We start from the raw sequence: 144,179 nt of genomic DNA, 5'->3' as shown, positions 1-144,179 counted from the left end.
GTGTAGAGCTGATTACATCTGCACATTTGTGTCGTGGTTTCAGCCCAGCCGATAACAAAGCACCACGCAGCTGCTCGCTCACTCCCTCCCCCTCCCCGGCCATGGTGGGATGAGGAGAAAATATAAAGGCAGGGTCGTGGGTCGAGACAAGGACAGGGAGGGATCACTCACCACTTACGGTCACGGGCAAAAGACAGGCTCAACTTGGGGAAGAAACTAAATCAATTTAATTTACTACAAATCAAAGCAAAACAAGGATCTTAGGAAGTCTCACTGTTCTCTCCACCTCCTCTCCCCGGCGGTGCGGGGGAACATGGGATGAGGGTTGGGGTCAGCTCGCTACACCTTGTCTCTGCTGCTCCTTCCTCCTCAGGGGGAGGAGGACTCCTCACCTGTCCCCTGCTACACCCTGGGGTCCCTCCCACGGGAGACAGTCCTTCACCAACTTCTCCAACTTGGGTCCTTTCTGCGGGCTGCAGTTCTTCCCGAACTTCCCTGGCGTGGGTCCTTTCTGTGGGCTTATCTTCAGTCGGAGGCTGCTCCAGCATGGGCTTTCCAATGGAGTCATGGCCATCTTCGGGGGCATCCATCCCCCTGCTCCAGTGTGGGGTCCCCCACAGGCTGCAGGTGGGCCTCTGCTCCCCCGCTCCCCTCCACGGGCTGGGGGACACAGCCTGCCGTCTCACCAGGGCTGCAGGGGCATCCCCTCCTCCCCCGCTCCTCCTCCCCTCCTTCCTCACTGACCTCGGTGTCTGCAGAGGGGTTCCTCACACTCCGATCCCCTACTCACCGCCGGTTCCCCTTCTGAAATCTGTTCTCCCAGAGGCGCTACCACCGTCGCTGATGGGCTCGGCCTGGGCCAGAGGCGGGTCCGACTCAGAGCCAGGGAAGCTTCCAGCAGCTTCTCACAGGAGCCAGCCCTGCGGCCCCTTCCCCGCTACCAAAAAAGCCCACACCACACAAACCCGTAACAAATTGAAAACACAGATTATTACTTTATGAAGGGGACATACTGAAGAAATAGAAATTAGGATATCCTGCGTGATGGTGCTCCAGTAGAAAGGATACTGCGACATGTCAGCAGGCTGTGCACCCAGCAGAGTGGGCTCCTATGGCTCCAAAAGCAATGCTGTGAGACTACACCGCCTTTGTGCTCTTGCCATTAGGATTGCCCCACAGACTAACCTGCAGGACCAGATCTTGCTTTCTTTCATCTTCATCATCTTTTCAAAGAGGTAAACCCAACTGCTCAACCTAAACCCAAGGGCACCATTCCCTGCCTGATGGGGTAGAAGTTAATGACCTCTTCAGAACTGCCCACAGACCAGCAACCAGAAATAATAATATAGGACAAATCTTCATAAAGCCTGTCAAGGAGCTCTCAGCAAAGCTGCTGTGCTCTGAGCTTCTCATGTTGAACATTTACAGGGGAAAAACACTGGTACTGGCATTCACCTTTTTTCTCAAACACCTCTTTACTGCTCATGACAGACATGGTAGAACTACATATGAACTTGAGTTCTTTGTGCTGCAGGTTGTCAGTGGTCTTTTAGATAAACTGAATATAAATTGTGGTGAAAAGATGTTACAGGAAAGAGCATTAAGAAATATACTGCTACAGAAAACAATTAATGGAGTGGTAGTTTTTTCTTTTAGCAAGATGTTGTTAGAAGTTTTGAAACCATCCACTACTCATGCATGGTCAACCCAACTTTAGTACAAAGAGTTTAAAGGTAATGAAGTACATTTTTTGACCACAAAACAGAGGCTTGAGGAAATCCTTGCTCTTCCTTCTTAAAATCCTTGTGTGTAATCTGTCAGAGTTGTACGTTGTTTGTGGGGTAGCCAGCAGTAATCTGTGCCACACCAATTTAATTTAAAAAGCAACCCTGGAATCTAGGAGACCAAAAGGCCTCCTTCTCTTTTATCACAAAGGCATTACCAAATTGCTTAATATCTCCATGTCCATTCCAGCGTCTCTCTAAGGCTCAGATGACATATGAGACTTTAAAAAGAGGTTGTTCCCACTTAAAGGAGTTCTTCTAAAACACTATTCATGCAGACCCAGCAAAGCCAAACCACTTCCTTCAGCATCACAAGCCCAACAAAGAGCACTGGCATGATGAAGGAGGCAACATAAATCTAAATGTCCATGGAATTCTGCAGAGCAAACCAAGAGGGCACAGTTTAAACAGCTGTGAAGAAGCCTCTGTGTGGATGTATCAACTCAACATCCGTCTTCAGTGTGCTAAAACAGGAACATCTTCACACAAACCCAGACTGTATAACAACACATCGAGTTCATTCTGCTTCCAGATAAATCATATAATATTTCAAGAACTGTCTCTCATAACATTTTAGCAGTACTCCTTGGTGAAAATGCAATAAATAAAGAAAGAATGCACTACTACTGTGCATGTGTGTGTGTGTGTGTGTGCTCAAAACAACTACATTTTAGTTCCAGGAAAAGATTTGACTCTCTTTATTTGTCCCTCCTGATTCCTTTGTAGTTGATACAGGCATATCCATGCTATTTCTCAGTACAGTTCATTCTAAGCTCCTCTTTCATTGTAGCCAACAGGTTATTTATTGAGTTCACTGTAACAACGATGACATTCTTATTATGGGTCTATTCAAGGTGCTCCCGCATACACCTTTTTGCTGTCATTTTTTGCTAATAGATAGATAAATGAAGTCATAATCCAGCAGAGATTAATGTTATTATTACCACAAAAGATGTCCCTTTCATTCAGCAGTTTCTCTTGGACTAGGACAAGCAATACAGAGAAACTAATGAGGGCGGCACAATGCAAAGACTCTGACAAAAAACCCGTGGGGAATTTTCTGGGACATTTTAAAGCTCCTAGACGCTCACAGTCATCTGCCAGCAGTTATCGCCCCGCAGCAGAGATGGCAGAAGGGAACGTGTGCCAACGAACACCCCTAAACACCGCCCTCAGCCAGAGCGCAAAGTCACCTTTGCTGGGCATTTCAGTGTGCCGACCGCAGGGACTGGTGGCCCCGAGGCACGGGCACGTGCTCCCTCCTGCTGTAGCACAGCAGTCCTGACAGGGAAAAACTGGCATGAGGGAAGAGGGGGAATTTTTAAATCAGCAACAGCAGACCCCTGCTCATGTGGATCTCCACATACGCGTCGGTGCACCCTGGGGACAGGGGCAGCAGGTGGAGGAATATAACCTCAGTAGGGGGCCAGGTAAAGGTAATTACCTTCTAGGCTTCCCAGCAAGATGCATCAGAAGACCTTTATGATAATCCTCGGAGACTTTTGCTACAAAGTCTGTGACAGTTTATTTTCTTAGGGATCAGCTCTGGATCCCAAATATTATGTGGTTCTAAGGAAGACTGCAATGAATATATAGAGAGCTGAGAGAATTATTCACACCCTGATGTGACTGGCAAATACCCAACTGTTCCGGTCTTCCCTTTCAAACAATTACAAGTGTAGGGTGTTTCACCTATTAAAGTTACGGCAACAGATTGTGGGATATGCATAGATCTGGCTGCAGTGCTGTGTCTGGATATGCCGTCATCAGGGAATCTCACATTATTTCTTCCTTAACACATTCTACAGCGGACAATTGCTTGCAATATAACTATATTTTATAAAGAAGCTCCCACAAGGTACAGTTGCCCAATCATTGGAGGTGCTGAAGGAGAGACAACAAGAGGATGTAGCTCTGTCTGTCATCCTGACACTTTGAAAACAAATTCCACATTGCTGTAAATGTGTTGGGGAACAACAGAGTAACTACTTCACGTTGAGTCATTACTTGTTGCGTCTGTAGGAGAGAATGCACGGTATTTTCTTGTTTATCAAGCCAAGCTAGACTAAAACCAGGCCAATTATAGCAGCACCATCTTGTGGTTCCTGGTTAACATGCCCTGGCCTAGGGCAGCCATTTGTTGTCAATTTATATTTGTATCACTAAAAAGTTACAACGCTATTTAACTGGTGTTCTTTCCAATTTGCTGGATTTCAGGATTAGTTCAAAATAAAACAATCTGGATTGTGTAAACTGTGTAAACTCAGGAATCATTGGCTCAAGACAGAGCAAAACATGGAGAACCTCATTTTTGTTCAGAAATCAAATGTCCTTTGTCTTCTAGGAAGGATTTTGATTAGAGTTACTGCCTGCTGTGCAACTGTTACAGAGATTTTGCTATTAGTGACAAAGAGAAATTAAAGGACATTGTTGCTATCAGAAGTCAGAGGGTAAGAATGGATGGCAAACTCCTGAATGGGCTGACAGAGACCTGGATTTCCTTTGGTTTTAAGCAGAGATGGGGACAAAAGACATTCAGTACCATTTCAGCTAAAAAGTCCTGACTGTGTGAAGGGCTGTTGAATATACCTTTGCCCTTGCAAGTATTTACAGTATTGTTGATGTTCAATTAACAGAGTTTTTACCAGCCACTTTCAGATAGATTTAAATTTCAGAGCACACACAAACTCTTAAAAAAAATAAACTGCTAACTGCATGCTGGGGAGAAAGCAGAAAAATGTTGCTGCTGTCAAAGCTCATGTAAGAATTCTTCATGGGCAAGCTTACAAGGAGTATACCATCTCTTGAAACAACCTGAAACAGATGCTGAACTACTTGAGGCTTAGTTCCTTGAGGCATTTTTTGTACTGTAAAGTAGCACAACCAGATGTCACTACCTGGAAGGCCTTCACCATCCATTGTACTTAACATAATGTGAAGATGACCAAACATTATTCAGAGATGAAGAATAAATGCAGCAGAAAATGTAATTCACCATTAGTTCAGCATGGTCTTCTCTGCAGAATCACTAATATTTGGAGCTTGACCTTTAATAACTCATGTCACTGATATAGCTGAAAAATGGAGTGTGGCTCCATAATGCAGCAGAAAGGAAAATACTGGAGCAGAAGACCTCACCGGGAGAAGTGTTCAGTCAAAGTGCTAGAAAGCTGCTAGCTCCAAGATTATTTCTCCTGCACTGATCCTGTAGTGCCATTGTCCAATAACATTTTCACTCCTCTCTAGGAAGAGGGTGCGATGTCCTCCAGCATGTTCCAAGTAGGGTACATCTATACGTGCTGCTTTCCTGGTACCATTTGGGTTTTTCTTGGCTGTGTTTCCCAATAATTGTGTTGAAATAGGCTCTTTTCACCCCAATCCTATTTTGCAGAATTTTGTCCTGCTCTTTTTTGTCCTCTGCATCCTACAGCTCCATTCCCCCATTCATCAGACTTGTCATGTTGCTGTTAGCTCCAGTGGATTTTTCCTCCCTCTTATTTCCTAGTACTACTGCTCTTCACATCAAGGCAAATAGAGAATCCACTGCAACATCTGCTCCTCTTCCCCTCCTAGACTTGGTCTTAACATCTCCGTCCTTTCCACCTTCTCTTCCCTAACTTTCATACCCTCATTCCTAGCCTAACCCTCTTCTCTCACTTCCTTCTCTCTCCCAACTTCACTCCCCCAAGTTACTGATTCTCACAGAGGTCTGGATGTCTGTGCCTGAACCTATCTTTTCAGTGTTTCCTTTGCCAAGCAAGAGTCTATTAGGAGATCAAAAGGGTGTGAGAACCTGTTGCTGTGGGTCAAACACTTCAGGTTAAAGTGGCAGCAGATAGCAAGTGCAGCCTTCTTTTTCACCATCCACGGGACAACTGATTCCAGCCACGGCAATGGTGCAAGAATGTCTTTCACTCAGCTTTCCTATATATTTCCATCTCTTCCTGTACCTCCAGAACCACGCACTATTTGATTTCTCCTTTGTATTGCTGCCACTGACTTGTCAGCTAATCCCCCCTTCATTATCTGTACTTACTACGAAGTGCAATTGTGCATCCAACCATGATCCAGTTTCTTTCACTGTCAGCCATCGATATCCTGTAACTTGGCCTTTTGGTGAACATTAGCTTGTCAGGGTCAGTAAACTAAACTCATCCTCTCTGTTCCCTGCTTTTCATTCCATCAATATGGGCTTGTTTTAATCCATCTTTTGCTTTCCCTCATTTACCCCTTTTTCCACTAAAGGTCAGCACTGCTAATGTCAGACCTGATTTATCCCTGTATTTGGTTCCGCCAGTCCTGCATGGTTTTGACAAAACATTTCTGGGAGAACTCCTGTGATCCCACTGACTTTTTCCAATGTTAAATTGTTCTCTCCTTGTTGGCTTATCTTCCAACCCAAACTATGCTCCACCTCCAAGATAATCAAATTCTAGGACTCCCACCCCAGCAAATCTTCCAGCATTCCTGATTCATTCCTCAAACCATCTGTTCTTCTGACTCCCACTTCTCCCTGTCCCCATAAGAACCTGCCAACTTCCTTCAAGAGAAAAAGCCAAAAGAAGACATGACTCTCCTACACCCCACCTTGTCTTTCAAAGTTGACTTCAATATGCACTGAAATAAAGCTGGTTTGGGAGAGGGTGGGTTGGTTTGTTGATAAAAAATTGAAGTATAAATAACTCTAATAGCTCAAATGGTTAATAGCGTTCACACCCAGGTTCTGAAAACACTTGCTCGTGTGATCTACATTAAGCCTACTATTAACATTATGAAGTTTAATGCAACTTCTTAAACATTGTGGTTTCTACAAGTTTTTGCAGCAATGGGGCCACGCAACACTGACAACTGAAAATCAAAAATAACCAGACTGTAATTACCTTTGGGATCTGTTGCTTTGGGGCCCACTCTGAAAAGGCCTAACATCAAAATACATTCAGAGTGTTAATAGTTTGCCAAGACCTAGCCCTTAATGTCACATTAAGAGGGTTTGTTTGCATTTAATTTTCCTTATTTCATTTTCTATTCTGACTGGGGCTGTGGCATATTTGTTTGTTTGGAGAATAAAATAAATTGCCTCAGAATGCTCTTATTTACACAATTCAATTAGCTTTGAAATTCATGACTTGTTTAAAGGGATGAGGACAGACAGAGTGATTTTTTTCTTTTCTTACTTCTGCTTTTTGCTGGATGGAAGCAGCTTTTGCTTTATCTTTCAGGACTGCGTTTAAAGGGTACCAGCCTGCTGAATTCCCCTGAGTCTGCTGAAACTTCACAACAGCAAGTTTATTTCACGGACCAAACAAAAAACAAAGTATTTAAAGGAACTGCAGGAAAGTGAGATTTCCTGTGAAAAATTATCCTTCTGGCATTTTATCTCAAATCCAATTTTTATTTCAAGTAATAGTGTATCATGAAAGTATGTTTCATTGCACAAATCACTCTCTTGAAAATGATTCCAAAAGCAGCCCTAGATTCTCTTCTATCATCTTCATACAAATCAGGAAAAAAAAGCAGAAAAGGCACAAAAGAAAGTTTCAATATTCTAAAATCTTATTCAAGAAAATAGATGTTCCATTTATTTCTCTCCTTACTAATTGAAAGTTCAGGGATTAGCTGTATTTATATACCATCTATTAAAATTGATTTTATTTTAATTAAAAAAAAAAGGGGGGGGGGGGAATGTTCATTCTTTCTAAGCCAACCTCATTAGAAGAGTTGTTCAGACTTCCCAAGAAGTATTTTCTATGCAAAACCCAACCACAGTTCAAAATTTCAGGGCCTCAGAGGAAGCCCACTGACAACAGAACACAATGAGTTATCTATGGTAAGGACCCCTAGGAGTTTTTGTTTCTCAGAACAGAGGCTTGTAATATAACCTCTTTCCCACACAAAACAGTAGAGTGTGCGGCTTTGTACCTCCTGCATATCACAGCAAGTCTCTGCATTGGCCACTTCCTGCAAACTTATTTTTTCCAAACCGTGTAAAAAATGCTCCCAAATCAAATCCATACCGAAGGCTCAGAGCGGAGATTCAGCAATATGTACAGCAGAAAACAGGGTTAATGTTAGAGAAGCATACACCACCTTAACTGTAGCACTGCTTTAATAAATGACACTTCTAAAATACAGCAACTGAATTCTACCGGCATTATTAGTAAGCTGTCTCCTATACTGAAGGAATGAACAAGGACAATATTGTTACTTATAATTCAGAGCTAGCTTGTATGAAAAAGACATGTGGCATCAGGAAAATGTAATTAATTTGGTGGTGTAAGCCTTCATAAATTATCAAGTATTCCCAATAGCAGTCCTGCAAAACTTACAGAGAACATGAGCTGCCTTTAAATTACTTAGTTTGCTTGCTACCAGAATTTTTTTAAGGTGGTTAGAAACTGATACAGTATTAAAAATGCTCAAATTATTCCAACAGCTGACGCACTGAGCCACCTTTAATTAAGACCATAATGTTCCTTTGGGCCATACATAAGACAGTAATCTGTGTCCAGAGGCTGTCACTCTCTTCTCTAATGGACTACAGCACACAAAAATTAATTATAGGGGAAAGGTTGCTGCTCCAACTGGGACTGGTATCTCAAGATTCGAAGGCAAATGTTTTGCTGTTGATCAAAATGAGCAGCTCCTTTTGCAACAGCTAGTACAGTTTCTGTCACATAACACTTAACCCTCACTTCCAGCACTAAAATCAGCAAATTTGTTGCCTGAGGGGGAATTTTTACATTTTTATTTATTCATTCATTTGTTCATTATGATGCCATCACATAAGCATCTGAGCACAATTTTGCCTGTCAAAAATGGGAAAAAACCCTTGATTTGAAGAATTCAAATGGAAACATCAGATCAGAGCTCCCAGCCATGAGCTTCTTGTAAGTCTATGTCAATAGAAACAGACTACAGCTAAAGAAAGATTTCAAAACATTTTTCACTGCTGTTTAAATTTTTAAACAAATTAACTTAGAACATGATAATGCTTTTTGTGTTTGCTTTCAGCAAATATTCAATGGTAAATAATTTTACAGGCAGGTTTGCTTGCAGATACAGTAGATTTTAAGCAAACATCATAAAACATTAGTTAAAACAGAATTTCAAATCATGGATACTACTGTCTATTGCCCGAGACTGTTAACTTTTTGGATCTCTGAACCAGAGCAAGCAATGCTTTAGAAAACAGGAAGAAAAACAGTACCTGCTGAAGATATCTGCATGGCAAATTCCAGTTACTTAATGTTTATCAAAGAATCCTCTTGTGTTGTGAGCTTACGACATAGATTTCATAACTCACCATCAAACTCACTGAAATAATCTGGTGGGTTAAAGCATATCTGCATAGTGTTGACACTGAGTGTTTGTTCCTGCCTACAAGAGGAGCAACGGAGAGGTGAACATGTGTTGTCGCAAATATTTAAGCTGAAGCAAGGGTTTAGGGATGGAGAAGAAAAAGACATAACCTAAGTAGCAAGCTTGAAGACAAATTGCTGACTAAAAGGAGGAGACAGCAATGATGGTCTTGACACAGGATGGCCCATGTGATTTTTCAACAGATGATCATCAAAATTCAGAGCTGCACTGCCAGAATGTATCTGCAGGCCCCCTCCTCCAGCCTCAGGATACAAGCAACTCCCATGAACCCCAGGGGAAATCTTTCAAGCAGCAGTGTTCCCTATTTCAGTAACACCTGAGATGATTAAATGAACAATGAAACTCAGCTGTAAATTTGCAGCAAGGTTACAGTCTGCAATCTGAATAGTATTAAGAGGAATGAAATAAAAATGGAATCAATGCTCACAAGGATAATGTAAATCAGATGCAAATAAGCTTCCATTTTATTTGCCTTTTCTTTGTTTCTTTCTAATAGTGGCATAGTTAGTTGATCAGATGCTCAATACTTATTTTAAAACTCAATGCCTCTATTATTCCAGGAGATTTCCTGGGGGATAGGGGCATAGCAAGCTCCCATTCCCATGAATAAAATGAACCCATGTCTCTGCCTATGAATGACTTTAAAATGCAAGTCGGAATCAAATAAATGAATATGAAATGACAAAAATACTATTCTTATTACAAAAAAATCACAGAAGCAGGCATTTGTCTATCAGGGCCTTCTGCATGAAAGCAGTGCTGGTGTGGGCAGCATTGTAGCACACTGTAATGCTGTATTTTGTAAAAGCTCTTTGGAAATAACACCAGTTCACGCAAACATATGTGTGTAATATATGTACTGGTAATCCACATACCATGTATCCTCATTTTCTCTGACCAAAGTGCCTGAAATAGGTATCCTAATCATTATCCTTTAAAGAACAATCTAGCAATGTTTGTCCCTAGAATCTTAAGAGTGCAGGTTTCAGGTTTGGTTCTGCCATGAAACTGTTGTACTGATTTGATCAAATTCTTCAATGTCAATAAACCGGCTTCCTAGTCTGCTATAAGGAAATATTACATGATTAAATTTTTCCTGAGCTGCAGTATAATTTACCTTTCTAACAGAAGCCCAGCCCTTATAAAAGCTACCTATTCATCAACCTACCTATTTAGTCTGTAACCCTGAAGATAATGGCTAACAAAAAAAATCAAAGTCAAAGCTCAAAAGACCTAAAGGATTTCTTAATGTCTCTGTAACATCATGTGAGTACTTCAGTCTTACTAAAAATATTCTAAAGCCAGCAGTCATTTTTCAACCTGCTCCAGGCCAGCCTGACACAAGCCATTGCCACAGTTGCCAGAAGCAGGCTTGAAATTGTTGATGAGTGTTTGTGTCTTGGTAGATCTCCCACCACATGAGAAGCAATCTTTCTCATATTTCCTTCATTTCTAAAATTAACCCCTCCTTTGACTGACTGTAAAGCAATATGCAATAACTGAAGAAACCAGTGCTCAGCAAGATTGCTGTACATTTCTGTTCTCATCTTCAATGTCTGAGTATCTAACAAGACTACGTAGCCAGTCCTTCAAGTCTGTCACGGCTCCTGACGCAGGATATAGGCAGACACGACTGTGCAGCAAACATTGTGCCTCTGTCTCAAAAATTCACTTTTTACTCCCTGTATTAAAACTTTCTTGGTAAGGTGTAATCTGTTCTAGGACAGACACAGAATCAGGCTCAAAGGCTACATGGTGTTTTTTTACATTCAGCTGGCTTGAACAGTTTGAGGCCAACGCAAGTGCTTTAAGAATGCCCTGAAAACCTCTCATGGAGCTTGTCAGATCAATATCAATAACCAGCAGGAAAGATGTTTGAACTGAGACAATTGGAAGCAAATCTGTTATGATACTGCTTTAGTCTTTGAAGCAAAGTGTACAGCCAAGCTGGAAGCCAGGAGAGAGAACAGGAACTTCAAAGAAGTTCAAAGGAACTTCTCTTTCCTTTCACTACTACTCTTTGCTCAGCAGAAGTTCATACACTTGGCTTTTAGCTATGTGTTTCTGCCAGAATAATCTGTTCTGATACCGTGAAATGTACAATGGCATCATCGTATGCAGAACTGGTCACTGTCAATTACATACACAGTTAAGTACCAAAATAAATCAAAATTCTCAGTCGAGCAATGAGATCCATCAGTCTGCACTCCTCATGGCTTCTTAGTAGTCTGAGTCAGAAAAAATACTCCCAGGCTTCTATGTATCAAATCTTTTGGGATTTATATCTTCATCTGTTAGCCCCAGTTGAGGAAACAAGGCAATGAATGGAAAGGACCATTGATCTATTTTATTAGTGTCCCAAGTGTATGAATACACTTTAAAATTGCTTTGTTCCTAGCTCTGAATAGCTGAATATCCCACTTCAGTTAATTTTTGCCTAAAAGATTGCTCAAAGGATGACTGCAGCCTTTTTTATTAGCCCTAAGTATGGGGAAATAGCAAGGTAAAGTGTGCGCAGAGGCACCAAAAAGGCGTGTGTGCAACAGCAGCCCAGGTAGCTGGCATCAGCAGGGAGGCATTCCTGCGGGCCACCCCTTAAAGAGGCTGCATGCACCTTTGGTCAGGAGCAGAAACAGGACCACTCAGGCTGGCCAGTACTGGACTACCAGGACCACCGAAGCAGCAAACAGGCAGCTCCAGGTCATTCTCCATGCAGAATCGCTTTCCTTTGTGCCACAGTTCTGTCCTACATTTCCAAAACCTTTGCCTTACCCAGTCCTCTTGGATTCCAAGTCCTGAGTTCTTCCTCCAGACTTTTCCACTTTTACTGATTAATTCAGACAAACAGCAAGGACAAAAGGCCCCTTTCAAAACTCAAAATGTTGCTGTGAGACTTAATGCAGGCAGAGAGTCTGGGCTGCTCTAGATAGTGAAGTTAGAGTGGAAGAGGGAACTACCACCCATTATCACTAACATCCTATTTCTTTGTCATTATCTCTTAATTATCTTGTCCTGTTTATTTAAACAACAAGGCAATTAAGAGACATTGTCAATGGAACAGAACCCTGGCACAGGCAAATGGTCTCTGCTGTGAGATAAATGCCAAGATATTTAACAGGCAGCAGCATAACATGAGAGTGTTTATTTCCAAAGCACTGGGCAGTGATTGCTGGAAAATGTGTGCCATTGCTACTGCAGGATGCCTTACAGTCCTCGTCATATTCATTAATTTGTCTACTGCTGAGAAGTCCCTTGGTACTTTCTCCATATGTGACTGTACCTTATGAATATACCTGAAATATTGTGCTGGAGTTTGGCATTACCAAAAGGATACTGTAAATACTGAATGCCACAAACTAGAAAGAACTCAGAGAATAACAACTGACATTAGCAGCAGACTTATGGGAAACAGCCAAAAACAATTTCAGTAGGAGATTACTTACGAGATGGGTGGGATGGAGTAAAGGCACTGTCCTATCTCATCAGACCAACAATCCATCTAATCCAGTGACTGTTCTCTGACAGCACCCAACAACAAATTGTTCAAGGTGCGTAACATCTTTATAGCAGAAAATGATAGAAAAATATGCCTGTAGGAGAACTTTCTGCCTAAGGTCTAGAACTGGTGGTGGTTTCCATCCTGAAGTAGGAAGAATGATTTGTCATTTAATTGTTTATTCTAATGCAATCACATTAACCACATGCACATCTTTTTTTTTTTTTTTTTAATATGTTTCATTTTTCTGGCACTGCCTCAAAAAAGAGTGAAAATTTGCATCTACTAGCTATGAAAAGAGAACCAAGCAGTGTGGGTAAATGCAGACTGGTTATGGGAGAGGAGCTGACAAGACTGAAACAACTTTGAATGGGCTGGTGGGAAGGAAAGTGGTAGGCTAGAGGTTTGAGGGAATTGGGGAGAAAAGCAGTTGGGAGCAGGTAGGACAAGCATCCCATACTGAGCATTTCGGACACACACACTGAAGACTACCTTCCACCCTTGCACCACCCCCACTGTCTGCTCTGTTGATGGAAATGTGGTCCAGGAAAAGGTTTTCTCGTGTCATAATGCGTATTATGGCAACGGTTGACTAGACTGGCCTGAAAATACCTTTTCCAGTTGTTCTTAAGGGTATAAAGCTCATATTTTAGGGTTATCTTCACTTCTGTGTACCCATTTTTATACAACAGAAATAATAGTAGACTACTCTGTGGGTTAGTGCTTAAAAAATGAATATATTTATTTACTTATTGATATTTTTAAGTGCTTACGTAGTCCTTGTTGCTCTCTGGGGCAAAGGGTCCACATCTGGCAGAAACACAGCACTTAGGATTCCAGTTTTACACCTCCAAAATGCAACTGCAGAAATGGTGTCTGCTTTGGGGTGGAAGCAGTGGACAAATAATGGGGTGGAGAGATGGAAGGAACTGGGAGCTACAGAGTGAGAAGCATAGTTTGTTCTTTAATACTGTTTTGATATTCTACCTGTAGTTGGTGTGTATTTTCTTTTTTTTCATCACCTTTTCTCAGTGATTCCAAACACTGGAGAAATACTGGTGTTTATGCTGCATAGATTATTATGACAAACACCACCACCACTTCTTCTTCCTGCTCTGTCGGATGAGCAAGCTCGATTGCTTGATTATCTAAAGATCATGTCTGACTCCAATTATCATTACTTATTAAATCAAGTTTGACACAGAAAAATAATTAAATGCTTAAATCAAGGCATTCTACTTTGTCACACACTTGGGTCTGCTGGCAAGTCTATGGAACAGTTGTTAATATTGAAAATGAGATGAAAGATGTTCTAAATTTATCTCCCCAGCATTTCCATTCAGCATAATAATGGACGTTTGACAGTAACATATTGTTGTTGAGCCAGTGAGAATCATTTCTGAAATGAAATGAGCACACACCTTCAAAAGTAGTCTCACAGAAACCTGGAATCATTCAGGGTGGAATAGATAAATGTTCATTCACCTGGGAGCTGTATTTTGGCTGCCTTATGGCTCAAATAAAAATGAACAATTTTCAAATGAATATAAAAATCATACTTAAAAGACTTCAAATGGAAAGTATATATGTATTTTCCAGCATCCATATATAAATTAATATGTACCATCTGGGTTACATCTGGTGATATTAAAGTGTTGTCTCATGAGCAGAATAGGTGTGAGAACCATGAAGAAAAGCTGAGCAGCTCTGGCACTTAAACTGCAAAGGAGACAACATTCATATGTAGCCCCCAAAAGTACACTGCCCTTGTCCCGTCACTGCTGCTGCTTTTAAATCTCTATTTCCCTTCTTTTCTGTATTATTGCCTATAAATTTTCATGGTTTTTTCCTAAAAACTACTTACGCCATCACCATGATCCAGGCTGCCATTTCCTCTAGGTCCTGGGTTCAGCTTTTGCAGCAGGTCTTCAGTCAGGGCAGCAGTCACACTGTAAGTGAAACCCATGGGTCTCCCATTTTCCTTGGTGCTCTCACAATGAACCTCATCCTCTTCTCACTGTTCTCTAAAAATTCTGCTGAGAAAAGCATACACCTTTGGTTGCTCTGGTTGTCTTCAGTCTCTCAGCACATCTTTGCAGGGGCTTGCCTTTCTGGATGCCATCCTTTTCCATGATTTTAAAGACTGTTACCCATCTGGACCTCTCCTCACCCTCACCTTCCTCTCTTTCCTTAAATTATCCATGTCTCCCAAACTATATGTGTAGCTGCTTCATTTCTTTCCCTGGCCTATCTGGACCCATAATCATGTGGGCTCCTAGGGATCCCAAGCATTTGTTTGGTAGTTATAGTTGTCTCCTGGACCACCCCTGCAGAACAACTCCTCAGAGCTGATAAGAGCTGACCTTTGATGTGTAATCCTGGATTCAGGTACTTGACACTGACATCGTCAGAGGATTTTCTTTTCATCACTTGCTTTCCTTCCCACCACAACCAAGTTCTTGTTGTTAGTATTTTTCATTTTCCTCTAAATTTGGAGGCTAAGTCCTGGAGTAGCAATAAGGCATTTTTGACCGTGCAAGAGAAATTGGAATAATTGACTCCACTGGCACACTTAGGATTAACAAAAGGAATGTGTTGCATGTGAATGAAAATGTGTATGATAGCCCATTGCTTCCTCTCCTTTTTTTTTTTTTTCCAAAATGGCAAACTTTCACTTCATAAACTAATGTCTGAAAATAAGTGTCCTCTTCGCAAATGTGTGCGGACTGGCAAGTTCTACACATCTAGCAACATCACACCAAAGTTGTCTGGCACCTCATCATGCCAAAGCATCTCCATGTACTTTACAAAAGGCTGTACTATGAATTCAGCACATGGTCTATAGTTCCAAACTAAGGACTGAAGATAAAACAAGCCAAATCTTCATTACTGATTTTAAAAGTGATCTACATATGTCCTAGGATAAGATTAGGAGATTAGCACTGTCTACAGCATAGAAAGTGCAAGATGGAAACAGGGAAAGATGAAAAGACTACCTCATGTCTTGCTGTGGACCTCAAATCCTGAGGGCTGATGGGCTGAACCACCTCTCAGAAGTCAGTTCTACAGCTGATAGAGAAAAATGTTGATCATCCTTACAGATCTTTTTTTGTTTTCAGATACAGTCAGGTGAGGTGTTGATTTGATAACATTGATCTTCCCATGAAGCAAGGGAGTGGTTTAGATGGCTTTTCCTGCTCTTTTTCAGCCCTATTTTCTTTGCTCTTGTGGGCTATACAACCATACGGTAAGAATGGCCTTTTGCCCTGTGCTACAGACAAAACCACCGAGTTCGGTAACACATTTCAGAGAAAGTGCCTGTAAGAGCTCTATGCAGAAATCAAACCTCAGCCACACTATATTGAACATAGCACAGGAGCAGATGTCGGACTTCTGATTTACTGCACATAAAAACCAAGTACTTCAGGACAAGTCTTCATATAAGCGAGGGAGAACAGCCCACCATTATTCATTTGAGTAGATTAGTCTCTTTGTGCATGTAAACAAAAAGCATGTCTGTTCCTCTGCCTTTTCATATAGGGTATGTTCATCAGTAGGCTCTGCTCTCACCCACGGATCTGCAGGTTCCACGTGCAAGAATTTCAACATGAAAATATGTGGATAGAAACGTGGATAGAAAGCCTCTTTTAACTCTGACTCACCAGACACTGAGTTATACACGAGTCTGGCGTGTGTTTCTCTCTTAGCAATGCATGAAGTACCGTGTCAGGCCCTGTGCTTTCCCAACATGTTGATGTTTGGGAGATCCTGTTTGCTTAGGACTTTTCTTTAGCTCCTTTCCTAGGGGTAACACTTTACTTGGAGAGGGGAACTGTTTATTTTTAACAAATAAAGATGTTATGCCTTTTTATTTACTTGATTAAGCAAATGAACAATAACATTTTAACAGATTTTCAGACTGCCATCAATTGCCTTGAATTATGTAAAAAATAAGGTATCTCTGAAGGTTTCTCTGCAAAAGGCATTATACAAATAAGGTACAGTGACAGCCCAAATTGCTTCCCAAGCCACATAAATGAATCAGGTAGAAGGAAGGATATTTTCTCTCCATTTTATACACAAGAAACTGAGGCTTACAGTTAAGCAAAGAGGCTCACTACTGTTGTGGACCAAGGACTGGCCCCAATGCTTTTGCTGTGGTCCTCAGCCCAGAGATGGCCCCTTCTTTTCACACAAGACTAATTGTCCTGAATTTGAGCTCATTGCAGCAGGGAGGGATGAAATGAAAGGTGTCTCTTTCACTTGGATGAACTATGGTACAGGTGGAAGGGTTACAATATTTTTTATTTTACTTTTAAATGAAGCATTAAAAAAATCTGCCAGGCAGAATATTTTTTCAGCTTTCTTTCCTAACCCTAGAGTGGCTGTAAAACCTCAGCAGTTAAAAATGTTTTCTCTGGCTCCAAGTCTAATGCATCCATAAAAATTACATTTTAAATAAAGAAAACATGTTTTGTTCCAACTCCAGAGTGGCTCTAAGACGTTACATATTTTCTAAAAATGCATTTAATTCTCTATTTAAAAAAATCCTTCAATACACTGTGACTGAATAATTTGTTGAAAACTCTGTGTATGTTCTAATCTCCAATTTATCAACCTTAAACCAGCATTTTGGGATCTGGTAAAAGAAAAGCCTTAGATTAAAAACCTGTCATTTTTTTCCCTTAAGATCACATTTAGTTCATGGCCTCTCTGGGTGTGTCTGGGGCTGGATTTTGTGTCCTGTGAGAAGCAGAGCTTCCTCTGTATTTAAGTCAAGTCCAGATATTTTTCACACAACCTGAAGAGGTTTGAGACCTCAGTAGTAAGAGGAATGTCACCAAACACTTCTGCCTCTTTGCCTGAAGCTGTGATCGGATTGTCCCTCTCTGAGCAGAAGAGCCTCATGAGACGTGTGGGTCCTTCAGAAAGGATTCATCCTGGCAAATGCACTGCGTGATTTCTACCATCTCTTCTGAGCTCCAGTATGGGCTCCCTCTTTGGTCTTGAGCAAGTCACTTAACAATTTTCATTTCATGTCCTTCTTTGCAGAATGGGAAAACTCATTTTTACTGGCCTTAAGGCATATCGTGCAGAGACATCAATTCACGTGCTTTCAGCAGACAGTGTTTTGCAAATGCCTGTTTTAATGGAGCAGTTCCAGGAGTGGTGACAGGTCAAGAAAGTGGATACCCAGACTGCCCATGAGGACAGGCTGCAGCTGGCAGGGCTCAAGACCTTCAGAGCAATGTACAGAGGCTGTGCCATCTCTCACTGCTGGTCCCTGAGCTTTACTGTGTCCCGCTGGAGGCAGCGGACAAAGATGAAGTTAGGGGTTGGAGGGGAAGAGCTCTCTCCAAGGATGGATATAAATGTTCTTCTCTCTCAAAGAGGTCCCAACCACCTGGATGCCTCCAAGACTTCTTCCCTGAGACCCAATACACAGCCTGACTTATTTTTCCCTTGTTCCCTCACCTTGTTCTTGCCAAGATGCTCTACTGTAAAATTCTCCTGTGACTCACCACAGGCAGCTCAGGTCTTGACTATCACTCAGAATTGTGCATGACCAACTGTCATGACCCAGACTGGACAGACCAGGGAGTCGTGTTAAATTTGGAATTCCCTCAGGCTAAATTAAAGTGAAACAACATCAAACGACCAGTTAAACATTTTATTCATGGCAGAAGTAAACTGAACTTGGGAGGCATAAAAGTAAGTGGCGGGTTTCTCACAACAGGAATTGGCACAAGACTACTTCTGTAAACTGTGTAACCCAGGGTAACCATATGCATCAATTCAGGGAAAAAGGAGATCCCTCCCATTGAGTCACAAGGTTCAGAGCAGATCCCTTTACTTTCTAGACTCCTCCTCAGAGAATGGCCTAAGGGTGGCTGGATTTACTCTTAGTCCCAGACTTGGTCAATGGCTTTATATCTTAAAGGGATGAGGTGTAGAGATTATGGAAAAGGAAAGAGGGAACAAGACAGAGAGAAAAAGGAAAAGAGAAAGATTTCACCAGTCCTGGGTCTAGCGTTGGTCCAGTCAGTTGAGGTGTCCAGTTCTGGTGGGCTTGTGCCCCTGGGGCTTCAGTTTGTGTCCTTTTGTCATCCTTGCCCCTCCTTTGGGCGGGCACTCAAACTCATTAGGCTAATGAGCAGTTTGGGCCTGGGGGTTGTTTGGGGAGTAACTTCCCCTTCCCTGCAGATGTGGCCATTGTTTGATCTTTGTATCAGAACAGCTTATCAGAACAGGGAGCTGGGCACCCTCCAGCACAGCCTTGTTGCTGATGTCTGTGATGACGGGCTTTTCACCTGTGGTTCCTTGCTGTGCTGCGTTTGTTGTTAGGCAGAGTTCGTCTTTAAGCAGAACTTGCCCCACCACAATGTTTGAGACATTAACTCTTTCAGTCTCTCACACCAACCAACTGTTATCGCACCCTTCATTCCTTGGATCAAATACATACTTACCAGCACAGGCTCTGGTACATATCAGGTCCATGTGGGGCCCTGAAACATAAAGGTGGGGAAGGAGCGATGTGAAGAGCTGCAAAAAAGAGTAACGTCATTCAGATCTCTTTATGTTCATCCAGCCCCTTCCCACTGAAGCTGACTGGGACTATTTGGCCTCCCTGGAGAGCAGGTCCATGGATTTCCATCTCCAACTACCTTCCTGACTCCCGCTGTTGATGCAAGTCAATGGGAGCTGTGGGATAAAAGCTGCTGCCTCACCAGACGCAACTCCCTTGCCAGCTCCCGTGAACTCAGAGCACAGCAAAACTCTGTCCAGGGAGCCTCTGCCTCCCCTCAGCAGCAAAGTAGCAGGCACACAGGGCCAGCAGTGCCCTGCCTTCGCAGGCAGACTTGCTGCCTATCACCCGCAGAGCTCGGCCACTGCCCTGCTTCTCACTGGACCTCTTCTGGGGACTCCTGGAGATGTTCTGTGTTTGTCTGCAAAACCTCTTAATAAACCTTTTAAAATATTGAAAATAAAAAAGCTGCCAGCAAGAGCAAGTGGACTCTAGTCATCTACACTTGAAATACAGTGAAAGTTATATGTCCTCGTCCTTTTTTTTATATAAAATGATTTTAATTTGATGCCTAAAACAGCCTGCTGTTCTCTTCTAAGATTCTCAGTTCTGCGTAGTATGAAGTGATCAAACATGGTTAAGCAGAATTTGTTTATGTTGGAAGTCTAAGGGAATAAAAAATATTTTCACAGGGCTACAAAAAAATGCCATGGTCAGCTCTATCTCCAGCTAAAGAGCATTGAGGTCAGGGATGGCCATAAAATCCACAGTCTCTCCTTAACAGAGAGGAACCGGAATAATTATTTTTTTTTCCACAAAGGAAAGGACTGTCAATTTCTTCCTAAAATTATGAGCATTTGTTTATTCATACCCAAATAATTTTGGCTAGGTGCTGATGAAGCTATCCCAAACATTGTCTACTAGTCAAAGACCAGAGAGACAGCCCCCAATTACCCTAGTACTCTTTTGTTATATTCCTAATTCCTGCTTCCTAGCCAGAAGCAGCACATCACCACCCCTTGCTGGAGGCAACTATGAGAGCTAGAGAAAGACAAGATGAGGGTGGATTCACATGAATATACCGGTTTGTGAACTCTGTACTGGGGACCCTGCATTTATTGCTTCACCTGACTGGCTGCCTATGGTATCTCAGCAAACCCCTGCTGCCATGGGGCAGGGTGTCTGTGATGTGAACACAACCAATGGCAGCACCAAATGTTGCCACTGAGAATTGTCTTCTGTTACATCAATTTGATGAATTGGTGTTTGGGGTGGGGGAAAGGGTGGACTGCTAACAAGGTAGGAAAATGCTGTTCTTCAGCACGTATTGTCTCTAAATATTCCTACTGTTATTGCTTGCTGCTGTGGCCCCACTCTTTTACATGGTTGAACCTCACTACTTCATGTTGCCTTCCAAACACCTCCATGCACAATCTCCTCCCACATTCCTCACATTTACACTAAATTGTGGGATGCAGAGTCCACCCCAGGCTTTTCCCTGCCTTTCATGATTTCTGCTAAGCTCTTTTCTCGTCTAAGAAGACCTCACCACAGCACATAGGAAGGACAGGCACTGGCCGGGGCAGAGTGACTCTTGCCACTGTTTCCTGCATTAGCACACAGGATCAATGTCTCTCTAGGAGAACTGGGACCTTATTTTTACTAAATGGCCTGTGAAAGCATTTCCATTAGAGATGCTTTGGTATATTATAACTAAGTGGACGGAACAGAGTGAGCGTTTATTTATCCAGGAAAGTTTGGATCAGATGGAACATCTGGTTTTCGTTGAAATCCTCAATTTTACAAAAAAAAAAAAAGAAAAAAGAAAAAAAAAAGTCCAGCTGGGTTAACAGAGACTCAAGGAAGGCAGGTGGCTGACATGTGATTGCAAGTGAGTTGAAATGGGATCAAAACATGAGCATCCTCTGAAGTCTCAGTTCAGATCATGCCTGGAGAGCATTTTAGGGTCCAATTTGCAGGCCTGAATAAGTAAAAAGATTGCTTATAAGTGCTGAGTGCACAAAGAATTATGTTGTGTTTCTCTGAAATGTTTTGTTTTCTTCCCTTTCCTTATAAATCTTATTATCATGTGGGTCAGCCTAACCATTGCACAAGTTTGAAAAAATGCATGAGCTGACATATTTTGCAGTGGGTAATACTACCACGCTCAGCTGTCTAGGAGCCGCAACACAGCCGTACCGGATAGATCAACTGCTGCTTGTTCAGAGGCACAGGCACAGGATATCCGACTTAGCTGTCAGTGCTGGGAAAGAGTTTTGAGAGGGATGAATAATGCTAGGACTCATGCCTGGCTGAAAGATTTGTTCTGAAAGCAGTCACGATGTGTGGCGTCTGCTGCTGCAGCCTCAGAAAACAACAGTGATGGAAAGAGAAACTTTTTCTCAGTCTGTTGGTGCTCTCCAGTACCCCTAGTGATGTGGGTCACCTTGCAATCCCTAGGATCCCAGGAGAACAAAGTCCTTTCATTTCTAACAAGGGAGATGTGCCCTGCATGGTACACCAATTTGTCCTGGCTATCACATTTGATCTGGAAAACATTTCTTGAGGAAACAGAGATGCTGCCATAGGAAAAAATCTTGGGACTGGCTGAGACTGTTGTTTTTCTCAGACACCAGGAGGTGCTTTGAAATGCTCTTTTGCACTTTCTATACACTAGTCTTATGTCTTGGCACTGTGCTTATGTGAGAAGTAATATGAAGAGGTGCCCTGTTTGTGTATGGGCATACGTGCCAGTTTTGCTGGCTATGTTGGACTGCTAGCCTGGGACCCAAAACTGCCTGGCCTGGAGACCGCGGGTCAGGACCAAGTAGTACCAATCCATGAACATCAAACTGATATTTAAGTTAATATTTTTCAGATCAGCTAAGTATTCAATGAAAGAGTCAAACAAAGAACTTAGGTCCCTTGATCCCCCCCCCCCCCGCTGTAATAAAGGAGTGATTAACATTAGTTTATTATTACTTTCAATTTTAACTCCCATATGAAGCTAGAGGAGCTGCTGTACTAGTCAGAATCCTATTTTCTGCCTGTCAGTTAAGCAAATGAAGTCCCAAGACAGTCTGACTCACCTTCATATATAAAAGAAAATTCTTTATTCCAACACACACCTGTGTCTTTCTTAAAATATGTCTTTATTCTGAAAAGCAACTGTCAAAAAATTGCATCCTTTCACTCAATTGATCTATTCCGTCTGTATTTTTATCCAATGTATTTAGTACTAAAATACATTTTTACAAGATTTTTTTTCTTTCATTTCTTAGCATTGACAAAGGTATGAGAGAAAAAGCTGATTTCTGTTCTGCTCATGTATCACCAAAAGATTTGTTAAATGGTTTCCAATTCCAGGACCAAATGCTGCCTCCTTAACTATTCCTTTGCAAACTCAGAGGACAATTTATTTGCAAAGGTTTAATTGTGAGCAGAATTTGATGTAATGAAGTTTTAATAGCAAAGCTGTATGAGCCAGAAAACGCACAGCTTGACTTTCAGATCCCAAGCTGAGTTTGCAAGTGGAGATGCTTCTAAACTGAGAAAATGTCATTCAAGACACTCAGACACAATAAATGTGAATCCCTCACCACCGTTTTTATAGTCAAGAACATGCTCATTTGAACACTAATGCAGGACTAAGATGCTGATGGCTATTTCTGCATAACCAGGATAGTAGTTAATGACAAGACTCAGAGAAGCATTGTGTAAAAACTGTCAAGCTCAATACACACAAGTGGCCAAATGTGTTTTCTTCAGAGAAGAACAACTTTGGTGCACCAGAAGTGTCTCATCTTTCCAACTCTACTTAGCAACAACTGGAAACGGTTTCTAATGTTATTACGATAACTGTGTTATCAACTTTCTTCTCATACTGAACTCAAAACATAGCACTGTACCAGCTACTAGGAAGACAATTAACTCTATCCCAGCTGCAACCAGGACAGTCTAAAGAAAAATGTCTCCTTAGAAATCTTATCTTCTCTTGGACTGTCATGGCTGCAGCAACACTTGCACTCCTTTGCTCAAGGGCTCCTCTGGAGAAGCAAGTTCTAATAAAGCCTCAGGGAGTGATGGCCATAAAAATCCATGATTTGGGGTGAAGGATAGTGAATTGTGCCAACCAAACAGGACTTCAAGACTGGGTGGCTGTTCTAGGTGACAATAATATGTACAACAATGTTCCTGGGAGAAAATTACTGAACAAAGAATTTCTGCTAGATAAGAGTGTCCAACAACCTTCCCAACTCCTCATTCACTTTACCAGTGTGTTCTGAAGATCATTTTCATAGGAAATATGTATTTAGAGTCTGTTCACTCACCTTTCCTGCCTCGAGTCTCTCCTTCAGGCAAACCCAGCCTAAATACAGCAGCTGACACTGTCCTTGTTTACAAAGGCAAGTACTGAGTATCTTGAGTCTCTTGGCCTCTGGGAATGCTTCCAGGCAAAGCCAAGCTGGTTAAACAGCCATCTGAAGAGTGTCGGAGATGGGAGGTGAGAAGGTAAGGGCAGACTCTCATTACTGGATAGCTCTAATCTGCGGGCAGAACATTTTGTTCTGTAATTATTTGTTGCTCAGCACCGTTATGTTATTGCCAAGGACTGAGTTCATCCCTGCTGTAGCTGTGTAATTATTTATGTGCTGTGAGTTGAATCATAGAATCATAGAATAACTTGGGTTGGAAGGGACATTTAAAGGTCATCTAGTCCAACCTCACTGCAATGAGTAAGGACATCTTCAACTAGATCAGGTTGCTCAGAGCCCCGTCCAGCCTGACCTTGAATGTTTCCAGGGATGGGGCATCTACCACCTCTCCGGGCAACCTGTTCCTGTGTTTCACCACCCTGATTGTAAAGAATTTCTTCCTTCTATCTAGTCTGAATCTAACCTCTTTCAGTTTAAAACCATTGCTCCTTGTCCTATTGCAACAGGGGCTGCTAAACTGTCTGTCCCCATCTTTCTTATGAGCCCCCTTTAAGTATTGAAAGGCTGCAATAAGGTTTCCCTGGAGCCTTCTCTTCTCCAGGCTGAACAATCCAACTCTCTCAGCCTTTCCTCATAGGAGAGGTGTTCCATCCCCCAGATCATTTTTGTGGCCCTCCTCTGGACCAGCTCCAACAGGTCCATGTCTTTCCTGGGCTGAGGGCTCCAGAGCTGGATGCAGGACTCCAGGTGGGGTCTCACCAGAGCAGAGGGGCAGAATCACCTCTCCTGACCTGCTGGCCATGCTTCTTTTGATGCAGCCCAGGATATGGTTGGCCTTCTCAGCCGCGAGCGCATGTTGTCAGCTCATGTCCAGAATCAATATCAAAGGGCACTTCAGATAGGTGCTTTGTAATATCATATTTACAAGTAAACAAACACATTGAAATTAACTAAAGGCCAGCTCTGCTGTCTTGCTAAATTATGCCATTTTATTTATTGTCATCTTGTAAATTGATGGAGATGTCATTCAAAACTGTTCCATAGTAGTTCAATTCAGCTGTCATGTTGTCAGTTATAACTTGCCTTATTTTTTCATAATTCACGTCCCCTAATATTTTATTTATTTGGCTAAAAATACCAGTGTTGCTGTGACACTGACTTATTTACTTGTTTCAAAATCTATATATAGTTCCCGGCTGGTTTATCAGTCATTCCAACAGACTAGAAGACAGAGTGACCCCTGTATCTTCAAAGTGTTGCATGAGATTTTAGCCACTCATCTCTCATTAAATTCGATGATACTCAAGCTAAAAGCCTGAATAGTTCCTTCTCTTTACTGCTCTCTTACCTACAGCTAAAAGACAGGCAAGCCTGTGATCATCCTTTTCTTCAGGTGCCCCATGTTAACCTGAAACTCAGTAAATATAGTTTTTATTATACAACCCAGAGTCTTTTCAAGGATTAGTCAATGCAGCACAATGCTCTTTGTTTAGCTTCACAGTACAGTGAGAGAAAATACACTGACAGGCTTGTTCATACTCTCTACATGGTTGCCAGTCTTTCAGTGGTGATGTGCTGTATATGCTATGAATATGCCTACTGGCAACTTTACTGTACATGGATGCATGTAACTAGCACTATTTAAGTGGGACCTCAGGTTTCTCAGCATTTTCTAAATGACCACACTTCAGTTAAATGAATTCCAATACTAACATTTTAACGATGTTGTATAATAAAGAAAGAATATCTAATACCATAAATAACATTTCCCCTTGGTATTTTCTTATTCCTTGAATAAAAAGGGATCCCAGAGCAATAATTATCAATCTTCACCAGACAGAAAAACTATGCGCTCTTTTGGCCATTTTTACTGCCCATGTAGCCCAAGATCTCCCCCTTCCAACCACACTTTTACACCCACCTAGAGGAGGAAGGGAGGGCTCTCATTTTCCTGTGTGTTGTGCTGGTGAATGAGCAGAAGCAGAGGCTCAGACGGCTGAGCTCCTGCTCAGAGTAGCCTGTTAGCCCCCGCTAAGAAAAGATAAGCAATGACTTTGCCAGCTGTTGTTGAAAGCAGCTCTGACCCGTGCTTCTCCCAGCCTGCTTACCCAAGACTATAGGGGATGAGAGTTGAGCTGTGTGTCACATATTTGCCTTGCGTACCCATTTTCCAAAGAGCACCTCCAAGTGAAGGGCAGCCTCATCTGATTAAGCAGTTTCCCTCTTTCTCTCCCCTTTTCAAGAGGCAGTGAGGTTATTCTGTTCGTGCTGCATTTAAAATTTGTTTTGTTGATTCTATGGCCTAACTGTAATAGAGTGAATATATTGTACATGTGAATTAGAGCTGAATTATGCTAGTGCAAAAGTTCAGGTGAAGCCTCTGGCTTCCTGTGAAGAACTGAGCAGGCCAGCCTTTAACTGTAGATTCTTCTTCCTATTTAAATTGGCTGCTAGAAAGCAAAAAGCTTTTCAAATAATTTAAACACAGAAGGCAAGTTTATGTCCATTTCTAAAATATAGTTAGGTGATGCTATTCCCAGTAATTAAATACTTCATCACTGGAAACCATAATAAGAACGTGCTAATTTCAGTTCACAGTAGATGCTCAAAGGCAATAAATTACAACTCTCCATCACACCCCCATCCCTTTTATGATTACTGTTCTGCTATGGAACTAATGTGTTTTCTCTCAAGGCTAAGTAAGTGTCTTCCTTTACCACAACCTTATAAAAATCTCTCTTAAGCCTAACAGAAATCAAGTGTTGGTTATGAAATCTGAATTTCTGGATTCTGTTAGACACTCTCCTAAAATGCTGATGGCAAGCAAACAAGACAGTTGCATCAAGGAATTATAGCAATGCACACGGACACATTTCATTTGCCATGTGTTCTACTGATGGTAAGAGCAAATCATAACTTCCAGTATAAAGGAGGAAGTCTTTGTGATAAATGCCATTTTTCTGATGCTTGACTGCTTCTGAACTGGTCTGGGGACACCAAAGGCCGAGTGGCACATTGCTTTAGAGAACAAGGAAATCCTGGCTGTCCTGAAAGCATCCTAACAGATATTAGAAAGACTGTTACAAACACCAGAGGAAAAGCACTCTCTGTTCAGATTTCTTTCTTGGCATTTTTGTTCTCCCAAATACATTTCCACAAGTCCATGCCCATAGACCATTATCACCCAGAACACAAGAAGCAGTTGCCTGTGGTTACACTTTCCTTTCACATTCCCTCCTTTAGTCCTTCCCTCCACTCCAAATATCATCTCATAACAATGAATCAGAAATCAGGTTAAGGCTTGTTATCTTAACTCCTATGAAACATTTTTAAATGGATACCACAAGAAGCAGCACTTTAGTCCTCTCCCCTCATAGAAAATATATTGTTCCTTCCAACTTTTAAAGTTGGCTTCATTACAGATTCATTTCCTATACATTGTCACAGTGATGCGTAACATGTATACAAATCTATGACTCTTGAACCTTATTTCTACCTTGAAGTAGCTGCAATGTATCCTCCAGATTGCCGAGAGAACTGGAAGCAGATGTTTTGGAAACCATTTGGATTTCAATAAAGGAAGGAGCCTTTATTTGGTTAATAGATTATGTGCAGATTTCAGTGGTTGGACTGGAGTCATAAGCCATAAAACTAGAAACTGAGGTAACAAAATTCAGCTTCTTGCTTATTCAGAGACTTTCTGCAAGATCTTGAGCAAGTAATTTAGACTGATATGTGTCATGGCTTAACCCCAGCCAGCAACTAAGCACCATGCAGCCGCTCACTCACTTCCCTCCCCGCCCCCCCCACCCCACTCAGTGTGATGGGGGAGAAAATCAGGAAAAGAAGTAAAACTCGTGGGTTGAGATAAGAACGGCTTAATAGAACAGAAAAGAAGAAACTAGTAATGATAATGATAACACTAATAAAATGACAATAGTAATAATAAAAGGATTGGAATATACAAATGATGCGCAGTGCAATTGCTCACCACCCACCGATTGACACCCAGTTAGTCCCCAAGCGGCGATTCCCTGCCCCCACTCCCCCCAGTTTATATCCTGGGCATGACGTCCCATGGTATGGAATATCCCTTTGGCCAGTTTGGGTCAGCTGTCCTGGCTCTGTCCTGTGCCAACTTCTTGTGCCCCTCCAGCCTTCTCACTGGCTGGGCATGAGAAGCTGAAAAATCCTTGACTTTAGGCTAAACACTACTTAGCAACAATTGAAAACATCAGTGTTATCAACATTCTTCTCATACCTAACTGAAAAACATAGCACTGTACCAGCTACTAGGAAGACAATTAACTTTATCCCAGCTGAAACCAGGACAATATGGGAATTAAGCATTTCCAATACCTTTGAGGAGGTGTGTCTAGCTTTTTCTGTTCTTTGGGACAGTCAAACCATCTCACAGCACCGTTCACAGTTAGATTATTTAAGGTCCAGAAGTGTCCCGATACTATACTGAGATCCTAGAAAATCTTTTGTTAGAGCCTCCTTCAATTTTGGGGAAATTATGTTTGTGTATGATAAAGGAATTTTTGCCTGTACAGAAAAACTCCTTTCTTCCTGGCTACACCTCTTCTGAGCAGGATAAAACATAACCTTCTTGTAAGAGTTTACTGGTTCATTAGAAGTGTCTTCTCCTTTTCCTACAATCCAGAACCATGCACAGGGGCAGAGGCAGGTCACACATGATTTGAAGAGATGCCATTTCTTTTTAAGAAGCTGCCAAAAAAGGCTTCCATTGTATCTGTGCACTTCCTACTACCCTACCAGTCAGCACTACTAACCATAGCACCCATTTGGCTACTTTCTTCAAAGCATCTTCTTATGATAACTGCCTGCAGGAATCTGTGTTCAAAAAAACTCTAAAGACCTTAGGGGTTATTGCTGTCATGCCTGAAAAACATTTGACCAACTCAGCCTGTGACTAATGCCTTTTGCATAAGGAAAGGGGCAGGAGGGTCCTGCAGCAAATACAAATCCAGTCTTATGACTAACAATCATTAAACAGCTTAAAAACATTCAAGTTTCTAAGATGTTTACAAATTGCAAGAGGAACATTTTGCAGAATAAAACTGCAGTCCTGGAGCTTAATGCTCACTCTACTATTTCATTACTGCCCCTGTTTTATATTAGCGCACTGAGCAATTTGTATGCGTCTGTGGACCTTTTAGTAATGTATATCCAAAGCAATTGCCAAATGTTATTCAGTGCTGCTAATACGTAATAGTTCTAATGAATAATGTTTTTGTTAAGAATGTGGCAAACTGCTATTTATTCAGATGAATTCCAACCAACCATAATGCCTGGGTCTTACTTCTGAGGTATGAATGCAATAATTACCAAACAGAGCTCTAAAATGCAATTTGTTAACTTGGAGGAGATTGTGAGATTGTGACATATATTTAAAGTGCCCCCAAAGCTGCTTTTGGCTGTTTTTTCCTCCCAGTCTTCGTTTATGTAAGCAGGGTCTACATTTACCAAATCCACCAGTCGAAGTGTCTCCACATCCACTTCTGCTGCACGCGTCAAGATTCAATAACTGAACATGAGACACTGAAGCAAGCAGTAAGATTACCTAGAAGATAAAGGAGGAAATGACTTTTCAAAATTGTCCAACTCGTTTTCATTTTCCATTAGGTTTAGGCTCCAAAGTAACTTACGGTGGTTTTGAAAACGTCCTCAGAATATGTCCCAGAACCAGCAGGTCATTTAAGTTAACAAGGAGTAGCACCAGAAGCAAAAGCTGCGTATTAGAAACGAAAGCTATGCAGTTTGCTAATGGGCCCAGGGAGAGAGCTGCACAGAGCTGCACAGAGCTGTCAAAACTGGAACAGAACCGCAAGCAGCCGGCTGAGCCCTGTGGGGACGGGAGGAGAACAAGAACAACGTTGAGTGGTATCACTGACTGGACAGAATCAAACCAAATACAAAATTCAGAAATTGTGTATTTATTAATTTTAAATAAATACATTCAAGATTGATGTCTCACTGTGGCGCAGTGGACTGAAAATTCATTTAAAATGTTACAAAAACTATAACATAAGATGAAACTAGAACTAGCACTGGCAAATGAGATCTAGTTGCAAAAAAAAGAATAACAGAAAATATTCATTACTGTGGAACTAACATTATATGAGCATAAAAATATTTGGGAGGATGGCCTAAAAAGTTTTAAATGATGCGATTTTAAATCTAAATTGAATCATGAGAATCTAAATAACTTATGTAATGTTGTGTGTATTTGCCATCACTCCTGACTGTTCAGGACATACACTTTCTCCTGTCTCTCTGCACAGTTTTTGCAGATCTTGCAGACTTGCAGGTATGGTTTATGCTAGCAGAGAGTTATAAGCATTTTAACTTATGCACAGATAAGTGCAGAAATTTGCAGCCTCATAGCTGAGAGACAGATGATACTGCAGGTGCATTAGCACGAATACAAGTGCCACACTATTTTTATCATGACTCATCTGGGAATTTAAGGAAGAGGCAGTCTTCCCTTCTGCAGCTGAGAAAGGCCAGGAAAAAAACCTCTGGAGAATTCAAGCAGCTGGGCTGGAGAAACGTTTTGGTTTTGTGCAACTCATAACTTCTAGCATTTGGAAAGTACAGTAAATACTGAGGCAAGGGATGAAAAAGCCTTGGCCATATAACTAGTTAGTGAAGGAAGGGTATTACAACAGACTGTAGCACTTATGTGAATATTATGTATAGCCCTGATTTTTCCCATTATTACTGGAGAGTTTTTTTAATACTAGATGGAAGTGATAATTCTTGGAGGAGCTTGTCACATACATGACCACAAGAAGGCAATTAACGGTTGAGGATAGCAAAGTCTATTTTATGGCAATACAGAAGGCAACATCTCTGTGGCTGTGACACTGATTATGCTGAAGCCAATGCTCCCAGCTTGGGGCCCACAGGAAGAGTCTGAGTTTAAAAAAAGTGAAAAATCTTTTAGGGAAGTGTTGTGCATGTATGTTTGTGTTTTGTCCTGAATCCTTCTCCTGATTTGTTTGACATCACTCTCCCACAGCCCATTGCATTAGCACAAGTGAGGGCAAGGGGGCAGACAGGTGAGGATGAGAGGCTGGTGGGAAGAAGGTGGAAACCTTCAAAACTAGTTGTGCTTCCTTAAAAACGCTGTGTTAAATGGCACCAGGGAAGACCTGATCTGGGGATAAGGCAACTCTGTGGCCCCCTCCAGGAAAAGAACAGTGGTGGTCTAGGCTTAACATGGAGAGGCTGTGGCTTGACTCATCCTTGTTGCACAATCATGAACTTTTGTGGCAATCCACTGAGTTGGGGAACTCTGTCCTCACCAGAAGAATAAATGGCCTTGCGGAGTCCAGCCTTGCAAACAGGAGCTGAAGCAGACACAGTTGTGGTCAGGAGAGCATGAATTGATTCAGAGTGGAAGAAAGACTTAATTTTATCAGAAAAGGTTAACGTTTGTGCACTGGTTTTGTATATGGGTGCAGAAAATGAGACTGAGGCAATGCTATTGCAAATTATTTTCTCACTAACATTTAACTCCAAATTGCATGTTACCTCTATCGGTAGCACCCTCTCAGAACATTTTCTTGATGGTATTCTAAAATGGAAATCTAATTTTAAAAAATCAAAAGAAAAGATGAGCAAGGTATTTTTGATGAAAATTTTCTCTCCTTTTGTCAGGACGCTGCACAGGCTGGCAGCTCCCTCACAGCCTGCCCTGTCCCACCGCCCCAGCCAGGAGCAGGGCAGGACATGGGGCAGCCGGGGCAGCCCCAGCCCCAGGCAGGAGGCACCTCTGTGGGGACAGGGATGGGCCAAGGCTGGGACAGGAGATTGGGCTGCCTGGGAGCATCTCCCCATGTCAATGAAGGAATGGACCACCTGAGGTTGCCCTGCCTCTAAGCCAGCCCTGGGCTGGCAGTCAGACCCACCAGAGGGGGATACTCCCCAAGTCCTCACAGCCCCCTCATGAGGCAGGTAAGGATTGCTGGGAATGTGTTTCTTTTACTAAAAGGAGAGGAAGGAAAAGCACTTTTGATGCCGTATCGCCTGGTGGTAACTTTGCCATTGTGTGTGATTTTTGCTCCTGTGATCCATTCCGTCTCAAAAGACAAGTGGGAAGACTGGAGGGTGGTAATCAACAGGGCAGAAAACATGGAAGAAAATGAGAGACTAGTTAATTGCCAAAATTATGCTGCCATGAACTCTGGGACCATTAGTGTACTGCGGCTCCCAGTGGAGCTCATTCCCTCACCACAGTATCTCCTGCTGCTTTCCAGAAGATGATGGAGTGATGTGATTGGCATGTGTTATATGTGTGTCATTCTTTTACCTCAGAAAGAGAAATTGGGTAATGCCTTAGATATTCCCTAACTTACTCAGGGCCAGATGAATTTGGGGTGTGCATCTTGCCCAGGGGAACACCGAGGATGTCTGTCTTGCCCGTGAAGGTGTGACATTCCTCCCTGCACACCCACTGCACAAGTTTAGCACTCTGACAAAGCAGCCACATGGTTTTCACTCTGGAGGATCCTATTCAGTACCTTCAGCATTCCCCATTCAACACATAGCCAGGCACTCCCAGCACTATTTTAGCAGACATCATTCAAATTAGATATTGAATACAGTTTTAATTCTCACAGAGCTCTTCTTTCTGGTTCTTCCACAGACATAACCAATATCAGTTATATGGCATTCCTGCTGCACCAACTATTTAACCCTCAAGAAACTGAATCACAGACAAGTCGAAGCTCCTTCCTTTGGATGAACACTGGAGATTATGAGGTCCTGATATTTCAGATGACTCAGAAATTTTTAGCCCATAGCATGTTCTCTCATGGCTCCAATCCACCAGTCATACCTTCATGAGCACTTGGCATCTCTGTCAACCTGTCCTTGAGAAACTTCCACTGGGAGTCCAGACAACAAGGAGAAGACAGGTTAGTGAGCTTCAGAGGAAAACAAGGTTTTACATGCTTTGTGTAGCATCACAGAGGAATCCTGTGCCATAGATTTAGGATCCAGTTCTCTAAACTTCCATTTCATTAAACCAATGATGAAATAATTTCTTTGTCTGCAACCCACTGAATCAGATTCCCAAATTCTTTAACAAGTATCCTCCAGCTAACGGCACCCTCCTTCACTACAGCATCATAACTGTACACCAGAGCATCTGATCGTGTTCATCAAATGAGATGGATCTAGCAGAGAAGTTTTAAGTTCATATAAGTAGTCTGCTTCAAAGTGCACACACATAGCAGCAAAATAGTCTTAGATGCAATCTTAATATAGTAATTTTTTTAACTTTTGAAGGCTAAAATTTGAAACCTATTTTTTGGATTTTGAAAAGTATAATATAATTTTAAAATGTCTCATCCAACTGTTTTAAGTTGTTAAAGGAATACTTGTAAAATCTGCCTTCTTCAGTAATATGCACACTATTATTATGTTCCACAAGCAAATTAACTATGAAGGACCAATTATACACTGCCTTTCATGTTAGGTGAGTAATTTCCAAGTGTGGGAAGTGTAATAAGTACATTTCTTTCTGAGGGGGGGAGTTTTGAGTAGTAGTGTTTTACATCCACTCCATACTTACATTTTCTTAGTGGCAATGACTCTCTAAGGAGCTCAGAAGAGAGGAGTCAGGACCTATAATCTCAAAGCCAGACTTTCTAACCTCCACCCACTTAAATATTCTTCCCTCAGTTGTGTCCAGTAACATAGGAAACTTGAGTTTGTGAGGTACCGAAGTGAAATGTAAGGCTGGTCCAGACTAATGCACTGATTGAGGACCCTGAGTGGGCTCAGCCCCATTGTGAACAAGGGAGGTAAATGGTTGGGAGCCTGCAACAACAGCAAGAGCAAGCTGCAGCAGGGCTGCAGGCAGGACCGGGTGCCTGCTCTGCAGGGATGTCCGCAGCACCCTGCGCACCGGTACATGCGACCGAGAAGCCAGAGGGAGTTGTTCGTGACGCTCCATCTGCCAGCATCACGGTGGGCCTGCAGGGTGAAGGAGGTAAATCCTCCTAACATGCCAGGTGTGAGTCCACACCTGCATCCTCTTTGAAACAGTGCCTGCTTCTCCATGCTACGGAAAACTTGTACACAACATGGAATATGCAGAGTGACAGCAGTTGGCAGCCGTTTAAGCCCAGGCAACTATTTCATCGTTAGTCTAAGTACACAGTCATGCAAACTGATCACGTTTATTGCTGATTTTGTTTATACTTGCGTATACTAAGGGGTTTTCAGCCAAGAGTAACTCCCTTGTTCAAACCCATCTCATTTGCAGCAGAAGTGATCCTCAACCCTGCTGCATCTGTGTGCACCCTTGCGAAAACAGAGGGTGGGTGGCAATAGCAGTGGGAGCAATGCCAATCTTGCCTTGCCAATGTGGATGTATACTCTAAAATATCCAGAGCTACCGTACATGGGGAACTGTGGTGAAAAGGACAAGCAGATGTGATTTACCTAATTGACAGCCTAATTAAGATCTGAAGAAGAGGTGGGTGATTTAGTGCTGTTGGAAAACAAGTTATTGAAAGGATTGAAAATTAATATAAAAGGTCTCAGTGGTGTTTAATAAACAGAATTCCCTCGAAAATGTTTTTAAATGTTCCAGATCTCATTTTCTACAGCAGCTCTGCCAACCTATGTTCACCATGTTCAGTACAGAGCCAAGAGAGCACAGCTGGGGTGAGTGGGGATTGCCACTGAGTTTTCTTGTTGTCATCTGTTTGATGTGATGCCTGTCCCTCAGACTGTGGCATTAGTCAGTAGACAAAAAAGAGTGCAACATGTCTTTCACTTCAGTGAAACACCCATGCTCATTGTAACATATTGTGCTCAGCAATTTCCACTCAGTTGCATATTTAAGTGCTTCAGAACAAGTCACTCTGGGCTGGATGTGGTTTTAAGGGCAAGGAATTGCTATGCTCAGCCCTGAGGTGATCCCCCTGGAGTTCACCTCCTCCTTCTATTTGCCACTTTTCCATTTTTTTCTGTTTCCCACACAAAAATAAACTGCTGGATCTCACAAGGTGTTGTCAGACTCTAGCAACTAGTCATAAGCTGGTGCTACCCCATGAGGGAAGCCAGGTGGTGGTACCTGTCTCTGGGCCAACCTTGCTGTTAGATTTCTAAAACAGACATTTGGGTAGGGGAGGTTGGAAAGTGGAAAGAAGAATTCTGCTTGGCTGTTTGGGAATTCAGTAGTTTTTCTGGAAAAGATGGCCTTGAGACAAGTGTGGAGGGAAGGCAACATCTGTAGGTGACAAGGAAGGATCTTGCACAGACTGAGTCACTCAGCAGTTTGCCCCATGGGAAAGGAAACCATTTAGTCCAGGGAAGCACTAGTGATGGGATCCCTGACAGAGCTGCCTTTGAAGCTTTGGTACCACAGTCGGGCAAGGAGAGTGAATGTGAGTGACAGCAAACTTGGCTTCCTGTGTAAAATGATCCTACTTGCAAGTTACCTCTCATTTTGTATCTGGATAGCTCATCAAGCTATGACACAGTCATACCACGCTTGTTGTACAAGGGGGATCCCACACCTGTGGGGATACTGCCTTAGCTATGACCAGCACAGACTGATCAGCCCTTATCACTTAGAAAGGGGGATTATTAAAGAATCAGGGTTCCCGCATTAGGGTCTGCAGGTGTTTTGCAAGCCCAGCTTCCCTCACAGACACAAAGGGTTTTGACCCTCCTGGATTGTTTCAATCAAATTTGACACAGATGCAGAGGTTTCAAGGGTAATTAACATCTTTAAAGAATATGAGCAGCTGAGGAGAGAGAGACTCTACAAGACACTCATGTGAAAACAACGAAGGAATCTACTCTCAAGAGAGACTTCATGATTCTCTCACTACAGGGGGAAAAAAGGGGAAAAACCCCTAACAAACAAGAAACAATTTTCCTGCAGATGTCAATCAAAATGCACCTTCTCAAACACCAAAGTCAATCTCAAGACACAGCTTAGTAGGAACTCTGACTCTGCTAGTTCAGATGTTCACAGAATAATTTGTTCTCTGTGGGAAGCCTTCTCCTTTGAACCTGCTTCCTCCACTTGGTCAAAAAAAAAAAAAAAAAAAAAAGAATGTTTTAATGATCTTCCCGGTGCAGTGCTTGCCTTTAAAGACTTCGGCGTTGTTGCAGGGAAGGCCCTGAAAGAATGAATGAAAGATATTTTTTGCTTATGGTTGAAATTAATTGGGTTTTAGATTGATTTTATTTTAGATTTATGACAAAGAAGCCTGGAGTACTAGATGTATTTTCTTGTACGTTTGTACTAGAAAATGAAATATTATAAATCTAAGAGTAAGCATTATCCAGTCCTTGTTTTATGAGCCCATAGAGATCTAGCCCATAAAATAAATGAGCACAATATCACTGAGTGCTGGACTTTGTTCAGAGTTAGCTGAAAGTTATGCAAAATCATAATGAGACCTGCTAGTTTAAGCAAGAAGGACATTAGTCTCCAGCCACCCGTTTTCTCCCCTTCTCTTCTGCACTCTGTTTATTTCAGGAAACCTGTGAAGTTCTGCTTTTCAAAAATGTAGCCTGTGTACTTCCGAGGGGAGAGAAATATGAGAAACTGTTGATGTGGCTTCACCATGGGTTTTCAAGTGATCCAAGGTGTTCACTGTGTTCTTGTTGCTAATTGTCCCCAGTTTAGAACTGATCTTGTTCAGCACAATAGAAATGGCATTTTTCAGCCTTTCAGACAGATTTAAACAGCAATCAGTTGGGGTTTTTTTTCAAGACACCACTTACTGATCCAATAAAGTCATGATATTGGAGAAAAAAGAGCTGGGAAAAATTAGTGAAATTTTCAGTTATAGGTAGAATCATGGAGGGACTTGGAGGCTTTATCCTGGAGGTGCCTGAGGTACTGATGCTACCAAGTGTCTGACACTGAGAACTGCTGATATGCTGTCAGTGCCGAACAAATTTTCCATCTCTGAAGTTCTGTCAGAACTCCCCAAGGAGGCAGCAATCAAGTACCTGTGGCCTCCATGGGTTGGTACCACTACTCCAGCTGCACAAGAGGGGGGTTGGTCCTCCAATTTTTGCCACTTAAACCGTCATGAAATCTTTTTCCTAGCCATCACTCTCAGCTGGACTATGAGTTAAATGTAGGATTTTCCAACCAAGCTCCTAATTTGCTCCACCACCAGAACAATATGTAAATGACATAGAAAGCACTAAGTACATAGCTTCAGATATTCCCTTACTGATGAAGACCTTACATCTACTATCATCTGACCCCGCAGAGAGGTACATGGCACAGTTGGGCACAGATCTCTACCGGGATCTGCTAGTGCAGCCATAACATGTCAAAAAAACCTATAATAATTGTCCCTTCAAATAAGAACAGCTTTCCACAAATCCCTAAGATTACCAAAACCAGAACTCATTGGATCTGAAAGCCCTCAGAATGTCCATCTGCCCAAATTTGGAGAGATTTTGAATGTTGCAGCTCAGTATTGACTGAAGTTGTGACTGTCTGGACAACAGAGGATTGAGAAGATATTAAAGGGAACAGCCCCATATAAAAAAGGTAACATTTCAAAAACACCTTATTTCTGCTGCAAGCCAAGTACATTTCCTCCACTCCCATGTCCGGTGAGAAATACCCTGGAATTTTTCCCCCTGAAATGCTAACTAGTCTGCTGTAAGAGAAAGCCCCGTTCACTTTGAAGTGGTAAGTATGCTTAAATTTGCTGCAGGCTTCAGTATCCCTGAGGGTCCTAAGGCCTACAAATTATTTTTATTCATTTAAAATGAAATAGAAATTAGAAAAAAAATTCAATACAGCTAAAAAGAAGACACTGGAGAGCTTTGTAACCCACTCACTCTCCCTGCGGTGTTCTGTCTTCTATCTAATAGGATCTTCCCTATCTTTTCTTCTGGAGAAAATTCTCCTTTCATTCAGAGCAAAGTAAAGTTTGACATATGGTCTGGAAAAGGCAAAAAATATTACTGCCACAACTCCACTGTCTGGTGTGAATTAGGACTGTTAGAGTGTTTGTTTGCATATTCTGACTACAGTGTATCTGGAGAAAAGCTCCAATGAAAGTGCTGTCACAGGGCGACTTATTACCTCACGCAAAGGTATGACTGTGCCAGAGATGCCGTGTTTTAACCAGCCCAAGTAATACTGCAGTGAAGAGCATGGGTTACATTTTGTCATACAAGAAGAGTGTTTAGCTGGTAGCTTATGCAGCTATCTGTGCTGCTGCATCTTCCTTTCTGCTGCTTCATGTTCTAGCCTTGCTGAGGCTATTGAAGATGCGTCTGTCCACACTGCTGTCAGACCCCCAGTTACTCTGCAAGAGTAGCACAAGCCAATCTGGTAGGAGCACAGATTTAGTGTTTGGAGGCAGTTTTCACTGCGGTTTGTGGAAACAGGAAACTGAAGGAACAAATGTGTCATCCACCCAACTCGTATCAATAGATAAAATACCACATCCTTATCCTCCAGCCTATGAATGCCTCTGCCTAATTCAGCTAAATATTCCCCAAAACAGTGGAAATTTTTTTTAGAAAATGCTTGTCACCACATATTCAGTTTAGGTACCTGTCCTACAAACCCTTCTTAATCTCCATACATTTGTCCCACCTTTCAAGTACATTAGTTCCTATGGCAACGAGCATGCCATTGGCATGGGAGAGCCCAACGGCATTCATAATTCCTCTTTAAAGTCCATTTATAAAATAGAAAGTCATTTATACTATGGTTTGTCAAATAAAGAAAGTGTTTATGGGCCGGGTTCGGATCTGCTGATGTGGGTGGGAATTATGCTACTGCCTTCAGTTGCATCCAGTATGGTCCTTATGCTGCACACCATATGTCTCGCTAACCACCACAGAATCCCTCACCCCAAACTGCTAGCTCCTCTCTTTTTTGGAAGGAGAACTAGTGAGACTGATTCATGCAAAGTACCCTCATTGTTTATAATGAAGATTAAAGGCATAATTATTTTTAGGAGCTCTTCGGTGATAGGAAATTTTAGACTTCAGAGGGAGATACCAGATGATCTAGTCCTTGACTTCAGAAAAAAGATTTCCGCAGGTACTGCACTCTCTTCTGTTTCATGTCACTGCACCCGCCTCTCACTGACTCCTGGCTGCCATTTTAAAGAATAGCATGGGAATTATTTCAGACACGTAGAAGATGGGGTGTGATTCAGTTCGAGATTTCAGTGGGTTGCAGGGATGAAATTGGCGATTGTGAAAAATCTTCCTACACGTTTTCCATATATTTCACATGTCATCCCACAAAAGGAATGAAAATAGAAGAGTCTCTTTTACTGAAGCTTTGAGAAGAAGAGGATAGAAATCAGAGAGGTGAGTAAAGTGTGCCAGAATGCCTCCATTTCACATAAGCCATTCCAGAAAAACCAGGGAGCAGTTGTCTCCCACACACAATATTTCTTAAAACCTCTGCCACTAGACCTTAGAGTATGAGAAAAATCTATGACACTAATACAATGCCTTCATTATTTATTGTGTGCAAGTAGTGTGCTTAGGATAGAGAAAAAATTCAAAAAGAACAAGACCGCTTCCCGAGAAAGCCCAGGAAAGCGAAAAGTGGAATCAACAGCCAACAGTAAGTAAATAAACAGCATTTTGGCTTGTGTGAACTGGCAGACTGATATTACTGGAGTTTTGAACAAGGTACCTTGGAAGAGATTTGGAAAGAGTGAGGGAGCTCCCCCATGTACTGCAATGAAGAAAGACTTCCATGTGTAAAAGGAAGCATCAAGATGACCATGTGAAAAGGACTTTATTCTGCAATGCCCTCAGAGACTCCTGAAAAATAGTGCCTGAAGCACACCGACCTCTCAAAGTCTAAGTTAGTTTCCAGCATACTGCTGGGGCATCTAGGATGGGTAACCAACCCTACATAGGAAGGCAACCAAGGATCTTGCAGAGGGATCATATTAAATCTCAAGAAGCAGCATGTGTTTGTCAAGATCCAGCTTTGTGTAGTGAAGGGTGCTAAATTTTAGAAATTCAGTGCTAAATAGGGAAGGCTACAAGAAGTTTTAATGTCTTACATTAACTTTCTCTTGAACTCTATTCAGCTCTGCCTGACTCTTTATGCAATATGGGACATATTGATATGTGTCAGTTCTGTCTGGAGGGATGTACCAAAAATATATCAATCTTGGTACATTATGAGACTGAATTGAATATTAAATTGTTATTCTACATAGGCAACACATTGCCTAGGTTGACTCACACATACAAAAGGAAACGTCTGACTTAATTTCTGTGCTTTTTATGTCATTTCTGTGCATTTCTGTAATTTTAAGAAGAATCTGGTCTACTTTCACATCTGAAGCTTGTTTCTTGTGAAAGAGAAACAGTGACATCCTGTGGTTCAGCTGTAGGAAAAGTGTATATTTTGTCTTTAACCTTTCTTGGATATAATTTCTCTCTTTCTTTATAACTTAACAAGAACAATCTAAATTTTGGTGATGGAAAAATTATTTATTAGGGACTCCCAAACAGCACTTTACAAGTGCAATAAGCTTTCTGTATATGTAAGATTACAGGTGTCAGAAAATTGAAGAAATTTAATAAATGTCACATTTTATTTTTAGTTTCATGCTAATCAAAACAGAGTAGGGCTATTTTAAAATAGATAATAATAATAATAGAAAATAATTTAGATAATAATAATTTTAAAATAGATGTGAAAAGTGGCTTTTGAAAAACAAAGTCACATCAGGCCTAGAATCTAGTCCTTTCTTTCACAAATGCCTTTAGGACTTACCATATTTGGAAATACTTTGATTACCACTGTTACCAGAATGTATTTGAAGGAATGGACCTTAATCAGAATATGATGGTATATCTCCAGGGTAAGCTGAGAGCACTAGCAAATGTAATAACTGAGCAAAGAATAGTCATATTCATGAAGAAGAAAAAAAAATTATTCTCATATATTGATTTAAAGGGTAATTTCCTCACATGAGACCCTTTTAAACTATATTACTTTGATCATTACGGAACTTCTGATGATCCTGTAGTGATAGAAATAGTATCTTTAGACAGAGCTGTAACAATTTAAGATAATGTACCAAAAATGATGCCAACAGAACTCCATAAAGACCTTGCAATAGTATCAAAATCATATTTCTACAGGAGAAGAGAACTGCAGAATTCCTTCCCCTTGGCATTAACTTAATGTCATATACTGATGACATCCTTACGAACTTGTCATAAGACTATTTTCTTTTTAAATATATAAATCAGAAATATTACTTCTGCAGTTTTCCTCATATCAGATTCACACTCTGGATTTTTGTCCCCAATATATTTTGTGCTATTTGCATATTTCTCAATTGTGATGTTGTCCCTTACTTAAACTTAGTTTGTTTTTATTAAGATTCCCAGAGGCACATAGTCACTGGAACTGTTACACCATGGCTCTCCAGTTTCCACTACAGCTCTTGACAGTAGCAGCAATACAAAGAGCAAATGTTCTCCTGTCCCGTGACTTCCCAAATACAAATGGCCGAGGGATGGGTGACAATGATGAAGAATGAAGTTGAAAAAGAAAACAAACCTGTTCAGACAGAAAGGTTGAAATGTGTTTCTTAAGCATAAGTGATTTTCTCCGGGGCTTCAATTTCATGACTTTTTTTCCCCTTCAATGCAAATAACCTCCAAAGGCAAAAGCATGTTCATAGAAAAGGGGGCACCTTGACTCGATGTCAATGTTGTGCAGGATGCAGTTGTCCCTGATGGAAGGTGCGAATACCAAACCATAAGCTATAAAGAAAGCATTGTTGCCAATGGATTATTTATAACCTTTCTTATAATTCAAAAGGTACACACTTAGATAGGCACTTTTTTTTAATATAAAGCCAAATAAATAAGTAAATCCCTGTACACAGCGTGGAGAGTGTTCACTAAGATTGCTAATTTCAGAGACAAAAGAATATGCCATCTAACATTTGCATGTATTTCATTATGTTTGACTGGCATATGGTGATCCATAAGCTTGCTGCTAATATAGTGCTTGTGTTTTTTAATTAAATTGATGGTCTTAAAAAAGGTACCCGGTCTCCTGAGTAAGGTATAATCTCTTCAATTTTGAATATTGCCTGGTGTCACACCAGCACTGCAGTAGTCCTAAAATTGCTTCAGTCTCTAGAAGTTGCTTCAGAGTAATTTTTAAATATAGGCTTGTAAAATCATAGAAAAGGACAAAGCAAAACTATAACCAGGGATTTCCCCAAAGAAAAATGAAACAAAGAACAGCACAGGCTATAATTCAAATTGTCAATTAGATTTGACTCAGAGGAGTTTGAAAATTAAGTTTTTAATTTCTACATACTCCTTCCACTAATCTGTTTGTGAACTTTAGACTGTCAGCTGAGAAACAAAAAGAGGAAAACTAGACTCTTTTGAACCAGAGATTTAGTAACTCCCCCAGGTCACAGTGCTCATTATAAAGGGAATGAAGTGCTGGTTCTTGGGCAACAGAGCAAACATCTGCATCCTGCAACAAGCCAGGTGCTCTAAATCAGGGCAAAACCAAGGCAGGCCAAGCAGCAAAATCTGAGCATGTCCTCTGTCTCTCCAGCCTGCCTGGGTCCCTGCTACGATTGTGTCTGCAGCTGGAGCGACCTCCCAACCGAATAAGCACACCTGGAAACACTGATGGGCAGCAGCTGTCTGACACCCACAGCGAAATTCCCAGCAGGCGTCAGGTGTTTGCCTGACTTTTCCTAGGGGAGCTGGATGCATGTGCACTGTGCAAGCTTTAAAATGTCATTGTTAGTTTGCGTGTCAGTGAATAACATTTAGGTCTTGAATTGAAATGACAAGGGAAAGAAGCGTTCTGCAAGAGGTTCTGTTATCGGCAAAAATGCTCACTGCATTTTTATTGTGAATTTCCTTTCTGTAAAGCTTTCGAGCCTCTCTCCTTGTACACAATAGCATTTTAACTTACAGCTGAAAAGTGTGCACACCTATCACTATGAGCAATGTATCATCTCCATTATATTCTCTTTCCCAGACAGTACTTTACCAAAGTGCAGAATTGATTTTCACTTTTCTTCAAATAATTCTGTATAATAGCAGTTTATATGAACTGCTTATCTGCTCTGTTCTTCCAACTCTGCATTTGCTCATCAAAACCATACACTACCTGCTTCCTGACTCCCCAAATGAAGAGAAGTGTTCAAGATAATCACTATAGTAGATGCCTATTTACACAGGGGTTTGCATACATATATGCTTTTTAATACCAGCGGTGTACATGTAGGAGTATTCACAGCCCTGCAGATATCCTCATGAACAAAAGCTTTCACACTTGAATGTTTGCAAGTCAAAGGCAGAGCAAATGCCACCAAAGGCTGCTTTTATGAATGGGGATCATGTGGTTTTATTTTACTCCAAAGGTTTATGCATCTGGGAGCTATGTTGCATTGCTTGAAGAGTGCATTTTTGCTTTGATATGATTTCATTCTCAGCTTGGTCCAGGAGTCATGTATTAAACACTTACTTTCTTTCACTGGATGAACAAAGCGCTGGTTTTGTTCATACTCTCTGCATCCCAGTCTGTAAATGCACAACAGGTATCTTCCAACTTCTACAAAATCACCTTTTGGGTAAATTGTGTGTAAGAAAGAATGTTCCCCATTTGTCTGGGTTGTCCCAGGCATGTCCTCTTTTTACCCCCATGATGAATCTTAGGATGTAATTCCAAAAGCAACCAGAAATCCTACACTGTGTACACGTGCCATATGCCTGATTCCCCCGGTAGTTTATAGACTGTACAGATGACAGTGTAAATGCAGTGTGTACTGGATCCATCTGACTGACTGTGTGTGCACAGCTGCATAGCACATGCACAGTACATCAGACATGCTGAGGTTGGGATGCGCTTCCAGTCCATGTGTAGGCCATCTGCGTGGTGCATGCACACATATTTCTGGCCAGGAAACCCTTGTCACAAATACAGCAGTCCTAATCTAATCCAGGAGCAGATCTGGAAATAAGTGCCAATCACTGCAGCTCTTCTGCTTCCTCCCTTAGGCATGTCTTCAGCATTGCAGATCAGAGGTGTACTACCTGTCCATGTCACACTGAACTCTTATGTTTATCTTTCTTCTAAAGTTGCTATTCAAGAGGTTTCCCTCCTTTTCCCATTTTTAATTTATAGTGACTTCAAGATGTATTAGCTCTGTATCATATTTTAAAGGTGTCTTTATGAAAAGAAACACTGAATGTATTTACTTGCTAGAAGCTGTATTTGGCATTCCTGGAGAGTGGGGTGCCCAGCTCCATGGTCCTACCCATTTGAGAGACAGCAGCAGCCAGAAACCTCATGCTTTTATGCAGACAGACATAGTCACTATTCTTGTATGCAGAGACCAGGATCAGTTGCTGAGAATCAGTTAAACTCAATGTCTCCAACAAAGCGTAGCTGTGTATTGGCAAAGCCACTCTTGAAACCCTTTGCCACACTGAAAGCCTCCTGTAAATGATTTGGCTTGTCTTTGACCATTTCACTGGAGTACTTGATATAAACACTGAGCATTTGTTGCTTGCTTTCCAATTAGTCATCCACAAATTACTGGTAAAAGCAAACTAATGCTTTGCCGGTCTTTTCTGCTTCTCTGGTTTTGTGCTCACTGATGAGAAGAACCTGGTTGTAATGGATGAATGAGTTTTTCTCAGAATTTCTGCTTTTTCTCCTGGTGTTGTCTACAGAACCAGATTGTGGTTTTAATGTGACCTCAGCTTTGCATTTCTGTACTGTAAAAGAGGTTCAGATTTTAATTTAACCTTTGCCTACATCTACATGTGACTTTTGGATGAAAATTTTTTTTCTTAAAAGGTATTTAATACTTCAGATTATAAAGATAGTTTTCAGCCTTAGAGTCACCTTAAGTCACCTGGCTGTATTGCAATAGACCATCTGATCACTGTCAGTAAGTTAAAACGTCTGTACTACAGAGATGTGGATTTGCTTTCAGAGATGGTACATTGTGCCTCTCAGCGTGTGCAGCAATGGTAGTAAGTCAAGGGATAAAAACCAAGATGTTTGCTTTCTCCTCTTGGCAGCAGAGATTTGAAAGCTTTGGTAATGTTATTTCAGTGTTAAAGGTAGTGTCAACAGCTCCACATCTTTAGATTTTCACCATTGTTAGAATGCATTGATCAATGACATGCACATTTTCTGCAAGAGGTGGATCTGGTACAGCAAGAGGTAAGATATTTTAATGGCTCTGATACTGCTGTTGCTGGATACATAAGCAGTAAATTTTGATAGAAGATCAGAATTATTTTCTTTAAATTATCTACTATATTTTAATGTACTTTGTGTCTGTCCACCAAAGATTATTATCTGGTAACACCTAGTTTTATAAGGAAGTTCTCATGAAGTTCAGCAAGGGCAAGTGCAAAGCCCTGCATCTGAGGAGGAACAACTCCATGCACCACTATAGGCTGGGAGTCACCCAGCTAGAAAACAGCATCGTAGAAAAGGACCTGGGGGTGCTGATGGACACCAAGTTGAACATAAGCCAACAATGTGCCCTTGTGGCAAAGAAGGTTAATGGTGTCCTGGGCTGTATTGGCAAACCATTGCCAGCAGGTCAAGGGAGGTGGTCCTTCCCCTCTGCTCAGCACTGGTGAGGCCACACCTGGAGTCCTGTGTCCAGTTCTGCGTTCCCCAGTACAAAAGAGACATGGACGTGCTGGAGAGAGTCAAATGAAGGGCCACAAAGATGATTAAGGGACCAGAGCATCTCTCCTGTGAGGAAAGGCTGTGATTCTGTGATTCTGGAAAAAAAGCTGGATTTTTCAGCAGCAAAACTGCCATTTTTAGTATCTCACACCATTCATTTTAGTCATCAAGTGGCGCTGTTTGTAACAGCTGTAGCATCAGGAAGAGACAAGTTGACTGAGGACGATTCTCTTTTTGTGGCCTCACCATGGCCTGATTGTTTCACTGCCACAGCCAGCACTGTAAAAGGTTAAAAGTGAGCACTGCATGGGAAGTCAATGGAAACTATAACCATGCCTTTGTAAGAAAAGCTCAGGTCTCTAGATCACCTCAGCTCATGACCTAGCAGTTAGCCAGGTGCACACAAGGACCACTTCAGTGTTTTCTTCATTACTGCTTCTAGCCCTCCCGTTGCTGGCGTGTCTGCTCACTCAGAGAAAAGAGTAGCACTTATGCGCCATGAGCACGATGAGAGTAACCCAAGGGAATGGGACCCCAGCATAAAGAACATGCTGTTTCACTTAGACACTTTTTCAGGAAAATGAAAAAAACTTAAAACAACATGTATGCCGTCAGTGCAGTTTCCCTTGGATTAAAAACAGAACATTAGACACGTATTTAATCAGTTTTGCTGTCCTTGGGGGTGTTAATATTTGGCACTCTCCCCCTTTCAATTAAGAGCTGATTCTCTAGTTCTTAAATAAAACTAGTCAGGAAATTTCCATGAATGCTTTCTCATAGAAAATGCATTTTCTGCAAAACTGAACTTTACCGCGAGGAAATATTAATAATATTCCTTGAAGTTTCTGAATCTGCACCGGGCAACGCTGACTCCAAGGGAAACATTTTGGTTAGTTAAAACACTTCAGACAAGATCAGTTAGACTTTACCTCATGGTCACAAAAGTCATAGCAATGCCTCACGGGAGGTTAGGTCAGACAATACATGTCCCAGTTCTTCTTTTTTGCAAAAGCTTCCTTGTCTGAGCTACACCATAGACATTCCTGAAGCGGAAACATCAGACAAGATCCGGTTGAGCTGGAGACCCCAAACCACAGTGGAAAAATGGGAATGCTGCATTTGAACTACAGTTCCCACGAAGAATCAGACTCCCTCTGACTCCTGAATTAAAATGTTCAAGTCAACAAACCGAAATTAGACATTTTTATTTGGAAATGTTAAGGCATTTAACTTCAGTCAAAAGAATTGAAAGGATCTGCTGAAATGCATTTTAACTAGGTCTGTAAAAGGATTGATATTCATTGTTTTCCTCCTTTTAAAAGCAAAGACAAAGTCTCTTGGGGTTGTTGTTCATCTTTATGTGTGAAGCAAGGGGTGACAGAAACCTGGCCTGACCCAGAAAGTCATCTCCCAGGTTGCTAAAGTTTAAGGTCAGGTTGAACCAGCATCTCTTTTAGTCTGTTCTCCTTGCACATCCCAGAGTACCATGTTTTACCCAGTCTTCACGTACTGAGTGAGCTCAGTGATATGTGTGACTGAAGTAAAACTTGTGTTGAGTAAACACAAGTCTTTCAGAAAAGCATTCAGGCTGTTTAGGCAGTATCACTGTTTTTTTGGTATTGTCTTACAGCAGTTACTTGTCCTCGCTGCTCAGAGTATGTTTCATGTTTTCTTCTGACTTCATCTGGTCAGAGCTTCCAGCCATAACTCTTGTTGTGGCCATATCTGTTTGATTAAATGTTACTTCAATATCCATCTTTTCACTAGAATAAACACACTGAGCTTCAAGTTTGTGAAGGCAAAGTAACTTCTCTAGCTCTCAGATAATTTTGTTTACTCTTTTTCCTCATTTTCCTTTACTCTTTTTTTCCAATTACTCAACATCTTGTTTAAAAACTGACTGCAGACCTGTGTGCCATGTTGTCATTTAGTCTTGCAGTGCACACACAGAAGAAAAGTAACTCCTAATTTCTACTTATCACTGACCTGCTTGTATACCTGGGGACTTCAAAAGTCATTTGGCCTCAACATCACAGCAGTAAATTGTCATGAACTTTAATGAGTTTCCATGTCCTATGTCTTATGTTTCCTGCCTTATAGCTACAGTTCCTTTCCAGTCTAACATTTTATAGAGTACTACAATTCTCCCTTGACAAATTCACCATACACGAATAAACTTAATATATTCTATGGTCCAAAAAGTAATCTGAACTTTGACTTCTTTTTCCATAAAATATGCAATTCTCTTGAGAGAAGGATTTTTCTGAAGAAGTGTTAATGTGTCCATTCTTTCTTCCCTCTCCTCCCCATTTTTTTTTTTTTTTGACAGAACAATACAAAAGCAAAACAGCCAGAATGCAGGCAGATTAAAGGGCAGTGGAGATAAGTTTTCAAATTCTTCTATTTTTTCCTTTTTTTGTTGTTTTTTCCCCTTTTTTTCCTAGTCCAATTTTTCCTCTTTTTTTTTTTTTTCTTTTTTTTTCCATTTCTACAGAATACTATAATATGCAACTATGATCAACTCTGGAAGAAGCAAAAGAAGCAAAAAAGGCTGGGATAGTTTCCCCTAGAGAAAGCAGAACTTCTGTTCTCCTTTATACTCTGCAGAAAGACAGAATAAAAAGAAGTAAGTACAAGAGATATAGGAGCTCACCAAGAGAATCAGATTGGGGAGACTAAGAAGAAAAAGAGACCTGTAAAGTCAGAGCTCCTCAGATGAAAGAAACTCTTATGTATAATCTCAGAAATAACTGCATTGCAGTCGGTGAAGGCAGAGGAGTGGAATGCGCTGGGGTCCTGGTCTGATCTTGCAGACTGAGTTGGGAGTAGAAGGGAGCACTTGGAATTCCTTCCAGATGGAGACATACATCTCAGTGCTCCAGAGGGGCTCCAGGCTAGCAAGAGGAGAGGAATCCAGCCTGAACTAACCCTTGAAGAATAAGTACCAGTGGTTAGGCCTGCAGAGTGACTCTTCTCTGGAAGGTGGCTCTAAAACTACAACACCCCCTGATTACATCTCAGTGGCCCCCAGAGCAACCCTGACAAGTTACTGACAGCAAGAACTCTTTTCCATGCACTTACCAGCCTGAGCAATCCAAGCTGCTTCTAAGCCTCACTCCTTAAAGCCTTGGCTATAACAAAGCCACCAACAAAATTTCAGTAAATACAAAATTGCACCCACTGTACCACTGTTAATAAAAGCTCTATGAGCACATCCAGTTACAAGTGAAAAGAACCCAGTTCCCTCTATTGTCCTTGGTTCTGCATCTGACAGGGATGAAAACCAGCAGCAGGGTCTAGCTAGGTACGGGGGAACCAAATACCGTGTGACAAAATATACCCAGGCAAGGTAGTGGTTTTGCATACCTGCTTTTCAGCTGAGGCGACACACAGGTGTTAGAAAGCTAAGAGTGACACTCCTGAGCTTTCAGTCATCAAAGTACTTGAAGGGCACGCAAATACGAGAAGGTGGTGTTCCCCATTTTTTCACACCATGCACATACAAGGAGCTTTCCCTCTCCACCCAGTGTAGTCAGGAGGTGGCTCTCCAGAATTTATTAGACCAGTTCTCTCGTACATCAGCTGGGAATTGAACTGCTTTTGTTTGCACTTTTTCATTTTAAAGGAGCAGCGTACTGTTTATCTGTTGATTCTGTGTGTGCCGGTGTCTGTGTGTAAATCTGTGTGGAAAAGCTTAGTGTAAAGCTTGGGATAATCATTTGAATACTAGGCAATAGAAGCAAAAAATTAACGCACTTCCTTCACTTCACTGAAGTTACAGAAAAGCATGACAAGGAGCAAAACCCAAAGCCACACTCGACCCTGGTTTCTGGATGCTGGCTCTGAACTGTCAGTGGACATTACATCAGATAAGCTGTGAGCCTAAGCCAAGTTCTATAGAGTTAAAAGGTCAGGAAGGTAAAGAGAATGAGGGCCAGTGCAAGCTTTATAAGTCAGTAAAAGAATTTTAAAGCCATATGCTGCTTAACAGGCACCAGGGTAGAGGGAACGTGAGACTGGAGAAATATGATCTGTAGATCAATTCCTAGTAACAATTCTGGCAGCAGCAACATTCAAAACCATCTGCAGCCAGTTTAGCAAACAATCTGGAACACCACCAGGAACAAATTAAAATAGTCAATCCTGGAAGTCATGAAAGCCTGTATGAACAAGAGCCTGAGCAAATGAAATGGTGTTTTCTTGAGAATATCTTGCAATATTCTCAAAAACATCAAAAGAATTTTTTTGCCCTCTCTTTCATGTGAAGACAAAAAGCTGAAAGGAGAGTCATATGAGTAAGCAGAGAGAAACGCATTTCGGCACTGGAGCTCCAAAGCAATCAAAATGCCACAGATTTCACCGGCAGCAATATTAATACAAGTCAGGAAGAGTCCTCCCGTACACTGCTGGCCCTCAGACCCGGATATTCCACTACACTTTGCACCACATGTTGAGTGCAGGAGCTGGGAAGCAAGTGTGCTGAGAAATCCCACGGAGAGGGGTGTGGGTGAGAAAACTGGCTAGCATATGCAGTGCTCCGACATATAGCGACTGAACTCTCACTACATGGATGTCATTGTGCAGCACCTCCCAGCAAGCGAAAAAAAAATGTGCATGTGTGTAAGAGGTTAGGAGTTTAGGATGCAGTGCCAACAGGAAACGGAAAGGGGGAGAGAAGTAGAAAACCAGACGGTTGTAGAAACTGCAAGGAAACGCACCTCCACTAACGCTCTCCAGCAAGGAGCACTGCCTTGGCAACTGTCTGGGACGGCAAACTGTCAAAGAGACAAACGCGAGAGAAAGTGTCTTCACAAAGGCCCACACACTGGACACCGCACAGTCGGGGATCTCTGTTGTGGGCTGAATTCGCTCTTTTGGGGGACTTCTGTCTGCTAAGCTTCACTCCAGGCAGGAGAGGCAGCTCCTACTCCTGCTGCTCTAGAACCGTACCCCCCAGCTCCGCTCCGGCAGCGGGGGCAAAGCCCTTCTCACTTACTGCTCCAGCTCTCCCTCCCTTTCACCTGGGGAAAGAGGGGAAGGTTTTCAGTTGCGTGTTTCTGGATTTTTTTCAATCAAAAGGGAAGCTGAGTTCAATCCAAATTCCTGGCACTTCAGATTCTCAGCGGTTTAGCTGAATATGAGGAGCTATGGGAGAGCTCTTTTCACAGAGCAGTTTGACCCACCAGCACAGATGGAGACGCAGAACATACGATCTGGGCCAGGTTCTCATTCAGACACTGCAGGATGCGAGCAGGCAAGTTTCATGCAGTGTCTGTGAAAAGGAACGTTAGCATGATATTAGCTTTTTTTTGAGCAGCCAGGAGGACAACGTGAGAACAAAAAATTAACTTCCAGTTAATCCTACTGTGGCTGTCTTGTTTTAGTCACCCTCGTCTTTGTTACTCCGGAATGAATAGCTAGTAAAGCAGAATTTTGCCCAGTTTAATTGCAGATAGAAGTCCTATCTTCTTTGCCTTTCACTGGCAAGGGTGAGACTGAACCCTCGGTCCCGGTCCTGAGGAGGGGTTGTGTTCAGCATTTGCTGTCGCGGTAGCAGAGCTGTGATGGAGCTGGCACATTCCCAAGCCCTGCTGCAGCTTTACTTTGACCAGGAGGAAGGTGTTAAGCTCCCAACGCAGCCAGGGCTGGTCTTGCACCCAGCTGCAAAGAGGGTGATTGCCTCATTGCCTTTCTCTGTCTCTTGGCTATGCCACGGCCACTTTTCATCTAGCCCTAAATCTGCAGTCAGAACAAAATAAAATAAAATAAAAGAGTGATTTATATCTGAGAAGGCATTTTCTGACAGACTGGGGTACAGGAGGGAAAGCAAAGGAGGCACCTATAAAACACTATTTCAATTTGTGTATGAAGACTTTCATTAGCAAAGCGGACGGCAGGCAGCACTCTGGGCTGATGAAGTTCACAAAAAAAAAAAAGAGAAAAGCCCCCAACGTGGAGGCTGTTCTCCGGCTTTTAATTGTCCTTTCTAAATCACCCGTGGCATGGATTTTGGAGTTAAGCAGTTTCATAGCTGGCTCACCCGAAGGGTTTTGATGACGGTTTTATTCCAACGGAGGACAAGCTGCGCCCGCAGGGCGAGCCCCGGAGAGGCGGCGGCGCCGATGGAGACGGCCGCGGCCGGGCGCCGGGAAGCCTCCGTGCCCCCGGGCAGAGCTCGGCGGCCCCCCCCGGCCCCCAACCCGACCGGCGGAGCCGCCGGGCGGCCGGGCGAGCCCCCCCCGCCCGCCCCTGGCCGCTGCCGGCGGGAGGCGGTGGGAGCGGCGAGGGCCCCTGCCCGGCCGGGGGGAGCCGGGGAGCGGGGCGGGGGTCGCCTTCGCCCCCCGCCGAGGGGACAGAGCTGCCTGCTTTGCGTGTCCCCGGGACGGAAGGAGCAGGGCAGGGTTGGTGGCTGTGGGGTGGCAGGGGCGGGCGGCTGCCCCAGCCCCGTCGCAGGCTCGCAGCATCCTTGACCCCCGTGAGCCGGGCGAGGGGGGGGTAAGACATGCGGCGGTCTGGGGCTCCGAAACACCAATCTTTGCTCAGTCCTACCTAGCAAGACAGCAAAGATAGGTTTAAAACTAGGAGGGAAGTCCGCTTGTATCCGAGCTCCTCACTTCATGCCCAAACCTCAGTACGCCTCTGTATCTCCCTACAGCACAACTACTATGCGGCAACACAAGCCCACGCTCGCTGGGGTCCATACCGGAGTAGCTGTGGAGGGCAAGATGTGTGCCAAGAAAATCCCTGGTGAAAGCCAAAACTCCAGTTCGTGCACCCTGCCCTTGTCCCTTCTCCTTCCCTCCTCACAGCAAGACAAGAGGAAATGGCCTCCAGTTGCGGCAAGGGAGATTTAGGTTGGATATTAGGAAACATTTCTTTACTGAGAGGGTTGTCAGGCATTGGAACAGGCTGCCCAGGGAAGCGGTTGAGTCACCATCCCTGGAGATATTTGAAAAGCGCGTAGACAAAGTACTCCAGAACATGGTTTAGTGGGCATGGATGATGGTTGGACTCGATGATCTTGAAGGTCTTGTCCAACCTAAATGATTCTGTGATTCTATGATGCAATACCTGGTCAAAAGGGTCACCAAAGATGGGCACCTAAACTTTGGCATAGTCTGTCCGGCAATACTCTGTATAATCAATGGGAAACCCTAGGTTCCTTTTAAGGCCCCTGGAGGGGAGGCTGTTGCTCATTAGATGCCTCAACTTGCCAGAAAAAAATCTGCCTCTGGAGATCTTCAAAGCCCCTTACCTCTCTTGGTCCCTGTTTAGTGATTACAAGCACTGAGTTTAGCAGGACTGTTTCATTAGGTACCCACAGCATGGATCTACATTCGGCAGATGGTGCCAGACCTGCCACACCCCATCTTTTGGAAAATATTGTTTTCCAACTTAAAAATACTTTATTCATATTTATATCTATTTCTATTTTGCTTTGAAAGTACAGAGGACTTGGAGTCAACCAAATAAACTTGTGAAAATAGAGATGGGTACCATTTCTTATTTTTTCTGTAAGGCTCCCAACCCACCATAATATCTAACAGGCTACAGGAAACAAACATTTTTCCACAGCTGCTAAAACCCCAGTAAATTAATTAAAGAAGTAGGAAAAAAGTTAAAAATGCTTAAGCACTTTTACCCAATATCATTGTATTGTTTTGTTCAGGGCAGAAAGACCCGAAACTTTGGAAAACTAATAAACCGCAATATTTAGGGCAGATTCAGTGGTTTGGGAGATATACCAAGTCCTCAGGAACAAGACATAAAATAAATTGAAAAAAAGAAGGGAAACCATAGCTAGAGTCTTACCGTTTTTCTTGAAAAGAATGTCCTGCCTACAGCTTTCAGCACAAAATGGCCAGCATAAAAGAAAACTTTTTTTTTCCCCACAGGTCTTTAAAGGAGTATATTTTCACATACTTCCCATATACGCTGAGAAAGGATGAATGAACTGTGGGTGTTTTTAAGGGGGAAATGGATGACACAAGTAAGAATAGGCAGTGCTGTGCCCTGAGTGATGACCAGGAGGGAGAGTGTCTCCCCCCACCTCACAGACACACACACAATTCCTCACCGATCTTAAGAGATAATTGAGATTCTCACACCCCTGGGAGAGGGGCACCGGAAACCCCAGTAGGAAATTCGTGGACAAATGAAGTCACATCCAAAAATACACAACTGGGTAAGTGCAGCAGGTGCATTCTGTGTTCATAGACACACTTCATGAATCTTGGATGAAATGCTGAGGATGAATGTAAAAAATTATTCTTTATTCTTCATTATATTTTATTAGTAAAATTGTTTTATTGCTAGGAAAAAAGTATTGAAAGAATTTAAAATAATTGTGATTAAGTACTTATAAACCCATTGATTAAGAAGGATCCTAATTACATGGTATTTTAAATGGAAAATTTGTTCTATGGAAGAAATATCCACTGTTTTCCAAATTTTTCCTAGTTTTCTGGCCCCCAGAAGGGGCAATTATGATTTGAACTATTCAGAGGTCTGCTGTTGAGTAAGTGCATTAAACCACTGTCTCTCCTGTGTACTGACATCCATCAATCAAAAATCAATCACCTGGTAAAAGAAATAATACTGTTATTGTAATAGCACATGATCGATATCTTCCTCTTTGAAGATAAATCTCATTTCAGTAAACGCCTTGCCTGCCTGACAGCAGGAGACTATTACTCTATGAAATATTCTGTTTCATTCAGATTATCTCTTAATTAAGAGTTTATGGCTGTTCTATTAAAAGTATGGTCAGGAAGGCAATTTCTTATGTAAAGCTGAAGCTAACTAGCTCTGTGGTAGAAATGAAAGGAAGACAGAAAAGCTGCTTTCCCCCGTCCCTGGCTCCAGGTGCTACCTCCCGGTTATCCAACTCCTCACACTCCCATTCTCAACAATGATGCTTCACACTGGCTATCTAGAAGGGCTACTGACAGATTCTGACCCATACTTATATCTCCCAGCCAGATACGTCTCTAAAAATGGATTTTCCACCCCAGCCTAACTTTACTTCAATGTAAATTAAAACTGTTAAAACCAAGAAAACATTTCTATTAAAACAATGAAAGTAATGCCTCAGAAATTGCTTCAGACAAAATATTTTGTAATTAATTTGGAATATTTTGTATAAGCTTAGTTTTCTTACTATTTTTAATAGAAAATACAGACAGCTTGGAAGTAAAAAGTCATTTTAGAACCAGCAACATGCTTATCTGTTTCTAGGCTCTCTTGAAATAATATTTGAGAAGACATTTCCATTCCATTATTTTCTCAGATGCCCTAAAGATTCCACTGGCAAGAGAGAAGTGCCACCCCTTGAGCAGAGTGAAATCCCGCCCAGCACAAAAATCAGTGGCAAAAACTCTATTGACTTGGATGGGGCAAGTACTACTCTCCAACGATTTGAATTTCCATCATTGTAGTCATTTCCTTGGAAAATACTTCTCAGGTTAATACCATAGCCTTTCTGTTTTCTTACAAAATCTGTTTTATTGTAAAATGTTCTCCATAATATTATACAGTAGAAATATTTTATATAAGAGTAGCCTTGGTTAAAACTTAAAATACATTTTTTTCCCCATAGTTCTTTCTTTCTTGGCAGGAAATCCATATAAGGCTCACAAAAAAGAGGATTAGCACGGCGAAATTGAAATAATTTATATAAATGGAAGTGTACAGAGAAGCTGTGGTTCTGAAAATTTACAGCAAGTGAAAAGCTGTGGATCAAGTATCCAAACTCTCCTTCCAGATAGTGAACTGGGGGCTATTCGTCATTCCATTAGACAATTCACATGATATATCTCCAATTACTTTGAAGATATAAATGGATATAAAGCTTAGAGTACTCTGTGAGATTTCAAGACAGCTTTAATTGATTTCAGTGGGAATTGCATTTATGTATCTAAGGGGAAAATTCAGCTCTTCATATTTAAAATGCAGAATCTCAACATACTTAAATAATGTTGCAAGAATCGGAAAGAATGGTCAGCTTAGGTTTTTCTCAAGAGACATGAGGATGCTGCAGCTTACATCGGGTGTATAACAATAATTTGAAAAGGTGGGTATTCACATCAAGAAGGATTTTTAAGTGCAGTGATGCAATGCAGGTAGGAGGCCTGCATCTCAGATCAGAAAGTGTTCCTGAGTTTATGCTGGTTTCATTTCAGACAGATTTCCAAAAGAAATAACAAAGCGTGTTGGGAGAGCTAATGGTTAAGGACTGCTGCTTATTTATTTTTATCTGGAGCAGTTTGGCAGGCTGACTTGTCATGCCTTCATGCCCCTCTGCAAGGAATGGCAGTGCATGTGTGATAATGAGCATCCTTTAGGGTCAAGGGATTTCAGCCAGCTCTGGGGAGGGTGCTGTGTTGTCCAGGAATATTGTATTGAATTCAGTTTGGGAATGGAGAACCTGTACCTCCTTCAGTTCAAAATACTCTCCCTACTTTTTCTTCAGGACAGAGAGGGGAGGGGAGAAGCAGCAGCACTGCAGACCCCTCTCAGGGGTTTACTAAGCCACATGTATTTTGGCTTTGGTAGGGTGGCCGCAGCTCATGTGTGTAGGGGAGTGCTAATGGGGTGAACTGTACAATAGCCAGGGGCATTAGCACTTTTTAGCATATGCATTTGTGCATTTTGTTCTCAGCAGATGCAAAGTGAATGGGCACCAGGGCAGCAAGCAGTAGTTTTTATTTCCTGCTGAAATGTTCTTCTCAGTGTAATGTACAGTCAGTAGCATTACTTACTGATGTCAGTATGGTTAGTGTCTACTGGGCATTAACTGAAGCAAGTGCACCCTGTTTAATTTCAGACTTGCCAAGGAACTTTATTTTATGCTATGTTCTTCTTGCAAGAAAATCCAAACAATATTTTAGAAAGAAAGCTTGTCTGTCCCATTTTACTCTCTTGCATTTAGTCGCTTGACTCTCTTTAGCTCAGTGCTGTCTCACAAAATCTCCTTTGGGCAGTGGTAGCATAGTTAAAAGCTCAAAGATTTATGACTTCAATTGTTTAGCTTGCTGGCAATAATGCATCATGACAGAAGCAATTGTTGGAACAGGCAGCTATGATACCATTCTTTTATGAAAAACTGTAGCTGGAGATAAGGAAGGCAAAAGAAGTCTCTTGTGAATATTATTATCCTCTGGAAATTATCCCAAAAAAGATTTGCAGTTTCTCTATAGACTATGGCTCGAGTTCATTGATACACAGACTATCATCCTGAATAGTAGATTAAAAACAGATGGCCATAGATCTGCTCTTGGCTACAAATCTCAGAAGAAATGAGAGGGAGTACAGTGGTGACTGACCACAAATGAAAGCATAGAAGGGATTCTTCTTTTTTTTTCTTTAATTCCCTGTTTGGTTCCTCTGTAGTTTTATACATGGTCCACTGTAGTTAAAACTCAAATAATATCAACACAAAGAAGGTATGCAAAGTATACTGAAGTAGATCAAAATTATACAAAGTATCCCAAAAATACACTACAAAGACTTTCATGTGGGACCTTTGTTAGGTTATTGTGCTGCAGCAGCGCATTGTCAATGAAAAGACTCTTTGTATAAACTGACTTGAACTGATGGTAATCCGTTTGCTTTAGTGGCTCGGGTCAAGTGAAGAGTAGGTATAAATTATGTGTCCTCATAAAAGTGATAAGTGTACTCTACAAGCTAAGGCAATGCAGAGGATGAACCCTTGAATATTTTAACTGTCATGACAAAATCCTTGTTTTCATTTAACATATGCACATATGCAGATCTGTTAATATAATAAGTAATGTCAGTCCTTATGCATATAAGTGTAACCTCACAGACCAAGATTTTCCATCTTCTTTTTTCATAGTTTTTAATTCCCTTTATTGTGCAGTGCCATTCAATTTTGAGTAATATTTTCCTTTGTCTCTGCTCTGAATTAACTGAAATGGTGAGCTGAAATTCCAAAATTTCTCATTGAATAAAAATTTCTGAAAATTTTAGTACATGCTCATTGAAGCAATCTATCCAGTGTTATTTTATTCTGACCTCACTAACATCATTCTAACAACATAAAAATCCCTCAACTTAACATTGTGAAAATTCTGAGTTCCCAGTTTTCACTTTAGATAATTTGTTTGGATTTTATGTTATATTAAAATGTTCATTACATATAATACAATATTCAATGCATTTGAATAAGGCAGTAAGAAGCAATAAATCTTGTTTTTACTTTTTTCATGACACACTTTCTCAAAATCAATAGATTAAGTATTTTGAAAATAATGAAACTGCACTTTTATCAGGAAGCTGTTCTATAAAATCGTTTTCAGGCAGTGCTACTCTTAGATAGCAAGTCACAACTCTGGTTAGTCAGCAAAATCCCCATACAGTTTGTTATTCAGTTTTAGTTCAGCTTTTAAAAAACATTTTCAAACACAAATCAAGTGCAAACAGTTTTCAGCAGGAGTCTGCTTAAATACCAACAAATTAATGGAATCAATAATATTAATTATAATTGTATAATAATGCATGAATTGTATAATCAATATTATTGTATAAGCATCTAGTGTAAACAGAGCAATCAAAGGACATTGTTTCTTTTCTTAGATTAAAAGCATTTTTATTTTTCATTTCATTCTTGGAAATAGTGCCAAACATAGCTGTGTGTACTTCCAACTCACTATCAATGAAGTAGAGCATCTGTACAGGTCTGTTGTTCAAATGTTAGTAAGAATTAGACACAAAATATTGACCAAAACTCATCTTTTTTCAATATTGACAGTCCATGAAATACATGGACTAACTAACTGGGTTTCCTGTGAAACTTAACTGTTTTCCTGTGAATCATGGTTAGAAGATGAAGAAAATAAAATTAAAATCATCTCAGCTCAGCTAATGTTTGTGGAACAGAATCAAAGTATTGGAAGGTCTCAGCTCTTTACAGACTGCCTGTGTTAGCATGTCCTGGAATGGGTAACAACTCAGAAACATGAGACTGCAAAAGTTTTGGTCAAGACAGCTCCATCTTCTGAATTAAAATCTGGATCTCGCAAGCAGCTAAAACATCAGATGTAACTCAGACTGAGCCTTTGGAAGGATGTTAAGGATTTTAAGCCGAACAGCCACTGGGCTTTTGCCTCCCATAAATTAAACTTGCTTTTCGCCAGTAGATTACAATTTCATTTACATCATTGTTATTCTGCACCAACATGGAAGGATTTAATTTTCATTTACATCAGGCTAAATTGACAATTTTCTATCAAAATTCTTTCCTGTGTGAAACAGGATTTTGCAATTAATATGAAAGTTTTACTAAAAGACTTCAAGAATGTTTATCCATGTTACAAAAATTCAAATGGAAAATCTAAATATATTTTCTGTCACTGGTGGACAAAGAAGACTTTATTTTCATGTTTTAGGCACCAAATCAATATAACTGGTGGAACAAGGCTCATCAAAACAGCTTCTTTCCCCTCCCCAATCCATCCTAAAACAATGAAAATATTTTTTTTTTCCAGAACAAAATATAATTGATTTGTTCTGACATACTTATCCTCTCTTTAACCATCTCTGTTTTATGATGCTGCTGGATAGTGTCAGAATTCACCTTCTAGACAGGCCAGGGAATATCTCAGGCACGTCAATTCTTCCTCAGGGGTCAATCCATGAATCCGGCACTTCTTCAATGTTATTTTTTGATGACCAATGAACTGAGTCTTGGTGTCTCAAGAATGCTTTGCCTTTTTTGCCACTGCAAGGACTAGCTCCCCTCAAATCCCAGATTGAAGAAGACAACACCATTGCCTTTATTCCAGATGTGACTCCACAAAATGAATTATTATAAAAATTATGACAATTCAAAAAAGTGTTACCTCTGATAATAACTATTCCCTATTTTCTCTCCTACTGAATTTTGATGCAAGTTACACTAACTAAACTTTTTAAGGACCCTTGGCAGAGAGTATCTTTAATGGATATATCAGTTTTGATGTTATAGTCCAATAGGTAACTTAGTTTTTGGAATATAAAAGGAGGCTAAGAGACTGCCTCTTTTCTGGAGTATTGCTTAGCACATGTGTATGTGAAAGTTACTACTTAGATGACAATATGTTAAGATGTCAAAAACCAGGCTTCTCCAAAATATGGAGAGGAGTGCTTGCGTATTTAGGAAATGGTGGGCATTTTGAAGAGAAACATATAGTGGACATTACTGGTCTGGTTCAATAAGTTTGTGCAAAGAATTCTAATTCTGATGTATTCATTCTGTAACAAGATCAATTCCCTTTTCATCCTCATGAACTAAGTTAGGTCTACAAGTTTGTGAATGTAAGCAAGAGGTCACCCATGCTGGCTGGACAGAGTTTGGAAAATGGGAACTCATAATCCATAGATTTCTCTGTTGGCAAAAGAAGTGCAGTCCTTCAACACAAAATATTAGACAATTTTGAGTTCAGCTACACAGTTTTGAACACTGTGGAGGAGCTGGACAACAATGAAAGTCTTTCATTAAAGCAAATGTCAGCCAAGTTTGCAATGCCTCTTTGATTAGTGAAAATGGCTTTTCATGTTACGCCTTAGAGTGTTTCCTCAAGGTCCCATTTCCCTAATTTTCTAAACATGGGGTTATTAACACTTCACATACTGACTTGTTGTCACTGGTGCAGTAATGAGCACTCTTCCTCCCTGGCTGTACTGGTTACCAGATGCAAAAAACATTCATGACTCTCAACTGCCAAAGCAAATTCTTTGTTATCCATTCTCCTTTCTTACAACTTTTTCTTGTCCATTTGATACAGTATCATCCTGCAAAGGAAAGACTGATCCCCTATCATGCCTAGTACTTTATTTTGGGGGAGGCTTTTTCCCCATTTGTATTTCCAGGCCCAGGGAGGGCAGCACATGAAATTTGCATGGAGACCTCAGGCGGGATTCTGAATACTCCTCCAAGCCTCCAGACCTTTCTGATCTGGTTTCTGCCTCACAGTATCATTGGTCCAATGGTTAAGAATAATTCTGAACAAAAACCCCTCTTCAACAGCCCAGATGCAAATCCTGAAATGTTCATTATGTGAACAATGAATGTGAACAATGAATCAGAACATCCTGCTGTTAATATCACTATTGTATCACCATACTTTTAAGGATAGCCACTATTTTTCTGTAATTTACAATGTCTTACACCCTGCAAAGCTAGGCAACTATTCAGCCAAGAGTGGCAAGGAAGGTTAACTAGCAGTTCTTGTCTCCAGAGATCAGTTGATGTCATTGATTATGCTGTTGCATAAAGAAGGAAACGAGGAAGCCACATTAATTTTAGTTTTGTTGAATACCCTTCATAGTGAAGGGTGAAAGAAAAATGAATGCCTAATGAAAACAAGTGGAAACATTGAAAGGGAATAATTATTCACAAAGATCAGAATGAAAAAAACCACAAAGGAGATGATTGTGTATTTTTGTGTGCTGTACATGATGTTACAGACTGCTGAGTCTAGGGAGGAGTAAGATGTATTCAGACTACCTATTTTGGTCTATAATACAGACATAGATGATTATAATTACACCTACCAACAAAAAAATTGATGGCAGAATCAATCTTACTAGCCAGAGCCAGTAAGTCATAGCTACATATACATTCAAAGGCAATGACACACTGAGAAATGTAAACTATCTGAAAAGGGCACCTATGTCATTCTACAGACTGCCCAGGGAGCCAGACAACCTTTGCTTCATCACTAACTTGTATCTTGAACTTAAACATCTGTTAGGCATGCAAGTCCAATTTAAGCACTATAGTAGCTGGTCAGAATACATCTTGTTTCCACTAACCGGTTGTGTGACCAACTTCAAGAAGTATCATCTACACTGCAAAGTCTATCAACAAAACTAGTGCAAAGTAATCCATTGCAGTCTCTGCATGCTGATATAGGCCTGGCCAGGGATAATGAATTAATTTTCTCTGGGACTGAGACAAATGCTGGCAAAGCAGAGAGACATTTGCACTGATTTTTTTTTTCTTTTGCTGTTTTTGTGGGAGGCAGGCTGGCTGTGGACTGATCTGCAGCAACTGTTGAATTTACACTTAAGCAATTATCCTTTTTGAGAGAATGCAAAAAGGCTCAACTTGGTGAATTTATAACATTTTTTCCATTTATTGTATTGTAGGAGAAATCAGGTGACACCACAAATGAAATCATGAGAGAGTCCTCCACAAGGATTTTAAGGAACAGAAGTATTTTCAATAGTAGGACAGTTGTTTAAAGGCTTTTAGAAAAAACTCTCCCCCCTTCATTTGGTTTTAGGTCTATTTTGAAACATAACATGGCTATTTTGCCCTTCTACTCTTCTACTGTCACTGTTTTTATCTGGAAATATTTTTCATCAGATAGGAGTGTCCTGTACAACAGGGAAAGAAAACATTTTTGCTCGTTCAGAAAAAATCCAAAGGTTTCACTATGAAATGAGAAAGGGTCTGATGACATTTTCTAGCAGCCAGCAAATCATGCTGTCATGCATAGGGAAAAAGCCACTAAAATATCCCCAGCTAAAATATCGCAAAATTATGTAGAGCTCAATCCTAGGGAGCCATCTGCCATGTGAAAGCTCCACTGATTTCTAAAGGCGTTCATTGCAGGCAGGCTTGCAGGACTGGACGCATAATTTGTCCCTTTTAGAAACTGTAGCTGTCGAAAAGAAGCCTTCATCAAAACCACTTGAGTGGCAGAGGCTGCCTGAAAAAAAGTCTGTGAATTCAGTTGGGCAAAAAAACCCCACCACACACCCTCAAAAGGAGCTTGTGTGCTGGCTGAAAATGTACCACAACTACAGGTACAGAAATGAACTACCCGTGAAAGGTCTGATCCTGCCATGTGTATGCATGTAAATCTGCCTGCTGTCAGGGAGTTTTCTGTTCTGAAAGAGTGCAGATAAGGTTCCTCCTTAGTAATTGTCCTTTTCTGAATTATCGGCCCTTTAAAACTGAAGGTAAATAACGCCAGCCCATATGGAGGAATTTTTGACATACACTACACAAATATGGAGAGATGCATATATGTATAATATTTTAGCATTGCCTTTTATTTTGTTAACAAATACCTATTGGGAATGGTTTAGTGGGTCCTGCCTTGGGACAGGGCGATGGATAAACAGCCTCTGGGTCCTTCTCCCAGCTCTGTGTTTCTGGAAGCACTGAACCTTGATGTGGAGGAAACAATCTGCAGAGAGGCAGAAGGGGGTGTGTTTTACAAATTGCAGCTCTTCAGCAACATTAAACACCCATGGAGAGTTACTATAATACAAATACTAAATGAAAAATCTTTTATGGCAGCAGTGAAAGCAAAGCCTTTGATATATATATAAAATAGATAAAATTCCATTAATTTTCAACTTGGGACAGACGGTATATTTGAATTTACAGACACGCCAAATGGTAATTTTGGCTTCCAATCTTCGAGATGTGGCTGATCTATTATGGGTGATAACAGCATATGCTACTTTCTGAGTCAGTTTCTGTTATGTCATGAGAAGCACCACCGCTAGTAATGGAAGGTATTTTTACATTAGCTAAATTACCAAATGAGGTTCATAACATAGAAAATAGGTGGGCTCCAAAGGTAGATTCAATATTTCAGATGGATGTCAAATTCAATACCGAGTAAATAAATCAACGAAAGCAAATCTCACATGACAAATGAACATGGCATGTAGCTTGTTCAGATTTTTTTCTTCCACAATGTCAAAGGGTGGCATATCTTGACAACTTTCTTTAGCTGGTTATGCCTGGGAGAATTAACGGAGACATTTGGCCTTTGTGGGTCTGTGTCCAAACTTGTATGTCCTGGGGAGGTAAGTAGCTGCTTGAGACACCACAGAGCAGTGGCGAACAGCCGAGGAATGGGAGCATCTGAGTGCAATTTGATGGAGCAGATGTTGCATCCCAGCACTCCACAGCTGCCTCAAGGCTTTGTCTGGTGTCAGCCCTTTCCTAAATGAGTTTTCATAATGAATTTATCTGTTAATTGACACATAAAAATCTGTGTTAATATAACATTAAGGACCTATCTTAAATTTACAAATGCCAGGAAATTGGAGGGGGGAAAAAAAAAAGCCTCAGCTTGACTGTCACCAAAACTTACCTGCTGTTTTCCATGGGAAGAAACCACTGATGCAGACACATTTTACATGTCACAGAACTAAACATCACTCTTTTTTTTTGCTGGTATTTGCTAAAGGAAATAGTATTTCTGTGGAAAGATCCTTTTTGACAACTATGCGGGCAGAGGCAGCACCTCTAATGCCTGGCAAAGGTTTTGGCAGTTGCTCTTGGCTTTGGGAGGTGCTGTGGTATTAGAACACTTCATTTGCTTTTACTTGGTGCTCAGACTTGTGGCTCTAGTGGCACCAGAGTTGTGCCACTACTGACCAGGCCAAGCAGCAAGACATTTCCCTTACTTCTTGCAGAAATATAAAGATGCTCCCCATCAATCTTTCAGTGTTTCCACCATTTTGACAGCAGAGAGCTAACAAAACATAGTGGTGGCCCTCATTTCAGACATAAGCTAGGGCAGCTCCTTCAATACAATAGCCCAGTTTTTACCGTATAAGATGAGAAATCCAGAAACAACCTCCTTCCCAGGCTGGTAAGATTCAAATCTACCATTTTACCTTCAGGGGCATACACTTCCCACTGGTGTGTGAGGATACCTTCCACCAAATCTGTACCAAGAAGAGTTTAAGCCTGAACTGGGCAGTCTGGGAAAAGGAGAGAATCTGTTTGAGTGCCTGAGCAAGTCATACAAGCAGGGAGCTCCTGAGCACCAAGCCCTCTTCCCAGGACAATTCATATACTTAATGCTAAATCACCATTACAAAGACCAGATCCCAAGAACTTCACCTTAGATCGCCAGCTCATGCCCTCTGTTGCCTTTGCCCTTGGCCCCAGTGAATCTTGTTGCCCTCTTTTCTATGCAGCAGGATAATGTCCATAGGAAGGAGAAATTATAGAAGACTTAAGGCACCTTCCCAAAGGAGGAACAGGAAATGCATGGCTGAAAATATCCAGCCAGAAACAGTGATTAAATCTGGATATCTCAGCTCTCAAGAGGTTGTTTGAACCACAACAACACGTAAAAGGGCACAGAAAGCCTAAGCCCTTTTCCAGCTGTGTTTTGAAAAGGTAAAGTCCCCAGTACCTACCTTCATGAAGTCGGGGCTGGGAAATGGGGGCTATTGCACCATGGCTTCCACAACCTAGGATGTGTTTTATATTTGAGCAATATTCACATAAGACTGTCTAGACCCCATCTGCCTGTGTGCTTGTTTCCATACTGGCTGATAGCTAGGGTTTAAGACCACGGTATCAGCTGCATCAGGCTTTGCTGCCTGCCTGGAGAGGGGAGAGGGGTGCCACGCAGGTCTCTGTACAAGATCTGGTGAGAGGCAGGGTGGCAGCCAGCACATGTAGCAGAAATGCACACTTTAATTGGCCAAAGTTGTTGTGGTCCCCCAAGCATACAGACTCAGAGAGTCGCTGAGGTTGGAAGGTACCTCTGAAGGTCTCTTGTCCAACCTCCATGCTCAGCACAGGGTCAGCTACAGCAGGTTGCCGAAGGCCATGTTCAGTTGGGTTTTGAATATCTCCAAGGATGGAGACTCCACAGCCTCTCTGAGCAACCTGCTCCAGTGTTTGAACAGCCTCACAGTAAAAGGGTGTTTGAATGGAATCTCCTGTACCTCAGTTTGTTTCTATTGCCTCTTGTTCTGTTCCTTGGCACCACTGAGAAGGGTCTGACTCTGTCTTCTTTACTGCCCCATCAGGTGTTTATACACACAGATAAGATCCCCCTGAGCCTTGTGTTCTCCTGAACAGCCCCAGCTCTATCAGCCTCTCCTCCTACAGCAGGCTTCGTGGCTTTCGCTGGATTCACTTCAATATGGTCATCTCTTCTCCTGGGAAGCCCAGACCAGGGCACAGCAGATTTTGGTGATCTGGCAGTATTCAGTTTAAGCTCTCAGACCACACCTTGGTGCACGCAGCCGAGGCAGGCAGGATGTTGCCTTTCTAAGCTGAGAACCTTGTAGAAGACGGATTCAGCAGCTGTCCAAACCCACACGGATGTCTCTCTCCTGAGAAGCGGTGCGATAATACCTCTGGCTACATTAATGCCTGCTTGCCCTGTGCTAAGTGGGTCGCAGTAGTCCTCTGTGTAGTGCCTGCACATCTCTGGGGGTACCCCAGTGCAGCTCTGACCGTGCACGGAGAGCACTAAAGACATCTCGCTACTGCACCTCCTGGTTTGGCACTCCCCTGCACGGGCAGATCGCGGCACACAGCAAGGCACAGGGTGCCGTGTCCCCTCTCTATCAACATCATTCATAGCTAACTGTTGACTAGTCCTAACTGACTGGCTATTCTAAAACTATTATTCTAGCTTCAGATTAATCTTTTGACTGAAAGTATTTCCCCTTTATCTTTCTCTCTTTTGGTTAACACACTTCTAGTCCTATCTTAAATTTTCATGGATGTGTGCCATGAACAGAGCTGCCACTACCCCTCCTGGTTCCTGATGAAGTATCTGAGGGGTAACATTGACGGAGAAATGATGGAAGTGCTTTGAGCACAGTGTTTGCAATGACTGTCCATAACATGGAGGTGGTAATACGCAGGATACACCTGTTCCTCCTTATGGACCACCTGTCTCTCTGAAAAGGTGTAGTCTGAGAGGGTGAAAAGAGGCAGACGTGAGCTTGCTTATACATGTAATTCATGCTTATATGGTTGAAACACCTCTGAAAGCTGCATTTTGCCTAAAAAAGGTGGCCTTCTCTAGAAAGAAAACGAACCCTCTTCTTTCATTGGTATGAAGTAATTGAAATGCTGTTAAAAACCACATTAGCAGGATCAATGGCAATGTGGGGTAACTATCCTCGTGTGAGGCAAACTGCACTTCTGAAGAAAATTACCGTGCATGCTGATCAAGGGTCTGCCAATAGCAATTGATTCAAATTTTTATGGTCTGCTCCTCCTTCACCCAGCACCTCCACGAAGCCTCACGTCCCAGCTGCACCCCGTGCTCTTCAGCTTTTTCATCTATGCACAACATCACACAGCCTCATTCCCCTGAGATTTTTTCCCCCGTATACCCTCTTCCCACACTCCACTGCCCACCCCAGTGCCCTTCTCCTCCCAGTGCCATGCACCATGGCATCACAGCCCACCAGCCTCTTAGTCCTTGTCTCCAGCTCTGCATCCACACCGTCTCATGTATAGTTCGGCCAGTACTGCATCCACCATCTCCTGACAGGAGAGGCAGGAAGGAGGAAGGAGCAAAGCAAGCATCCCCTGGTCTGCAGAGCATCACAGGTCCCCCACAGGTCCCCCTCTCTGTTTCATGGGATTGGGAACTGAAGAGAAGCGGCATACTGGAGACACGTGAAATGGGGGCAACAGTGGAGCTAGGCCAGCACTGAACCTGAGCTGTGATTGGCAGATTTAAACACAAATTTGCTACTGAAAATAAAATGAAAATGATCGCAAATTGCAGATTGCAAATGTAATATTCCAAACCTGTTTCAAATCTGGAAGCACTCCAAGACCAAAAAAGTGCAATTTTTTTCTTATCAGTTAGGATTGCTCTCATTCTTTCAAAACATGTCTTCCTTTATGAGGTACTCTGAATTAAGAATTTGGCTATAGGAACCAGGCTAAAACAGAAAGGAATGAAGTTCCAGAGATTTAAAAACAGTCACAGAGAGAGCAAATAGAAAAAGGAACTTGAAGCAAAATGCTGAGTGTTTGAAATTATTAGTTTATACTGGGGTATCAACTAACAATTCCAGTACTGTGACTACTAAGCTCTCTTGGACAGGAAATTTCATGATGTTATTTTAAAATATATTTTAGAAGGAATTTACTAATAGAGATGTAAACACAGCAGGTCCATAGAGGCAGAATGGAAAATCAGCTATAGATGTTACAGCAAAATAATGACCACTGATACCACAGATGAGCTGGATCCTGAGGCAGACATGATGTTAAGTGTCTGATGCATGATGTATAGAAATAGACAGTCCTCCTCAAGACTACAGGACTAACAAAACACTGCACTTCTCCCTTTATCACAGAGAACATGCAGGATGAATGTGATCTGGCAATTTATTCTCAGGACTGAATTAGCAAATATTACCTGCTCCTTCCTGCTTCTATACAGGAGAACAAAAGACAGGGATCTTGTTCCCCCCAGCTCATAGTTAGATTTACGGTCCATCCCAGCAGTTTACAGATTGAAGATGTTGCATGAGGAACACGTGTGTATGAAAGTCAGTCAGGAATAAGGCAGGTAATCACAAGTGGAGTTGTATGAAGTACTTCAGGGTGGAGATGTACAACTGGTCTTTAGGCAATACTACTTTTCACTTCTGAAAAATCTCTCCATCCATAGACTACCACAAATGAATTGTTGCTATAATCACTATAGTCTGTTCAGGCTTCAACTGTTTGAAATAGCAAGTCATGTCCCAGGCAATCATGACTTTAAAGATCATTCTTTGAGATTATAAAGCATGGTTGGTTACCAGATTGCACAGAAAATGCAACTCAGTGGTGGAACAGGACATTTCCAGTCCTCTGTTTCTAAAATCATCTACTTTTTCTATCAGTTTACTGGTTCAATCACCCCAGAAGCTGCAAGTGGTACAAATCTGATGCCATCCAAGGGATGTTATGCATCACTCTGTGACACTCTGCCACTTTGCTTGTGGACTGATAGAGACCTCATTTCCTGAACTGATGAGCAGCAAGGATTTTTAACTATACGACCTGGGCCTACAAATGAAAGCCCAAGTTTCATATTTGCTAATGGCTCTGTTTATATAAAGTCTGTGATTTACTTAATAAAGCAAAAAAATGTGCAAAAAGTACCTTCACCAAAAACTTACAACTGTTAAATGTAAGTAACAATTAAGGGATCAAATAATTTTGTCTCTCAAATAGAATATAAGACAATGTATCCAATTTGTGGGATATACTTTGTGGGATTTAAGTGAATGTACAGGGTGCAGCTTAATTCAGCATTGTGGAGTTTTTAAGAATTCCTAAGATTTGGCTGCATTTTTAAATGGTGACAGCATCACAATTAAAGCACAATGGGGATAAAAAATATTTACCATCACCAAGTCAGAGCAACAACACAGACTTTTGTGACAACCTGTGCAACACTATGAGCCGCTCTCTTCTTAATTCTTAATCACCTGAATGTATCCAGCACAAAAGATTACTCCTTACTGGAAAACACATTAGAAAAAAATGAACCAAACAGCCATTTCTCTACCTTTGCATGTCACGCTCTCCAGAAATGTCATGGAGCCAGAGGATTGCCATTACAGAAGGAGTTTCTCCTCAAGTTACCTTTCAAGTCCCTGGTGAGAGCTCATCTTGGACTTCTATGCGCCCATTCTGGGAATGAAAAGAATGACCTTGCTCAGCCATCTCACTCCAAAGCGGTTTCCTTGCTATTGTGTGAGTGTAATTGAGAAGCATAGCTCTAGAAAATAGCCTTTATCGTTAAGAATATCATTAAGAATATTTTGCTGTATAGCATCTAGGAGTTTATGGTACTGCAAATTGTTGATACTTTTGCAAACCACTGTAAAATAAAAAATGTAGAGGTTGCATTAATTTTGGTAGAGGCAAATGCTTTCATAAATTACCAGGCTTGAAAAATCAAGCTGCTACTTTCAAGGCTAAATTTTTAAAGATATGTCAATGTATTTTCCATTAATGATGTCACAGTTATTTGGGGGTTGAGAGAGTTTGCCCATAGTTTCTTCTCCACTGGGGTAAGCCACAGACTGTATATAAGCAATACTATCAGTATGTGCAAATTGGATATGAGGTGCACCATCTGTAGATGCAAATGACAATTAAAAAGGCATATTCAAACAACTGTGCATGCACAGAGGCAATATTGGAAAAATTGGCCCAAGATTTCTATATCTCTTACAGAGGTAAAAACATCAGATGCCATACTCCCCTAAGAACTGTGAGGAAGTCAAACTTCTGAATGCCATGCAATTTCTCCTCTTTCCTTATTAAGATTTAATACATTTTAAGGTTGGAGAAGGCAATATATCTCATTACAGACTGGTTAGTACAGAATGTAAAAAAAACCACCCAAACCTGCTAAGTATTGAAATAATGAGGCCATTTTCCTCCTTCTACATGTAAATTGTCTCGTATTCCAATTTATTTCCGTACAAATTTATTGTTGCATATGCTAATACCCAGAATTGAAACAAGAAAAAAATAATTAAATGCATTGTAAAACATATGGAAACATACAGATTATGTGATCTTTACTAAAAATCCATCTTAATGATGAAAGCACCATTTAGCATCCACTCTGGAACTGCACTCCTTCATTTATTTATGAGACACTACTTTCTGTAGACAAAGAAAGTATCTTCCAAAAAAAGAAGTGCCATATTTTCAAGGCATACTGGATATTTTATTTTTGTAACTAGTAAATGTCAAACAGTATTCATACACAGTATTGATGCATTAATGTTTTCATTCAACAGTGAAGATACCTTTCCTTGTTACATTATATATTTATGACACACAGAGCTGTCAAATAAATTATGTCAAAGCAGCTAAAGCCAGACCTTGTGACACTTGAATCATAGAATCAGGGCAAATAACCTTTAAAATGAAAGACATCTGATGAGAATTAGAAACATTTAATTTGCATAAATATAATGTTAACAGTCTTTTCCTTATTACATATTTTATGCCTAATTTATAATTGTCACTATATTCATTTCTTAACATCAGTTTGCGCTCTATTTTTTTTCCTCACTGCTCACTTTGTTTTGGAATGTGTGAAACACAAATTCTGTAAGAGGCATATGATCAGATCCCCATTTTAATATACTCTGATTAGCACATCTTAAATTTAGTGGAAAACTCTTCATTCACATAACGTACTATCTAACATTTCGAATTAATTCCTAAAATAGCTAAAAATTCCTAAACACATCAAGCAAATATAACATCTCAGAAAGTATTGGGCCATCTCTTGAAACCAATCTTGTATTAATGGTTTCCTATGAAGTGCAGAACACACTGAAATGTGTAAAATTGAAGCATTGATTTTCATAAGCTAGGTGATTCATATATTTTTAATTTAAGAAGGTAAAATCTAAGCATCTAGGTACACATATAAGAATCAAAGTGAATGGTTAGAGTTTCAGAATTGCTTGCTATTCAGAGTAGTAAACTTATTGGTTTCATTAGTTGAAACCCGTTAGTAAATGAGAGACTTCCTTGGGCTTCTGCTGCAGGGTGCAGTCTCTCTCTCACACCTTCAGAAATCAGTAAGAACAGAGAGAGGTCTGCACTTTGCAGGATCCTGCCCTTATTGCTAACACTGCATAAACTTACGTATGGAAGCACAGTTAATAAAACTTTGCATTATTCTGAAAACTCCCTAGAGATGTTCAAGTGAATAAGGCTGGAAGGTACAAAGATGAATGTCTGCCTCAGATGGGCACAATAACTAAATCCCTTATTCTTGCTGGCTGTAATTCTCCTCTGTGTGGATAGTGAGACCAGGACCTGTACCACCTTAAGGAGACACAGAATTTGTGCAGTCTCTGCTACAGGGCGAGTTTGGCTTACTTTGCCCTTCTGAATCAGAAAAATAAATATGGTTTATTCTATTTTATAATATCCTATTATTTTATAATAACAGCAGTTGGACTAGATGGTGTTGTAGGTCCCTTTCAACTGAACTATGTTTATTCTATTCTATTCTAGTGAAGCTAATTGAGATGTTTTGGATTAAGCTCCTATGTATTTACATAGTAATTCTTCCTGAGAGACAGAGGGAAGCCAGTGGACAGTCTATACAAAGAAGCATTGAGGAAAGGGTTGAAATTGCTAGTAAACTCCAAAAGTTAATCTAGAAGGTTTAGGGTGTTTCCTTAAATCTTCACCAAAGAATTCAGCAGTTGTTTGTCAGTTGATTCGGCAAGTGAAGCAAACTTACCATCAGCAGAGATTTGCAGAGAGCAACTCAGGCAAGATGCTAAGCAACTCCCAGCCCACCAGCAGAGTGACCAGTGATGTCCTGGAGGTCAGTCACTGGTGCATGAGACCTGATGGCATGTCATCCTGGTCATTTGAAGACAGGCAATGTGCAATCACCTGTTTTAGTAAATGTCAGTAGCTCGGAGGGGTGGTGGTAGAGAAATGGAAACTGCAACAGTAGTGAAGTAATTTGCCCTCCTAGGGCAATGGTAAAAAATGAAATTACCCTCCCTCACCCAGTAAACATGGTTCTGTAAAGCAGTTCTGGTCTAACAGAGCTTAAACTAAGTACAGGTGTTTTAGAAGCAATTGAAAGGGCAGCTATCTTCATGGGTCCCTTGAACACTCTGTTCTGCTGAGAAACAATCCTAAGTGTTGCCACTTGCCAGAAAGGGAATCTAATTAACAATGTATATTCTCAGAAATAGAAAAAAATTAGGCTAATTATATAAGGTAAAATACATTACAGGACTATTGTAAGTATCCCAAAGCCCATTGTTGGAAGGCTAGGAAATTGAGAGTTGTGATTAAATGTTTTAAGGGAAGAAATGTATTTCAACCCTTATTCTGCCCTGAGAGACAATCAAGCAGTAATCACAGCATTAAGACATTTTGCATTTGAAGCCTTACACTGATGAAACACTTTTTAAAGTGACACTGTCACAAGAACGTCTTTGAGCTAATGGGAGATAAATTTCCATCCCAAAATGGCCATTTAGCTGTGGAAAAGTTATTCCTATTGAAAGCAGTGGAAATTGGAAGCCATTTTGATTAGCACTACACAATTGTTAATTTGATGCAGAGATGCAGAGGGTTTCATCAAGGGCTAACACTACAAAGAATTTTAGAAGTATCTGTGTTGTGCCATTTACAATATCATTCAGAACAAACCCAAAAGTCTCCTGGTAGATGCTATCTTTGCTAAAGACCCTATTTGTAACAATTTCATTCATCAACTTATCTGTAAATTTTCAGAAAAAAAACATTTAGCCATTAAAGAACAAATACTGAACTTGGTAGAAAAGATACTATTTATTCATTTATTCAGTTTGCAGTTGAGATCTCCATTCAGCTGTGACATAAAATTGATGCTTCTACAATTAAAGTACATTGTAAATAGTTTCTGAAGTGTTAATAAATTACTAAAACTGTTTGAGGAAATTATTAATCAAATGTTATAGCCTGTTATTGAGTCTGAGGATGTAATGAGTCATTTGCAATCAACTACAGCATCTGAAATGAATGTGCTTGGGACAATGTACAGAACTTACTTCTGCATATAACAAGCTTCTCACAGTTACTAATCAACCCTTTGCATAGTAATTATGAAAGCAGTCTCAGAAGAACATGTACAGAACACTTCTGGTCATCTGTGGGACAAAGTGGGGAATAACTCCAAGAGTTACCTATAACTGAAAGGGTAAAAAAACCCCATGGCTCTCTCCCATTGTCTTCTAGTAGTGTGGAACCACCAAGACCAGAAGAAAAGCCTATCAACGCCTTAACACAACTATGCAGAGATGTGAAAATCACTCCATGAGCCACCTCATCTGCTGCAGGCAGCCACTTTGGGCAGACAGAGCAAGGAGAGTTCAGACAAGCATACGTATGTAACTGCTGCTGAAAAGAGGATCCTTAGCATTAGATTTTGCCTATACATTCCAGCTGCACAAAGGACCCTTGCACTTCTCTCTTCTCTGTAAGTACTAAGATGGCCATTACAGCTATGCCATGCTCATTTACTTTTTAGCTTCCATAGGTTTTTTTTAAGTTGGTGAGGAAAAAATCCTACTTCCTCATCCTTTCTCATTTTTTTGATTAGTTTTTGCTCAACGCACACTTTACAGCTAGTGTTCATGTATGGCAACAAAAGCAAGAAGAAAAAAGTCATACATGTTGCCACATAACATGATACTGATATGACAGCATCATCTAATGTGATTGCGGCAATCCATAATTACAAGCCAAATACTCAAGCCGTGAATTCCTCCACCCCATTTGTGTGCTTGCACAGAGTACTGCATGTCAGGATTGGGGCTGAAATGTGGCACACACCTTATGTTTCTCTCCACTGCCATCTCTCAGCTGCCACAGCTGAAGATTTCAACAACACCAAACAAATCACAGCTCAAACTGGAAATGCAGACTACTCTATGCTGGAAACAAGAACAAATTTTGGAAAAATATTACAAGTTTTTCCTCTTTGAGCTGAGCTAAAGAATACCTGTGGCTTTGAAAATGTAGCAAACCATAATAATAACTCACGACAACTACTAGAGGGGGAGACAATCCAGTGCACTTAGCCAAAGTATTCTGCCTTCGCTGAACATACAGTGCTCCCGCTGACATTGGCAGGCATTAAAAAGCATACAAAATCAAGTACGAAAAATGGAAGCATATGTTAGCTGTGATATGATGCTGTTATTGCAAATGGCTGTCTTGAATAGAAGAAAGGGTAAGAAAAGCCATTAGAAACAATATGCACTGCTATATGTCTTCCTGCATATACTGTACTAATTATAACACATTGTTTTTAAGAATTCATAATGTCTCATTATTCCATACACAAAACTACAGATGCGTATTACAACTAATGTTACAATAGAAGATATCTAAAAGAATATACCTCACTGGTAAACACAGTCAGTACCTTATGTCTGCTTTCTAATAATTTGTATCTAAATGTATATAAAAATATTATATAAAACTACTATAGAACAATTGCATGAACATTCTCTGAGTGATTTTTTTTCTGAATGGCAGATCTGTCATTACTGAAGGTAGTAAATATATATGGCATACAAAAGACCATCTATGAGATCCCCTGGAGAAAAAAAGCTAAGGAGAAACCATGATGTAGTTCATTCTGAATATGAGCAGATGAAACTAGCCATATTCAATGGGTTGACATCACACTTCACTCTGTTCACTGAACTTGCTGTAATTCTAAATTGGGAGAAATAGAAAAAAATGTATTATAATGTTTTCCTAGAATATAACATAAAATTAGCAGATGAAGCAGTGCTAGCTTGAAAATGCCACCATTATAAATACTAGTAAATCAAAAATTTATTTATGATGAGGATGAACTGCGTAAAGCAACAGATGAGGTTTTTATCAACTTATCAACATAAAAATGAGAATTACACAACATTATCCTTGCAGGATGTAGATAAGAGCACTTTTGCATTTCCGAACAGCAGCAGAGATGAAAAGGAACCACAAAGTCCTCTTGCCTCTACCTTTCTGCCAGTGAAAGACTACTTCCTGCTGGGGGGGGAAGCTGAAATGTAAATCGGAACAGATCACTTGCCATAAATCTCCAACTCCTTCCTCCTATCCTATCCTATCCTATCCTTTCCCATCCCATCCTATCCCACCATTTTTCCTTTATGTAAACACTCAAAACTCCTACTGATCTCAACATCTTAAAAGGCACAGGAAGAGTACATAGACAGTGTTAGTTACAATGTGGTGCTGCTATTGCAGTAACCCTGGCTTTTTACTCCTGTTCACCTGATCTTCAGGTGTTAAACACAAGGAACACATAAAAAAAAACCCAAACCCAAATCACATACTTCGAATACTCTGAAGAAGCATCAGCAGCATACATACACTGTTCACAATTACATTTAAAATTTGAGGTAGTGTGCAAGTCTTTTGGACTAATCCGCTAGGCCACTATTCTGTTTTGTTTTGCCTCGCAGCTCTGGTAGAAACATGGGATCAGTTCCTAGAAAAGTGGGCTTCTGAACTCTAACTCCCCTTTTTTACTTTGAACATTTGTCCTGGTCTGTCCATGTCCCATTTACATAAAATGGGAATGCTAGTACATAACTATCTTACAAGAATGTTAGGAAGGTTAATTAATGCCTATAAAGAATACAGACAATTTATAACACAACAATCATCCTAATTCATCTAATCAGACCCAGACAAAATATACAATAGCCATCCCCATTATTTTTGCCCTGCAGTTACCATTTCAGTAAATTATTTTTTGCAGGGCAACAAAATGAAAAATGTTGAAAAGCTCTGAAGAGAACATGTTTTTCTGGTCAATCCACTAGACCAACTGTGCCAACTCACCTTATCTGGATAAATCAATGGAAACTGATTTTGTCCATAGGCAACTCTAATTTAATCAGTAAAATATAAAGTGAAGGGAAAAAAAACCCCAAAACCACAGACCATGATGTGTTTAATGTCTCTTGAAGAAGGCCGTGAGCCAAGCTCTAGCCATGTTTGGAATCATAAATAAAATCATGGGAAAACACACAACTTGTAATGCACACTCAGTTACACTGGGATTACAATGGAACAGGCTCACATGGTTTATGAGGAAAGCCCAGGTTTACAGTCTTTTAACAAGGAATGCAAGAATTATTGAGCAAGTAAATACATGTTCAAGCAAATGCATGTTCAAGCTGCAAGCCTCATTTCTGAGCAAAGCCTTCCTTCTCCCTCAAGCTCTCTCTTCCACCTCAGGTAGTTCCTCTACCTTCTTTCCACCAGTGAGCCAAGACAGCACACTGCAGTGCAGGGTGGAGGGAAGCTTATTAGCTCGAAACAAACTTGTTAAGGATCCAGAATTGTTTTGGTCAGAACAGTGTGGTGCTATATGAAGTAGCTTTAAGCAACCCAGGCTGAGGAATGGAGGAGTGTAGTTTCAGTAATGCAGAACTGGGTTCGAGTTAATTTGCCCCACCAAGCAGCTACGTTGGTGTTTCTAGATGACATTACGCTTTCCAGTGGAGAATGCACCCAGATTAATGCACCACAACACAGCGCCTCTAGATCTAGCACAGAAGACTGAGAAGTTGTTACTAAAGGAGAGACGGTGACGGGAAGTCAGTGCTAGCAGGAAAAACTTGGTAACTGCAGTCCAGAGGCTGAAGACCAGTTGTAGAGAATATACAGATAAAAGATTTCTACACAAAAGGTTCACTGGGTAAAAAAGATTTCCTCAGACTTTAACAAATTGCTGTGAGCATCCAAGCAGCCCTCCAGGCTTCACCTACCCCTGCTGCAAGTCTCACCCTGTGAATTTGAATGGCATCGATTGCTGAAGAAATAGATTCAAAGAAGACAGGGTTTTCAGATTCAAGATTTCCACCGTACTGCATTGCTTTTATCAAGGAAGCTGCAATAAAACAAACATATGAGCGCTGATAAGGTAGTGAGGATATATAAACTGTCATATTAAAAATTTTGCTGTAAGCTGATACTTGCCTTTGCAGTGTGCTAGCAACACATCGATGTGTCTGTTTTTACAGTCCATGTAGATCTATATGTGCAAAGAAATGAAAGTCAAAAAAACTGTTTAAAATACCAGCAGAGAGTAAAATACACAAAAAGAACATTCAAAGCACTCACAGCAGTGCTGCTGTTGAAGCTATACTGCCAGCAGCCACCAGAGTGAGCCCTTCTATAATGCAAAAACCATAAACCCCCACCAATTTCCTCCCCCCTCCTCAAAGTACTCTACAGCTCTGCTGAGCATTAAATCTGAATTTGATTAACAATTTTGCATTTTTTAGGGGTTTTTTCCCCGTTCTCCTTTTTCAGCAAGTATCCTCATCTCCTCTCCATATGCTTACCTACCAGCCCACAAAGACAGGAATCAGACCCAGGAAACTGAGACTTCCAGCAGTCTATCAGAAAAGCACCATAACCATCAGGCTACCTTCTGCAGTAAATAGTTCTTTATTCTTTCTTTGAAAATTTTCAGCTTCACAGAGACTAAATATTCAATAAGCTAGAAAGTAAAAAATAGTGAAAATAACTCTAGAACCAGAGTTGGGCCTTTTTCTGGGAGAGGAGGAACAGCCAAAGCAGTCCCTGCTTCAAAAAAAGTTTAAATAATCCATGTAAAGTGGAACAATTCTGAGAGAAGAGATTCAGTAAGAACCACATCAGAATACCCTATTTTTAAAAATAAACAAAAAGCCTGACTCAGTATAAAAATCCATCCAGCTCTAGCAGCAGTGATGATATTTCGGGAAGGAATGTAAAATGAGGACACATTGAGTGTGTTCTTCCTCTGAGTAACTCAGTTTTGGACCAGTCATTCACTCAGAGGCTGCACTCGCAACCTGTGCACTTCACAGCCCATGATGGACTTATCTCTCACAAATTTGTTGAACACTTCTTTGATGTAATTTGTAGTTCTGAGGTCTCTAAGATGGAAATCAGTTTCAGAATTATTTTTTTTTTAATTAATGCTTTATTGAATGCTCTATGTTTTGAGGGGAGATGTAATAAAGAGTAACTCCCACTAACCTTATTTTTCCAGTTTTCCTTTTGACTATGTCCCCACCTATACATGTAGTTTTAATTTAACGTTTTTAAGGCAGCACTTACTTCACCGCTTAATCACTTCAGTAAACTGGGAAAATGGTTAGGATAAGGCCTGGGCTGAGACCCAAGTTCAAATCTAGTCTTCTATCTTACTCAGAAAAACTATATGAACCAACCCTTGCATACCCACTTAAATCTGTACCCACTACACAATTATTAAATGTCAGACCCAATGGAAACGTAAGAAATAGCTTTCGATCATAATTATTCATCCACTGTATAGAACTGCTCATTATGTGGAATCATAGAATCATCTAGGTTGGAAAAGACCTTTAGATCATCAAGTCAAACCATTAACCTAACACTGTCAAGTCCACCACTAAACCATGTCCCTAAGCACCACATCTACACACCTTTTAAATACCTCCAGGGATGGTGACTCAACCACTTCCCTGGGCAGCCTGTTCCAGTCCTTGATAAGCCTTTCAGCAAAGAAATTTTTCCTAATACCCAATCTAAACCTCCCCTGGCGCAACTTGAGGCCATTTCCTCTCATCCTATCACTAGTTACTTGATAGAAGAGACCAGCACCCACCTGGCTACAACCTCCTTTCAGGTAATTGTAGAGAGCGATAAGGTCTCCCCTCAGCCTCCTTTTCTCCAGGCTAAACAGCCCCAGCTCCCTCAGCCGCTCCTCACAAGACTTGTGCTCCAGGCCCCTCACCAACTTGGTTGCCCTTCTCTGGACACGCTCCAGCACCTCAATGTCTTTCCTGTAGTGAGGGGCCCAAAACTGAACACAGCACTCGAGGTGCGGCCTCACCAGTGCCCAGTACAGGGGAACAACCACCTCCCTGCTCCTGCTGGCCACACCATTTCTGATACAGGCCAGGATGCCGTTGGCCTTCTTGGCCACCCGGGCACACTGCTGGCTCATATTCAGCCGGCTGTCAACCAGCACGCCCAGGTCTTTCTCTGCCGGGCAGCTTTCCAGCCACTCTTCCCCAAGCCTGTAGCGCTGCACGGGGTTGGTGTGACCCAAGTGCAGGACCCGGCACTTGGCCTCGTTGAATCTGATAGAGTTGGCCTCGGCTCATCGATCCAGCCTGTCCAGCTCCCTCTGTAGAGCTTTCCTATCCTCGAGCAGATCAACACTCCCACCCAACTTGGTGTCTTCCGCAAACTGACTGAGGGTGCACTCGATCCCCTCGTCCAGACCATTGATAAAGATATTAAACAGAACTGGCCCCAATACTGAGCCCTGGGAAACACCACTTGTGACCAGCCACCAACTGGATCTAACTCCATTCACCAGAGTAACCAGTGGCTACTGGTTTTAGTCTTCCAGGAGCTTCTTGGAGCTCCTGCAATGCCTGAGGAATCCAGCCTGCTAGATATGTAACTCACAGGAGAAAACATGGAGATCATTAAGACCACTGGGTTAGCAGAAAGCAGTACATACAGATAAAATCACAGAATTAAAAGCTGAAGTTTTAAAGGGGTAAATCTACACTTGGCTCCACTGCAACTGACATGACAGGGTCAAATATGGCCTAAAATAACTTTAAAATTGGAAAAAAAAAAAGGTTCAGAAACTGATCTGTTACATACAGATGTTTACATTTGCACTGTCACCCAAAATCTTTACAATTGTTTTTTTATATAATTCTATATATGAATACAGTGCAGTTTAATACCAAATCTGTGTTAATCTTTTCCATGAGTGACATGTCTATCCACTGATATATGAGGTGACTAGTAGTTGGCCCCAATAACTCATACGTGTAATCGTATTTCTATGTACGGAATTTGTCTGATGTCATGAATACCTGAAGCAGCACTGAGACTCCAGTGTAGTCAAAGAAATTCAGTCCACTGCAGTCTAATATCAAAACATGTTGCTCACTGTGACATGACTGCAACGACTCACCTACACATTTGATAAATGAAAAACTTTAATTAAAATGGAGAATAGTCAAGGAATGCATGTGAGAATAATGATAATTCAATGAAATAAGCCCAAACTATCACAATCAAAATTCTCCTATTATGTACTGGGGTATCAGTCAACCAAATGACACATTTTAGAAGCACAAATGAAGGACCTTCAGAGCAATGAGATGAAGTGATGATGGACAGAATGTATTATTAGTGAAATGTTTTAGACAGTGTCCTGGTTTGAACTGGAATAAAGTTAATTTTCTTCCTAGTAGCTGGTATAGTGCTGTGTTTCAGATTTAGGATGAGAATAATGTTGATAACACACTGATGTTTTAGTTGTTGCTAAGCAGTGTTTATACTAAGTCAAGGACTTTTCAGCTTCTCATACTGCCCTGCCAGAGGAGGCTGGGAGTGTACAAGAAACTGGGAGGGGACACAGAAAGGACAGCTGACCCAAATGAGCCAAAGGGGTATTCCATACTATATTACGTCATGCCCGGTATATAAACTGGAGAAGTTGGCTGGGGGACACTGCAGCTCGGGGATTTGCTGGGCATCAGTCAGCGGGTGGTGAGCAATTGTATCGTGCATCACTTGTTTTGTATATTATTATTATTGTTATTATTATTATTATTATTACTATTATTATTATTTTCCCTTCCTTTTCTGTCCTATTATTTCAACCCACAAGTTTTACTGGTTTATGTTTTTTAATTCTCTCCCCAATCCCACTAGGGGTGGGTGGAGTGAGCAAGAGGCTGTGTGGTGCTTAGTTGCTGGCTGGGGTTAAACCATGACAGACAGGAAGAGTATCTGAAGAATTAAAGAATTCCTTCTTCAGATTTGAATTTCTAAATGAGTCAGGATAATATCTTGGCTTGTTTGGAAGAGTTTACATGGGATACACAGAGAATATATCTCTCTTTTAAGTTCTGATACAACATTCATTTCTGTAGCACCTAAACGCCTGCCTATGGCTTAACTAATATCCACCCATAAGGAAGAAAAATATGTAAAAAGTGGAGTGTTTCACTTTCCTAAGGTTTTACTCTGCTATTTTTTGTTTGGTTAATTTTTTATATACTATTGCCTATTGATGCTGGAGAAAAAAAGATGTTGGTAAGATTTGCAAAGGTCTTCTATTCATTCTTCAACCTCAGGCCATCTTGTGCTTAAATTAAGCATACTCTGTACTAAATGCATCCTGTACTAGCGTCTAGATAAATGATTCCTGGCTTTCATAAAGTGAAAACTAGAAAATAACACACATCTTATTTACTTTACTCTGTGAACAAATGTTAGTTATCATAATGCACAAAACTAAAAAAAAAGTACAAAGGAAAGGAATTCTGAATGTAAAGATGGGTTGAGCTAAATGGTTTTGACGGCGCTGAGGTAAATATTTTAAACTTTTGAGAGGACTTAGAATTTCCCCATGGTATAGATTTATAATGGTGTTAATTCCTTTCTGACAGTAGTCTGAGAGCCAGAGCCTTTTGGACTTGCATCTCCAGAGATTTACTGTCTTTGTACTGTCCAATGTACATTAATAGATATATACTAAACAAAAATACAGAATTTTAAAGGAAACCTCCTGCCTGACATTCTTCACATACTGAACTCAAAACATAGCACTGTACCAGCTACTAGGAAGACAGTTAACTCCATCCCGGCTGAAACCAGGACAGTTACTATGATGGAAACCCAGAAAGGATTTATGAGATCTCCTAGGCTGCTCACTGTCATCATTTCTACACACCTCCTCCGCCTCCAAACCAAAAGAACTTAGTCTTTCTCCCTGTCACTTACTCCTGCTACCTTCCCACCCAGCTGGCATCCTGCATTGCAGTAGAGGCTGCCTGGTTTCTAAATGGAGGGGGTAGCTACAGACCCGCTCCCTCTCTGAACCAGTGGCAAGGGCAACAGCAGCTGCTTAATGTGGTGCTGATACAGACCAATGGCAAATCAGTTTTCCCCAGAGGGAGAAAGGAAACATTTTGACAAAGATGTAAGTTGCCGTGCTTTCCAGGATGACTGCCGTAAGGATTAAGGTTTATATCCTCCTGCTCCCTTCCTTCCTGAAAATTTAAGCCCCACATTTTGTTTTGCTTTTATAAGGATTTTTCTTTTTTCTCTCTGTTTTTTATTTTAAAGCCCCCATGAACAGTCACCATAGAGTGGTTTTTACAAGGAACAACAGAGCATTTAAGTCCTCAAGTCAGGACTTAAGCAATCAGAAAAGAGGTCTTGTGCTGTCTGTCATTTCTGTAACATGAGAAACCAGTTCATCCAAAAGAATACTGAAATATGTACTGGCAAGATCTTCTCACACCTAGGGTGCTGTGCACTCTTTTAGTATTTTACCGCATAGCACTGTATAATCTTCAGTAGCCATTATCATTATGTTGCTATGTGTTACAGCAAAAGCACTCTGTCACCCCCAAGTAAACTAAACACTGTAGTATCATAAAAATGTCACGAGTCTAGTTAATAAATGTAAACATTCAGGCAACAGCCTCCAAATCAGATTCTCTACTGTGGCCTTATTGCTTATAAGTGTTTAAAATAAACACAGTGTTTTAATTCCATCTACAATGAAGTCATCTGTATAAAGTATCTTCTGCAAAAGGTTGCTGCAGCTCTCCCATGGGAATGCATGTGCTCTGGTTTGATTTAAGTGTTATAAAATGTGGGAAGAGTGGAATTATCCAACTTAATCCTTAATTGAAAGCAAACCCTTAGGTTTTCTTCTTTATTCTATACTGTATTGGTATACTGTACAATATTGGTGGCCATCATGTCACTGATAATTCAGTTGACATTTTCTGAGATTTTCACCTAAGTGGCTTTAAAGACCACAAAGATTTAACATGGCTCTAATCTTATTTTTACTTTTGCATACTAATATTCAAGTCCCACTGTAAATGCAAAAAACCAAGAGAGATTAGCAAAACAGCCTTCTAGGCATTTGTCTGAAGACCAATCCAGACAGTAACGCGGGAAGTGGTTCCCCTTACTGCCTACCTGTCTCAGTAAGCACACAGTGGTTCCTGTGAAATAAGCAGGGACTCCTGCAGAAAAGGTATTTTCATGGGTTCCCTGCTTTTGAAATCTTAAAAAGTCAGTCAAGAACAGAATAAAAATAGCACTCGCTAGGCCAAGGTTAACAGAGTTTAACACTGTTTAGCACTCATGCTTCATTGAATGTTTGGTCTAACTGAAAATATTAGTTTCCAGACAACTTGACTTCACCTAGAAATAAATAGAAAAGTGTTCAGCCATTTTGTACACTTACATCCACCTTGGTTTTTATATCATTTATAGATAATAAACTCACCATGACAACTTCCATTGGAAAATGAACAGAGCAATGTGTTCTGCTCACACTGAAATAAAACCAACAAACATTAACACACCAAGGAAAACTAGTCCAATGCATAGTAACCAGAGAAAATGAATGCAATACATAAGAATTCTGTTTCTCAATATCAAAGTTAACTCCTTCTCTCCAAAATCTTTTTCTATGAACAGCCTGTTGGATATATAGTATTTGCTGAGTATGTCTCTCAGTATTCTTCTAAAGTTATACCAAACTGATACTTTGCTTTTCTTTTTAGATGACTCAACCTCTGTCATGTTTGGATCCACTTGAAAGCATATTATAAACATGATGTTTTGGGGGAAGCAGGGGTTGGTTAAGAAGTGGTCAAAAGATGGGAAAGATGTTCTTGAAAAGATAAATTATAGTCACTGTTTTCATAAGATTAACTTTTGATTAATTTTCTACTTGCTGCAATCTCATCTGCTACACTAATATTTTAGTGAGAACTTTTTTGACATGTAAATTTATTAAAGAATTACCTTTATCTGGAGAATTTTTTTTATAATTATTTCAATATGAATGTTAAGTTCTCAGTAGAAACATGAATTAAAACCAGAAATAGAGCACAGAAAAAAAAATCCAAAGTGCAATTTTTTTCACTCCCATTATGTGCAACAGAAAGACCTTTATTCCACAAAATAAAATTTATGCACGGTATTTCAGGCAACTGTACTTTCAAGTACCTTACAGAAGAGACAAAGGATAAAATCTCCCTCCTAAGTAACTTTTAAATTAACTTATTAAATTAACTTATTAACTTTTACACTTATTAAGTTAACTCATAAATTAATTCCATGCAAATCCTAAGTAATTTCTCTCTGTTTGGGGGTTTGTTATCATATTAATCCAAATCAGTTAGTCTAGCAGGACCAAGGGAAAAAGGCAGCACAGTTTCTGAGCTGAATTTCTGAACAACGAGGGGAAGCCACTCATCAAAGTAGGTACGAGTAGCACAGCTCTTTGGCAAGAGGCAGCAGAGCTGGAAGACACACATTGTTGAACACTGTCTTAACAACCCATCTAAGAAATGGCTGTGGTTGTCTCAGCCCAATTTGCTAAACTGGATGAAATTGCCTACAGTAAGCATTGTATGGTATTGGAATGACTTCACTGTAATGATAGAAAAATAATAAGATTTCTTTTTTCCCTTTTAGGGAGTGTTGTAGGAAGTTGCAGTAGTTATGTGCAGATAAACTCAAAATATACTATACTTATGGAGATTTTCTCCAAAACTGAGTTATGTATAATTTGTACACTCTTTATTTTTCCAATACAATCAGTGCAGAAAATTAAAAAGAAACACTATCTTTGAGAAAACTTTAGCCAGTTTGTACCTTCTTCCTAATTCTCCTGGAATTATTTATAGTTAGAAACAGAAATGTCTATCTCTCATGGACTCATCTCCAGCAAAAAAAAAGTCACATTTTATTCAAGTAGACTTGTAGCTACTCATTGCCTTTTTAAAATCACAAACTTGTATTAGCTGAGGCTATGTAAGTTCTCCCAGAAATTTTGAAGAGTTTTGAATCAGTGCTTTAAGGTCTCTTACAGGATCATATGCAGAAATAGTAGAGATATTCTTTTCAAGTAATAATATGAAAATAATTCATATTGAATCTGATGAAGATAAGGATTAACTTTATTCTATTCTAAATTAATCATTTGCAATATTACCTTTTTATATCTGTTTCAGTATCTGATTGCATTCTCTAAGAAATGCAAGGAAAGCAATCATGATCTTCAACACTGCCACCATGATTACGGAAGCATATAGCACATCCTACCTTGTTTACATCTTCACATGCCTGGCTGCTTGTGCTATCCTTTTGGATTATCTTTATCAGGTCAGCGTGAAATTTTCTGGCATTCAGAAAGACTAACGGGTTGTTGACTGAAACTATCTTTACCTGTTTTAATGATTCCTGTGGAATGAAATAAACATTATGCTGAAAAGGTTATCTTGGGTTTGAAGACTAAAAACCAAACTAATTTCTTTAAAAATCCTGAAAATTCCTGTAAATCAACCTATTGAGAGTGTGATTGAGAACCTGTGAGAAGGATTTAACAGATAACTGTCTTGATCAGTCTTCATACACAACTGAAGTAAAAAACGAAATATAAGTAACGTATAAGGAAAATTATCCTTAATTCAAGTTAGCATGAAAGAAAAATCATATTCATTACCATGCATTATACTAAGAAATATTACCTGGCAAATAATAGTAGCACTGTTTCAATAGGTAGGATCCCCAAACATAGGCAAGACAAGGTTTGCAGACAGGGAATATCTTTTATTAGACAAACACATGTATTGGAAATAGTACACAAGGTTTTGGGGCAAACACTGCAGGTGGTTTGGGGAACACTGAAAATATTAATCTCGGTCATCTGAAGATGACTTTAGTACAAGAGGTTATTTCTCCATGGAAATGCTTAGTGGATCCAGACCAAGCTTGAGTGATACATTTAAAACTCTGCCAACACGTATCTACAATCAACACAATAATCTCTACGAGTACCATCAGCCACCCCCAATCCTGTCCCTGCACTTCCTTGAATAAGTTTCAACCTGTTCACCAGGTACCTTCAATGAAACTGTGTAGCTCAAAAGATGTTACACAGCAGAACGATTTCTGAAGGACATCAGATAAAGCGCAGAAATCTCCACATACCAGTGGGGAACATTTCCCACAAAACAGGCACTATTTCTCTCATTCTCAATGGACTTATAAAATACCTTCAAAAGCCAGTATGAAAATTAATATTTATATATAAATATATTGGATATCAACAATCATAAGCTCAGCTGAAGTATTGGGTTTGTAGTTAGGTAGAATTAAGCCTCAGCAGACTATGAGGGCAGATCAACACATCTGATTCCAAGAAGTTCTCAAAAAGGATTTCAGTCCACAAAAGTGCTGTATGCAATGAAGTATCCTATTACTAAGTGCAAAAAAGGGGTCTGGATACAGAAAACATCCATTTACTACTGAAATAAAATACCTGATTTATGTGAGTATCAGCTCTCAAAAATTAATTACTTGTGACAGTGGGTAACAGGAAGTAAAAACTAAGAATTCACAAGAGAATACAGGTTCAGAAAGCCTCTCTTCTTCCTAACAAAAGTCAGAGACATCTAACAAGGTTACGCTCAAACAAAAGTAAGCAGAGCTGACACAGACCATTTTTTAAGTAGTTCAAAAAAGCATGGGATTGCATTGAAGATACGCAGTTTTCCCAACAGCCTTCAAGCAAAACAGGAATGGAAATCTTCACCACAAACCACACAAACTACCTCCTTATTGTAGACTGTTATTCAGACTTCTGGGAACCAGACGATCTCTCAGACACCACCGCAGCAACCATCATACAGACCAAGGAAACATTTTAAACATCCAAAACTGAGGCAATGAACCCCAGACTATGTATAGGGACTTTGCACAATTTACCTATGAATATGATTGTGGTAAATATCACATCACCAACAAACCTTGGTCAGTCAAGTGGTAAAGTCTAACTGGCAATTAAAATGGCTAAGATTATACAAAACAAGTTCTAAAATAAGGGCAAAACAGAGGGCAATATGTGCCTGAATAGAGAATACTCTGACATCCCACAGATTCCCATAAAAACTATGCTACACTCAGCTTGGTTTGGAGACAAGTTAGTACTTTGGTACCACACCAGGACTGGCAAAGTGGAAGACGAAAATTAAGAAAAAAGGAAGACTAATGTGCAAAGATCAAAGCCTGTGATGGTTAAAAAGCTAATAAGCTTCCAAAAATACAAGGTGGAAAACTTGAAAGGCTCAGATCGTAAGGCCAGATCAAGCAGATGGCAGACTTAGGTATAATCTTTTGTCCAGGATGGGCAAGGACAATTGTGCCAAATTTGGCTCAGTTATTCCTGGCTCTGGTTTGGTTCTAGCTCCTTTCTTAATAAGAACTGTTCTGAGAAAAATGGACTTTGTCTTTGTTGTGTCCTTCCTGAGAAAGAAGGGAAATTATCTCAGGTGTCCTATCCCCACTGTCACTTAGAAGGATACCAGCAATTGCCCCGTGCACTCTGTACAGCACTGTCTATGCTTGGGTAAGAGTTCAGTTCAGTGAACGCCTATGATGCAATGTGTTTCACATAAGCTTCTAAATAACCTCTTGATTTTTTCCATATTAAAGTGTCTTTTCTCCTATTGATGAAATAACCCCTATAAATCCACAGACCTTAATGGCAGGGTAGATCATTAAGCTTGCATATTTTCATGTTTAAAGGCCCTGTTGTTTATGTCTAAGCTGTTATTTACCAGGGGAACTTGGATCAGTCTAACATTCATACATTAAAAATTACCCTAAATGCCTGCTGCAAACCAGTGACTCTAAATTCAATTAAAGGCATTTTTCTAAATCTTAAAAATATTTTCCTTCTTTGTTTTGTGTAATAAGCTCTTGAGCAATTTGCTTTCTTAACAAAATGTTATTTCCCCACTGTCTGCAGACACTAGTTTGTTATTACTTGGTTAACAGCGTTAATCTTAATGATTAAGGAAAAAAAGCAGGGGAGCAGTTTGCTTAAAAAAACAGACGCATAAGGATTTGTACAAAATATTTTATGAACTGATACAGAAAAAAGCAGGCAAACCAAATTTTGGTTACCCATCTCTGACAAAGTTACTCCAAAATTTTTCTTAAGAATGAAATGTGATATAATAATTGACAGCTGGGCCAGCCTCAACAACAGTGTTTTTAATTCACATTTCAGAGTCCTCCCTATTCTCATGTACCTTTCACATTCCAGCATTGTTCAGCATGCCAAAACAGTAAACGCCCCTGAGCCAAGTCCAGATTTTGAGCCCAAGATAGCTCTGATGGAAAACATTTGCCAGAAAAAATAAATTCTTTAGAGGAGAGCTTCTTAATGGTGAGGTAATAACTGCTGAGCATGGTGCTTACTGATAACGTAAGACCCTTCATAAGCATGAGGAAAGGAAAGAGGACATAGTAGAAACTGCCACAGCGGAGAAGGCAGGACGTGCTAGTGAGGGGACTCAGTGCTGAAAGGACACATGGTCCTACCTTCTTGGCTGCTGACCTCCTCTGAGATGAAATGGTAGGGAGTTCACCTCTCTGGGTCATTGCCCTTCTTTTCTTACCATAGACCTGACCGCAAGCAACGTCATGATAATTGCAGTGAAAATAACTGAAAGAATTAAAATCTCTGACTAGTGGGTTTAAGTTTGTAAGAAGCCAAATTGCAAAAGCACAGTCTTTGGGAGAGATTCTTCCATCCATTTTTCACGTGAGGGCACCCTTGTTTGAGTACAGGGTGGTGAGATGTGTGAAATGGTCTGTGACAACTTCATGCTGCTGTCCCTCTTGCCCCAGCCTCACACTCTGGGACAGTCTGACCACAAGGGGCTGGTGGAAGAAAAGGGGTCAAAAAAGATATCGTGGATGATAAGAATATCAAAGAACTTTCAGAAAATGAGGAAATCTGATAAGAATATAGAGACAGCTATTGTCTGCGCAGATGGCCCTTGCTGCCAAGAAGTTTCCTTAGACTTAGGAAACTTTTACAAAGAGCAATTCCTAACTTAAAAGTAACAAATAAACTAAGATAGACAGATCTAAGAGGACTTGCCTAACTTCGCTTTGCAGACCAGCAGCAGAACTGGGAAAATATTCCAATTTCTGATGCCCAGACTAGTTTTGTATTTACTATGTCATACTGGCTTTAGATTTCAAGTGGTTATATCATAAAAATGTTCCATTGACTCACTGATTACAATCTGGTAACCAACTAGAGAAAACAAACAAAACTGAATTAGTGGAACAAACACACAGACACGCATAAAAGATAACTTAACTTACGCAATTATCTTCTGTTTTGTATTTATATTCCACTTCTTTCACATTTTTCAAATTCAGTGTCTTTGCTCTGTAATCAATACACAGAGAAAATCTGTAAGGCAAATCACTAGTAGTCTTGAACAGAAACAGGAAGACACACACCCCAAAACTACAGCATAGAAGTTTAAAGTTGTGATGATGCAATCCGTACGTATTTTCATGCATATAGAGCTTATTTTTTGTGATAATGATCTAGTTAAAGAGTAAAAAGTACATTTTAAAATTATATCACTTTGAAAATATGAATAATGGAAATTTTTGGTAAATAAAATCTTAATTTTAAATTTCATTACTGTTTTGTAGCTGGCCAAAGACTATTCTCAAGTCAAGGTAGCTAATATATAATCTGCAGCTTAAGAAGTACAAAGTTTTAATTAATACTTTTTACCTGCAAAATCAAATTGTAAGGAAAGGAAAAAAAATAGCTATGGGTCATAAAAACTAAGGATGTTTTATTTGTCATTAAAACGGGCACATCTTTGCATGATGAAGCAGAACATTGCACTGTAGCTATCAAAGTGGGGGACTTAACTGGGAAAGCCAGTATCCCTAAGCTCTCTACACAGTCAGTGGAAAGAGAAAGTTGGCTTGAAAAGGCAGCTCAGTGTAGGACCTTCTGCTTCAAAACATCATTTGCAGGAACACATTTAACTGCAAAACAAGACAACTATGAAATTAGCTATCATCTGAGCTCTGTGCCTAAAGCTAGGCAATGGAAATAATCCCAGAATACAAACATCAAATAGATGCGTCAATGTGCAAGGAGTATTTGCAGGTACTGGGGTTGGCTAAATGAGGCTTGCAAAAGTCAGCTGTTCTCTCCTGTTTGCATAAATCGGGTTGTAGCTGCTGCTGGTTTTAATACATTCTGATACATAACATATACCACGTCCAATACTCTGGCATCTGAAAAGGAACTTCACAATAAATCATCTATGGTATTTTTCTTGCTTCACTTTTGCTGATGCTTTTGCCCACAACTGGATGGCTTACTACATGTTCTCTTGCTAACCTCATCTGTGCAGTACAGATTTTAAGGCTATTAGCTTGTTCAGTGCCTTTAGGTTGAATAGACTATCATGTGCAACCTGACTGAAGACCATAGAAATCACTGGGAAGTCTTATTTACTTTAATTAGTGCAGGTTCAGACTGAGGTCTCTGTTGGATCAGAAAACAGAGGATCATGCTCTTTTGTGTCAGACATCCCTCCCCTTCTGCTGTTGAGAACCTCAGACATCTAGGCACAGGGTGTAAACAACATGACAACTTGCCTTTCCTTTACTAGAATTTAATGAAATTTTAGATCGCTGAATAGCAGAAGGTTACCAAAAAGGTACTGATTGATTCAAGTAGAAACCATCTTCCATAACTTGTAATTGCCTTTCAATTTTGAGCTATCTTCATGCTGGTTCTGCAACTTATTGTATGAGAACAGAGCTATGCACAAATGGTTAACACCATTAACTTTAACACACATTAAATTGACCTGCCTATATTGTGCTTAATTCCAGTGGGATTCAGTGTTCATGCAAACAACTGCCTGCAAGCAGCAAGTCATTTCCAGGAATGGTGAGCTATGCATTAGTTTTGTAGCACAAAATGATCGTGAATCTCAGCTGATATTTTCCTTTACTCATGATCCAAAGTAGCAACTGTAATATATACAAAAGAACATATGAATTTGTGTCTGCTGTAGTTTCTTTGTCCTGGCTTTTCTGATTCATACATAGAATTTATCCCTTTCATTAGACATTAGAATAGTTGTGCAGTTATGTTTAATATATATTAGCAGTGCAAATGTCAACTATCAACTCCTGTGCAACATGGTATCTAGGAGTTTATAAAGGTGCTTAGTTACTAAGGCTTGTCAGTCATACTTTCTCCTTAAGGAGCAAATAAATATCTAATGGAAAAAAATTATATTCTTGATCTTTCTGTTGATCTTATGTTACCTTCACCTAATGAGTCATACAGATGTCTAATACTAAGAGAAATGACAAAATAATGCCATAGTATGGAATGTTTTAGAGATCCTTAGCCTACAGTAAATGCACAGGTATGACTTTTCCTTTTAAATTGTCTTATCTTGTAATTTTCTGCAACTAAAAATCTGAAGTTTCATTGTTAAATTTAGTATCCTGTATATCTATCTTGACTGTGAAGCAATATGCCAGAAAGAGGACATAACGATGTGCTGCTAGAACATTTCAATAAATTGTTTCTCACCTGGGAAAGCGGAAAATCACAATTACTACAGTGCAGACAACGCCGTACAACAGTCCCACGTTAGCAGCAAAGCATATTGTAAACACATAGGTACTAACCCATATGCTCTTTAAGGAGGGAAACAGAAAGAGGTGATTAGTTTTATTTTTTTGTAACAATGTGCATTTTATGAATCAGAAATAAAGTTTTTTTAAAACTAAGTTTCTCAGAGGTGAACATTTGGATCTTTGAACTGGCAAATATTGAAGACTGAATTAACAATTTAAAAAATGCCTCCCCATGGGAGAACACATATGACATGGCACTATTCATCCCAATGCTCACAGAGGTTCCTTTCGGTTACTCAAAACAGCATATGTAGTTGCGCTAAATGCATAGTTCAGAATGAACTCAGTTGTTTTGTAAAACCTGTATTTTATTTTTCACATTGCAAGTTTTTGTCACCTTCATTGCACACATTTAAAATCCTCTTTTCCTTTTACACAATGAGGTACCTTAAAGGTCACATACAGAGAGTTCTCCCACTAATTCTGTAAGTGGGAATTATAATTTGCAAGGAGGTTAATTAAAAGTGGCATTTATCAGAGTACAGCTGACTAAACTAACTCTATAACAAATAAAAGTTATTGGGGAATGAATTGCTTCACATGGAAATGGTGAGATTTCAGATTACTTCCCCATCTTTCAATATTTGATTAATAAAACTTTGGATTCACTTTAAATGCAATTTAAAAAAATACAAAGAAGCGCATCTGAAACAAAAGTCACTCTGAAAAGGCATTTAAAATATTAAAAAAATATTTTAACATTTCAGATTTTTTCTTAATTATTTTCTAAACAGAAATGATCCCTTATATTTCCATTCTACAATTATTTATGTGGCTGAGAGATACCCAGATTTTACAATTAAATGGAAAAAAATACAAATTATTTGATTTCTTATACCAACTTAATGTCAGCACATATTTCTTTCCTTGAAGGAGCCTTAGCAAAGACTGCCACCTAATCTTTAAATCAAAAGTGTTAAAGAAGAATGGAAAGTCTTTTCACTCCTCTGGATATACTGATCTCCACAGGTGCCCGTTTCAACAATTACATTTCTTCTTGTTAATGTTTGCAGAGGAACAGATCACATTACAATGGCACAGTGTTAAAATTATCCTTTCTGATGCTTTCACTTAGGTCAGGAAAGCCAGAGACAATAGAATACTTTCAGCCTAACCACAGGAATTTTGCTCGAGCAGATTTCAGAACTATTATTTTATGAATTAAAAAATGTAAGTCATACCGTACTAATTTGTGCTTCACAGAGGGCGGAGTGTTACGTGACTCCACTGAGAAAACTTTTCCTCCCTCATCTTCAAAATTCTAAACTACTGCAAAAGGTTTTACAGTCTCTTCAACAGCACAGCTGCTAGATAAAGAGGTAGTTCAGTCTTTCAAACAGTGCTCAGTCTCCAGCTATAATTTAAAATGACATCTTATACAAATTATGTATATATTTGCAAAGAATACCTCTATGAGCAACAAACAATGGGTTCTGATTAATCAGTAAGAAAGTAACTAAGATTTACAAATCCAATATGTATTTATAAAGGAGCTCGCTGGACATGAAAGGGCTAACAGAAGTACTACAAACCTGAAATTCAGGCAGGATCAAGAATTAGCCCATCCTGATGAGGCTGAACCCTTGACAACACCTGAGATCAAGCAATCCACTTCAGCTGCAGACCTGAACCTCATCACATCTAACTAAATCACTACTGCAAGACCTGCAAAATTCTTCTGTCTCAGAAGAAAACAGAAAACATGAAAACCCAATACAAAGTCTCCATAGAAAGGGTCAAAGCCAAAAATGTTTAAGTACTGCTGAGTACTGAGAAAACTAGTTGAGTGCCTGTTAACAGCCTAGTATCTTACATCTTAACTGTAACCACAGACTGCCATTGTTGTAGAGGATGAGCCAAAACAATCATATTCTCATTTGTCAATCACCCATTCCGTGCTTTGTATTGGCCTGGAGTCAGTACTTTTTTAGGTAGGGTAGCATCAATCTTGTAGAAAGAAGTTATGTTGATCTGATAAACATTTTTTTAATTCATGGGCTGTTGCAAGGTTCAACAACGAAGTCATAAAAATATCAAAGTTTTCTTTGGCAACTTACTTCAAGATGGCTATTATATATCCAGGACAGATAGAATCTAATCATTTTTCAAACCTTAGCAATAATATGTTATAGGCATGTGTTATCCTCAAAAGTCAAAATAAAATCCACCTTCAAAGTATGCTTGTACTATATTAATTTAAAAAAAATATATAAAGAGGGAGAAAAGAAACAAGCAGAAGATATGAATTTATGTTGAATCCTGCATATATCAGAAAGTGTCGGAAGCACTGAGAGGTACAGTGACTGTGTATATAAAGCAGCTGCCTCCAAAACTCTGTGGACAGTGTGTTTCCATCTAGACCTTTTCATTTCATAAGGTCTACACATCCACCATTGAGGGGAGTCTGAAGTGGGAACTTGGTAGGAAAAAAAGCATATAAACAGGAGAAGTGGGAGAATATTCTCTGAGCCAATGGTTAAACAATGCAATACTATGGTACTGTGATACTAAATGTTTCTGTACCACTTGAAATCAGATTATAAACTTCCCTTTTCATTGGCAACTGAGAAGATGATCAGATATTGCCTGAATGGGTAGGGTTCATTTCACTTGGCATTAACTATGTACAGCACAGATGTCTACAGCTGGGTGAGCTGTCTAGATTCCCACCAGAATCAGTGGAGGTTTGGTTATCAGAGTGAGGGGAATTTAGGACGCAGTTCGTCTAACTCCTACCTGATTATGCTGGTGCCTACTTGAGCAAGACATGAATCATACCCTGACATGACTTGACTGACTAGCTCTGTACTGTCTATAACATGAGGCTGTGATGACTTGCTCAAATAGATGCCCATGCTGCAGTTACCAGCACATAGCCAAAAGAATAATCCTATTAAAGTCCTGTTCATTCAGGGAGTGCCTTGGCAGGGAAGATGCTGGAGGTCCTGGAGGAGTCTCTGGCTCCAAGGAGGCTGAGTAGCATGCCCATGCTCCTACATCCTTCTGCAGACAAATGACTGATGTGTGCATATATCTTCAGGGCACCCTTCATCAAAGCTTACAATTCAAGTGCTGAAGTGAAGACCACCACAGCCATAGAGCAGGAGCTGCTTAATAGTAAAGTGGTATGGTAGCTCTTTAATATAATTTTTCACAAGCATTCCACACACAATTGTTGAGACGGTATTTGTTTGCAAACTGCCTTAGAGACAAGTGGACTGATATAAATATTATTCTTTAAAGAAAATTTATATGGCAATCATACCTTTAATGGATTAATCATTTGTAAATTCTTTCCCACCCCACTGAGACTAACTACAGCAAAAGTACTATAAGTCAGGGTAGCATATTCACTAATGCAGGAAAGGTAGAAAATCTCCCTAGGATGTCATAAGCTAGAAGCATTCTTGTAAAATTATTATCATAGAAGAGATGGCTTCCTACTCTGTGGAAAATTGTTTATATAGCAAAGCCCTCAGAGCTCTCCGAGCCCTCTCATGAATCAGGGCCCCTGTGTGATGAATACCTGAACAAATCTAAAAGGCCATCTCCCTCCTGAGGACAATATGTTAAAAAGTTCTAAAAATACATGAAATTGCAGCAGTGAGCTCCACAATTCTATGGAAGACCCTCCTTGGACCCCCTCCTCCAAACTATTTTGACAAAATAGATTGACAAGGTGGTGGATCCGTGTCTCAGAAACTCACACTGGCAAGATCTTGGAGGATACTTGTCAAAAATGAGGCCTTCCTTGTTGGTTCTACTTTAATTGCTGAATTAGTATCATTCTTTTTACACCCTTACATATTAATATCTGTGCATACACTTACAATTCATACATCCATAACTGCCTTTCACATCATGACACCATGCAGGAAATGTGTAATTTTTACCATAAGTTGTTGCCATTCTTTCTGCTTTACAAGTCAGGCATATATCTTAACTTTGTCTCAGCTGTGGCCATTTCCTGGCCAAGTCATTTGTACAATTTTTAAACTTTTTTTTTCTCTTTAAATGCCGTAGTATTTCTCTGTTGAATACCCCAGATCCCTGTTATATAATTAACTCATTAAAATAATCCTTATTCTATCCTCATTTTTCACGTAGAGCATCACCTTCTGAAATACTTTTCCCCATCTTTGGTCACTTTCAAGTCCAACTGTTAACAGCAAAAAGAACACTTTCCTTCAGCAGTCCATTACCAGCCTTTGCCTAGCTTAAATGGCTGTAGCTTATCTGGGATGCTCAGCCTTAAAAACATGAGCTAACAAGAAATGCACTGGCCTTTTTATTGATACTATCAAAGTGCACTGTCAAGCTGGAGAATAAAAAAAGCAAGTTAGTCAAGAAGTAGGCCTGCGTAAGAAATTAAGCTTGCAGGAAGGACATGGAAATCAACTTTTTATCTAAGGATCTGACAGGTGAGATACATTTACAGACAAATTCCAGATCAACGTCCTGGTAGCTCCCAAAAAAGAGGTAAAAATTCAAAACAAATTGTTCTCAGGTTAATGTACAAAACACAGATAACACAGGAATCAACACCCTGGAAGAAATTGAAAGATGAAGACAGCAGAGGGAGGACAAATACTGTTATGCATAGTTATATATATAACATATGTAGTAGAATAGAGTGATTATTGATCTGAAATTGTTGAAGTCATTCAAGAAGGTGTAGGGACTGACAGAAGACCTCAGCTGAAGCAAGAGACCTTTAAAGTTCATATGAACACTGTGAATGGCAAGAAAGGGCTCTCTGGAGTAAGGGCAGTGGGGTTCTAGCTGGAAAGAAATTGAACATGATTTGAGAGGCGGGATGTAAAAAAAGCACATTACTGAGGCTTGATAAAAAACAAGTTGAAAGAAAACCAAAACAAATATATGCAATAATATTCAGCTCATAATATTTGGTATTAGCTACTTAGGTCTGTCAGCTTAGCTGCTCCTTTGAATTCAGCTGTTCCTAAGCATTCAATTTGCAAGAAAAAGCAATGCATGGCTGAAAGGAGAGATTTTGTAGAATCACAGAATATCCTGAGATGGAAGGGACCCATGGGGATCATTGAGTTCAATTCCTAAGCTGTACCTTTCAAGCTATACCTTTTACATTTAAAAGGATTGTGTTTTATAGTGAACAAATCAACAAATAAATATTACTCAACCTGTTTGTGTTCAATGAGAAGCTTAAAGAAGTGTGAAGGAACAAGGTAACAAACACCATAATATTCTGTTTCCATGCACTATCATTTGCCAGCCCTATAAGCATAACAAACCTCACTTCTATGCTACATGACACACACCCTTCAAAGAATCAGTTCCAGAAAGGACAGCTGCTAATTGTTTCCAAATGTTTTGTTAGAGTTTCTATCTTCAAAACACTTTGGATAACCTGGGTAATGGAACTGATACATTTCCAATGTGCTGTCAATTGCTGGGGTGAATCTCTTCAGGCCAAAATCAACACTAGTGTAGTTACTCAAATCACTGGGCTTGGTGGGGATCCTCAGACCAGGCAGCAATGTAAGATCAACATTTACAGCCTTGCTTTAGATTATGCTATTTAAAGCAAGATGATTTACCCTGTCAGGCTAAGGAATAATGGTATACTCTATACAACCTCTCTCAGAAATAATGGCAGATGTCAGAGATGTAATAACTAACTACTCACCCATCCTTTTCTGCCAAAACCACAAAAGCAAAAAATCAATCAGGCTAGTCTATCTGTGAAGACCCATCAGGTCTAGTGAGATTACAGAATACCCTGCTGGAAAACTTAACTACTTATTATCTCAATGCACTGATAGAGAAGCTATATCTCTCTCCCATAACTACCAATTTTCTCAAGTCCACTGTCCCTAAAATAATTCTCGATCCACATCATCCACCATTTGTGTCACTGGCAATATCGGTCAAGCTGAAGACAAAATGCAGTACAAGTGGTAGAACATATTTTCAGAATTTTGCTACTTGAGGAACATAAGATTTCATGAAAGATAGAGCTTTTCTTCTGAATGACATGAAAAAAAATAACTTTAATCTTCTGTGATGAAATGTGAAAAATCTCACATAGCCAAGCTTGATGCTGTTTACTCAGTTCTGCTTTCCATACTGAAATCCAGTACTCCATTAAAAAAATGGTTTATTCAGTCTAGACTTACCATTACTGCTATAGAATACTAAATCACTGGATGAGTTCAACAAAGTCTAATATTACCTCCAGTAACCTGTATCTGCCACCACAGAGAAGGAGGATATGGCCGAAACACCTTACAACAGAAGTTCCAAAAGCTTTATGGGGTGTCAGTATGTATTTAAGTGGTTAGAGGTTTTAATTCCACTAATTGGCCGATACATTCAAAAACTCCCTCAGAAGAGAAACGTAGGAGTCTTCCTAAACATGGACACATTTTTAATATTTGTTAGGAATTCTGTGCAAATGTATGTCAGACTATTCAGACTTTGCATTAAACTAGATTTTCATGCTATGTCTCTTTCCATCTGTCTGCTTTTCCTGAGAGTTAAGGCAATTTACCTATAGCACCCTAGGACATGTATCTTTCTGCATCTGTAGTGTTTCCCATTCTGTTTGTCCTGGACGGTCATTCCATATCCCCAGAGGACAAAGATACCAGAAACTCTTCAATAATACTACAATCGCAAAAGCATGCTAACCAGCTAGAGAAGGCATACAAAATTAGACACACATCTGCTCAGATTAACCTGATCTGTCTGTATACACATCTTTAGCAATAAATTAGGTTTGATTCTTCATCATTTGCTATAATTCCATTTTTTAATACAATTGACATTACAGATGCTGTTATTCTGAGATAGAAGATAAGCCAATAGTATACAAAAACCCTAATAATGCCTTGCACTTATCTCTTCTAGGGCCTCAGAACTTTTAATGTTTATTTAGCAGGTATTTGTTAAAGGGTGTCAGGAAAACCTCCTTAGATGAAGTTTCACTTACCCAGTCTATTTTATCCACATTCCAGTATTTTTTTAAGTCACGGAACTGCATTAGCATCCCCTTCAAGCCCACAACAATAATGCTTGCTAGCACGCACTGCAAAGAAATAAGAAACAAAAACTATTTGCAGAATTGGTAGTGAAAACAAATGCTCTTTCTTCAATTTAGGAGTCAATATTATAATTAAATTATCAAAAAAACTAAAGTTAGTGTTTCAAAAATGGGATAAGCACCGGTGTCCTTGTGACACAAATGTAACAGTATCAAACCCTTTTTTTTTCCTGAACACAATTGACAGGCCACCTAATTGTGAGAAAAATGACAGAAACTTCAGGACTTCCCAAGACTCTCCATGCATCACCAGGTTAACTGCACTCTGCCATAGTCTGGGGAGACTCAAAAGCAAATCAGCACTCAACTTCTACATAGTGAAGAATTTCAGTTGTCCTTCTTCACCATTTAAGAAGGCCTCTAGAGGAAAAAATTCCATTAACTTTGAGGCAAACAAAACAATTTATTGCTCTCCAAATCGGAAAGGGGAGAAGATGGATGAAGAAATCATCTGGAGCTGAAAAGGATGGAGTACAAAGTGATGGACTTGCAGTGCATAGGTAGGGAGGACTGAAAAAGTATAGTAAAATGTAAATAAAATATCAAGAAAGCAACATACAAAAAGTTTTTTTAAAATATGGAAAAAACAAGCCTACAGGCAACCAGTCAAAATTTACATATAATCCATATAAAAAATGAAGGGAGGAAAGCAGTATAGTAAAAAAAGGACATATTGTGCACTCCTCTTCAAATGTCCCTACTTTGCTTGGTTAAAATTAACTATAAAAGGATCTGTGTTTGAAAAGTGAGAATCTTCATGTGACACTATGTAAACAATAGCACAAAGTAAATTTAAAACACAGTTGTGTTAAAATTTCATGTACAAACATGGCAGAATTATGGATAATTTTGGAGCTGTATTTTGCATCTTTGACATGCCTCTAGTTAAAATTAACTATTAATATGTAATACCAAAAGCTAGATATAGTTTATGTGAAAACACACCACATTGCTTTACCGAGTCTTAGTGTAGAAGATGTATTCCATGACAGAGATATAAGAATACCTCATAATCCTTCTGTAATTAAGCTTAGATCACTATCTACAATCATTTTTGTCAAATTTATTTGAAAAGCAAAGTCATAGATCATATGCATAACTGGAGAAAAATTGTGGATCTTCATTAATTTCTACCACACTTTGTCAATTTGCAAATCCACAGCAATCTGGATGTATATTTTTCATAAACTATGTGCCAAAAGTAAGTAGAAGAGAAATGCTTTCTTATATACTTATGTGATAGCAAGCAACTATATATGTGTAAAATCTGTGTGTATCGTGTTGTCACCTCTGTATTTTATGATTTTGAGACTTGCTGTGCCCTTACTGCTCTCTCCCATTGAAATTAAATAGAGCTGCTTTAGAAGTAGTACTGTCTTTCCCTGAAATAAATTAAGTCATTAGAAGATGTTTGACATCGTAATCTTTAAAAAAGAATATAAGTACCGTACCATAGGCAGCCAGTACAGCATAGGTCCAATTGCATAGATCACCACAAGAACTAATACACAAGAGATAAGGCAAGCCACCTAAAACAATAAATAAGAAAAGCAGATCATTCAGTCTAACAAAAAAATACATAAAAATGTGTGAAAGGGACTAATTACTAAATATTGTAAATAAAGCCAAGAATGAGATGTTGAAGATGTTGGCTATTAACGTATCTATGGTTTGCAGATGCATATAATTTCAGTTTTAATCTCTGGTGATTACCTTCAGCCAACTACAGTGAAAACATTGTAAGAGATCTTAACATCTGTGCTTGACCCTGCTGACAGCACACAGACACGGACCACAACATCACTTACACACTTGGTTATTAAATAGAGCGTGTGTGTGCCATATCTCATCCCAGAAGTTTCGCAGCACCCACTGTCATTCTGTAACATATTTATAGCCATGCACCCTATGTTGCACTAAATAACAGATCTGTCACAGCACTCAGCAAAAATTACATATGGAGAACTGTGTTGTCATTTTTGCACAAGAGAAGATTTCTAACGTCTTTTACTGGGATCAACACTAAAAGGAAACTATTGTGTTAAGTCAGAAACCTCCAATGATTTCACATTACTATCAGTGGACTCAACTTTAGAAAATGAAGGATCAATTTTTTTTTAATATAGTAAATATTATAACTAATGCAGGTGACATGAATCCAGACAAATATATGGTCTAAGAATTATATGTTTCTTCACAGTATTATATGGTATTAATTTGATGGAAAACTACAGTAAAATTGCAGTCTCCTACTCCACTCTGACTGCTCACAAAGTAGAGTACTTCTGGTCTCATTAAGATACAGTCCAGATTCACAGAAGGTTTTTGATGATAAGTAGACAGATGCTCACTTTATTTTTATATTGATAATATGTTTCTTTACTAAAATAATTAGGTTTCATTTTAAGAGACAAGTTGTTAAAAACAAAACCAGACAAGTTGTTAAAACAGTAGAAAATTAAAGCCATGGTGTACTTAAAAATACCATCAAGAAGGATAGACAGAGTGTTTACAGAAAAAGGGACACAAAATCTGCTGGTAAAGTCACAAGGAACTTTTCCCTCTTTCCGCCTTCCCAAAAAGAAAGAGGAAAAAAAAAAAAAAAAAAAGAAGTGTTGATTCTATTTGAAGGATACAGTCCCTCACTTCTGTTTTCTCCCAGGAAAGATATCACTGAAGAATAAATGACATCACTGAATCCCAGGTGTAGCCATTGGGAGAAAAAAGGGCTGCTCTGAGCCCCTGAAAGGCTGTTTGCATTTCTTTCATGACGTATGCCAAAGTAAACTGACTTCTCTCTGTAGTCAAAGCAACCCCTCACTCTTCTTTTTGCCTATGATCTGACCAACATTTATTAGTGATGTTCTCATCTCTTCGTCCTGCCCAGACAGCTCCAAAAGTAGAGGATTAAGTGGATGTGCTGCTTTCCAAAGAGAAGGCAGGAAAGACAATTTTATGTTTATTAAAGTACACTCATAGTGCTAACACATGGCCACACTAACTTTTAGATGCAGGCTCTGCTACACTGTGAAACTAACGGTTAAAACCAAGAAGATACTTGTTATTTTTACCATGTATTTCCTACCTTGAAATCAAACTATGGTGGTTTCTTTTTCCATTTCATACATTGAATAACCTTCTATCAGGGCCTTTGCCTACACGTACCAGAGTCAAAGTGCTTAGATACCCTACATGCCTGCAGGTTATAGGTCTTCAGGTATAGGTCTTCAGGTTACATTAAAGCTTCCTTGGAAAAGCCATGATGCAGTATGACTGCAAATTGTACAATCAAGACGTGAACAGGTAACAGAAGAGGATGTCTGTGAGGATGAGGGCACATGGTATGACATTGAATCCAACTCAAAGATTTGAAATAGCTAATAGCAAAGTGGTAGCTAAAATATTTGCATAAAAATGCTTTTAAAGATTATTATTGGATGAATTATTCATTATGATTAATTGAGTTCAGAGTACTGTGTAGGCTAATTAGCAAGTAGTTAACACGTAAAGTTTTGAAATACAACCCTGTATCATTTCTTAGTATCGTGGTATCTGCATGACAAATAATTGCAGGACATGGTCAAGAAGAAACACTACCTATAGACTGTACTTAGCTTTGTCAGTTGTACCTCGTTACCTTTTTCCTTGCAATTTATGTCCTTCACACAGGCGAGAGCAAAGGTTACAAAAAGACAATACCAACAAACTCCAAAGGACATAACATTTATATGGCAGGATGCCACTGATGGACTTCGTCAGTGAGGGTGTTTCAGGGGAAGGAGGGAGAGGCAGTGCTGAGGGGGCTGCCCCAGGGGTGTCCCCAGGGGTGTGCCGCATCACACCCAAAGGTCACAGATGAGCCGTTTCCTACCTCTCTTGTTCACGAGCACCATTCGGACAAGTAACAGCCTCGCTGGGTCACAACTACCATTTTCATCAATTGCAGTTCCCTCTTTTCTGAGCTACTGCAGTAAGAACTTGTGGGTTTAGTCTCCAACAGTAGAAAATAACCCCCCAAATCCTCAAAAATCTGAGTGTCATCTCTGTGGGCTCAGTGTCTACAGAGCGACAGGACAAGTACACCATGTCACAAGGCAGAAGTTGGGAGGTTACTTGGGTTTTTTTAACAAGTATCTCTTAAGGTTACTTTCATTTTATTTTGAAAATCAGATAGAAGCACTAAATTAAATCTGATTTTTTTCTAAAACTTCAGTTTAGCCTGCACCACTAAATCCATTAAACACCATTAGAGGGCACTTTTGTTACAGTACTGACAAATTCACATAAAACTGAAAGGGCTTGTACGTAGTTTCCCGCAGTCTGAAAACACAACTCATAACCTCCTTACTGCCACAGACTTTAGAGTTTATAATGAATGAAACAGGTAAAAATTAGTAAGTGGAACCTTTAGCTTTTCTAGTAAGACAATTGCTGATCAGATGCAATTCCATGCAGATTGGAAAAATGGCAGGGCAGAGTCATTTCCCAGGATAGAGGAAAAGGAAGAATAGGGAAATGCAATGGATAAATCAGTAGAAGTTCCAGTGAGCAGTATCATAGCCTTAATTCTCCTACGTACTTCACTTTAACCCATTACCTGTGTTTTGGCTCCCGTACTGTATAAAAGTGCCGTCCGTCCCATTGCTGCAGCGCTTGGTATGCAAAAGAAAAATGAAGGAATCACGTTGCTGAGGCCATGAGCCAAAAATTCCTGCAAAGTTGTTAAATAGAATACGTTGTTTTCCTATTGTTCTGTCATTTCAATGCTTCTTGCCAACAAAGGAATCCCATATGTAAATATTAGCAATGACAAAGGATGGCCATATTTTTTAAGGGAAAAAAATCACGTACGTACATGATAAAAGATCTCCCAACATAATGTATCTTCTCACAACTCAGAACTAATTCGAATGATAGAGCTCCTGAACCAGATTCATCAAAAACAGAAGGCACATTTTGTTCACAGAATAAATGGTATTGCTAAGTTTTGAAGATGAAGTTCAGCCAAAATATTTACATCTTGATCCACAACTGCTTTTTAACAGGCCAGAGTCTCAAGCAGTGGGACCTGGACAGTGTCCAGGTTGTTTCTGGCTTATGACTCTACTGGAAAAAGACAGCCACCAGTTTTTTGTGTTTTAGAGCATGCTTTAGTGAAAGTGAAGTATGGTAGCCGTACTATCTGCATGCTGTCTTTCATGACAAATATATTTGGTGTTTATTCACAGTCAAAATGCAGACGTGTCTGAACAAAGGTCTCCAGAAGAAAAAGTGGAGAAGCCACCCAGTATCTGCAGCCTAAGCTGAACAGTGTTTTCTGTGAAAGTGCCCCAACTTGGCTACCCAGCACCAGTCTCCTTCCCCAGACTACAAGGACCTCATTCATCTGCTGAGGGCAACGTGTAAGAGAAGACTTCAGCACTGCTACAAGTGCTTAGAACACAAATGGTATTGTATCCATCCAGGGCAACACCTGATCATAAGTTTGCCTTCACAGCACAGGACAGCACCACCTTAAAGCTCCCCAGACAACCCTGCACACCCACATGCCACCACGCAGAGCCCTGGGCCTGGCCCCTGAATGCAATACAGCTACGCCGCCCCGCTGCCATTGTAGTCTCTGCTCTCACGGAGGCTTTGTTCTTTTGCTCCATTATCTGATGCAGAACTACACAGAGTTTCCAACACCTTAGTAATTAAGCTGTGTAAGCTACAAGATTTCCAAAGGTGCAGAAAGACATACAGGTTGCTGTGCTCCGTTCAGTGCCCTTGAGACAATGCAGCATATCGCCCTGAAGTCTGACCTGCATTAAGCTCAAAGCATTTTCCCTCTGCTCCCTAGAAAACATGGCTCTGAAGCATCAACAGAAATTCATGGCCCAATGTATTCATTCTGAAAAATATTTTAGAGACCTGAGTAGACAAGAACATTCCCACCGTATTTTCCAATGACGTAAGAGTTGTAAACCGACAGAAAGACCAACCCGTCTAGATAGGGTGTTCAAATAGAACACCTTCAGCTGCAAAACCAACTGTTCTTCATTCAACCTTACATCGTTTACCCCAGATCACTTAAGACAAAGGCAGGGGCAGCATTTTCATCACACAGCACTATTGCCAGTTATCTAAAATTGAGCGTTTCTTACCACAGTGCTTGAATTATTCTCTCCACAGATTTCCAGTTGGCTTGGAGTTACCCACCCGCCACGACCAGCAGTGGGGTAGTGCAGAAAGTAACATACCAGTTTTATTTAAGTGTGTCTACTGTAAAGTGGAACTCTGTACAGAAAGCTCCTATGGCTGTAAATTTGGCAGCACTTTCCAAACCCATCCTGTTTCTTTTATACAAATAAACCTTTATTTCAAATGAGACTTCTACTTTGCATAACTTCATTTTATAACATCAGATATGTCCTAGGGCTATAAGTACCTGGTTTATTTTTAGAACTGCTTTGTTTCTTTAGTCAGTGGCTGATTTAACATTTTAGCTGGTCTTTAAGAGCTCAGCTGCTAGAGGAGAAGCTGTCTTGTCTTAGAGCACTGAAAAAGCATTAACACCCAAATACTGCACCGAATGCAGCATTATGGGATTATCCTGAAGGATGTGCTTCTCCAAAAGGAGCAGTTTAACCAACTAGGCCATACGGCAGAGCTGATTTGGACTAGATTTGGGGTTTACTGTAATTACTGGAAGGCTTCAGGATTCTGTATGGAACTCACCTTTTCGTACTGGGCATTCATCTAGAATACATTTCCAGAATAGTGAAGCAATTGCAAGGCTAACTGACAGTAAGGAGAAAGAGCTTTACCTGGTTGTCATCCACAGTGTACTTAAACTTTTTAGCAGAGCCTTGGGCTAGAGCTAGTGACGCTACATAACCAACCAGTGCTACTCCAAAAGCTTCAGTGACTACTTCAGGCAGGACATTCATGGGTGGTGTTTTCGGTGATGGTAACCTACAAAAAATATAGACAGTCTTTTTTGCAAAGCCTGTTACATAGCCTCAATATACCTGCAATTCATGAAAACACAAGACAAACTATCTTTGCATGCACAGCTAATTTTTTTAATATTTGTGAAGTGACATTTTTCAATATTTTAGATTAATAACATCTTGGTCTGTTGGGAACAGCGAGGGAGAATTTCTACAGGAAGATGAAACAGTTTCAGATGAAGTCTTCCATTTGCAAACTTCTATTTGAGAAATTGTGAAGGGATCCTTATAAATTAGCTTCCCCACTGACAGATAAAATCATCAACCATTCCCTAATTTTGTAATACGCAATAACAGAAACTCTACTGAATTTTTTTTTCTTTTTTATAGTCGGCTTTCCTGTAAAGTTTAATTTAAACCTTTTAAACAGTTTAGTATTCCTGTAGGTTATGGACAGTGTGGACATTTATTTCATCTAATGGAGACCTTCTAATGGGGACTGCAATGAAATGCCCCAGTTAAGTACCGCATCACCCCAGGTTGCCTCTGTACTCCACACAAAGACTTCAGCCTCTCCAGAGCACAAATCACACTGCCTAAGAGCCAAAGTACATTCTGAAGGTTTCTAACACTCTCTACTGACAAGGCAGTTAGATATTTCAGGTCAGTGCTTAAAAATACATAGGAATGATCCAGGCTTCTGCTTGTGTTTTTCAACACTACAGAATCTTCTCATGTGAGGTTAGACAGAAAATAAGCTCCAGATTAAAGCTGCACCAATACAATTTAGCTGTTCATAACACATATCAAAAGGCAATACTTAATCCTGTTTTAACCTCAGATACATACATGCCCTACATACTTAAAAATATTTTTCTTTCTCAGTGACTTCCTTTATTTTATTTCTATGAGTGCAAGCTGCCACACATGCACGTATGCTGTCTTGGACTACTTAGAGTCTACTTTGTAAAATTTAGGGAAACCCTACAATTTCCAAAAGGGAAATTACACAACAGCTGTGTTATTCCCTACCAGCCAACGAAGTTTGAATATTGACTCTGACATGCAATCTAATTTCTCTTTCCAGCTAATTATACTGAATATTTTTTTTAACTTCTCTTCAAGGTCACAGAGAAAAATGTATCACTATCTGTAGTCAGAATGATCTTTTCTAGATCAAGCATATCTAAATCATTTACATTTCCTTAGAAACTACATTTCCTAAAATTACTATATAAGTGAGCGGAGAAGAATGAAGTGTAGTAATCTACAAGCCTTATCTCACTGCATGTCCTTTCTGCTACAATAACCCAAGGCAAATCTTAAAAAGCAGGTTGCAATAATCTTGTCGAGTGCTCTGCCCTTCTGTCATATATCCAACAGCCATCATCAGGTACTTAGTATCTACTTTTTATTCCATAAAGTAATAAAAAACCTATGAAAATGTACAAGAAAGTCTGCATTTTTACAATGATATCTATACAGATATACCTTGTTAACCTGGGGTTGAATTCTGAGAGAGTATTTGAGGAGGTTGGAAACTGACATAACAGATTTTTGCCATTTCTTATTTCAGAAAACTACTTTGACCTCTTCAGAGGCTGTTCTCAGAAGTAAACATATTTAAAAGCCACAAGCTAATAAAAACCACATTACCCTTCAGGAATATGTCCCACAACTTCTAGCCTGTAGACGTATTCCATATCAGCATAGTAGCAAGCAACGGATGTAGCAATTATCTATTGATTCAACACAGAAAAAGATGTTACGTTTCTATTGTTTTTAGCTTCTCACATGGTCCTTATTATTGCCATACCTAAGCACATGACAGTGTTCATGCATTTATCCTTAGATCTTTCTAGTAAGACAGGGAATTATTATTACAAATATTTTTGCAAATGTGGATGGTCCTTATTATTGCCATACCTAAGCACATTGACAGTGTGCATGCATTTATCCTTAGATCTTTCCAGTAAGACAGGGAAGTATTATTATGAATATTTTTGCAAATGTGGAAGAGAGTCAAAAGAAATTCGGATCTGGACACAATAATGAATTTAGAAAAGATGGCTGAAGAAGGACTATGGTGAAGTTTGTGCATTCTGTGTTCATGAAAGGGATCTGTACAAGTCTCTGTAAAGCCTCAGAAACCTTGCCAATTAGTGTCCAAGCTGCCTCTATGCAGCACGTGCCCCAGACCACTGCCATTCAGGTGAGCAGCTTAAAATAATTCATAATTTAGGTACTCCTGAGAGGTCTAATTCAGCTGATGCTCTCTGAGGACATCTAATCTAGACTGGCAGTGTTGACTTCAGCACAAAACACAGCAGAAGATGTGGTTGCCTCTTATTTTGATGTTCCAGCAGGTATAAATGTTGCTGAGGGAGTGGAAAATTTGGCCCTGAGGAGGTTCAAACTCACTTCCCTTACTTTTTATGAGATGAACACACAAATCCCAATAGAACAGGCACAGGTTCCAGTCCATGATCCTCAGCTTGTTGGTACATTTTATCCAGTATTGTTTAAAAGGTAACACAGAAACAGAGCTTAGAGTAGGGAACAGAACCACACTACCTCCTTTTCTAGCATTTTGCCCAAGAAAAATTATTCTTTTGTAAATAACTTTTTCCAGCAAAAGTAGAGTAATTGTGATGACCCACTCTGAAGAGTACCCACCCTTCATTTTTTTTATTTTCTTTTAGAGGTCTAGAGAAAAACAGAAACCTTCTGTCCTGGTGCTGATTATTTGACTACAACTTAAGCCTTAAAGCAAGGATTTACAATGCAATAGCTAATTTCAATTTAGCCTATGCCCTGTGAAAGGAAAACTTTAAGTAAAAATATAGAAAACAATAGCATAGCTATTTAACTTTGTTGCAGATAAATAACAAGCAACATCTAAGCCACAACTACCCAGCTCAAGACTTGCCTGGAGTTACGATGTGCCAGTTATTTTTCATTTTCTATTTCAAACTTCTTACACTTCCACATTCTAGGCGTCATATTCTTGTGATTATGTAAAAAGTAGTAAACACATGAAAAATATTATACAAATTGGGAACGTATGTCAGTTCTTTCTTAATTATTTAGCCAAACTGTTTCCTGTTCTTACATTTAACATACAGCCATGAAAATTAGCTATCCATTTAATAAGTGGCAGGTGTGGCTGTAAGTAACTATAGACAACAAAGTAAACTCCAGCAGACTACTTGAACCACTGAAAGCTTTGTAAGCAAAATGTCTGATATTTGATTTTGTACTTACCAAAAGTAGATCAATGGGAAGAACAACTTTAATGTTTCTCTGAAATTTCTCATTCAGTTCTTTGACAAGAACGAGCACCACTATGCTCAGCAAGGAGAGAAGTAAAGCTTCCAGCTGAACTGATCTGATATTCTCAAATATGTAGGCATAAATCTACAGTGAATGGCAAATAACAATCACAGATAAAAAATTATATCATTTTGGGTCACATGCTATGGCATATTCTACACGACTTCAGACATCTTAGTCTGTGAGAGACAAAACAATATTGCAAGAGCTGAGTCATCTGACAAACTGGCCCACACTTAAGATTTTGCAAGGAAGAAAATCACCAATTTACTACTAATATGGACTTTTGAAAACTCAAAAAATGCAGTGAATATTTGTATATATGAATTCATAAATTTCTATTGGTAGAAGCAAGCAAGAAAATTCCAGTCTCATTAAATTCAGTGAGATAAATGAGTGTTGTACAAAGATGTTGAGAGAAACTTCCATACACAAAGATTTATTTTCAGTGTCCACAGCTCATAACATCCACCAACTCTAACAGTAAAAGTTAATTGTGAGCACAAATTATAAAAGACAGGAAGGAGGGGGGAAAGAGAAGGAGACAGAGGAAGAATGAAAAGGGAAAGAAAAATGCAGTAGTGGCTGGACAGGAAAAGAAGCAACAGGAATCTTCTCTAGATGGGCATCCTCTTCAGGACATCCTCTCCAGTGCAGGAAGGGGTCCATCCGAATACTTTTCCAGAGTAACTGTATAGCTTCAGCAGGGCACACTCAGTCTCCCTGTTGGTTGCTCTTGCCCATTACACAAATGGTGCTCCATGGAGCATGCTTGGATCAGGTCCAGATGCTGCACATGCTAATTAGCTGTTGAGCTTTGTGTACGTATCTTATTGGCTATTTAAATAACTAATACTACCTACTAAGCCCTGTTTCTTTCCCTAGCAAAAAATTATAAATTAAAAGCTGCAAATCAAGAGGTAAAAAGAGGGTAGGGGAAGAAGACGTGTTTCACACATCAGTGGCAAGTGCTTTCCAGGGGCAACCCTCCACAGCAAGGTGCAGGAATTCCAGGTGCAAGGAGTGGGGCATGCTGGACCACGGTGTTCCAAGTCCTGCTGCGGCAGGCTCTGGGAGGTTGGGGAACGGCTGCACCGCTGCACATGAGAGGCAGACTGCAGTGTTAAAAGTGAAAGAGGAGACTGGAGCAGAGCTACGCAGCCGCAAATGGGAGCCCTTCAGCTTTTCAGAGGTTGGGGTGTGGTGCAACATGCTGTAAGACGTGGTTAGAAAAATATAGTTGGGTCTATGATGAAGAAAGGAAATACGGTGCTGAATATAAGGAACATGTGAAGTAGAAATGTGGAATAGGAATAGAATGATCAATGGTGATGAGTAACAGGTATCTCTGATGATGAATACAATGTCGTAAGTAACAGACTCAGAAGAGTGCGATTGCCTTCACACCAGCACAGATGACAGAGTGAACTGTACTTTCAGCTCTACTCTGAATTTGAGTGTCCAGAAAATGAGGCATAAATCAGTATGATAACAAATTAACAGAAAGTATTGAAAAAATTTACAAGTTTACAGGAATGGTCAGAAGGGGTGAAGAAAATTAGAGGGAACTTCTGTTCCAATAAACAAAGAAATAATCAGATCCCCAACACAAGCTATTTTCAGGCCTCATGAATAACAGGCAATAGTCTATTGCCTGGAGGAACAGAGCGGCATGAAAATGGATATAATACACATGCTCACTAAAGCTGGAGGGGGGGGAAAACCAAGGTAGGCTCAGTCGCTTGAATTCTGCATTTATATTCTGGGAACTATTGTGTAGCCTGAAATGTAAACCACAGAGAGAACAGAAGTTAGAATCTAGGATGTAGATTTAGACTGCATCACAAGTAACTTCTTTTTAAACCACAACATTAAGGATAAAAAAATCAAGCAATTGAGGCTTGAAATAATAATATTAAAAAAAAAGGTGTTTTGTCTGGCAATGACTAAGACGACCACTAAAATAAACAAGAAGTGACACTTGTAGTTTTATCAAAATAAAGATTAATAATTTTCTGCCCCAGAGAACCGATTCTCAAATACATGTATAATGCTAACAAGGTTTGACAGTTTGGAGCTTAAACACATATATTTATATTGGACAGGAAAAAGTACTATAAAAAATTATCTTAGGAAAGATCCTCGTTCTAGCAGAAAGGTGGTCAATATGATAGAATTTTTTTCTACTGTTCTGATTCTGTCACTTCTTGAAGAGATGATCCTTGTTTTGAAGAATGAGTAAATTAAAATAACTTCCTAATTTTTTCTCTCTCATACTTTCTAAGAATATTTTCATAATCTATAAGAGGAAAAAATTTTTAAAAACTAAAAATAGTTACAGGAAAAGAAGCAAAATGTAATTTTCCTCACAAAGAGGAAAATTTGGTCCAGTCCTTTGAAATTTAGCCCTTGGACTTTTGATTAAGGATGCACAGCATAACCCAGCACAAAGGTTTCTCAGAACCCAGGTAAACATTTTAAAATGTTTAAATGTTGTTAAATAATATGATCTATATATGTCATATATCTGAAGAATGGTAATCAAACCACAGTTTGTAACCACATATTGCCCCACTGTAATCAGACAATATGTGGATTGTGTCTTGAGCGGCTTGGGACTAGTTTCTGTACTCAAAATTTTCCAAGAATGCATTTTCAAGAGAGCACAGGACTTGGCTCAGTGCCTGAGCAGAAGCTGTGATTGATTAGGACAAAAGGAGGCAATCTGGAAAACTATATTGCAAAATGTGCCCACAAACTCACCAAAGGCTGAGCTAGATCTAAGGTGAAGTGGTAAGAAAAAGGAAGAAATGGATTGATTCTTAACTGTCAAAGTTAAAGAGATGTGGGCTTGTTTTGAAATGAATGGTGTCTATTGAAGTGTCATCCTAAATGTAAGCACCAAAAGCTCAAGCTTTAGGCACTGGCATCTGATTCAAAAGAAATTTTTACAAATGTTATCATCACAAACATCATTATGAATTCAGTATTTCACATATTTTGTTGATGCACTTACTGAAATAATTTAGAAATTGTATAGCAGAATTTAGTTTGATATTGCAGTGTATGAAGCAATTTTTTGTGATTACATAACAAAATTTAAAAATACATAAATAATATATTAATTAAGCTGTTCTCTTGTTTTTTACTTTTATTGCTAGTTTGTGTAAAGGTTTTTAAAGGAAATGATGTGGCAACATTATGAGGAATCAGTGAACTTCTTGCCAATTGATGCAAATTTGCACATAACAGAAAAAAGCAATATTCTAACTTTGGATATGTATATGTACAGACACTGAATGTCCCTATTGCCATGCGAAATTAATGGCTTTGACTTCCACTGTATTTTCACATACCTTCATAGGGTAATAATGAACATTTTAATAGTTTATATTCTAGAAAGAATGTGTATTCTGATGTATTAATGAGATACTCTGAGTTCTTTTTTTTTTAATGTATACATGAAAACCGAAAAGATTAGTTCTAAAATGAGTATAGAGGCTGAAGCAAACAAAAGAATTAAAGTAATGTATTAGTTAAAACACTTAACACAGTTTAAGGGTAGACAACCTCATTGCATTTTCAAAAATGTTCCATTCTGATGTTTGTTAGACAAATAAAACACGCTGTGGGAAAAAAGTACAGGCAACTACTGTGAACTGTATAGGGAACAAATTGGAAAAAAAGAGGACTGAGAGAAGGAACATGAAGGTTTTTTCAGATAATTGCAGTACAACCACAAGGATTTTGCAACAAACTTGCAACACAACCACGAAAGACCCCATTTTGCAAAGTAGGTTTGTTACATTGCAGTTTATTTTGTAGTGCTGCATTTTCTCAGCAACTTGTGGAAGGATGAATATACCTACACATGCATAAAGGGCAAATATAGATATGTTTTTCTGGTTTCAGATACTAAGTAAAACTTGATGACACTTTTCTTGTCCCTTGTAAAAATTAGATCTCACATGTAGTCTTCCCTCACTATTTTTCTTCTTCACCTTCACCTTGCCTTTCCCATTTGCAAAATACGAATTGATGTTGCAGTATGCAGCTCAATTGCAGTGTTACAAACCACGTACAGGGAAAATGAGATTTAATAAATTACATAAACTATGTGTAAACACAAAAATCCCACAGGCTCAACACCAGTGTAGTAGATTTGTTCTCCATATGCAAAGTTCATTTTTACATATTTAATCATGATCTCACTTGCTATAAAGAATCCATTTCACTGGCTCGCTTTACTTTCAACTCTCCTATCACACTTTATTAAACATTCCTATTCTTGCTTTGCCAACCCAAAGGCCGCCTGAGGCGGAGCAATCAACTTTGTGAGTGGGAGGTGTTCTGCAGTGGAGAAAGAAAAAAAAGGTAAGCAAAAATACCAGTCTTTGGGTTTCAAGAATTTGGAGAAAAGAATATGTCCAGAGACATGCCAAATTTGCCTTTCGCTCTCTAGTTACATGTGCACACTAACATATATCTAATTAGTATAATTTTCATATACAACTACCACCACAGAAAAAAATGATTGTTAAAATCTAAATCTGGTGCTTCTGACTGAGATACTGGACTTTCTTAAAGCAACCCATAAGTCTGAATAGGTACCAGAAACCTTTTAAAATACTTGTATGGTAAACTTGTCCCTTCTAAATATGGAGAGGTTTAAATTATTTTTCTAAGTTGTACAGAGGGTTTTTTGCTTGTTCATTTGTTTTCACACAATCCTACAGAGCAATTCAGAACCTTAAAAAAATCAGGAAAATTTTTCTTTGGAAAATGTTCAAAGAGATTTGATTTCAAAAGTGAAGTGAAAGGCAAAGAACTTGTTTCAGATTACATTAAAAAATACAAGGGATAAGGGAATAGATTTCTTTCAAAGCATTTGAATGACCTCATTTATGATATCATCAGCACACCAACATGGAAATATTTCTTCGTATCACTGCTGTTCTTTATTATTGCTCATAATGTATATTTTGATTATGTCTTGGCTGTGGTACGTAACATCAGTCATGTGTACAAGATGACAATATTCCTATATGTAAGTATAGTCTCCGTGGAAACTCCATAAAAAAGAGGCTAGTCACATTTTATATTAAGAAGTATTTATGAAAAGGTTTTTAAAGAATTAAAAAATATTTTAATATCATGAATAATTTGTAATAGTCTCAGAGGCCAACTTGTAAAAATGGCAATGACACTTTTAGTTATGTCCCTACAAGATACATTACTTGTGTTTATTACATGCCCCTAATTCTCATTAATAAATTGTTCCTGTAAAAAACTTACCATTGGATTATCCATACAAAATGCTATCAAAATTGTAAAATAATATGAAACAACATTCTAAAAAGCAACATCTTCTTATCACAGAGTTCACATTAACAAATTTCGCAAAATAATAGGAAAAAGTAAAGAGCAGATCAGTGCAAGAAAATATAGTCAGTACTTTCAAATAAGGTGTCCTAATTTATTGGCTAACTAGATGAAGCCTCACTTCATCTGGTAATCATTTATTGCTATCGGTGCAATGTAAATATCATGACCTCAGCAAGTGAATAAAGCTTTATTATGAGCAAAATATCATTCTGACAGATACTATTGTCATACTACTAACTCTTCTGTCAAGAGGTTATGCTCACAGCACCAAACTCAGGGTTTGCTGGAATGTTACCATAAAGAATATGTTCTCATATCTTGTATGCAATAAGATTATACAACTTTGCCCTTTAATGTTTCAGCCAACAATATCTACTTTCCAAAGGGAGTAACCATGATACTGTATGAAAGGCTGTACACATTTTATAAAAATTACCTTAAAACTGTACACTTGCTGTGTTTATGGGAAAGTAATATCATGTCATAAAACAATAAGTAATGTATCTAGGGTAATTTTTGCACAGGAGATCCACAAATCATGGGTCATTTTCCTTTTACCGCGATGATGGTTAGGTTTCATTCAGCAAAAAATGAAGAAAATATGTTTAGAATTATATTAGGATATATCCCTCCCACATGCTGATCCATGTTAAAGAGTTAACCCTCCCTGTAAAGTTGTGTAATTGCTCAGGATAATAAACGGAATTATTGATGCTGTAATACACATATTTTAAATAGATTACTGTATCCTTCCAAAATAAGACCCATTCCTGCTAATTCTTCATCAAGTTTTCCTAATCTCTTCTCACAAACAGACTTAGCAAGATGAAGGTTTGGGTATTACACCTTCTGTTCATTCACATGCATGCATAACAAATGTCTTACACTTATGTATAGCTCATTAGCAGAGTTATTTAAGAAAATGTTAGCTAATGGAATAACCCATCTCTCTTACTGAACTCACATGAAAAAATCCCAGTGGTCCCGATATATACGGCATCTTCATTCCCAGCAGATACTTCACTTGTGAAGTCACAACATGTGTAGCTGCTCCTGTTGTCATCGCGCTTATCACTGGTTCCGTTAACAAGAAAGTGGCACTGCCCAACTGCAGCGTAAACATCGCTACCTAAAAGGCAAAGGCGTGAGTAGCAGCAATTATAAAAACATGTGGCTTCCTGGTGATAGGACAATGATAATTTTAATAAACTGTAAGATAAATGAGATAAAAATAAAAAGCAAAAGTCCTTTGAAGGACAACTACAGCTGAAAATGGAACCCATTGAAACTCCGTGCGTTTACCTGCATTATCTTACTCACATCACCAGTTTACCAGACTCTAACGTTAGTTCAGTAACAAAAGCAGACTCAGAGAAACCGTCTTCATGCAATTCTCTCCCACTCAAATATATGAGCACAATAAACGCTACAAAAACATCAGCTCAGCACAGCAACATGAAGTAAAGCAACCCAAAAGGTGAGGGTGGTGCTAAGACTCATTCCTGCTCCACTGCTATTCAGCCTGAGTAGGCAAAGGGGTGTATCTTAGTCCAGTTTACCAATTGCCAGCATGTCAATATCAGGATTCCCAATGTTAGTAATTTCAACACCTACCACATTTATTAGGTGCTAAAACTACGGAGAGATGAGTCTCATGGCGAGAGCTCCGTCATCCCGCAGAGCCCTGCCCTGCCCCCGGCTGCTGCGCCATCAGTTTTCCCTTCCAATGCAGTCACACCGCTGCTTCGCCCCTCCTGCGGACCCTCAGCCTCCTGATATCCCACTGACCCTCTGCATACGGTTCAATATACCATGACACTTGGTGCTCTCATGATGCAGTATCATAACATCAAATACATCAAGTAACACCAGCCACTACCTCTAGTTACATCAGCTTCGTATATTGAGGTTTCTGGTTTCACAGGTATTCAGATAAGGAATCAACAGAAGTTGCTTCAGAGAGTGGAGGATATAAAAATATTTATCTTCTTTACAGAGAAACAGAGATATTTATATAGTTATGTGTTTTGTATGAACAAACTTTATAAACTTATAGTAAAAGTAAATGATTTTAAGGAACTTTAAAATCTACTTCCTAGGTATTTGGGAAATACCTGAACTAACTTAAAGTAGAATATCTGTATACCATCAGAAATTTTTTAAAATGGAAGAAAAAATTCAACATCCAATTTCATAAACATAATCCCCTATACAATTGGATGGAAAAAAATAGACTTTGGCTCAGCTATATTTGACCTTGAAGATTATTTCAGCTTTGTTGCAACTTTTACAGAAGTTATTTTGGAGTACAGATATAATGAAAGAATAATATTCCTCTCTAATCCAGGATTCTGGACTACAGCTGAATCTATAACTACTGTAGATACTTTGTAGGAATACAGAACAAATACACAAAGTATTCTTGTGTCCTCCTGTGTTTTCTCTCCTTATTCCAGACTGCAACCACTCTCCTTCTCTCAAGAACAAGATTTGACAGTTCTCAATTCTTTGAACAATGTTGTTACATACCTACAGATGCTACTGTGGTTTGCATAACACTTAATCATTTTCTGATCCATATTAAGATATTAAGTTACATTTAAATTATCTCCCCTTACAATGAGTTCTGCAGATTCATTAGATAAAAAAAGCAGTTTCTTACTTCTGTAGTCTTCTGCATTTGCTATTCTTCTGCCTGAAAAGTTACATGCTTTTGGCACAGAGTTGTTTGTTACAATACTTTCCAAGAGGATTATTTTGTGTATACCATACTAAATATCCTTTGGGAATATATCAGTGTCTCCTTTGCTTTATTTTGTTTTGTTCTGAAGCTAAAAGAATAATTTCCAAATGTTATCATTCTTTACGCCTGAATACCATTTATTTTTTCATCCTGAATCTCACCTGTATGCAGTAAGGTATGAGTATAATAGCACAAAAGAAACAAAAATACCAAAGTGAATGGCTTTTAATTCACCACAAAAACCTCTAGTGAGCAATTTCCTCTTCCATCTGAGAGATTAATTGTGAGAATTGTTTCTTCTGTTTCCCAGTAATAGCATGTGAACAGCTCTCTACTATGAACAATCAGAACATTGATTACCATTCAAGATTGGATCCCAAAAATGATAATTACTGTTATACCCTCAGAGAGTAGCAATTTAGTTAGTCAGGCCTAAAACTGATAATTACTAACTTCAGATATTTTTGTTTAGCTGTTTGTTCTGACAGTGTGCCTATTCATATATTTAAAACTTGTTCACAGTAGGGAAGTTCAATAAGAATTAAATTCTCCCTTCCCTAGTGAATTTTTGTTTGTTTTCTAAGATCAGTTTGTGTTGTATGGATGGGAAATTTCTAACTGTGTAATAGCTTAGTTTCCAGACAATGAGATGGATGGTTATTTAGCTGTGGAACCAAAACCACAGAGAGAATTCTGTGAACTACGTAATATCACAGAGAAATATTAGTTAATATTAGCATTTCAGAGAAAGTTATTATGGTGAATTACCGGGAAATGTCATGATTGCAGAACTTAGCAACTTCAGCATCACTCTCATTTACTTTTTTTTTTTTTAATTTTAATTTTTTTACTTTAAATCTTCAGCATTTTAGGTGGATGTTTCACAGGTAGTAACTAAAAGGTCACATATCAAACCGAATTTTTATCGTTTGTTTATACCCGTGGACTATGTGAAATACATCCAAACCATGAGTATGGCTTCAGGTAGGCAATTTCTGTAGCCACTCATTTAAACAAGCAGCAGCCTACCCTTGGTCCCCCATCTCTTTCTGCAGAAGGTAGCTCAGGACTTGCAGAAACAAAGGCAATGCTTCATCAGCATGTAGCTCCTACTCTTTATTTACATTATAGTTAAATAAATATAATGTGCACCCATATATCTTCCGCAGTGAAGATCTAACAATGAAGCAACCAGAACAGAAACATCTGGGGAGGAAGGTGTAATTTCCAGCATAAGCTGGTATGGGAAACTCCTGCAGTCTTGCAACACGAGTAATGTAGAGAAACTACTTAGATCAAGAGGGGGCAAAAAGTTGTATTGAAACAAGCCTTCCAAATCTGGTTGCACGTGACTTTTTTTGACAGATATACTTAAAATTTTTAGCATTTATACAAGTCCAGATCAACTCTCCAGTTAACCCTCTGTGCTGGGCAACAGGCATACAGCTTGGCTGCCACTGCTTTTTGGATAAACACTGTTTGAAACTAAGTTGACTGACAGCACACAATTATATCACATTGCATTATGTTGTAAAATCTTTCACCCACTAAGCAATAACCAAAATGTAGTAAGATCAATATTCTTAAAGAAATTTCTGATAATCTACTTTATCTTCACTGTGGTTGTGATGCTTATTTTTGCGGGTTTCCCATCTTATTTTCTGGTACATTGTATGATTATTCTTCCTTCTTGATGCAGAAGAACTACAGGAAAAACTTACAGGGAAGCATCAGAACAGCAAAAACTTAAAGTACAAAAAAATGTCAAAAGCAAATAGTTTTCTCTTTTCATTATTTGTACTAATACTGAGCTTTCTTAAACTGTAAAAGGAACAAAATTTTCACTTATTTTAGGATTGTCTCCAGAATTTTTCATTTTTCAAAATTTAGTTCCTAGGGGATGAAGCAATATTTCAGAGAGAGAGAACAACAGTAACAAAAATGGTTTGAAAGGTGCATGGCTAGTTTCTTTGTGCAGCTTTTTTAATACATCACACTATGTTAAAAGACTTATTAAGAAGTAGCTATCTTGAGATGAATTTTGTTTTCACCAGGTATACAGTCTTAATTAAATTCATATGAATGAAATCAGGAGCTGTCATAGAAAGGAAAAAACCCACAGGAGAAAGTGAGGGAAAGCAGCCTTGAGTTAATGCACAGTAAAGCAGAAAAGATCATGGAAACAAATTATAAAACCAAGGGATTAGACAGAAGTGGTGGAAGGTGGGATTTAAAAAATAAATAATTATAGAAACAAAATGAAAACTGAAGTTGAGAATGGAAGAAAGATAATGCAAAGGGAACCTTTTCTTGCAGCTATCTTTACTTCTCCATAATTTTACCCTGACAAGTAGAAGAGAATGGGGATTTAGCCAGGAGAAGAGAAATGAGTAATTGCAAAAACCAAAGCTCTCATGTTCATTAATTCAAGCCCTTTTGGTTCTTGTCCACTTTCAATACTTTCTTCCCATGACAACGTGCTCAGTTTATTATTGTTAAAATTCCACTCTCACTGTGTAGTCAATCTAACTTTATGGCCAGTAAAAATTTTTATGATGTAACAGGCACTTTGGAAATCACTAATCTCAAACTTTCTGTCCACTTTAATTGAAAGGCTATCATGTTACCTACTCCATGAATTCGGTTTTGGAGAATGAATTTTAAATCCCTCAAAACTCCACATTCTGGAAGGTGCAGCTTTTTTTCACTGTTAAACCAAACAAAAAGTGGTGGTACTCTTTCTGATCATTTGCTGCATGGGCTAAGAAGACAGGGAATATCTCTTGGCAGGAGGCAGTACAGATGTGAACCTCTCATTTAGTATGTTGTATCGGTTATCTCAAAATCAGAGGCTGCAAAAGTGAAGACATCTATGGACTGTCTGGAGATCAACAGTCAAACACGCGCAGTTCAGCTTGACTGAGTCACCAATTTAAAACTCTTTTTGGCCTGTTTCAACAGACATTATAATTGGGAGCTTTTGGTCTTTTGAATTGCAGCTCTTTAGTTCACTGTGGGTGGCTTGAGAGTGTTTGGTAGCTTCTGATGGTGTGTGGAGTGAGCTTTCCTCACCCCAGGACCTGAAAAAGACTTCTTTCTGTGATCTTTCTGGACTAACACATAGCATGCTGCACTGTAATTGTGGGAACCAGAACTCACATCCAGCCTAGTTGTACTTTTCAAGATACAGAATATGAGCCTGCAAGAAGTTATTTCCACTGTGAAAGAAAAATGAACTCTTTTCCTGCTTATCACTGTATAATAAAGACTCATGTTTGTACGTCATGAAAAACTATGCATAACAGAATAGTGCAGCATAATTTTCCCCACAGGGAAACAAAGCTTCATACAAGAATATTAGCCTTACAAAAACACACTTCATATTCAGATGTGCTCCTACATTATTAAGCAAACTGATAATAGACCATGTAAATTTGTTCTCCTGATAACCAGAAATAATTTTTATTTCAACTACTCTACATAAGCAACTAATTATATATAAGTTTTAAAAATATAGTAGCTGAAAAACTTACCAGTAAAATGTAGAAGACTGGAATGCATTGACCAGCTATTTCTCATTCACAGAAGAGTAGCACAACTGAAGTCTGTAGCACTACAGTCCTTAAGAGAATAAAGCTTTTTTCCTAGGATAATTTTTTTTTTCTCACTTTGAACTGCAAGCAGCTTTCCTCTACCTAGTCAGCAAATTTAATGTCAAAATTCATTTTAGTATGTTGAGAGTTTTTATAGACACATATATTTATGCAAGCATTCTTGCACATATAATAAACTAATAGGAAAAAAAAAATTTAAAAGCTTTTTTTGTGGATTTTTTTGATGCTATAAAGGCATCATCCAATTCTAATTACAAAATTCTTCCATAGGCATCTGTTACGTTATGTCATTTCCTCTCCCCATCAATACCTATTTATTTAGTATCAGGAAATAATTCCATTGACTTGATTAGCTTTCCACGCCTTGTTTATCTTTATGGCCCCTCACTACAGGAAAGACGTTGAGGTACTAGAGTGTGTCCAGAGAAGGGCAACAAAGCTGGTGAGGAGCCTGGAGCACAAGTCTTATGAGGAGCGGCTGAGGGAGCTGGGGTTGTTTAGTCTGGAGAAAAGGAGGCTGAGGGGAGACCTTATCGCTCTCTACAATTACCTGAAAGGAGGTTGTAGTGAGGTGGGTGCTGGTCTCTTCTGTCAGTTGGCTGGAGATAGGATGAGAGGAAATGGCCTCAAGTTGCGGCAGGGGAGGTTTAGATTGGGCGTTAGGAAAAATTTCTTTACTGAAAGGGTTGTCAGACATTGGAACAGGCTGTCCAGGGAAGCGGTGGAGTCACCATCCCTGGGGCTATTCAAAAAGCGCGTAGACAAGGCACTTCAGCACATGGTTTTGTGGGCATGGTTGATGGTTGGACTCGATGATCTTGAAGGTCTTTTCCAACCTAAATGATTTTATGATTCTATGATTTATAAAGTAGCAGTTACACAAACATTAAAAAATCTGCATTATACCTTCCATTCTGCTTTTAAAAATGAAATAGTCTCTGTGAATGTATTATATTAAAAGGTTTTGGTAATTACAGTTTTTATTTTATGTTTACTTATTTTCTATTTTAATACTATGTTAACTTCATCAGAATGCCTCTTAAGATAACTAAATATATTCCCTCTTTTATGAACACTCCCTCAAATATTAGATTTAAAAAGCAGTTTAGGAATCCAAAATTTACTACCTGAAAAAAAATTGAAGGAGCTACACTCCAAATTTCAAATTTTATAAGCTCCACCTATTCTTGTCAGAAACCAGTTCTAATTTATTTTGTGTCTAGATGGCACAGATTCACAAAGCCTGCTCATAGCTTGCCTCACACAAAAATGCACACTTATGATCTTCACAAAACACAAAGAAGCCAAGAGCAGTTCATCTCAAAAACACCTCTTCCCTTTGCCTTTCCTCTGTGACTCACTATTTTGTACATTTTTTCCTTTTTTTTCTTTAACATTATTTGCTGATTACAGTACTTAGACAGACTACTGGAAAAATAGTATCAAATCGCTTTTCCAGCCAAGGAGGTTCAGGTCTTTTCCTACTATTTCTAAGAAGGAACCAGCTGTTTTGGAGAGGGACTTTTCATTCTTCGTGTGGAAGCTGCCCAAGGTATGGAATAGTCATAGCATCAGTCATTTTTGTGTAATTATTGGCTGGTTAGAGCACTGCATTTTTATTTTTTTCAGTATAAAGAAACAGTCTTATAGTAGAGACCATAACCCAGGTCTGCTCCCTTCCCAGAGAAATACCATCCCAACTACCAACTACACTGACTATTCCACTTCTTCTTGTATTTCAGGATGTCTTCAATAAAAAACTGTTGGCTCAAAATGCATGGCATTATTCTTCTTGTCCCAGAATACCACATCTATTACAGGCTATTCATTAATTTCTAGTTTAATCTGATAAGTAGAAGCAGGTCACTGACTTAGCTCTCCATTACCAGCAAGAGGTGCCCTGTCACCTTATCCGGGAATTGCAACTGCTAGCCAGGAGACTGGAATCATGATGAGAAACGTGGATTCCCACACTTAACAGCACCTGGCAAGATGGCAAAGTTTAATCACAGCCTTGATCCAGACTTTCACTTGCATATCGCATACCAGTAGCTTCAAGGCACTCCTCTAGGAAATAAGCATTTTAGTCTGGTATCTAACCATTAAACTTGCATAAAGGACTACCGGCAGCACTACAAGCACCAGCTGTATTAGTATGACTCTAATGCAAGTGACATTCCTGACCTGGGAGAGGAGCCCATGCACGTGGAACAATTCCCTATCAGACCTGCTTTGAAGATGCAGGCAGAGGATTTTCTAGTTCTTCTCATTCCAATCAGGTTTAAACAGGATATAGGCTGAGATAAGTCAGCTGGTACGGTTGAAGGCATATGAAAAAGCAGAACTTTTCAGAATGAAAGAGTAAGAGATCTAGAGGATTTACACACCTAACGGGATTCTGCAGCAGCTAAGTAAAAAATTTCTGCATTGGATTTTGAAGTTAGATCAAACACAGGCACCAACTTCCCGCTTGAGGCATTTTGGCCTCTGTGGGGACAACGCAGGAGATTGTCAGGCTGTGAGCGCAGCAATCCCACATGAAGGGCCCTGTGTGTGCTCAAAGGACTCTGCTGTAACAAGCACCCTGCAGGTGATGCAGTGTTGTGTTGCACACACAGGTGCGACAGGACAGCACATGCAGCAGCCAGGCACAACCAGCATCAGCTCTACTCTGTATGTTGCCTGTAGGATTTCCCTTACGCTGCTACCCCAAGTCATAATTCTGTAACAATAAAAGAATGAAAATAATGCAACAGAAATGACCACGCTTCTTGATATTTCCTACTAACATAAGCATATGGCCCAGTTCCTGCCAAGCATGCAGGCCACTGGAGACCCCATTCTGGGCTCCTTCACTCATCCTCTGCGTGGTAGAGGGATCCAAAGCACCAAGCGCAGGGGTCTGGGTTTCTTTCAGGAGGCCAGGTACCCAGGAGACGTTGCAGTGTCAAGTGCTGGAACATTTGTTCCGTGTTAATATTTACAAGGAAGGAGGGAAGCCTTTTGAAGACCTAAGACCTAAGACATTTGAAGACCTAAGCAACTGGCAACGAATAAACGAACTCAGCGCTTGTGGTCAGAATAGGAAAAGAGAAGAAATTTAAAAGACCTCTGATCATTTGAATAAGCTTTAGAGAATCATTTGAAGACATCTGTTTTACTAATTTATTTTGCTTTAATGATGGGTGTGTGAACTCTAAAGAGAATTTAAAGATATTTTCCCTACTGTTTTTAATTATTGAATATTGTATAGTATTTCTTTTCAAGCCAAGAGCAATAGAAAACCTCAGGAATATGTCAGTGCTTACCAGGCGCTGATTCATGTTTTCTTTCTGAAGAAGAAGGAAAGAGAGCACCAACAACAACTGAATATTATATTAGAGCTGATGAATGTGGTTTTACTTCATATTGCAACACCCTAGGAGCATGTATACAGACAATTACTACATCTCAACAAAGGAGCAACAAATTCTTAAAAGACATTAATTTCATCAGTCATGAACATCGGGCCAGACCCATGGTCAGTTTTTCTCAGAGAAGTGAAAAAAAAGTATTACAAAAGTCATAGCTGTCACAAATGCAATGCATCAGTAGCATACAGAGTATTTGTTTGCCACCAACCTGAATGATTCCTCCTAGAAATGAAACTGCTGCTGCAACTCCAATCCTCTGCATTTCAAACTCCGATAGGCCCAAAACTCCTGAATTATTATTTGTAGTGAAATTAGCATTGACTGAAGGAACAAGACGCTCAACTGCGTTGGCAGATATTAAGGACGTTAAAGCAAAAGTTCCTATAAAAAAAGCCACACATTAGTTGCCAATAATTCTATACCTGTCTGTACTCATCACTCCTGGTCTCTTTTTCAAAACTTGGCCATTACGAGTAAAAGTGCCATTTTGTGCATTCCTGTCATGTTAAGAACAATTTTTAAGGTAATCTTTTTAAGTAACACACATTTCTTCATGCAAAATACTATTTGTACAGGCAAACTACATATAAATTTTTTTGTGACCACATTCATTTAAACACGTTAACAAAAGAGGTTTGAACACAACAATTCACAATGATTTCAAGTTACCAGAAATGCTTTTAACTCATCCTGGATGTGACGAAACAGCTTTTTGTCTGAGAATCCCAAATGTTCAGCATTCAAATTTCCAGGGCAATTAATTCACACACTATATATAGTACCTCACCCATTACAGTTAGCAGATGTGTAAGTTTGAAAACTCAACAATCTGCACTCTAATAAATGGAGGCAGATTATGAGAGAAGCATTTATTTGCTGAGAGAGGTAAAGCAAGTTTAATGACACACAGATGAAAAAGGATGATAATTCAATATTAAAAGGCACAGACACATTCATGCAGAGCTCTAAGAGCATAAGAAATGCTCTACTATGTCAGACCAATGGTCCATCTCACCCAGTATTCTGCCTCCAGCTGTGGCAATTGGAGGTGTTACCCAGGAAAAGCACACAAGCCTGGCCATTTTCTGCAGGCCATTCCCCTCATAATCCCCCACCATCCATAGCTGTTGTGTTAGGGAAATACATCCTTATTTGGCCCTTTTTTATTTTGTTTATGGACTAGCGTTCATGAATTTGTCAAAGCTCTGTTTGAACCTGCTTGTATTTTCTGCCTCCAAAATGTCCTCTGGGAGCAGGTTCCAGAAGTTCACCATCTGCTGTAGTATTTTCTTTAATCCATACTTTGAAAGTCTTTTAAAGTGATCTCTCATTAGTTTCATTGAGCTCTCCTTATTTCTACTGTTGCAGGACCTGGGGAACACAGTTCTACCTTCACCTTGGCTTTCATAGAGTAAATCTCCCAGCATGAATTCCTTGGGAACCTACCAGGGTCGCCTCCACCCTGAAAAATGACCACCAAGTAAGTCCTACCTTTTGCTTCTTATCCTTTAACCTGCTAATAATTAATAAAAGGACTTTTCTCCTATCACAAGGGCAACTTGACTTCTTTAGTAACCTTTGGTGTGGAACCTTATCAGTAGCTGTTTGAATATTCTCATATCTCATATTCAAAGTATTTCCTTTTTCCATGTGCTTACTGACACTGATACAGTACTCTAGGAAGTTAGTGAGGTAGGATTTTCCTTTACAGGAGTCATATTAACTCCTCTCCAACAGACTTTGATTATACATATCTTTCAGTATTCTTATTTTTATTATAGACAAGTCTGCAGTTCCCAAGGTTCCCTCCAGAGCTCCTCTGACAGTGAAATTACACTGATAACTTAACAATCCTGTGGCCCTGTCACACCTTTGTCAGAAAGGTGTCCCACCAGTTTGCTTCCTGGAGTCCTCATTTTAATGTATTTAAAGAACCTTTAACTACCAGTTTGATCGTCCTTTCCATGGCATTCTTCAAATTCCTTCTTTTACCCTTCTAAACTTCCTGCGTGTGCTTGACCTGCCACATTTCATGGCTTTCCCACTCACTTCATTTGGCCAAGCTTTCCAGTTTTCAAGTGCCAAGCTCTTCCCTGTGACAGTCCCCTTAATTTTCCCATTGAGGCATGAGGGGGTTTTTTTCATGACATTTTCTTTTTTGAATCATGATACACATTTTACCTGGGCCTGGAAGCAACACTCAGAATACTTGTAGGTATTTTGCTTTTCAGATTGCTCTTTTTTCTTTTAAACCTGTTCTCTCCTTTTTACTTTTTTCATTTTTTAAAAAAACAGTTTACATAAAATTGGATTTGATAACAGTTGTCATAAAATTCTATCTGATATCAAAGACCTATATGTGGTATTATGACAGATTAAACTGTCTCAGAGGATGCGCCAATTATACCAAAAACAGTCAAGAAAAAGGTGTAGGGGTCAGTTGCTCAGGTGAGTGATCTTTTAAAGTAGAACAACTATCTCACAGAAGAGACACTTCAAGTGAGTAAAAGTTGACAGAACTGGGCCATTGATGAATTTTCCATTTCATATGAACATGACTGACTTTACTAACAAAGGGCACTTTTATAGTCTGTATACATATGGAGAGCCCTGCTGATCTTACAGAAAATGCTGGTAGGTGAAGAGATCATCACCAATGTACCTGAGGAATTACAGAGCATTTGGGGTTCTGAGGCAGGCAGTATAGCTCCAGTTCAGCCTGCACACCACAACACCTTAATCGAGGCTGGTGGGATGAATGCATGAGACATTTCTACTGAAAGGATCAACAGCATGTGTCACAGACATTTATTAAAATAAAAAAAATCCTCATGACTGCAGGAGAACAGTTTTGTTGCCTTTTTTTCTTAAGATTAAATTCTGGAATATACACCTGTGAAAGGAACAGGTTTCCACACCAAGGACTGTGCAGGAATCCACAGCTATGGAGCTGTGGGACACAGCAAATCATTCTCTGAACAGTATTACCTCCCAAGGATAAAACAGACTTAACAGCTTGTACTTACCCATTCTATCATCTGTTTTCATTACTAGAATTATGTCAGCCAGATACTTATTTATCTACTTTCCAACATGTGATCGCATGATGGATTCTTGTCTTCCTAATAATCTTACACCAACGAACTGCTGACAATACACTGCTAAACTACTCAGTTTTGAAACAGCTTTTTAATATATTTTCATGTTTTAATAAGTATACTAATCTATCTCTACTTAAGAATTAGAATTATTTTCCAAATTCTAAATTTTCACTTTTTTTTTTTAAATGCTTCTCTCTTTTACATGAGCTGAGTACATTCCATCACTTACTACAGCATCAGATCACTAACAGCATCCACAGAACCTTCTCAGACATCAAAAGGCTCAAATACTTTCTGTGCCCCTAGGTAAAACAAACTTTCAGTCTTCCTTTTGCTCTGTGACAATTTATAGCTGATCAGCAATTTTAAGTAATTTAACTGAATATTTTTGAAGAAAAAAGGTGCTCAAAGTATGTGGCTAACTTCTCACTAAAACATTGCATACACTTGAGTGCATACACATGAGCAATCAGATTCTGCAGAGTTCATTTTGTGTGTGATTACTCAGAATCATCTTTTCTCTTTTCACGAGTTTTTTTCCTCCACAAGGAGAACATGCCTCCTGCCTGCTTAAATCTTCTGACAGCCACAGAAGCTGCTTCCCTTTACCTGGTTCTTCCTACCATGCTTTGCTACTGGGCCTGTCTCATCCTTCCTGCAAACTTCAGGGGCCACCAAGTGCCCACTTCTGCACACCAAAGAATTTGTGGTTCAACCTCATGAGTATTGTTTCCAACTTTCAGCTATAATTTGGTTTCTTTGGAGTCAGAAACAGGGCATTCACCAACCTATTAGGAGATCAAAGTCGTTCAACTCTTGCAGTTGCTGTTGGCTCTGCTGAGAGTAAAGTAGTAACTACTAGCATAGTAGGCAGGGAGCACCTTTTGCTGCCTACCTAATTACACTGCAAGTGGACAGGAGCTGTACTGAACTCATTGGGAGAATCTCTAGCTTTAACACAATAGCAGGTAATAGGCACGAAACCTTTTTTTTCTGAGAAAGGCAGGGTTTGTGTTTCAGACAGGTGAGAAGTAATGTGTGTTTTCTGTGGTTTAATACGCAGTCGAGATTTTTTCATTCCTGTTTTCATATATCTTGTTGGCTGAGCCCTTTGTTAAAAACTTAGCCTGAGGCAGATTTCTAAAGTAGAGTTAAAACACAAAAGCCCTTAGTAAACTACATTTACGAAGGAAGTGTCAATGCAGTATTAAATTATAATGGCAGGAGTAACTCCAATATATTCTTAATGAGGCTCTTTAAAGTATTTAAACTGGCAAAAAATAGTTGTAAAAGAAGCACAAAACCAGCTTATTTCTGTTTAGTCTTAGATAGTTTTCCTTCCATTGATCTTATAACAAACCAAATAAATGTTCAGTTTCCAATTCCTTATTTCTGAAAATATTTTTAGCAAATAGACACTTACCTGTCGCAACATGACGTCCCATTCCAAATATGGCATAAATAATGACAGGGAAGAAAGAGCCATATAAACCAAAAACTGGATGGACTGAAGACAGAACAGCAAAGGCCAGTCCTATAGAAAGTTAAATGGAATTACTTCACTATATGAAGATAAGACTGTTCTGCATTCTTTTTTTTTTACTTTAATGAGGAAACATGTACAATCTTATTAAGAGCAGGAAAAAACCTACCTTCATTTACAAAAACCTAGAGCATAAGTCAACTACTGTACAATTAGGACCAGGAAGAACTGTGGAAGGTTCTTTTGTCTATTGCCTCTCATGAAAACCCTCACACTTTCTTCTGAGTCTTGATCACCAGCAGAAACAAATGGGTCACAGATACAATCTAATCTATGGCACCACCTACCATGTTTCCAGGTTGTCACCATCAGTGGTTCCAAACTCTTTTTTAATAGCCAGTCCTCACAGGAGGAGGTAGCACCATTTCACCCCCACCCTCACAAACAGGGGTTTGAGACTGCCAGGGCTCCAGGCAGTCAGATGGTTATTTCTTACAAAGAGTTCAAAACCTATAATTTTGGTTTGGATGGAGCCCCTTCAGTCTGCTTTCTTCTAATTTCTTAAACAAAAAAATATTCCAGAGTTTGTTGTCTTTGGGTGCCTCGGTTTTTTAATCCTTAATTTTTTTTTAATTTTTTTTTTTAATGTAAAGCTGTCAGTCCAGAAACAGAAAGTATTTGACTTTCATGTTGAGATGGAGAATGAACTGAATTGATTAGGATTTAACTTCACAGACTTACTAGTTACCTTCATTGCTTAGCTATAGAGGACAGCATCCATCTTCTTCTTAGAAAGTCTCAGAATATGTCAAGAAATTCTCTCTTAACAGAGACATTCCTGCAAAGCAGCTTTGGTTGCCGTTCAACTTTAGATATCTAAGTCTGCATTGACTTCTTACAAGTCAGCAGAAAGAGAGACTCCTCAGACTGTTTCAGACCAGCAGCCTCTACTGTCATTTCAGTTTTTTCTCCTAGAAACTGAGTAGGAGAAATTGCCTGGCAGAGTTTCTCCATAAATCTTGGTGAATACCATGTTGTGCAGTAGGGAAGACAGGACTGGCTTGTGTAACACACAAGGTGCCTTTCTGAAGTCCACCTTCAACCTGAGTGACCAATCTCAGCTAGTGTGTACATGTGTGTATTGGGAGAATGACCACACATGGTCTGGGACAGAGGTGGTTCACATCAATGAAATGGAGTTGCCTTCTGTGTACATTTGAAATCTCCAAGGAAAATTAAATATGTAGGATTCACTGTTCGCACCAGACTTTCCTGACTGCTCCAGAAAGCATTTTTTACTTGAAGCACTGGTGTATAGTGTCTGAATAATATGGAAAGGGCCAAAGAGCATCTTTGGGTTTAGGCTTTCAGTGGCAATTCGGAACATTTTGAATCAAGAGCTCTCTTTTTGAATCTGGATTTGAGTCTGTGACAGAGCACATGGTGGTGCTATAAAATGCCAAAAGGCCAGAAGTGTCAAGTTCCCTGTGAAGCAGACAAGGCCTAGCATTTCACCTGTTCTTAGGAAAACATCACGGTGAAGATTTTGCTGAGATGGATCTTACACAGATCATCTTCATCCACACTGCACTCAGCTAAGCAGCACCATCAGTTGTGACTTGGAGAGGAGAGGAGATATTTTAAAACATGTCTGTTTTAAAACATTGATGCCTTCTTTTAAACAGTAAGGGACTTCATTGCTCTTTTGCCTTTTAATTAGCATATCTACTGATCATCACTTCTGCTTTTTTCTCTTAGCGCACCATTATCATGAACCAGGAAGGTATTTGAAAAGAAATTATAGTTCTACATCCATGTTCACATGATCAATAGATGTAAAAGAAGATTCTGACCCAAGAGCAACACAGAAGGGTGTGCCTGAGGAGAATAAAAACAGCACAGGAGAAAACTGCATGAGCCTATCCAGACAAAAGTGAGCATGGGGAAAAAAAGAGAGAAAGAAAAGGAGAAAGAGCTTTTTAAGGCTTGTTCAAAACTGAAAAGCTCTTCCATTATAACCATTTTATGAACAAAAACTAACAAAAACTTCGTAATTAACTAACTAGTAGAGTTCCACTCACACAGATATTCCAATTTTACAAAAAAGCATTATTCAAGGCTAATTTATATTCCTCTCCAAAAATAGCAAAACCAGTATAAGTGCAGCTACACTTTAATTATAACAAGATAACTGAAAAGAAGTGACCTTTCTGAGTGGACAATTGTAAGGGAAATATACAAAATTCAGCACTGAATGTTGAGCCAGGTATGTAGTTTAGAAGCACTATTGAAAGAAGTCTCTAAACTCTGGTTAAGATGATCTGCAAAATTCTGTATGTTTAAGATCCTCACTCATTAAATAAAGGAAATACCCTAACACTTAACCAAAGAATTACAAATAAAGAACATTTTCATCTGAACACATTCCTGTTTCCAAAACCTCCTATTCACACTGCAGAACAACTACACAATGCATAGAGAACTCATCTCAGTTAGTTCCTTTGTATGCTTTCCTCCTTGCATATTTTTTTAAAAGGTTTGGACTCTATCAGTTATTACAAGGGAAGCATAAAAACTCCCTCTTTGCTAGGAAAGGTTAACAATTTTGAAGAAATGTTTTAAAATATCAAGTCCTTTTTGCCAAAACCAGATTATGTTAGTATCATTTTTAACTTTGCGCTTGCATTGTGTTAATTTTCTACCTTGAAGTTTTCCTTATAAAATCTACGCAGTTCACTTTTAATAGGTTTTCACCCTAAGTAACTTTATCACTCAGTTCAAGAGGATGTTAGGTTAGAAATTGTACAAAACAAAACTGAAGGGTATGTTAATACACCACAGGCCAAGCTAAAATATTTCCAGAAGAGGGACCACTAGCTCTTTTTCTATTCAATATTTCCAATTAATACAAGATTAAGAACAGTATACATTGTTCTTTCCTCTCAACATTTACAAGGAAAACAAGGCTTCAGCTACCACAAAATATTCTGTCACCATCTGGCTGTAAAAGCCATTTCTCGCTTCTCTACATGTGTTTACTTTGGGTTTATGTTCCCTAAGACCTTCTGAATCTAAAATATTTGATAATTATGGCCAGACTGTGTTTGATCCAGCACAAACTGTACATGTTGTGGGCAGAGCACAAGAAGCTGAACCCAGCCCTAGATCACGCACACAGAAACTGTGTCAATGTCTCAGTTCAGCTCTGTGAACAGGGCTGAGGGGAACAGAGAGCCACAACCCAAATGAACCCTTACGGCCAGAACTGGCTGACAGAAACCTGGCATGAGTCCTGACAAACTGTGGAAAAGGGGTTACCTTGCCCAGCAAACCCCCAGCATCCAATAGAAATTTTGCTTTGCTCACAGACTTGTCACTGAGAAATATCGCTTGTTTACAGGCAGATAATCTAAACATAAATTTGGCCCTTGTTTTTTTCCCTTTCACAGTGTTTTTGTATTAAGTTTCTAGAAGCGGTGTCTCATTCTTTTCATGGTGAGGTCATGGCAGTCAGGACAGAGCTAAAATTACCAACCTTTGACTCTAGTCCTGGCTCTGTTTGTTAGCTTTTTGCTCCCATTACTGAAGCATGTCAATCGTGTGCAAGAGCAGGGAGGCATTATAAAACAGAATTACTAAAGACTTCAGGCTTTCTGATTAGGCACATAATGTTCTAAAGGTTCAAACACTTTTAAAGATATAATCAGTAGTATATTTCAGCTCATTTCATTAATTTTCATATTAAACTTCACTACAAAGCATTCCATATGCTCAAGAACTAGTCATAAGACAGGAAACATTATTTTAATTTTTTTCATTCCAAACAGTAATAATACTCAAAAGAAATACATCATAAAATACGGATCCCACATAATCTTCACTGGTAAAATGGAGAAACCTCCATGGCAGTGACATTAAGGTTTTCAAATAAGAATATAAATTCCATGGAAAGAAATGTAAACAAAGAACGAACAGTAAGTTCAGATACAGTACATTAATATTGTGCTTCTTTGTTTTAACTGTCTCCTTCTCATAAGATAACATTGTGCAACACAGTTTCATTGAAAACCATGCTTTCTGACTAGGATCAGATGCATAACAATCCTCTGGCACACCACACTGAAAAGCAAGAGATGTTGCACCACTGTTGGTAAATGTCAAATGCAGATAACTGCAAAATAACAAACTTGATACAAATAGAAACAAGGCCAGGTCCTACTACAGGAGAAAGGTCTCAGTTTAAGTTGATAGTTTCTGCTAATTAGGCTAGTGCCAAAACTATAGCAATAAAAAAATATTTTCCATAGAAAGAGCTATGAATCATCAGAGTATGGTCAACAAGTTAACAGTTTTCTGCATCTGGAAATACACTCATGATATATACATATGATCTGAGGAAAGCTATACCATGTTTTTTGAAATATGATATGCAAACCAGAAATTTAAATGAAGAAGCAGGAGAAGTAGTAAGTCTATAATTCATTTGAGGAGTTTCAAAATTTGTATCATTTACTATTTACTGTGAAAAGCTATAGATTTAAAAGTTTTTCTGGTAGTGTATATATTCAAATAGCTTTTTGTTATTATAACCTTTTATTCTTAAATGTGACTATATTAAGATGGTCAGACCCCAAGTTTAAGGAACCCAAAATGACACTAAGACATCTTATCCCACTCAAAATGTCATCTGCAGTTGTGGTCACTCTCTGATGCTTCAGAAAAAGACAATTTCTCCCTTTGTTCACAAAGCTGAACTATGTAGTAAGAAAGGTATTTCCTGTAGGTGTCCTAAAATGTAAAATTAACACATATTTAATGAGTGTCCTATCAATCCTTCTCGGAGAACCAACAAATCAGACACAAATGATTCATATCTCAGGCTTTCATTTCTAACTCCAGGATAGCTAACTTTTACTGAAGAAAAAAAACACAGAAAACATTTTTAATATTATATTTCATAACAATTTTCCTGTACAAACCTACAGTTCTGGAAGGTTCTTTGGCATTGACTTGTTAAAAGCTATTTACACAAAATGATCCTTTGAAAATAATGTCATTTACCTCCAAAAACTGGAAAGCTCAGTATTGGTTCTCTCAATGGTACACACATACACCTCATGCTTGCAAGACTTCTCTTTCCTAATGGCACCATTTGCCGGGGCTACACACGTGGATTGTACCTTCTGTCTGACTTATTTAAAGACAAAGTACCAAAGTACCAAGCATTCCTCAGTTCTTCTGTCATTCAAAGCCTGAGGCAAATGAATAATGTAAAAGCAAGATGGGAGGACAGATTCTGAAAAATGTACCATGAATCTTTCAGAGACCACACAATGTTGAGTTAGCAACCATTCTCTCTTTTTTGAAGAGTGCTTCAGTGCAGTTCCTTCCCATGCAACTGCCTCCTTCAGTCTGGTGACAATTCAGCATCTTAGCTGTATTAGTCACAGTACCTGAATTCACAGTATCTGAAATGCAGCTCTGCCGGTGTACAATCTGACAACTACATCAAAGGTATATTTGAGAAAGCACTGTTCTATTCTGCCACTTTGCAGATCTCCAGATGCTGACACTTGTATCTTGATGTTCGAAAGAAAGGATATACAAGTATTATGGTAGAAGAAACAAGTGGACTGTGTGACCTATTTATGAATCCCCTATTTGAGACAGCTCAACCCTTCTGTACATAAAAAAGCTTGGATACACCCAAAAACAGACAGAAAAAAATATCTAGTATTTTCTTTTCTTTTAATGGATCTCCTGGAAAAAAGCTATGGCTCTTGGCAGACAATCAGAGATTAAATGTTTAGACCTCTTCAGGATGAATTTGACACAATATCTGAACACCAGAGAAATTTTATAAACTATTATACAGAGAATACAATGAACTGTTATACACTGGTCAGCCATAATACCTGAAGAATTTGGCCATCCCCAAAATATAATTAGAGAGGTATTTTGAAAGTAGATTATAGGGAAATTCCTCTGCATCTCAGTAAGAATAAACAGAGAATTAAACCCATAAGAATCTTCCGGCAAGCAGGTAACTATGAGGTAGTCTTTTGAGAAGCATCAACGCTATGGAGAAACAAAGACCAATCATGACCCATGACAGGCCTTAATCCAGATGAACTGGACTTTTTGAAATCCATGAAAAAGGCAACCATTTTGACAAATTGGTGGCCAAGGATCTCAGCACGAAGAGTTTTCCTGATCTCTCTGACCTGGAAGACTATAGGTGAAGCCATTTCTTCTTCTTCCTTCAGGGAATCACCATTCCCTGGGTTTGTCAGTCTCTGTCCATGGTGCTCAGGCACCCCTCAGGTGTAGGGATCGCACATCTGTGCAGCTTCTCTGGTCGTACTAAGATGTTAGGCTCCAAAGGATTCAGAGGTCGTTCAGAAGCTGAATTCACATTTCTAGGAGGCTGGCAGACAGGTCTGTATTAGCACATGTGTAACTTGAAAGAATTTTAATAGACATTAGAAATGAAATATTGCATGCACAGCAGCATCAGTGCCTTTCTCCTCTGCTGGAAAGTTGTATAAATAGGAAACATTGCCCTACAATTACTTACTAACATGTTACATTTCATGATCAACTTACATCATTATTCTTTGTATGGGAGAACTATAACAGAGTTCAGCTGGACGCTCTCTTCCACAAATCATTTACGAACTACATGGATTCTCCAATGCATTCTCTAGGAGATTTTTCTGGCTCTGTTTCCAAATGTGCTTATTCAATTTCATCTACACATGCTATTTGTATGCCAGATGTATATTTACAAGACAGCTCTACCCCTTAATAAAATTATTAGCTCCAGTTAGTCTGCTCAGAGTATATTTATGTCAACATTTATGGTCAAAGCCTGAAAAAAGACCCTGGCAACCATCACCCTTGAGAAGACACAGCTGGGGTTCCTCCATGAAAAGCTAAAAAAAAAAAAATAATACATAAGTTTTTGGCATCATGCCTTCCAAAACACCGGGCACCAGTTCTGGAATGCATGAAGGCAGTATAGTTCATTTTTTTAATGGCAGGGTCTCCAGCCAGTGTTAAGGAATTAGTTGTTCAGCAATAAATCCAGCTCGAGATTAAATTAACTTTAATTAAAACACACAAAACACACCAATACTCAGTGAGTTGTTATTGGGCTTGCAGAATAAAAAAGAAGTTGGCAGGAATAACAATACTGATTTCATCAGATGCCATCTACATATTTCACTTTTAGAGCAAATATGTCTCAAGGGCCCTCCACCCCCCAGAAAAACAGTCCATGAAAACCCGCTTGAGCCAAAGCATTTCTTGTTCATGACAGGTCATAGGAAAGGCAGCGAATGTATAACACTACATATAAATTCTATATGAATTATATCCATGTACTAGCTGACTACAAAAAAATACATTTTTAAAGAAATTACAAACACTGCTATTGTCCCAAATCTGATAAATTTGAAAGTCCAAATCTTATATCTTCATGCTTCCACATGGGCAACTTTTGAGTGGACATGGACAGATGTTTATTTCAATACAAATACCATAATGTTTATGAATTCAGCCAAATACCAGGAACTTAGCAAGATAAAAATCAAATCCAGAAATAGTGTGACAGTATTTTAGTTTGAAAAAAACCACACATTTGTCTTAACTTATTAATAGATACACCTGAGTTCAAAACTTCCCAGGTTTTTTGAGCAGCAGCAGATATTGAAAGGAAACATAAACTTATGAAGGAACCCCCTTGTGCCCTGTGTTCTGTTCCCTCTTATGACAGGTGAACATGTAATTTAGTACAGCTATGAATGGAATTATGTGATAAGAAGATACATCTTCTTATCCCAATATTTTAATGGAATATTTCTAGAACTAGTTCTAATTTTAAGTCTAAACATATTCATGCTACTTTATGTTCATTTGTTCATGTGCTGCATGTGTCTTCTACTTTAAATGCCTTTCCTGATAAGGAAAAACCTTCTCAGGTTTTAAATAACCTGTCTAAGCCATTTAAGTCTTCTCCCAAATATAATCTTTGTGGTTCTGATCCTTCTCCTAGCTTTTTCTTCTCCTACTGAAGTTTGAAATCATCTTCCATGAACAGAGGCAAAGTTACACACTATATTTCAGATAATGGATCAACAGTCAACACTACCTGTGGTCATAATCTTCTTTGCAGCTCCTAACCCACCTAACAACCCATTTTTTTTTCATATAGGCTAATTATTTTCCAGCATATCATTAAAACTAGCCCCAACCGAGAGCATCAGCAGAGTTATCTTTGAATGCATATATAAATCTGAAGCAAAATCCACGAACTGTTCTAGAGCCTTGCTTCAGAACGGGGTAGCAGAATCAATCACTCTGGTATCCTTTATTGTTATACATACAAATATTATTTTATTATCATTAAAGGGAAATACACCTCTATTGCTTGCATTTGGTCCAGTCCCTCATCTGTAATGCAGACTTGTTACTTGGATACAACACTATACCCTCTATAGTCCAATCATAGAATATCTTTCCAAATTTGTTAGAATCATTAAAGGTACTTGTTACTGGATCTCCAATGTCACTTACTTATTCTTTCAGAATTCTGAGATGATGATTATGCATCTCAGCCCTTGATCTGAGTGTGTTTCATTTTCTATGTTTAATCTCAGGTACATACCCTTGCACTTGACTATTTCCTACATGTGCAAAGTCAGCATCCTTCAGGAAAACTGACACAAAGTTCTGATTTTGTACTGAGGATTCAGTTTAGAACAAATGCTTAAGCAGAAAGTACCATGCCTTTTTTTTGTCCTCTTTTTTTCTAAGGCTAAAAATAACATTTGTGTGTTTGGGGTTTTTTTGGAAGAGTCTACCTCAGTTGTGATGTTGGACATTCATATTAGTAACAAACAATTAAAACCTGTATTCTTTGCACCACAAACTGTCAACACGATATTGCATGAGTCATTTCTGTGTTTCAAGCAAAGCACTTCTGTGTTTCTAATTTCCCTCCCCATATACTTTTCTATTACTGGACAGTGTAAGGAGCTCCAAGATGTTATAATGAAAACATTATCCTGTGTACAGGATACAAGTTTTATCATCACCCAGCAAATGACAAAACAGAAATTAAGTCATGTATTTCTCTAAGCAGGAGTCTCTCTGGTCATTAATAGCTTGCAGAAGAGCATTATTATTATAAAAACCTCAAGTGAGATCCTGGAAGAAGCTTGGGAGGAAGGGTTGACATTGTCTGATGTTAGGTACCTACATTAGGATTTACATCCAGAAAGAGTAAGATGTAACACCTTCAGGTGTTAAGCAGAGCACTTAATTTCCACATTATATAATGTCCTAAGCAAAATACTTCAGGTATATTTGTGTCCCCTAACTATATAGAGAACTGATGTACAAAAATAAATTATGTACACTAATACACATATTCAAGCAGACTAACTTTGGGGATAATTTCTCTGGCTATGAACTCAGCTGCAAAACAGAGGATGTATTTGCATAGACTTTTTCAGACAAACCCAGACTTACTTTTTTTACAGTCCATGACAGTCAGAGAAGCTTACTGATTTTTTGCAGTATTACGTACACAGCTTCTAGATGCCAGTCTTTGTGGACAGTATGCATAGTTCTACCCAGAAAAAAAACACCAAAACTAACAAACAAAACCAACAAAGAAACACTCTCTAAATAACAATTCAAAAGCAAATACTGAGTTGTGATGTACCAACCAACATACATTGCATAATTTAAATCCTGAGAGAAGGCACAGAGCTATTTGTTTGAAAATACAAGACTGGGTGAAGAAGGCTAGCAAAATGGATTAATGAGAGATGGATCAACAGCTTGGTAATGAATAAATGATGCCAGGAAAGATCACCTATGAAAGACCTTGAAAGTAAAGATGAATAATTTCCTTGGTGCAATAAAAAGTTACCACAGGCTGTGAAAATGAGCTAAGCAGCTGCATTCTGAAGAGATATGAAGGGGCTACAGCACATGTTCAGAAGGCTACAGAAAAAAACATGATGACAGCTTTATGAGATTTAGCTACAAGGAACGACTGCATCATAATGCGTCTTATTATCATGCAAGGAAACTGAGAAAAATTCAGACGCAGCTTGATCAAAGTATGCTTCTTGTACAAGCAGGTCACATGAAAAAGCCACAAAATAATTCTACTATTATTGTGACAGGTCAATGGATCAGTTACAGGAAAGAAAACAGTAAGGCCTGCCTTTAAACATGTTGAACGTGAACAGTTTATTACGCACAATGCCGCAGATATAATGACTGAGACACATCTCACCTAAATTTTGACGTCCACAGTTATCAGTGTCTACACCTGTGCCAGTCCCCTGTTAGACTCAATGGAAATCTTACCAATATAATCAATCAACTTTAACAAAGTAGATTATTAGATTTAGTCAGATGAACCATGCCTGTGGTGGGTTGATCCTGGCTGGCAGCTAAGCACCCACCCAGCCACTCACTCCACCTCAAAGGACGCAGGAGAGAATCAGAAAAGCAAAAGTGAGGAAACTCGTGGGTCAAGATAAAGATAGTTTGATGAGCGAACAAAAGAGAAAGAAAAAAAAGTTATGTAAAGGCAGTCATTCACCACCTCCCACAAGCAGATTGAACACCATAAATTTCACTAACTCTTACCAACCGGATTGTCGATGACTAGTAAGGAATGTAAAAGCAGCTTGCTAAGAACTAGGTACCTACACTGCAGAACCTTTCTTTTATTAGCACAGTTTCAATTTGGAGAGGAAAAAAACCAGATTAGACACTTATGAGACATGTACATGGAACTAGCAATTGAATTTGTGTGTATGGGTGGGGAACACAGAATGAAACGGAACAAAAAATCTTCATGTGATGACTGTTGATGGGGTAATAATAAGTTTTGAAGGGAAACGGAAGAGAGCAATGAAGTGCTAGTCCAAAAAGCAAATCAAGGATTTATTTGTTAATTTAGAGACATCTTGCTCTAGTCTATTAATAACAGATTTATGAGAATACAGATGAATTAGGTAGTGATTACCAAAACATGAAAGCTCAAATTTCTCAACTATCTGTGAAAGTATATAGGAAACTTCAAGACCAGATGACAAAGGTCATTTTAGATTCAAAGGTTATTTTTCAACCTTAGGTATCAGAGTAAGAATAAGGATTCTACTTCTGAAAAACAAGGTGTTGAGCTCTGTATTATTAAATTATAGTTGGAACTAATATTAAATGATAGCTGGAACTAATGAAGCCTAGTTTCATTTACTGGTTTTTACTCACGGCTGACTGACTTCGCAGTCTGAGACAGTACAAGCTCCAACTGAATCTTTCCAGCAATTGGTATGTTTGAATGGGTTTGAGGTTTTTTTTTTGTTTTGCTATGTAGATTATCTAATGCTTAACAAGGTATGAGTTTCTATTATCACTTTTTAGAACTTGTAGGGTCTGTTGCTACTGGCCATTTTCGTAATATTTGTAGAAACTTAATTATCTTTGACACTTCTTTCTCCATCTTCTGTGGAATTAGCTAAAGGACTAGAATTAGAGGACATACACAGAGACCATACAAGTATTATCTCAATACATAAATAGGACAGAAGAGTTTAGCAGTGAATTTTGGGACTCATGAATTAAGATTAATTTGGCATTTTTAGCAGACAATGAAACAACTATAGAAACACTTGGAGAATGACTGCTTGGTTTCAGCAATGACTCATCACAAATGCCAAGCAGCACATCAAGATAATCCCATGCCTTTCCTTCTCATCTCCCTACACTCCTTGGTCTCCTCTCCCCAGCCCCAGTACTGGATCCATTCGTTGTACTAAATGCTATTGATCAGTGGAGTCCTTCTGAATGGTCAAATATGACTTGGGCATGTTTTAAACAGGTTTCAAAAGCATTTGAAAAGTAGCATCAGAAGATTCACTCTCTGCAGAAATTATTACATAATTTCTTATGGATTCTTTGATAATTATTATATTCTTTAATGGTTAACATTATGAGAGAGTAAGGATAACACCTTAGGCACAGAGGCAAATGGTTTTACCTTAGCTCAGTGTTAGGCAAGGTAACAACTTACCTTCTAAAGATCCATTTCTTCCACACTGTATATGGAAGGAAAGACAATTGAATACTCAGGTAGCATGCCTTTCTTGTACACCATTCCTAGACTCTGTCACCACAGGACATAGTTTCTAGTTTCTGTGTGTTGTGATAGAAGACATTTAAACCTGAACCGATATACGAGTTCAAGTGTTTCAATTTTCAAGTAGCTAACTTGAAGGTATCTTACAGGATTTTGACGGCTTAAGTCACATTTAGAGACTAATAATTTCAACCCTGAAAATCAGAAGATGAATGGTAGTAGCTCTTTAAAACTTTATCCAAAATAAAAAATGGCATAAGAACAGCTATTCTGAACTATCCTATAGTTTTAAAAAAGACTTTTGGGAAACAAACATTATCTGCATACATTGATTGCTGATATTTCTATTAATTTGCTCTTTTGTTTTTCTCACTTATAAGGCAGACACCAAAACCTGCTATTGCATAAGAATTCACCAGAAACAATTTCTGAAAATTCTGTGAGGAGTAGTTAGGAGCTTTATCTTTGTTGCATTCACTACAACACTCTAAGGACAGTGGCTTTCCCCTTTCCTTCCTTCCTTTACAAATGGAAGCCAGCTATATCATCTAAAATTTAGATTAGAAGTTGGAACACAGACACATTACACCAGATCAGAGCAGTTGCCAACCCGAATAGTCTTAATATGGCCAATGCCAGATGAGTAAGAAATCCCACAAGGAAACTCTGAAAAACACAGCTCAGTTGGAAGGTCTTTCCAAATTATTCTCAAGCTACTGGACTGCTCTCTACCCTGGAGTATGCATCTTTCATCACTCAGAAAACTGTTGCATATGAATACAAGTGCAGATTTTTCCATATACTTCCATAACTCAAGTTGATTTCCATATACTTGAATTTATTCAAACATGTTGCTGCAAAACCAAATGACACTGTGCTCTGCATGTCAGTTAGCACTGGTTACTAATTTTTTCCTACCATTGTTAGAATTTCTGCCTTTCATTTCATTACAAAACTTCTTGGTTTATTTTGTGGATGGAAGGAAACAGATACAATAAGACCTCTCAAAATTTGGGGTCTTTTAATTACCTTCATGTTATATAACAAATGGGACATTTTATTTTCTTGCATAATCCTCTCTGTGAAAGCATTAAAGGATTGTAGTAGTAACTGGAAGGTTTACAACACGAGGAAGAAAGCTAATGTAAGCAGGGTCTAAATAAATACGTTGCGTTCAAGTTAAAGCACCACAAACATGATAGAATGTTTTGGTATCTAGCTCTCCTCCTTCTCCATCCCCTAAAATCATTCTGAAATCTTGAGAAGCAGTGAGGAGAGAGAAAGGAAAAACAGGTCAGCAGGATGGAAGTATTTCAATGTATTTCCTTTTAAACAGCATAAACTAAGGATTAAATTATTTCTGGAGTACTTAAACATAATCTAGAAAACAAAACCAATATTTCCTGTATTCACTGGATCTTCTTAAATTTATCTGTTACATTAAATTACTTCTTGGTACAAACCTTGAAAAGAAAATCCTGTCTCAAACTGCCAGCAGTGCAGAACTGCTGTTTAACTTAATATTTTTGATTAATTTCAACACACTGTTATTAGCAGTATTTTAATTACAATTGTTGTATATGCACATACCAGTGAAATTAGATACTTTGCAGTGTTACAGTATTAAGGTTCTTAAAGTTAAATCATGCCAATGCAGATGTTCCTAATTACTTTAAAAGAACAAATACTTACACAAATCAGTTGTTTCCAGCTACAGCATAATTCAGTTAAAGGAGTGCTTATAATTTAACAACATGAATGATAGTTAAGCATAGCTAATATGGAAAATTGTTAGGAAATAATATATATAGTTTCCATAAGGGAAGGATTAAAGTCCATCTGAGGCAGATAAGAAGCTGTGATTTGCCTGAGACAAATATAAAATATTGCCAAAAGAAGGTAACACTATCAAAGACACATCAAAACCCGATAAAAGCATTTATTTCCCAGTAGCAATCACTTTACAAGTACCTATTACTGGGACTTTAGGTTTCTGCAGGTCATTGTGCAGGTTTTTGTTTTGGGGAGTTTTTCCTTTTTCTTTTTCTTTTTTTAAGCTGCTAAATCGAGTCTAGCTCCACCCCTGGTTTGTATTGCTGCTTGAAAAGAGTTGTGGTAGGTAATGTAATACAGCATTAAATTAACATAGAAGCCGAAGTATGCAAGCCATGGATGCAGGCAGATCCTCTCCCTGTGTAATGTCTCTGGCAGGAGCAGCCTTTATGCACAGAAAGTTGTCAGTTTTTCCTGCTGTGCTCTGGGCTCCACAGGTAATAGTATAATGCCAATGTTTTTTCCAGAACAGCACCTCTTACAGTGCAATTATCACATAGATATATTTTGTTTTCCATATGAAATAGAGAAAAAGGTGGTCATTTCACTGATAAAACTTTGTATATAACCATGCACTGTATGAATAGAGTTACTGCTCTCTTATCTTCTACATTAAGTCTTTGAAAAATAGTCAAAGGGATGGGATATATAGTGAAGTTCCAGCTCACAGAAATCAGCTACAATAACACAAGGCATTTGTATCCACATCTGCACATCCGCTATATACACATAACAGTTAATACTATACATTTTTTCCTTATATTTTGAATTAGATTAAATCAACATTAGATACATAAGCATGTCTTTGTTTTAACCAAAGCTTTGTGATAATATTAAACAAGAAAGAAAAAAAAGAAAGAAGACCAGACCAATTCAACATGACCAGATTTCAAAATATGAATCTGAAATGAGTTAACTGTACCTTGAGTCACCTGTTGGATGGCTAGCATCATCCCAGAAACTGTGTCTGGAATCAAATTTTCCTTCCAGTTGTAGACGGGCACCCATTTCAAGATGGGCAGCCTTCTCATACACCAGACTTTGATATCTTCAAGGCGAACAGCCTGGATCTTCCTCCAGACTGCACTTCTTTTCTTTTTTGTTCCTGTCATCATTCCTACACCCCAAAAGCAGCTGCTCTTTCAGAAGAGCGCACAGTTGAGGAATCACCCTGATAGGTGTCAGCCTCCAGTTTTCTTCTGAAATTTTGCAGTTCCAAAACTACAGAGAAAAAAAAACACGAACAGAAGCACTTAAGCTCTCTGCAGCTGCTCTCTAACTATACTCAATAAAAACACTTATTAAATGCTTCAATCATATAAACAGCTACATGAAATGCAAGAACTGTTTATAGCAAAGATCACATTTTCTGCTCTTTGCAAAAATTTGATCTAGTCTCACGTTAGTTTGTGATTCTTTCCAGTAACCTCCCGCTTTATATTCCCTGTAATGCTTGTGCTTTTGGCCTCAGGCCAGTAGCAAAATGAGGTATTACTGGATGTGTGTGCGCGATATAGGCTGGGCTATGCTAATAGGAGCGGGAAGTGCCCAGTGGAGCAGGCATCTCCCTGCCAAGCCCAGGAGAGCAGCTTTGCCTCTCCTGGGGGGAGCTTTTCTGGCCGCAGTCAGAAGGCATGAAGTCCTTAGCAACCCTGGTGCTAGCAAATTTGTTTTACTCCATCAATGTTTTGTCTTCTAAATGACAGCAAAAAGCTTATTTATGTAGAAAATGCAGAACATCAGGTAGCAATAAATCCTGCTGAAATCATACACAGAAGCCTCAGACCAAAGCGTAACAAGCTT

The 144,179-nt window shown here is 39.3% G+C and overlaps 1 protein-coding gene across 1 annotated transcript; it reads right to left on the bottom strand.

Moving 5' to 3' along the window:
* Positions 1-74,247: 74,247 nt before the first annotated feature.
* On the bottom strand, positions 74,248-143,488 carry SLC26A7 (solute carrier family 26 member 7). Its single transcript, XM_075024365.1, has 18 exons — positions 143,299-143,488; positions 128,318-128,428; positions 124,002-124,174; positions 114,988-115,152; positions 108,570-108,722; positions 106,962-107,044; positions 105,180-105,327; positions 102,968-103,081; positions 99,822-99,899; positions 98,260-98,355; positions 91,180-91,286; positions 88,914-88,980; positions 84,834-84,971; positions 83,005-83,053; positions 79,556-79,656; positions 76,659-76,713; positions 76,448-76,569; positions 74,248-74,372 (listed from the first exon to the last, which is right to left on the bottom strand). Exons 1-18 carry the CDS (start codon positions 143,486-143,488, stop codon positions 74,337-74,339), a joined length of 1,986 nt encoding a protein of 661 aa, XP_074880466.1. The 3' UTR covers positions 74,248-74,336.
* Between the last annotated feature and the right edge of the window lie 691 nt (positions 143,489-144,179).

The sequence above is a fragment of the Buteo buteo genome, chromosome 3, assembly GCF_964188355.1.
Source record: "Buteo buteo chromosome 3, bButBut1.hap1.1, whole genome shotgun sequence".
Lineage (NCBI taxonomy): Eukaryota > Metazoa > Chordata > Aves > Accipitriformes > Accipitridae > Buteo > Buteo buteo.
This window is presented reverse-complemented; position numbering and strand designations above follow the sequence as displayed.

Excerpts from the sequence above, each read along its gene's own strand:
- SLC26A7 (XM_075024365.1), bottom strand. The coding sequence starts at position 143,488 with ATGACAGGAACAAAAAAGAAAAGAAGTGCAGTCTGGAGGAAGATCCAG. Across the intron at positions 105,328-106,961 it reads GTGGGACATATTCCTGAAGG|GTTACCATCACCGAAAACAC; the intron begins GTAATGTGGTTT and ends TATTTTTTGTAG. Across the intron at positions 99,900-102,967 it reads GTACGGGAGCCAAAACACAG|GTGGCTTGCCTTATCTCTTG; the intron begins GTAATGGGTTAA and ends TTATTGTTTTAG.